Source organism: Cetorhinus maximus, chromosome 12 (assembly GCF_964194155.1).
Source record: "Cetorhinus maximus chromosome 12, sCetMax3.hap1.1, whole genome shotgun sequence".
NCBI lineage: Eukaryota > Metazoa > Chordata > Chondrichthyes > Lamniformes > Cetorhinidae > Cetorhinus > Cetorhinus maximus.
In genome coordinates, this window is record NC_135890.1 from 20,555,235 (window position 1) to 20,685,315 (window position 130,081).

The window sequence follows — 130,081 nt, forward strand, 5'->3', positions numbered from 1 at the left end:
AAGAAGGACATGTCATTAGTTTAAGTCATGACACTGTCACTATGCATGCCTGATGAGACAATGAAGATGTGCATCATGGTGCCATTGACTTTCAGTGATCAATGAGGAATTCAGTTTGGAGGCTCCTATCAATGATGAGACTACATAAGAATGTTTGAACCATCCAAAACTCTCACCTCAGTGCACTGCACTCTTACCTTTGTCTGACACCCCAGCCTCACCACGGCTGGATGATCTAGGTGCATAGCACCTCTTGAGCTCCAAGGTTTCCTGCTCATACGGGGAGAGGATGAGAAGGTATGGGGGTCCTTCGCCAGTCTGCGACATCTCAATGTTGTTATGGGATGTCTTCTCCTGAAAGGACAGAGGAGCATTGATCTCTACCTGCAGCGCCATTGCAGCCTGGGCAACCCCAGCTGAGGAGCACCTTGCAGGGTTGTGGCCCTCAAGCCGCAAGGCACCCAGTCCAAGCAGCTAGGGCTCAGCCCCTTGGCCAGCTCTGGTGTGATTGACAGTGGCATTCAGACTCCAACACCCCTGAGCTCCACTTTGAGCCAGCCCAAAACAATTCAACATTTTGACCCATGCCAACACAGTACTCACCCTTCCTGAGCATGGCAGGCCATTGAAACGCTTCTGGCACTGCACCCAGGTGCGCCGCACCACATCGTGGCTGCTCACCCTGGCTGCTACCTCCCCCCATGCCCTCTTTGTGAGATGCTGTGGCCTCCTCCTCCCATCTCTGGGGACAAGGGTGGTCCCTTCTTGCAGCCACCTCCTCCAGGAGGGCGGGCGAGGCACTCTCCCTGGGGCTGCCTGCACCGTTTTTGAACTGGCCGCCGGGTCACCATTGGACCCGGCAAACAACAGGCCCCCGCCCACCCCTTCTCAGAGATTCTCCAGCTGGCATTCACGCTGGGCAGGCCTTAATTGGCTCGCCAGCGTGAAATTGCAGTCCGGCCCCGATCATGAGCAGCGGCTGGCATCCCGACCACTCCTGCTCGCCCTCGCTGAGCCCGCCCAAGGGCAAAATTCTGCCCATGAATTTCAATTTGAGCTGTCGAATCATTTGTTTTGTTGTGAATGCTGCAGGCACGATACAGACTCCTTACTTCAGTTTTTTTTACTGTTTTTGTAAACTCTGGCCCTATCTGCTGGCACATTCTTAAGTTTGCAATCACTGTCCATTTCTGCCACACTCTGATTATCATTACCTTTATTGGATGTATTGCCTTGCCATTTCCCTTTAATTTACCAAGTTTTCCCCGACATGATCCCTTCCACTCCTCTATTTAGTTTAAAGCCCTCTCTACTTCCCTAGTTATACGACTCGTTAGAACACTGGCTCCAGCACAGTTCAGGTGCAGTCCGTCCCAATGGTATAGCCCCCTTTCCCCAGTACTGGTGCCAGTGCCCCACAAACTGGAACCCACGTCTCCCAAACCAGATTTTGAGCCATGCATTCATCTCTCTAATCTTATTTAGCTGATGCCAATTTGCACGTGGCTCAGGTAATAATCCAGAGATTATAACCTTTGAGGTTCTGCTTTTTAATTTAGTGCCTAGCTCCTCACACTCTCTCTGCAGAACGTCTTTATTAGTCTTACCTATGTCATTGGTACCTACAAGGATCACGACAACTAGATCCTCCCCCTTCCACTGCACATTCCTCTCCAGCCCTGATCAGATATCCCGAACCCTAGCACCGGGCAGTCAACACAGACTTCTGAATTCTCACACTCAGCTGCAGATAACAGTGTCTATCCCACTGACTATACTGTCCCCTACTACCACTACATTTCTTCTAACTCCCCCACTTCCTCATGGCTTCCTGTACCTTGGTGCTATGGTCACTCTGCTCATCCATGCTACAGCCCTTGCTCTTGTCCATACAAGCTGCAAGAACCTCGAGCTTGTTGCTCAATTGCAAGGGCTGAGGCTCCTCTACTCCCATCTTCTCAATCCCCTTACCTGCCTGGCTCGCAGTAACACACTGCTGTCCCTGACCACTGACCAAATCAGGTGACCCTCACCTAAGGGGTGTGACTGCCTTCTGGAACAAGATTTTTTTTTTTTTTTTTTTGTAAAAATATACTTTATTCATAAAATATCTTCAATCACATTCCAAACCATTTCAAAAACAACATTACAAGGGTACAATCCAGGTTAAACTTTTACAAAATGTATCACCAGGTGCATCAGTACAAACAATATTACAATCATTTACAGCCTTTCATTTTGATCTGTACAGCCTGAGGGGCTCTAAACAGTTCCCAGTCTCTCGGTGCGCTGTGGTAGAAAGGTCTTAGACAGCGACCCTTCCCCATTGCGCCTTTGCGGCAGCTGCCCCAGATGATCAGGCAATGTTCCCCCTCCTTGATGTGTTGCAATGTCTGCAGCTCAGTTTCCAGCTCATCAACTCTGAGCCAAAGCTCCTCAAGCTGAAATAAACTGAACTTACCTTTTAACTTAAACATTAATTTTTAGTTGATTGCTAACTTTAAGAAGAACTAGTCTTTAGCGAGAAATTAACCCTTAAAAACTCCCTCACTCACCACTTTATTAACAACTTCAATGTGCTCCCCGCCACTGCTAGGCAGATTACCATCAGTACACAGTAGCCTTGCCTGGGAAAAGCAGGAGGAGTCAGGAACACGTTGGCATTCCTGTCCAATGTCATTTTTTCTAATTATCCTCATGCCCCTGCCTCCAAACTTGACTCCAGAGGCCTGATAAAGTTACCTTTGGTCCCTAGGTTGTTGAGGTAACTGAAAGATCAGTGTCTAAACTAAAATGTGCTGTTTCACACTTGCACCTGAACAGTTAGCAGATCTTGTTTGGCATTGAGTCAAATGATATGTTGATATGTCATCTTATGTAATGTAGAATGTATTATTTTGCTGCAAAGCTGCAGTTGGGACCCCTTAGGGCCACAAAAGCTAAATGTTGTGAAGCGAACACTAGGTGAGGTGTGAATTATTAATTGCTTATCTGACTGCATTATCAAATTCCTGATTAACTTTCTCTCCTTTTTAGTATTACCCATGGCTCAATTGAATGGCACTCTTATTTTTGAATTAGGAGATTGTGAGTTCAAGGCCCACCCCAGGACTTGAACACCAAAATCTCGGCTGACAATCCAGTGCAGTACTGAGGAAGTACACTGTCGAAGGTGCTTTTTTTTAATATGAGACATTAAACCAAGGTCTGCCCTCTTAGATGGATATAAAATATCCCATGGCATTATTTTGTAGAAGAACAAGGGAATTATCCACAGTGTCCTGCCCAATATTTATCCCTCAACGAGCACGATAAAAACATTCTCTGGCCATTAACATATTGCTACTGTGGGAGCTTGTGCGCAAATTGGATACCACGTTACCTACATTACAACAGTGTTTACATTTTAAAGGCAGGATTTTTTGGATGGTGGGGTTTCCTGCCCTGTCACTTGAAGAATTGGTGGGAAATGCATCCTCGCTTATAATGGCAACCCCACAGTCATTAAGTACTCTTAGTGTTAATTGGCTAGAGATGAGACATCCGCCCCTTACTCAGGCAGAAGTCTAGCGCCAGGGAGCTGCCCGTCAACCTGATCACCTGCAGTCCTGTAGTTCTAGCAGCAGCAGCCGCCAGGTCTGGGACTACAAGCAGTCCCCAGATTCTAAGTTTTGGAGTCCAGGAGCAGGTAAGTGCAGGAGGTGGGTTCTCATGAGGCAGAGGTGGGTATGGCGGTGGAAGTCTTGATGGGGAGGCTGGGGGGAGGACGCATCTGCTTGGGGCTGGGTATGGCCTGATGTGGAAGGGGGCCCTGTTTCCCGCCTGAGGCCCAAGCAGAATGACCTGCCAGGCCTCCCCTTGCCCCTGAACTCCTCCTGCCAGCTTTAAAATTAAGGCTGAGTAGGAAGCTCTCTAAGCCTGAAGGAGAGAACTGGAGTTCTCCCCAGTGTCCTTGCCAATTTTGATGCCTCAATTAACATCAGAAAAAAAGATTCTCTGACCATTATCTATTTCTGCTTGTGAGACCTTGATGCATGCAAATTGGCTACCACATTATCCACATTACAAAAATATCTATACTTCAAAAGACTTGCACAGCAGATGCTGGAAATCAGAAATAACAGGAAATTCTGTAAATACACAGCAGATCAGGCAGCATCTGTGGGGAGAGAAGCAAGAGTTAACATTTCAAGTTGATGATTTTTCATTAGAACTGGGAAAGTTTTAAAAAAAGGTTTTAAGCAAGTGAAAGGTGGGAAGGTAGAAGAAGAACAAAAAGAAGATCTGTGATAGGATGGAAGACAGGAGAGATTAAATGACAAAAGAGTTGGTGGTGCATGGCCAAAGGGTGATGGGCCAATTAAAGAAACAAAGGCTGTGTCTGGAGGAGGTGTGAATGCACACTGATGAACAGCTACTGTCCAAAAGCAAGGGAAAATGAGACTAAAACAGAAACATGCAAACAAATAGGGTTTGCTGTTTGGGCTTCCACGTGGCGAATGCCTCACCCGTTGCTGGTTGAATACCAGTGGTAGCAGAATGAAGCCTTTAAGTGGGCAGAGGCGAGAAGGTGGCAGTGTCCCAACCCTGCACTCTCTAGCCCAATTAATGCCCCTCCCACCTCCAAACTCACCTCAGCATTAAGTTCTGCCCATTGACAGTGTTTTTCTCTCTCCTCAGATGCTGCCTGACCTGCTGAGTATTTCTAGCATTTTCTGTTTTTACTTCGGTCAGACTTCAGTGGCTGTAAAGCTCTTTGGGATGTCCTGAGGTTATGACAAGTGCTTTATAAATGCTTTTTATCATTGCTCAGGAGTTTGTGAACTCTTGTTTCAGTGCTTTCTCTTCTCTTCTGTCAAGCACCTTGAAACAACTTGTTGTTTGCCACCTTTGTGTTCTCTGGCTCTATGTTCAACATCCTAAAACAGGTCCATGCCTGCACTATTGCAAAATTAAACTCATTGGCCTTCTGGCGCTGTCTACCTAGATTACATCACATCCTGGACTAGCACTTGATCCCAGATCCAAGAGGGGCAGAGAAATTGTGTGAAAATTGCAATTGTGAGAAATGTTCATCTGTAAAATAATATAATTTTGTCTGTGCAGACATTTAGAGCTAAAGGGTAAAGTACTGGCAACTACACATTTTTAGGTAATGGGAGCAATTTGAGGTGGTGAATTTGTATTAATTACACAACAAAATTGAAGTGTATTGGGATGACACTAAATTATACTAGGTTAACTGCAACTTTGCCTATTGTATTTGGCATCATTACATCAAACAAGCTTGCTGTCAGTTCCACTTTCTCATTCTATGAAAGTAGTTAATCCACATAATCCCCATGCTTCTGCACCTTTTTTCTTAGAGAGGCATTGAAACTTTGTTGTTAATTGAAAGCAACAAGAGAATAAAGCACACACAACAGAGAAGCACACTTTGTCATGTTTTATTTTTTATTTTCTTATTTCTCTACTTTCTTCAAAATAATTAAAGTATGTTCCAGAATTAGACATTTGGCAGAATTTGCCATGCCCGTTGGCATCGGGCATGATGGATGGTGTGAGTGGACAATATGGTGCGATTGGTTTTACGTCGGCGGGAAACTGGTTCACGATCGGCCGCTCAGTGGGCTGCATTTTCCACCATTGGACATCGGGAACCTCATTGTAATACATCAGCATATCATTATCAGGCCAGCCCACCGGAATCAATCCCCCCACCCTCCGCTGGATCATCTTTCCACGTCGGTGGGAAAGCATACCGATGTGTTTCACAATAGCACATAAAAGGTGTGCAATTGATGGCCTGCACTTTGAGGGAACTCGGAGGTGAGTACACAGTAAAGTTGTGCAGCACTTGCCAGGGTCGTCTGATGGACTTGAAGCTTCAGGGGGATCGGGATTAAGGACAGCCTTGCCGTTGAGGCGACTGGTAGCGGGGGTGGGGTGGGGTGTGTTAAGGGCAGCCTTGCTGTTTAGGCAGCGGCGGGGAGGGGTGGGGATTAGCCCTGCCATTGAAGCGATTTCTGATGGGGGGGGGTGGAGGCAAGGGCGGCCCTGCCGTTCAGTATAGCGCAAAAGCATTTGGGGTGGACGAGGAAAGTGGCCATGCATTAGGGAAACCATTCCTCTGCAACTGAGGCAGGGGAAGGCAATGGTGTAGTGGTATTGTAACTAGACTGGCAATCCAGAGACCCAGGGTCAGGTTCGAATCCCGCCACAGCAGATGGTGGAATTTGAATTCAATAAAAATCTGGAATTAACAATCTAATGATGACCATAAAACCATCTGATTCACTAATGCCCTTTAGGGAAGGAAATCTGCTGGCCTACATGTGACTCCAGACCCACAGCAATGTGGTTGACTCTTAAATGCCCCCTGAACTAGGGCAATAGGGATGGGTAATAAATGCTGGCCTGGCCAGTGACGCCCTCATCCCATGAATGAATAATAAAAAAAAAGTTCAGGTGCAGCCACATTGATATGATTGGGGTCAGACTCCTAGCTTATCTGCTCACTCAAGCAACGCAGAGGCATCAAAGCGCTCCAGAGCTTTACCCCCAACCCCCTGGCACAGACTGCAAATTCATGAGCATTTTAGTGGACTGCAGAACAGTTGGATGACTGCAAATGTTGCACAATCTCCTCGCTAAAGTTGGCCATGGAGCAGACACTGTTGGAGGCGCTCACAGCCCCTTGCAATGTCAGCATCCTGGTTTGAACCCCATGGTTCAAGCTAACTGGGCATGTGGCGTTCTAATGTCTGGCCATCCACGTGGTGGCCAGCTCTCTCCGGGAAGTGTTAAGGGGCGGGCACACTTAACTGGTACGGATTATTAGTACAACTATGTGTCTCTCTCTTTCATCCTGCAGGAGGAGTACATCAGGATCATGGAGCCTGGTGAATTGGCTGTATGCCTGATGGCCTACAGAGTGCGAAGACGACAGAAGAGAGAGTGACTGAGGCTCTTGGCTGTGCAGAAGCAGGAGCAGCAACCTCAAGAAGAAGGGGTGGCTGGGGCTCCTACACACGCCGCCCAAGAGCCACAGCGAGCCGTTGTAGGCCGGCGCCTAGCGACACCCAGGGTCAATAGAAGCTGCCTTTTATTCCTGCAGGCGACCGAGAACCAGTGTTGCCGAAGACTGCGCATGTTTAAGGAAGTGGTCGGTCACATCAGCCAGCTACTGCAGGATTTGGTGCCATGGGGACATGGAGGGCATCCACTGCCAGTGACCGTGAAAGTGACTGCGGCTCTCAATTTCTGTGCCAGTGGCTTCTTTCAGGGCTCCACTGGTGACCTCTGTGGGATTTCACAAGCCTCCTTCCGCAAATGTATCCTTGAGGTTATGGATGCTATCTTTGCGAGGGCACACAACTTTGTGCATTTCGCATGGGACCAGGATAGCCAGGATGCAAGAGCAATTGGATTTGCTCAGATCTTCAGTTTCCCACAGGTGTAGGGTGCAATCGATTGCACTCATGTGGCTCACGGATCTCCATCATAACACACGGTGGACTACATCAACCGCAAGGGGTTGCATGTGCTGAATGTGCAGCTGGTGTGCGACCACCAGAAACGCACCCTGCAGGTGTGTGCACAGTTTCCAGGGAGTGTGCATGACGTCTACATCCTCAGTTAGTCACAGATCTCTGAAGTCTTCCAGGGTCCACAGAAGCTGCAGGGTTGGCTCCTTGGGGACAAGGGCTACCCGCAGAGGCCGTGGCTGATGACACCCGTGCAGTGGCCTCAGCCTACAGCAGAGTGATGGCATAATGAGGCTCATGCTGTAGCTCACAACTTGGTGGAGCAGACCATCAGGATTGCTGAAGGTGAGGTTGCGGTGCCTGGACCGGTCTGGTGAAGCCCTGCAATACAGTCCACAGAGGGTGTCATGCGTCATCGTCGTCTGCTGCGCCCTTTACAACCTGGAGCTCCAATGGGGAGACAAGCTGGCTGAGGAGGAAATGGAGGAGCTGCACATCTCCTTCGATGAGGAGGACACCGACAGGGATGAGGGTGAGGAGGTCCTCGGAGGTGATGATGATGGGGATGAGGCCCTTGCATTGGCTAGATGAGGCAGGCGTGCATGGGAGGCCCTCATAACTGCTAGTTTGTGGAAGATGATGATGACATGCAGTGAGGTGACCCCATAGATCCTCCCATTGCACTTGTGAACGTTTGACTCATGTCTGGCTTATGGCAGCGCAAACACCCTCTGTGAGAATGCTCCTGTCATGGAGACGCATTGGAGGCCATAATAGTTTCTTGATTGCAGGAGTATGATGACAACGTGCAGTGAGGACGCTCCATAAACCTTCACATAGCCCCTGAAAATGTCTGACCCCTGCCTGGCTGACTGCAGATTGTCTGCGCTTTCTGACCTGGGTCATATCATAGAGACGCAGCCATGAATACTTTAGAAGCATCTGATCCTTTATCCACCTTCAGCACCTGAGCCCTTCAGGAGCACAGCGTCAGTGGTCACAGATGCTGAAAGAGATGGGGGGGGCAAGCACCTCTCTAAAGGTTCTGAGAGCACACCGAGAGAATGAGAGAACTCTGTGGGGCCTGCCCACTACATTCTGGCCGCAATGACAAGCACTGCCGAGGTGCAGGCATCAGTAATGTTTCCAGGGAGTGTGAGGCCTTCAGACCATCACTTTGGTCTGAAGACTGCACAGAAGCCCTGGACTGAGACACCTGGCTTTATCTTGTGCAAAACGTTTCACATCTGAGTGACAAGAGCACTGCTCATCAGAACAAGGAGCCATAATCAGGGAGACATTCTTGGTAGTTTATTGACAATAGTGAACAGTATGTACAAGTGATTAACACCTGTGCCCAGGCTCTTTTTTGATTCATTCACGGGATGTGGGCTTTGTTGGCTGGGTCAGCATTTATTGCCCATTCCTAGTTGCCCTTGAGAAGGTGGTGGTGAGCTGCCTTCTTGAACCGCTGCAGTCCATGTGGTGTAGGTACACCCACAGTGCTGTTAGGAAGGGAGTCCCAGAATTTTGACCCAGCGACAGTGAAGGAACGGCAATATATTTCCAAGTCAGGACGGTGAGTGACTTGGAGGGGAACTTCCAGGTGGTGGTGTTCCCATTTATCTGCTGCCCTTGTCCTTTTAGGTGGTAGTGGTCGTGGGTTTGGAAGGTGCTGTCTAAGGAGCCTTGGTGAATTCCTGCAGTGCATCTTGTAGATGGCACGCACTGCTGCTACTGTGCATCGGTGGTGGAGGGAGTGAGTGTTTGTGGATGTGGCACCAATCAAGCAGACTGCTTTGTCCATTCAAGCTGGACGGTGTCCAGCTTCTTCATTGTTGTAGGAGCTGCACTCATTCAGGCAAGCGGGGAGTATTCCATCACATTCCTTACTTGTGCCTTGTAGATGGTGGACAACTTTGAGGAGTCTGGAGGTCCGGTCAGTGGTAACCGGTAGTGGGGGATTCAGTGATGGTAATGCCATTGAACATCAAGGGGCGATGGTTGGATTCTCTCTTGTTGGAGATGGTCATTGCCTGACACTTGTGTGGCGCGAATGTTACTTACCACTTGTCAGTCCAAGCCTGGATATTGTCCAGGTCTTACTGCATTTGGACATGGGCTGCTTCAGTATCTGAGGAGTCGCGAATGGTGCTGAACATTGTGCACTCATCAGCAAACATCCCCACTTCTGACCTTATGATGGAAGGAAGGTCATTGATGAAGCAGCTGAAGATGGTTGGCCCTAGGACACTACCCTGAAGAACTCCTGCAGTGATGTCCTGGAGCTGAGATGACTGACCTCCAACAACCACAACCATCTTCCTTTGTGCTTGCTATGACTTCAACCAGCGGAGAGTTTTCCCCCTGATCCCCATTGACTCTAGTTTTGCTAGGGCTCTTTGATGCCACACTCGGTCAAATGCTGCCTTGATGTTAAGGGCAGTCACTCTCACCTCACCTCGGGAGTTTAGTTCTTTTGTCCATGTTTGAACCAAGGCTGTAATGAGGTCAGGAGCTGAGTGATCCTGGCAGAACCCAAACTGGGCATCAATGAGCAGGTTATTGCTAAGCAAGTGTCTCTTGATAGCACTATTAATGACCCCTTCCATTACTTTACTGATGATTGAGAGTAGACTGACGGGGCGGTAATTGGCCAGGTTGGACATGTCCTGCTTTTTGTGTACAGGACATACCTGGGCAATTTTCCACAGCCGGGTAGATGCCAGTGTTGTAGCTGTACTGGAACAGCTTGGCTAGGGTCGCGGCAAGTTCTGGAGCACAAGTCTTCGGTACTATTGCCGGAATATTGTCAGGGCCCATAGCCTTTGCAGTATCCCGTGCCTTCAACCGTTTCTTGATATCACGTGGAGTGAATTGAATTGGCTAAAGACTGGCATCTGTGATGCTGTGGACCTCCAGAGGAGGCCGAGATGGATCATCCACTCGGCACTTCTGGCTGAAGGTTGTTGTGAATGCTTCAGCCTTATCTTTTGCACTGCTGTGCTGGGCTCCTCCATCATTGAGGATGGGAATATTTGTGGAGCCCCCTCTTCCAGAGAGTTGTTTAATTGTCCACCACCATTCACTACTGGATGTGGCAGGACTACAGAGCTTAGATTTGATCCGTTGGTTGTGGGATCGCTTAACTCTGCCTATCACTTGCTGCTTATGCTGTTTAGCATGCAAGCAGTCCTGTTTTATAGCTTCACCAGGTTGACACCTCATTTTTAGTTATGCCTGGTGCTGCTCTTGGCATGCCCTCCTGCACTCTTCGTTAAACCAGGGTTGACCCCCTGGCTTGACGGTAATGGTAGAGTGGGGGATATGCCAGGCCATGAGGTTAGATTGTGTTCGAGTACAATTCTGCTGCTGCTGATGGCCCACAGCGCCTCATGGATGCCCAGTCTTGAGTTGCTAGACCTGTTCGAAATCTATCCCATTTAGCATGGTGGTAGTGCCACACAACACGATGGAGGGTATCCTCAATGTGAAGAAAGGACTTTGTCTCCGAAAGGACTGTGTGGTGGTCACTCCTACCGATACTGTCATGGACAGATGCATCTGCAGCAGGCAGGTTGGTGAGGATGAGGTCAAGTATGTTTTTCCCTCTTGTTGGTTCCCTCACCACCTGCCACAGACCCAGACTAGCAGCAATGTCATTTAGGATTCAGCCAGCTCGGTCAATAGTGGTGCTACCGAGCCACTCTTGGTGATGGACAATGAAGTCCCCCACCCAGAGTACATTCTGTGCCCTTCCCACCTTCAGTGCTTCCTCCAAATGATGTTCAACGTCATCAGCTGAGGGTGGGCGGTAGGTGGTAATCAGCAGGAGACTTCCTTGCCCATGTTTGACCTGATGCCATGAGACTTCATGGAATCTGGAGTCGATGTTGAGGACTCCCAGAGCAACTCCCTCCCGACTGTATCCCACTGTGCCACCACCTCTGCTGGGTCTGTCCTGCCAGTGGGACAGGACATATCCAGGGATGGTGATGGTGGAGTCTGAGACATTATCTGTCAGGTATGATTCCGTGCGGATGATTATGTCAAGCTGTTGCTTGACTAGTCTGTGAGACTGCTCTTCCAATTTTGGCGCTAGCCCCCAGATGTTAATAAGGAGGACTTTGCAGTGTCGACAGGTCTGCGATTACCGTTGTCGTTTCCGGTGCCTAGGTCAATGCCGGGTGGTCAGTCCAGTTTCGTTCCTTTTTTGTGTCTTTGTAGCAGTTTGTTACAACTGAGTGGCTTGCTAGGCCATTTCAGAGGGCATTTAAGAGTCAACCACATTGCTGTAGGTCTGGAGTCACATGTAGGCCAGGCCAGGTAAGGACGACAGCTTTCCTTCCTTAAAGGACATTAGTGAACCAGATGGGTTTTTACAACATTCGACAGTGGTTTCATGGTCATCATTGGACTTTTAATTCCAGATTTTTTTTATTGGATTCAAATTCCACCATCTGCCGTAGCGGGATTTGAAACTGGGTCGCCAGAGCATTACCCTGTGCAACTTATTCTCCTTAACTTTCCTAACCCTGTCGCTATGTCTCGGTGCTCCCTATCATCCATAGGGGAGGTGGAGGCAGCCTGCTGACTGCGACGCCTATCTGTGATGACCTTGACGAGCGTCCCCTGGAGGGCTGAGACTTGGAGGACCCCGGCCTGCTTTCGGGGTCCTGCTGTGTGGCAGTGGCACCTTCTTCGGCCTGTGGAGCTGGAGCTGCTGAGGTTACAGGAAGAGGGGAGTCAGATGGACCGAACACTCTCGGAGTCACCTGGATGGATGGGCCCGGAGTGTGCACCTACTGATCCTTCTCCCTAGGGGTATCTGGGGGCCCCAGGCTGACTCCTTGAGGAGCAGGGGTAGCTGCAGTGAGATTGAGCTGCCTGGCACCCTCTCATGTATACACTGTTGGAGGCCAACTATGGCATCAGCGATTGAGTAAGTCCTAGACCAAGGTCTCCATAGCGGCAGCCATCCTACCAGTGTTGACCTCGGTGCATTGGCATGCCTGTGCAATCACCTCAGAGTGAAGGTGGACAGACTCCTCCATCATGCCTTGCAATCTGAGGAGTGCAGCCTTCCTGAGGTTCCTGAGCTTGCCTTTGCAGCTCCAGCAATTGTGACATGACCGAATCCAAAGGCCGGTCATCTGACTCGGACTCAGCAAAGTTCTGGCCTCCAGCAGTCCACCGAGTGCCAGAAACCTGGGAATTCCTTGCCTCCACCTGCTATGGATCATACGGTGCAATGTGCTCACCAGATTGTGATCTTGGGGCTATTCTAAAGTTAGGTCCCACCGAGGTGTGTGTTTCTCTGCTGGTGCAAGGTGTGAGTGAGGGCTGTGACTGGACTTCAGGGAAGGTGCCTCCAGATTCCTCTTCAGAGATTTCTTCGGGGATTGATTGGAGGCCCTTGGTCGTGGACTCTGTTGGCTGTTTGGCAGATGTGCTTGCGAAAGCAAGGAGAGATAATTAGTGAATGGCAGTGGCCTGTGAAAAGACACATCACTCACAGCATGGTTGTCTGATGGATGTTGAACTGCTGGACCCTCACTTGCTCGAGCACCGCCAACAGCAGTCCTCACCATCAGCACAGGACCGGTCCAGATCTTCGCCAGCCTACTGGATGGCTCTGTTTTCAAAGTCCGTGAGGACTTTGATTTCGGGCATTCCGCCACTGGTCTGTGACCTCTCCCTCTTGTTGTGTGCCAGCTTGTCCTGCATGAACAGAGATGGAGAAAGTGTAGGCAGGATGCCTGCCAGGCCAGGTGATAAGTAATGCAGGACTGTGTGGGTGGTGAGTGGTCCCATGGACGGGATGAGGACAATGACGGTGAGTGCGAGAGTGTGAATGGTGATGTTCCTTGAACCGGCAGTGAGTGAGGGCCCTGTGGATGTGTGATGGGTTTGTGAGTGTGTGAGTTGAGAGTGATAAGAGTGACTTACCCTGGCGAAACAGAGGAGATCATTCGTCCTCTTGCGGCACTGGGTGGTTGTCCTCTTTGAAGGGTGTTGGCGCTGCCATCGCTTCCCAAGCCAGGTTAGTCCTATTGCTGTGCATCCTGTGGCCAGAGCGGGGATAGAGGTTATCCCAGCAGGCCTCTACAGCATCCGAAAGGTGCTCGAGGGACACATCTCTGAACCTGGGGGCTGCAGTCTTTTTTAGTTTCAGGGCCATGCTTTCTGTACAGCAGTGGTGGTCTGGAAGCACTGAGATGTGTGCTTATGGCTGGACTTTAAATATAGCACCTGGCATGATGCAGTGGCGGGCTGATGGCGAATGAGAGCCCACCCGCCATGGAAACAGCGTGCTTCCCTGGAGTGCATAAATAGTGTGGCGGATTTGGGACTAAACAGTGTGAAAACCCACCATCACAGCCGGCAGGTAAAATGTCGTTTTACCCGCCCGCTACCGCACTTAGTGCAAACCTGGGGTGAATCTGTCCGTTGTGCACAGCATGGTCAGATGACAGGATGTGGCTCACATTACTGTGCCTCCAAATCTCTCCCCCTTTCTGCTGACGATTCAGGCACCTTGTCCTGACACACACTTTTCAACAGGACTAACTAAATTAGTATTTTCAGTTTATTTATTTTTTTCCCTGAATTAGCATGTGGAATTGTCACCAGTTGTCACACCCTTGCTACTATCTTCACCACAATAAGCTGTAGACCATGATTGTATGGCTCAGTTTAACTTGATTAGATATGGAATCAGTTGAACCATCAAGGAAAATGGAATGTAAAAGTCTTAAAGGGCTTAAGCCCCATTGTTACCCTGGTTACTGTGTTTGTAGGGATGAAAATTGCAGTGCCACATGTCAAACTCCCACACTACATTGCTGAATCTTGATTGTAAATTTGTGGACTTGTTTTGAGAAGACATTCTTCTGTTTTTCTTGCACAGCTTGGACAGACAAACCCTGGTTTTATTGAGGAATCCATTGAGCCCACAAACATGGGAATAGCCTCAGAGGAAAATATAGTGGTTGGAATTGTAAAAGATGTTGCTAGTTATAAAGACAACAAGTGAGTAGATCCTATTGTTGTGCTCTGCTTGTTTGCATCGAGGAAAGGAACTAAGTATTATTCAAACTGCCTCATGCTCACAGAAAACTACCAGGCCAGTGTTCAAATGATTGAGGTAAAAAGATGAAAAACATTACCGTGATGCTATCCTAAACACAAGGCAGCATTCTCATACAATTTAATTGCAGACCAATTGTTTAGTAATCTTTATCATAGAATCACAGAATGGTTACATCACAGAAGGAGGCAATTTGGCCCATCGTGTCCGTGCCAGCTCTCTACAAGAGCAGGTCACCTAGTCGCACTACCCGCCTCCTCCCACCCTACACCCCTGCTTTTTCCTGTAGACTTACAAATGTTTTCTCTTCAGATAATTATCCAATTCTGTATTGAAAGCCACAATTGAATCTGTCTCCACAGTTTCAGGAAGTGCATTCCAGATCCTAACCACTTTCATTAAATGAGGTAGCACTGCTGCTATGAAGATGTATTTCACACCCTACCCATGCAAGTTTCCTGATCTATAAACTGACATAAATGTTGGTGTAATTTCCGCGTAAGTGTGACCCAGGAAAGTTGAAGCTGTATAAAATAAACTCAATGAAGAAATGAAGTTTTTCCTCATGTAACTGTTGCTTTTTTTGACAATCACTTTGAACTGGTGTCCACTGGTTCTTGACCCTTTACTTTGCACAGCTGCATGAGTTTATTTTATACAGCGTCAACTTTCCTGGATCACACTTTCGCAGAAATTACACGAACATTTATGTCAGTTTATAGATCAGGAAACTTGCATGGGTAGAGTGTGAAATACACCTTCATAGCGGCAGTGCTACCTCATTTAATGATCTTGCAAGAACCAGCAAAACTTGTAAAATGAGGAGAAATAAACAGTGAATCACAGTTAAATCTGATTTTGATCTCTCACTTATTGAGATTCTTGGCATTTTACCGTCAGATCTCAGCAAGATTTTTTTTAAATGAAGAAAATCACCATCAGACTTCAGGAAATAAGATATGATGACATCAAATAGCCCTTGGCCATGCTTGCCCATATATTTGAAAGTGGTCTACGCCAATACGTTATTTGCATAAATCCAGGAAAATTGTGCATACTGGTCTTTTGCATTTGAGTGGACATATGCAAGTGAGCGCAGAGAGTTTCTGCAAACATATCTCAGAATCTGTGTAAGCAGTTGAGGAAATGTGCATGTGTAGGTGTTTCAATGTAAATCTGGCATAAATCAATTCAGTGCAAATTTCCTGCTGAACTAAAACCATCACAGCATTGCTTTTACAATGTAATTATACTGAAGCTTTCCAAGAGATTCTGGACCATTAAAACTTTCAAATCTATTTCTTCTGAAATATTATGGAAGTTTTGTGTCTTGGAGCATAATGGGACTTGTCCCAAACACATTGCAAATAGAACAATGACAAACTATCATGTATCTATACTTTACTGTTGAATAAGCAAACACAGCAGCCATGTTGTGTGCAGTGGAAGACTTAAACAACCAATGAATATGTTTTAGTATTGTTGGATAATGGAAGAATGTTGTATAGGCCGCTGGGAGAACTTCCAGGTCTTCTTCAAATACTGCTAGGATACATGAACTAGTAGATGGGACCCTAACACCTCATCCAAAATATGGCTGCTTCACTATTGCAGTACTCCTTTAATGCACTGCATGTCTGCCTAGATTATAGGCTCAAACCCTAGAACAAGTCTTGAACCCACAAATACTGACTAGGAGGCAATGGTGCTACTAGTTCACCCAAGCTGATGCTATGTTTCATGTCCTTAGGGGCTAGGACCTATAATAGGGTTGACAATCAGTTTGGTCTAAATTAGAACTAAGTTAAAATGATGAATAGATAATTGCAAAATAGATTTTTGTTGTGTTCAATTTTTAACTGGAGTTTTTCTGTACTATTGGAATCAGTAGGCTTAATTCCCACAGTCTTACAAAAAAACTTATTAGCAGAAGCTATCAATTCAAGATGGACAATAGTCTGGGATAGATACACTCATGATGTAAGCTTTTTCTAGTGTGGGTCTGAAGTTGAGATCAGGGGCTGAATTTTCCGACTGTTATCAGGCCCCATAGGGAGCTCCCGAGGTTGCCTTTGTCATCAATGTGCCCACTGTGTAACCTTCTGGGAGGTGACATCCTAATTGGACGCCTCCACTTTCTCTGTCCTATTAATGATGACAGGCAGGTTCCCAAGATTGGAGACCCAATCAGCTCTGGATGGTCGGCAGCCCCTCTGAGAGAGATAGGCGCTGCTGAGGCAGAAAGGTGAGTGTGAGGGCACCTCAACATGGAGGCATCCTTGGTTACCTCCAGAGAAGCCAGCAGATAAAGAGGCCCAAAGCTGGTAGGGCTATTGGAGTGGAGGGGAAACTGCTCTACAGGATTGGTTTCAGAGCGAGTTGTGGCAGTTCATCCCCACAGCCCCGTCATTGGTGTACAGAGCCTCTGGCTTGTTTTCATCCCACCCTGAAAAATTGCCCTGGAGGTGAGAATGCAATGGGGAGCTGTTGCAACACTTCTCCCTGCTCTTTTCCCACTCATTATGCCTCCAACCCTGTCTCCAGGAGGTCGGGAAAATTCAGCCCCAGGTGTTCAACATACTGGGGACTGCATGATAACGCATAATGATACTCTAGGGCGATACCTCCCCATATTAATATTAATGCAGATCTAGCCTCAGGAAAGCCTATCTAATTTGCATCTTTCTTTAATGTAACTTTCTCTTCTTCCATTTTTGATTGCTTAGGGAAGTGTTCCACTTTGATTTTGGACATCAGTACTACTATGAGACCAAGAAGGAATGTAATGAAACATGCATTAGTAAAGCAGCAGACTGGTAAGGAAGTGTGTTTTTCTTAGATATAGAAGCATATTTCTCAGTTAAATTTTGGGAATACTAAAACCATCGTCTTTGGATCCTACCACAAACTCCATACCCTGGCCACCAATTCTAACCCTACATGTCTCAGGCTGAAGCCAACTGTTCGTAGCTTTGGGATCTTATTTGACCCTGAGTTGAGTTTTCAACTCTATATCCTCTCCATCATGAAGACTGCATACTTCCACCTCCCTAATATCCCCTTGTATCCATCCTCAGCCAAACAGCTTCCAAAACTCTCATCCATGTCTTTGTCACCTCCAGGTGCAAATACTACAATGCTCTTCTGGCCAACCTTCCATCTTGTACCTTTGACAAACTTTAGCTAATCCAAAACTGTGCTGCCCTTATCTTAACCACAAGTAGTTCTGCTCATCCATCATCCCTGTTCTGGCATTGGCTCCTAGTTGCCCAATGCACTCCATTGAAAATTCTCATCCTTATGATCAAGTCTCCTCCATAGCTTTGCACTCCTCTCCCCCTCTCTTAACTTCCTCCAGCTCTACAACTCACCAGGAACTCTGCATTACTCTGACTCTGGCATTTGGTGCTATTAGTCCGTTTGCCTCACCATTGGCAAATGTGTCTTCGGCCATGAAGGTCCTAAGCTCTGGAATTCCACCCCTAAATCCCTCTACCCATCTACCTGTTTTTCCTCCTTTAAAACCTTCCTTTAAAACTTACCTTTTAACCAACTTTTAAACCACCCCTCCTAAAATCTCATTCTTTGGCTCAATGTCAATTTTTGCCAAGTTTTTTTGCCCATGAGAACATGAGAAGGTTTCTGCAAGCATTTCAAAGCTGAATTGTTGTGGTTTTAGCAGTGAATGAGGTGTGAAACCCTACTCAGTTTACATAGACTCTCTGTTATATAAAATCTCTCTTCCTGTTGAAATCAAGGTTCATTACACCATTTTCTTAGCCCCCATGTCTTTTCCAATCTGAGATCATTCTGTGTTTAATGTTGCAGATTAGAATCTACTCATCAGTTTCAGATTGCAGCTCAAAAGCCTGTAGCATTTTAAGATCGTTTTGCACCTGTAATGCAGTATGGTGCCTGCATTACATGGATATACCTGAGAGTTCCCTGGGGAATTCTCCAACGGAATATTGTCATAACCCTTAGAGAAACCACAAACAGCTAAAATCATACCTTTATGCTTTCTCTGCAGGGTTACCACTGAAGCACAGTGAGAGATCAGCGAACCCCACAGGCCTTTTCCCCCATTCCTCTTAATATACGAATACAATAAGTGTAGGTGGATATAAACAAACTGCTTACAGCTTGCTCTATTACTCTTTCAGGTCTGATGATGCGATTCGGCAGTGTTGGAGAAACCTGTTTGCGGTGGTAAGGATCCTGGTGAACATGGTCACTTTGTTTTTGATTGAGCTGGTAAACTTCTTATGCCGGTCGGTCTTCCAGGTCCTGTTGGTGGGACTCTTGATGGTAATCGGAGATCACCTACTGAAGCCACTCCTGGTAGCCTTGTTCAATAGTCTGCTGCAGCCCATCATGATATTCCTGCTGAACATTTTCATCGGAGTAAGAAATCTCTTGAACCCTTTAATTGATATCTTCAGGAGACTGTTAATGCAGATAGCTGCTGTGTTGCATGCCTTCAGGCTAGTGGAGGTGAATTTGAATCAAACTCCATCCAAATATTGGGAATTGTAGCCCAGCAAGTTATCTGTCCTAGGATGAATGTGCAAAGCCTTGAAGATGAGGGTGAAGGATGGCTGAAAGTGGGAATCCCTATGTTGGATTGTTCAGCAACTGGTAACTGTTTTTAACCTCTCTGGTCAGTTCATAGGCAGCTTTTAGTAGCTGTTGGTTCAGAGCCAGTTGTACCAATTACGCATTCTATGAAATAGGAATTTTACACTTTAAGTGAGCGCTCCTTCTCCCATGTCCCATTGTTATACGAAACTTAAATAGTGCTTGTACTCAGTTCTCTGTTGTTCAAGCTTTGGTCACTTTTTGCACTCATTGTCTCTTCTTCAAGGTGCTGACTGTGCTTGCACTAGCTTTTTTTTACAAAGCCTTTTGAGTGTTGCGCTGATTAGTCTTAGTCATTGCTTTCACTTGTGTTGCCTTGCATACAACTCATTAAGTGTTTGCACTCGTACTCTCTTATACAAGACTTATCAAGTATTTGTGCTCATGCTGTCTTCTGCAAAGCTTGCTGAGAATCTGTGCTAATCCTATTATACAAGGGCTGACCAGTGTTTAGACTTACATTGTTCCTTATATGAAACATTGCAAGTGCAATTAAGTGAAAGTGATCTGCTGTTTTGTGTGTAGAAGTGTTACTGTCATTTCTCAAGGATGTGATTACTTGCACTAAGCTCTGAAATCAAGATTGGGGTCTTCCTTGTGGCTCACAAGATAAATTCAGCCTCTAAGTAGATACAGAACCATTAGGAACATAAGATTACATGTTTGATTTCTGGCCTGTGTTGAATTAGCTGATCTCAGCCAGAATGCTAGTGGACTACTACAATTAACCTCAATTTATCCATGTTTGGCAGGGGATAAATTACCCTGGATTCCCACTCTTTATTCCCATCCAGTGGAAAGTATGTGTGTGTGTGTCAGGAGTTGGCGAGGACAGGTTGTGCTTGGCTGTGATGCACTACATGTTGGTACAGCCTCTCTACACCAAGGTCAGGGTCATGACGTTCTGGGGGTCAGCTCTGCCACCACAGGTGCAATGGAATAAAACCCCTACCCTCCCTAGACCCAGGGAGAGGGGCCATTTATATGGTCAGTATGAGCACATCACACCTGCAGGAACACTTGTTCCAAATTGGCAGCTGGAATGTCAAATTGGTGCAATGGCACTCCAATAGCAAAAAGGTCTGGCGATGTCGTAAAGAAGCTGCTGTCCTTCACCTTTTCTGCTCCATGTGAAGGAGCTGGCTTCTCTGGGAAGGTCAGAGATGATTTTGATTATTTTTCCACAGTAAATATTTCAGGCTTTTTTCAGGGCTTCAATGGGCCTCATAGCAACTCTCAATTGATGCACATCTGTTAAAGCCTAAAGAAAATGTGAAGGGTGAAATTTCCACAGTAGCCCAGAAACTCCTTTAGAAACATCCCTTTGATAAGGAGAACTGCTTACAGCCCCACACATCAGAATTTAAAGAGTGACCATGAAATGGAGTGGGATCACAGCATAACAAAGTCCCACCCCAAATTCTTGGTGCCTTGTCCCTGACTGAAAATTGGGTTTTCTGTTTTCCCCAAACCCAAAAATGCTTGGATCTGAGAGTTTAAGCTCATATGAAGAATGATCAAGTAGGTGATGTACTGGAACCTCATAGCTAATTTTACCATTGTGATTTTTAAGGCAAATGTATATATTGTGCCATTAAAATGGAAGCTGTGCTAACTCTTGTTTATGTTTCATTGTCTAAAGACTGTGAGAAACTGTTATTTCAGGAACATCACAAAGCACTTCACCCATTAATTATGTGGATATGCAGTGACTGCTGCAATGCAGATAAATATTTACTTGTACACAGCAAGATTGCACATCAACAATGAGATGAATGATCAATTAGGAATAAAAACAGAAAATGCTGAAAAATTGCCCAGGTCAGGCAGCATCTGTGGAGAGGAACAGAACTAATGAAAAGTCATCAACCTGAAACTTTAACTCTGTTTCTCTCTCCACAAATGCTTTCTGTCTTCTTGACTATTTCCAGCATTTTCAGTTTCTATTTCAGATAAAGAGGGATTCCAAATTTACGATGAGAATATCACAGCAAATCTTATCTTCTTAAACTCATAGTTTACAGGTACCAACATGGCCTGGCTTGCTACAAGGTTTGTGTGATTTCAAGATTTTTTATATGTTAGAAGGTGTTTAATAATCCAATGGAAAAATAAAAATGGAGAAGTTTCTGTTATCAGTTGGACTTCCATTCAGGGTGTCAATAGATTCAGGAGGAGAGCACTGGACTCCCATTTAGGGAATTGGTAGTTCCAGCCATAAAGCACTGGACTCCCATTCAGAAGATCAGTAGATGCAGCAGTGGAGCACTGGGCTCTCATTCAAGGAATCAGCAGAGCACTGAACTCCCATTCAGTAAATAGGTAGAGCATGGGTATCCCTGCTGGAATCTCTATTAAGGAAGGCTCAACAATTCACTTCGAAAATCATAGTACGATCAGACAGAGCCAACATTGTTTTATGAGAAGGAAATCATGTTTGACAAATTTGTTAGAGTTTTTTGAGGACGTAACTAGTAGAGTAGATAAAGGGAAAACCAATAGATGTTGTGTACTTGGATTTCCAAAAGGTATTTGTTAAGGTGCCACACAAAAGGTTAATGCTCATGGAGTTGGGGTAATATATTAGCATGGTTGGAGGATTGGTTAACAGACAGGAAGTAGGGAGTAGATAAACATGGCATTTTGAAGTTGGCAGGTTGTAACCAGTGGAGTGCAGCAAGGATCAGCTCTGGGGCTTCAGCTATTTATAATCTATATTAATGACATAGATAAGAGTATTTTTGGTCTCTCCATCTAAGTTTGCTGACGATACAAAGTTAGATGGAAATGTAAGCTGTGAGAAGGACACAATGTGGTTGCAAAGAGATATAGACAGGTTAAATAATTGGGCAACCTGGTGGCAGATGGAGTATAATGTGGTAAGTGTGAGGTTATTCAATTTGGTAGTAAGAATAGAAAAATAGAATATTTTTAGAAGGTGTGAAACTTTTAAATGTTGATGTTAAGAGAGACTTAGGTGTATTTGTACAAGAAATGCAGCAAGCTAGCATGCAGGTACACCAAGTAGTTAGGAAGGCATTTGGCATGTTAGCTTTTACTGAAAGGGGATTGGAATACAAGAATAGGGAAGTCTTGATACAATCGTATAGGGTTTTGGGGAAAGACCACACCTGGAGAATTGTGTGTGGGATGAGAGGGTTATTCAATGATGAGAGGCTGAATAAATTGGGCCTATACTCTCTGGAGTTTAGAAGAATGGGAGATGATTTCATTGAAACATATAAGATGCTGAAGGGGCTTGACAGGGAAGATACTAAGAGGTTGTTTCACCTGACTGGGGAATCTAGAACACAGAAGCAAAGCCTAAGGATAAGGGGTTGATCATTCAAGATTGATATTGATAGATTTTTGATCTATCAGGGAATCAAGGGATATAGGGAGCAGGCAGGAAAGTAGAATTGAGGTAGATCATCAGCCATGATTTTATTGAATGGCAGAGCAGGCTCAAGAGGCCAAATGGTCTGCTCCTATATTTCTTTTGTTCTTACATTCAGGGTAGAAGTAGAGCACTGAACTCCAATTCATGGGATTAGAAGAGCACAGGACTCTCATTCAGGGGATCAGTAGAGCACTGAGCTCCCATTGAAGGGACCAGTAGTTCTAGTAGTGGAGCACAGAACACCTATTTGGAGGACAGTAGCACTCAGCAAACGCGTTTCACAAGTAAGTTATCATAGCTGCTAGGGAACATCTTGTATTTGTTGAGCACTGCAGCTTGTCCTGGGGAGGTAAGAAGAGAGATTAGGAGATGGGCCCATCAAACACACCCCAGGTCTGGAGCACATTCTCCTGACAAAGGGCGAAACAAAGAGTAGTAGCCATGCTTTATACTATCTTCTGAAAGCATACTGCAAGTTGTGATGAAGCTGAATTCACTATCTGGTGTGAATGTTATAAATTTGAGGTGGAATTTAAGGACAATGTTCACCATTGCCTTCAAAATATACAAGTACTGTAAAACCCATTAGTTGAGCACAGCATTTGGTGTTTTGCCTTATTAAATTGGACCAGCCCAGCATTACGTCTTTTTTAAACACTATCATTTACTCAACATTTTCAATTTGATTGTAAATGACATTACGTCATATTAGACTGATTACATTTAATTTACTTAATGAGATTAATGATTTACTGAGATTGTGTTCATCACTGGTCTACATATAAGCTTAGGCTTTTGTAGAGGATGCAAAAGGAACAAAACTACAGGAATGGCTTCACACTAAAGCTAAAAAATTACTATCAGTGCTATTAGTGACAGCACACATAATATATTCTTCCAACATTCCTGTCACATTTGAAATAAATGCAGTGTTGACAGCCCTGTTAAAAATAGACAAATGAATGTCAGAACAGACAATTTCAATCAATTTTATTAGTGACAAGAATGTATTAAGTATTTGTTAATATTGCCAACTTCTAGTCTGAAATCATTGTGGAGTAGGATTTCCTAAGTGTCCAGAGATTGTGTTTCTTTGTAAACAAGTTGATGAGTTAGTTACATTTATGTACAGAGATCTTCCCCCTGTATTGTGAAATGTCCTTTGGTGATTTCTTTTAGCATTATATTTCTCTCACTGAATATACATGGTTCTACATACTCATCTTTCCCCACCAAAACCAATAAAATCTTGAGAATCAGTAACTAGTTTTGATCTGAAGGCGAAGCCCATCAAAGATAAAATCAAAACAAAAACTGGAAATCTTAAAAGTATAAAGTGCTTCAAAGTTCATGCCAAGTTGGTCAGCATGTGAAAGAGGAAGATTTCATCCTGGACCTTTCATCATAGCCCAAGTTGCAATATGAGGAAGTGTGAGGATTTGATGAATCTCTTGTAATACCTGGAAAATGTATTTTGTCCTGATTCTTGCAGCTTTCTGCTGACTGTAGAGTTTGATCTGAAAGAAAGATGTGCCATAAATAGGACTCGACTAAGGACTTTTTGTTTTCTCCAATTAGAGGAGAAGGCAACTGTGTGAAGGACCTGATAAATGCTGGAAGTCAGTGATAGGATCAGCAGTGGATTTTGTGGAACCAATCAATGGCATGAGGCCTATGTTGTAAAGAAAGGAAGACTTGCATTTATATAGTGCCTTTCAGGACCTTGGGATGTCCTAAAGCATTTTAACGCTAATATGATCAATTGTAATGTAGGAAATGCGGCAGCCAATTTATGCACAGCAAGCAACTGCAAACTGCAATGTGATATTGAAAGATAATCTGTTTTTTGTGATGTTGATTGAGACAAAAGTATTTGCCAGGACACCAGGAATAACTCCCCTGCATTTCTTCAAAATAGTGCCATGGGATCTTTTACGTCCACCTGAGAGGACGGATAGGGCATTGGTTTAATGACTCATCTGAAAGGCTGTACTTCCAATAAGTACGTCTTCAATACTGCACTGGAGTGCCAACCTTGATTTTTGGGTTCAAGTCCCACAGTCTTCTGACACAGAGGGCGGAATTTTCTGAGCCAGCTGGTAGCGGACGTGATAGGTAGCATGCACGGAAAATATAGCGGGACCTGCTTCACGACGGCGTGAAGGAAGGTCATGATTCTCTGCTCAGCCCGCCGATGGTGGACCACGTTTGCCGCCATCGGTCGGCTGGGAGCTAATTGTAATACATCAGCATATTGAAATTAAAAGGCCATCCCGCCAGGCTCTTGGAACCCCGTCGTACCGTTTGTCCACGTCGGCAGGAAAGCACGCCGACACGTTTCACGACAGCACGGAACTGAGGTGAGTTACCATGTTGAGCTGAGGTGAGTGAGCTGCAGCATTTTTCACAGTTCGCCTGTTGTTTACAGGCATCGGGGCACTGGGGGCGAAGGCAAGTGCTGGCCAGTCTCAGAGGTGACTGCTGAGGAGGTTGGGGGGTAGGGGGGGGGGGGTGGGGGGGTGCTGTCCGGGGGGCAAGTGCTGGCCAGCCTTGGAGGCGACGTTGTCAGTGGGGGGTGGGGGGTGGGCGGTCAAGTGCTGCCCTGGCGCTGCATCCTGCGCACAGGCAATGGAGGGGGGGGAGGGGGGGCTGGGTAAGGGAGGGAAGTGGCTATGCATTAGGGACACCTGTATAAACTGACCATCCCTCTGCAACTGAGACAGATCAGGCACAGCCACAGTGATATAACTGGAATCAGGCTCCTAGCCTGCCTGCCCACGCAAGCAACGAGGTGGCACCAAAGGACCACCAAGCGCTCCATACCTTACACCACCCCCCCACCACCCAGCAAAGACTTTATTGGCCACCACTTTATTGGACTGCGGAGCAGTTGGACTGCACATGTTGGCCATGCAGCAGTCACTGCTGGAGGTGCTCACAGCCCTTTGCAATCTCAGAATCCTGGCTTGGACCAGTGTTTCCCATGTCGCAGGTTGACAGGGCAGCCACGCAGCACACTAACTCTGGCCATCCGAGGAGTGACCAGTACTCTCCAGGAAACGTTAAGGGGTGGTCACACACGGCCAGGAAATGTGCTAAGTACAGCCATGATAACCACGTCTCTCTCTCTTTCATACTGCAGGAGGGTCAGGATCATGGATCCTGGTGTCCCAGCTGTATGGTGATAGCCTACAGAGACCGTAGAAGACGGAGGAGAGAGCGACTGAGGCTCCTGGCTGCACAAAGGCAGGAGCAGGAACCTCATGAAGGGCAGCAGGAGCTTCCGCACACACTGCCCAGGAACAACAGTGAACCATGGCTGGTCAGTGTCTAGCGACACCCAGGGCCTATAGACACAGCCTGCCATTCCTGCAGATGACTGAGAACTAGTGTCGCCAATGACTGCGCATGTCTAGGGACCTGGTGGCTCACATCTGCCACTTACTGCAGGACTTGTCGCCAGGGGATATGGAGGGCATCCATTGCCAGTGACTGTGAAAGTGACCGCGGCGCTCAATTTTTATGCCAGTGGCTCCTTTCAGAGCTCCACACACCTCTGTGGGATTTCACAATCCATCAACCACAAATGCACCCATGAGGTCATGGATGCAATCTTCTCCATGGCACACAACTTTGTACATTTCGCCCGGGACCAGGACAGCCAGGATACAAGGGCCATTGGATTCGCCCTGATCTCGGGATTCACATAGGTGCAGGGTGCGATTGACTGCACTCATGTGGCGCTCAGGTCTCCATCGCTACACTTGGTGGACTTCATCAACTGCAAGGGCTTCTACTCACTGAACATGCAGCTGGTATGTGACCACCAGAAACGCATTCTGCAGGTGTGTGCACGGTTTCCAAGGAGTGTGCACGACACCTACATTCTGAGTCACTCGCATATCCTTGCAGTCTTCAGGGATCCACAGAGGCTGCAGAGTTTGCTCCTTGGAGACAAGGGCTACCCGCAGAGGCCGTGGCTAATGACACCTATATGGCGGCTTTACACTGCAGCAGAGCGACGCTATAATGAGGCTCATGCAGCAGTTCGCAACTTGGTGGAGCAGACCATTGGAATACTGAAGATGTGTTCCGGTGCCTGGAGTGGTCCGGTGGAGCCCTGCAGTTCAGTCCGCAGAGGGTGTCACACATCGTCATCGTCCGCTGCGCCCTTTAGAACCTGGCACTCCAACGGGGAGACGAGCTGGCTGAGGATGAGATGGAGGAGCTGGGGGTCTCCTTGGATGAGGAGGACACTGACTGGGACGAGGGTGAGGGGGTCCTCGGTGGTGACGATGACGGGGATGAGGCTTTCACACTGGCTAAATGAGGCAAGTGCACTCGGGAGGCCCTCATAGCTGCCAGATTTGAGGATGATGATAACATGCAGTGTGTTGTCCCCATAGATCCTCACATCACAGTTGTGAAGGTTTGACTCCAGTCTGGCTTATGGCAGTGCCAATACCCTCTGTGAGAATGCTCATGTCATGGAGATGCAGTGGAGGCCTTAATAATCACTTCATCGCAGGAGAATGATGACAACATGCAGTGAGGATCCTCCACAGATCTTCACATAGCCTCTGAGAATGTCTGACTCCTGTCTGGCCGAGGGCAGCTTGCTTGAGCTCCATGATCAGGGCTATCTCAGAGACGCAGCCATGAAACTTCAGATGCATCTGATGCTGTGTCCGCCTCCAGCACCTCAGCCCTTCAGGAGCTGGTGCACAGCATCACTGGTCGCAGATGCTGGTGTGATGGGGGCTAGTCCCTCCTTAAAGGTGCTGAGAGCACACAGAGAGAATGAGGGAACTCTGTGGGACCTGCCCACTCCATTCTGGCAGCAATGACCAGCACCGCCGAGGTGCAGGCATGGTCTGAACACATTGTATGACACAGAACACAGTGAGGATGCTCTGGCCTGAGACACCTGCCTTTTATCTTGTGCAGAAAGGTTTCACATCTGAGTGACAAGAATACTGCTCATCAGAACAAGGAGCCACAGGCAGGGAGACATTCTGAGGAGATTATTGACAATAGTGAACAGTATGTACAATTGATCAATACCCATGCTGAGGCTATGCAACTACTTTTCCCTAAGTTTCCTGCCGCAATGTCATGGTGCTCCCCGTCATCCACAGCAGAGGTGGAGGCAGTCTGCCGTCTGTGATGACCTTGACGAGTGTCCTTTGGAGGGCTGAGACTTGGAGGTCTCTGGCCTGCTTTCGGGGTCCTGCTGTGTGGCAGTGGCACCTTCCTAGGCATGTGAAGCTGGAAATGCGGAGGTCACAGGAAGAGGGGAATCAAATGGGCCGGTCACTCCCAGAGTTACCTGGGTGGATGGCCCCGGAATGTGCACCTGCTGATCCTCCTCCCTATGGGTGCCCAAGGGCCCCTGGCTGACTCCGTGAACGGTAGGGGTAGCTGGAGTGAGATCGAGCTGCCCAGCACCCCTCTTGTGTGCATGCTGTTGGAGGCCAACTATGGCTTCAGCGATGGAGTTAGTCCGTGCAGCAGTGCAGGAGTATCTCCAAGGTCTCCATGGCGGTCGTCATCCTGCAAGTGTTGACCTTGGTGAGTTGCAGTGCTGATGCTATCACCTCAGCCTGAAGATGGACAGACTCCTCCATTGTGCCTTGCAATCTAAGGAGTGCAGCAGACATCCCTTCCTGATGTTCCCTAGCTTGCCTTTGCAGCTCCAGCAACTGTGAAATGACCGGGTCCAGAGGCTCATCATCTGACTCAGACTCAGCAATCTTCTGGCCTCCAGCAGTCCTCCGAGTCCCGGGGACCTGGGAAGTCCCTGTCTCTGCTTGCTGTGGATCAGAAAATGTGATGTGCTCACCAGATTGTGATCCCGAGGCTATTCTTAAGCTAGGTCCCACCACCTCGGTGTGTCTCTGCGCTGGTGGAGGGTATGGAGCACTGTGATGGGACTTCATGGAGTGTGCCTCCAGATTCCTCTTCAGAGGTTTCTTCAGGGCTTGATTGGAAGCCCTGGGTCATGGACTCTGTCGACTGTTTGGCAGATGTGCCTGCGAAAGCAAGGGGAGATAATTAGTGCATGGCAGTGGCCTGTGAAACTGGACACATCACTAACGGCATGGCTGTCTGATGGTTGTTGCACTACTGGATCCTCACTTGGTAGAGCAGTGCCGACCTCACCATCAGCACAGGACCGGTCCCGGTCATTGCCGGCCAGCTGGATGGCTCTGTTTTCAAATTCTGTCAGAACTTTGATCTCCGGCATCCCTCCACCTGTCTGTGACCTTTCCCTCCTGTTGTGTGCCAGTTTGTCCTGCATGATGGAGATAGGAAGAGTGTAGCAGGACGCCTGCCGGGCCAGATAATAAGTATGCCTGGCCTGTGTGAGTGGTGAGTGGTCCCATGGATGGGATGAGGACAATGACGGTGTGTGCAAGAGAGTGAATGTCAATGTTGCTTGCACTGGCAGTGAGTGAGGGACCTGTGGATGTGTGATGGGTTTGTGTGAGTTGGGAGCGATGAAAAGAGTGACTTACCCTGGCGGAACGGAGGAGATCATTCATCCTTTTGCAGCACTGGGTGGCTGTCCTCCTCTGCAGGGCGTTTGCGCTGATCACCACTGCCACTGCCTCCCAAGACTCGTTGGTGACTTTGCTGCCCATCCTGCAGCCAGAGCAGAAGTAGAGCACATCCCGGCGAGACTCCACGGCATCCAGCAGTCGCTCAAGGGACCCGTTGTTGAAGCGGGGGGCTGCAGTCTATTTTCCTTTGCTGGCCATGTCTCCCGGGCAGTGGTGGTGAGCTGGTGGCGATGAGCGCTTTGCTGGCGGCTGCCTTTTAAATATGGCGGCCTGCGTGATGCAGCGGCAGGGTGATGGCGAGTGGGCGAATGAGAGCCTGTTTGTCATGGAAACGGCGTGTTTCACGAGTGAATAAATAATGAGGCGGGCTCAGGATGATACAGTGTGAAAACCTGCCATTTTTGTCGGCGGGTAGGACTCCATTTTACCCACCCGCTACCACACTTAGTGCAGCTCTGGGAAAATTCCGCTCAGAGGCAAAAGTACCACTAACTGAGTCACAGCTGACACTGTGTGCTGAAGCCTACTCAGTAACTGATGAACACAGTGCTCTGTTTTCCGATCTCCCTATGGTCTCACCTCTCTATGTCTATAACCTCTGTCAGCCCTACAGTTCTCCAAGATCTTTGAGTTCCTCCAATTCTGGCCTCATGACCCCTGATTTTCTTTACTGCACTCTTGACAACCGTGCATTCAGCTGCCTTAGTCCTAAACTCTTGAAATCCCTCTCTAAATCTCTCTACCCCTCTAAGCTGCTCCTTAAAATGTGCCTCTTTGACCAAGTTTTTGGTCACCTGCCCTAATGTCCCCTCATGTGGATTGGTGTTAAATTTTGTTTGACAATCTATTCTGTTAAGTGCTTTATGATGTATTACTATGTTAAAGGTTAGTTACAGGAGTGCAGGACATAAGCTTTGAGTGCCAAGAACTTGCTCACTGACAGTGCAGTAGTCCTTGGTTTCGACTTAAATTAGACCAAAACCCCATAATATGACAATGGTACTTAAGTGTGATTTCAATCTGTCCTTGCCCCAAAGATTTAAGTCATGTGCTCTTACAGCTATATTTTGGGATGCAGCGGTCATGGGAATGTTAGGGAGGGATTAGGCAAGTAAAACCTTCTAAGTCTTGGCCACTGAGTAAAGATTTTGTGCCCCCAGTTTTATAAGAATACATTTCCTAATCTGGTGAAACCACCTTGTGTTTTTAAATCTGACATATAGTTTAAACCTTAAATTGTGAAATTATGAGAATAAACATAACAACTGAAAATTTGAAAATCAGAAAATGTTGGAAATGCATAATGGTAATATTTCAGGTAAGATTGTTCCTACTAATTCCAATAAAGAGTCAAGTCTGAAATATTAATCCAATTTAAACAGTCAGGAAGATTGACACAACCCAGGGCAAATCAGTCCACTTGACCAAGACCCCATACACCCCTCCAGCACTGTCTGCTGTGTGCACTATCTCCTGGATGCAATGCAGCAAGGCAACAAGCTTCTTTGCCAGCACCTAGCAAACACCACCTGGAAAGACAAGGGCAGCAGATGATGCATGGAAACTTCATCACCTCCAAGCTCCTCCAAGTTACACACCATCTTGACATAGAAATACCGTTATTCATTGTCACGGTGTCAAATTCCTGGAACTCCTTACCAGATGACATTGCGAAATTCAAGAAGCTGGCTCACCACCACCATCTCAAGAGCAACCATGGATGAGCAATAAATGCTGGCCTTATCAGAAATGACCACAGCCTGAGAACAAATTAAATACAATTTTCTCTTTCAGAAGCTGATCAAATTGCTGCAGGTTCTAATCATGGCATATCTCTCCTTTTTATTAAAAAATGTAGCTTTTTTCTTGAGCTTTCCATCCATTTTGGCTGCAGAAATGCAGTGAGTCTTTCGTAATTTGGGAGATAACAGATCTTTCAACAGCACTAAAGCTGCAAGAATACAAAGATAAAAACAAAAAGCTAAAAGCTACTGCGGATGCTGGAAATCCAAAACAAAACAAAAACAGAATTACCTGGAAAAACTCAGCAAGTCTGGCAGCAGTTCTGCCGAAGGGCCATGGAGGCTCGAAACGTTGACTGATTTCTTCTCCGCCGATGCTGCCAGACTTGCTGAGTTTTTCCAGGTAATTCTGTTTTTGTTTTGTTCTGCAAGAATACAAGTCAGATGAATAGCAGAGGATTTTTAAGAGATGGGTATTTCATGCCTCTCTGAAGTCTGAGAGGTAAAGGCAAGAGATCTTCACACTGCAAATGGTGAGGACTTTGCACATTTTACTCAAAGGTATCAATGGAAAGAGGGTGGGGCTGGGGTGATGATGTGGACAGTTACTCAGTTTTTTTCATCCTGTGTTTTCTAAAACATAACCATGTTTGCAGTGCTCCTCACTAGAGTTACAGAACTGTTTCCTCTTGCAGCATCTGTCGAGTAATCTGTGGTTGTTGAATCCTGTGCAGCCACTGAACATTCTGTGGCTGTTCCAGCTCCTGGATGCCCAGTAGCTTCTGGACTCATTTCTCCTGTTGCTGGACCAATGCTGACCACCTCTGGGACCTCTATCACTGCTTCTCCCACTGATGGGCTCTCTTTGGCTTCCATTTGATCCTCTGTCAGCGTTTCTCCCTCTGGCCCCTTTATGGATGATCCTCCTGTTGTTAGATTCTCTGCAGTATCTTGTGTGACTGACTGGCCCTCAATGGCCAGTCCCCCTGCCTCTAGCCTCTCCGTGCTCACATCTGCTACTGGACATTTCGTGACTACTGCTGCTGCTAGAACATTTGTGGCCACCACCGAAGATTGTACGGAAGCTTTTCTTTCTTCTGTGGCTTCCGCTCTCACCACTGCTCCCTCCAGTGGTCCCTCTATGGTCACTCCTGTTGTTGGACAGTGTATAACTACTCCTTCTGTCATTGAATACTCTGTGGCTGCTGGATACCCCGCTGCCATTTCTGCTTCCACTGGCTGCTTTGGATTCTCTACTTCCATTGGATTCTCCATTTCCACTTGGTGCTGTACTGCCACTGAATATTCTGTCATTGCTGGAGACACTACTGCCACTGGATTCTCTGCTTCCACTGGATGTTGAACTGCTAAATTCTCTTCTACTGGATGTTCCACGGATGCAGGATACATTATTGCCACTGGAAGCTCCACTGCTGCTGGATGCTCTACTGCCAGTTCTGTCACTGGCTGCTCTGCAACTGATGGATGCTCTATTGTTGCTCTATGCTCTGTGTCTGCTGTATGCACTGTGATTGCATCTCCTGCCACTGAATCCACTGCATCTGCTCCTTTTTCTGAACATGTTATGTGCTCTTGTCCTCTTGACGGAGCCATTGGATTTCCTTGTTCTGCTTCAGACGCTGGCTGCATTTGTCCTTCTGCAGTCACTGGGCCCTCTAGTCCTCCTGCTGTAGACACTGAACGCTTTTGTTCTTCTGCCGTGTTTGCTCTCCAGTCTTGTTTTCCTGGGGACACTGAGCCCTTTGTTTCTCCCGGTGCAGTTCCTGAGTGCCCTTCTGCTTCCTGCATAGTTTTCTTTATGAATTCAAATGGCTCTTCCTTATTTTCACATTGTGACCTCTCCTCCAAGCCAGTCTTGCCTGGTAATTGCAGGTTAATTCCTAATGGGCAATTGCTATTTACACTCTGCTCCTCATTCTTACATTCAGAATATTGATGTGTAGCATCAAGACAAATTTCCTTTGTCATTACATCAGCTTTGATGCACATGGACTTGCAGTCAGTGATTCGCACTGGTTTTCCATTAGTCAAGATGGGTTTGATGGCACATTCTGGTTCTTGAACCGGTGCAGCTTCAAGCAGTTCACTTGAGGTTCCCCCCTGATCGCACGTGGCACCACCGTTGTTTGATTCTTCATTGCAATTACTGAACCCCTCATTTATATAGGCAAGATTACTGTAGGATTGTTCTTGTTTGCTGGTGTTAACCTGAATTACAGAGAGAAAACAAAGTATGTCAAGTGAGAAAGTTTTTATTTTTCTGCAGCTTTTTGTCTTTGGTAATTTTTTTAAAAAGTTCATCTCTTGGAAATTTACAGATATATGTACCACTGTCACACACAAGTTAGACTCAGAGTAAAGCCCCCTAAGCACTGGCATTCAAAGCACTCCCTAGTCACATAAAACATAGATTAATTACAGAGTAAAGCTCCCTCTACACTACCCTATCAAAATCTCCCAAGGCAGATAATGCATTGGCTAGGTACAGAGCATAGCTCCCTGTACACTACTCCAACAATGTGTTTTTACCTTCAAAACAATAGAGTAAACTTAACATCATCCAAAACTCTGCTGCCCATGTCCTTACTTGCCTCAAGTCCCATTCACCCATTACCCCTGTGCTTGCTGAACTATATTGGCTCCTGGTTCAGCAACACCTTGATTTTAATATTTTCATCCTTGTTTTCAAGTCTCTCCATGGGCTTGCAATTTGCTATCTCTATAATGTCATCCAACCCCAAAACCCTTTGGCACATCTGTGGTTATCTATTTTGGCACCTTGATCATTCCCGATTTTAAATTACTCCACTGTTGATGGCTATGCCTTCAGCAGACTTGGCCCTAAGCTCTGGAATTCCTTCCCTCTACGGTTTTTCACCTTTCTTTCTTCCTTTAAGATGCTCCTTAAAACCTACCTCTTTTGCCAGGCTTTTGGCCAGCTACCCTAATATCACCTTATGTGGCTTGGTATCAAATCTTGCTGTATAATGCTCCTGTAAAGTGCCTTTGGATGTTTTATTATCTTAAAAGGTGCTACATAAATACAAGTTGTTGTTGTAGAGTAAATGGTCTCATTGCATTTAGTTCCCCTCGTTAAGAGAATACATCAGACAATTACTTACGCAGTGCATGGTTTTCCATCCATTATTGGAACCATCCATAAGGTCTTCATGCAAAAATATTTTAATTGACAAAGTTGGCCCTGGCAAACTGCTAACTTTGACAAACGGGAAACAAATAGCGATCGAAATAGGAAGTAAGGGTTAAGGGCAACCTTTTCATCTGCATATAAAATAGTTATGGAAGAATTTACTGGGGAAGAGGGTAGTATTTTTTCAGTTCAAAAGACAATTGGATGGATAAAACAGGATGGATGGGCCGAATGGACTTTTCTCAGTCCAGACCTGACAGAACCATTCTATTCATTAGACCAACCCTGGTGCCAGAAACAGTACATAATTTTCAGTTGACTTTCTCACCAAATGCATGTTCAATTGCGTCTTAAAATTATTGATGTTATCAAACTCAGTCACTTCCACGGGTAATCCCTTCCAAACATTCACCACCTTGTGGAGTTGTGTTCTTGTCTTATTAGATTCACTTGGCTTATTTATAATTTTGTCACAAAAGATAATTCAAAAGCCTTTCACAATCTAAATTAAGGTGTTCTGTTGTGTCTATCCACTGACTCAACAGAGAGATGAACAGTTGCAATCCCCTGGAGACAGGGGAACTCCTGGGTTATGGGCAGCCTCCAGGTTCAAACTAAGAGCCCTGCTGGATTTGGTAAGTCAGCCCCTAAGTTGATCAGTTTGTTGTAAATTTGAACCCACTGGAAAGAAAAAGTAGAAGACACACAACAATCCCACACACTCACCAGCTGGAACCACTTTAACTTCTGAGAACAGCGAGTGGTGGAAAAAAAATGAGGCAAGAAGGAGAGAGAGAAAATGAGTCAGTTTTTTTCCCAGTCAGAGATAGTGTCGCAACGTAAATAAATTTTTGGCAAAGATTTGAATGGTCACATGCAGACACTAAGTGTGGTGTTTTCCCAACACCTGTGGAGCAGCTTACTATAAGTGATCTACCTCCCTTGCAAGCCTTCTAAGTCTTGAGGCTACCATACTCCACTGAGATCTGAGCTGCCCATTGCGAGCCTATTAGTTAGTACCAGAGGAATTATAATCACAGCCACTTTCCAATCCATATCTAGTTAACTTGCATAGTTAGGGTTCAGTGATACTCATCTGTCCCTAATTATCTTGTGGGTTCAGTGATACCCATTTGGTCATGGTTAACTTGACTGGTTTGTGTCAATTTTTTGCACGCTGCTTTAATGTAGCCACTAACCTACTTATTTTAAATGTGTTAACGACTTAGCAAAGTATCGCACTCAAGGATTTGAAATGAACCAGTTCATTCAAAATAGCAAGAGAGAGGATTTTCAACTCCAAGGCAGACTATGGGGGAAAAATACCCACTTAACCCCAGTTACCGTGTTCTTTGTGGGTTGCTGATGCCCATCTGCCCTTAGTTACCTTGTGGGAAATAGTGAAGTGATACCTCCTTACCCACTGTAACTATGTGATGGGAGTGACGCCCACAGCTGTAGTCCATTCTTCCCCAACTCTGCAGTTACTTTTTAATTGTTGTTTCCAAATAAGTTAGACCACAACATGTCAAGTTCCCTTACATATTAGAATCTTAAATAAGCAAAACTGTAATAACACACCTCGAACTATAACTACAGGAGAAAGAAAGTCCATGAAAATCCTTTTTGTTCAGAATCTCATTTGCCTACAAATTCAGTAGTGCCCATTTTTCAAGTGCAAAATGGAAATCTAAGCTTCCAATATGGCGGGCAGGGCATGTTCATTATGCACCAGAGCAGCTCCACCACCATATTGGTAAAGGTAGAAAAGGCCAGGGCTTGTGCCTGAAAGGGTTGTTAGGTGCTTGGCATTTGCAAATAAGCCATTGTCTATTTAATAAAAATACAGTCCTGGAGAAGACCCTATGATGGAATTACCCATAAGTGTTTTTTATTGAAATCAGCTGTTTAATTTAAAAGTACAAGATTTAATTAACTCCCAATTGCAAAATCCAGACAAGTGCTTCTTAATGTACCAATGTGACTTTTTTGTAAAATACATCAGCCATTCTTTGTGTTCGCTGAGTGAAATTGACCAGGTGAATTTTCAACCCATTTGGCCTCTGTCCACTGGAAATTGGGAGGAGAATGCCTGAAATTTGTTTCACGTTGAGTCCTTGCAGCTATCAAGAGATTGGCACCAGTGAGGTTTAAGAGGGAGAGTTCTAATCTTTACCAAAGCTATTTAAGATTGTCCATCTTCAATCAAGTAGGCTTGCCTCGCTTATACTCAACTGACCCAATGCTAAGTAGACTCTTTCATTATAGGTACTCAGAGCTAGAAAGGAGACATTCAGGCTAAACTGGATCTAAGTGATTTGACCTTCCTGAAGAAAATGAAGTGTGAAAAGGAGACATTCACACTATCAGTATGGGCTCAATTGGAACCCAGGTTCCATACGCCATCCAGTCTACTTGAATCCACAGCATTTAAACAGGCCATCCGGCTTTACTGGTCTGTGTTGCTGTTTACGCTCCACACGAGCCCCTTTCAATTCCTCTACTTAATCCTGTCAGCATATCCTTCTATTCCTTTCTCCCTCGTGGGTTTATCTAGCTTCCCCTAATTAAATGCATCAATGCTATTGATAGAATAGAATCATAAAATGGCTACAGCTCAGAAGGAGACCATTTGGTCTGTTGAGTTCATGCCAGCTCACTCTTCCACTCTTTTCCCCATAGGGGAGGTGATGGGTAGTGGTATTGTCACTGGACTAATAATCCAGATACCCATGGTAATGCTCTGGGGACTCAGGTTCAAATCCCACCACAGCAGATAGCGAAATTTGAATTAAAAGTCAAATGATAACCTTGAAACGATTGTTGTAAAAACCCATCTGGTTCACTGATGCCCTTGAGGGAAGGAAATCTGTCCTTACCTACATGTGACTCCAGGCCCACAGCAATGTGGTTGACTCTTAAATGCCCTTTGAAATAGCCTAGCAAGGCACTCAGTTCTCAAGGGCAATTAGGGATGGGCAATAAATGCTGGCCTTGACAGTGATGCCCACAACCCATAAGTGAATTAAAAAAAACTCTGCAATTCCTTTGCAAGAGCTTATCCAATACCCTTTTGAAAGCCACAATTGAATGTGCCTCCACCAAACTCTCAGACAATGCATTCCAAATCCATTCTAATTCCAAAACTGTGTAAAAAATGTTTCCTCATGTCACCTTTGGTTCTTTTGCCAACAATCTGGAATCGGTGTCCTCTGGTTCTCGACCCCTATATATATATAGGGGAACGGTTTCTCTCTAGCTATTCTATCTAGACCCCTCATGATTTTGCATACCTCTATCTAAAGAGAACAACCCAGCTTCTCCAGTCTATCTACTTAATTGAAGCCTTTCATGCTGGAATCTTTTTCATAAACCTTTTCTGCTTTCTGCATCCCCTCTAAAGCCTTTACATCCTTCCTAAAGTACCGTGCCCAGAATTGGGCAGAACACTCTCGTTGAGGCCGAACGAGTGTTTTATGACTGGCTTCAACTACACCTTGTAGAAGTGTACAATCTAACCACACTCCGGGTAAACAAATTTCTTCTTGATTCCCTACTAGATTTATTGGTGACTATCTTATATTTCTGGTCTGCAGTTTTAGCCTCCTTCACAAGTTGAAACGTATCCAAGTTTGCTAATGATACAAGTTAGGTGAGAAAGAAAGCTATGAGGAGGATGTAAAAAAGGCTGCAAAAGAATATAGACCTGTTAAGTGATTGGGCAACAAGGGTGCCAGATGGAGTATAATGTGGGGAAGTGTCAGATTATCTACATTGGTAGGAAGAAACGAAAAGGTGAGATTCAGAGGGATTTGGGTGTCCTTGTACACAAATAATAGAAAATTAAAGTGCAAGTACCGCAGCAATTAAAGAGCAAATAGTATGATAGCTTTTATTGCAAGGGGGTTGGGCTATAAAAGTAAGGAAGTGTTGCCGCTATTGTATCAGGCTTTGCTGAGATCACACCTGGGAGCACTATGTACCATTTTGTTTTCCATACCCAAGGATGGATATACTGGCCTTAGAGATAGTGCAATGAAGATTCACTAAATTGATTCCTGGGATGACAGGGCTGTCCTTTGATGAGATATGGAAACTCCTGATATCCCTCAATTTTCTCTCCCTTTTACATTCTATAGGCCTTTAAATCTTGGCATCATTCAATAGATAAAACTTGGTCCACGTGATTTCCTGAACTTATTCTGATTGCCAATGTGGAGTGGAGAGGAATTTTGCAGAGGTATTTTCCTCTGCTGGTTCTTGGTTTTTCTTTTACTTTTGCCTTTCCCAGGCCATTACTTGGCTGCGGGGTGGCGGAGTAGGGGAAGTGTCTAGTCATGATTGTCTGACCATCATGGTGCAGGGTATGCTTGATAGACTCACTGGTCTTTTAGCTTGCTTGTAATAATACTTCTTGATTTATTATGTCTTCTCTCTTACTTCACCTTTGTTTTATCAGTTTAAGAAAAGTAAAGATTACAACACCAAAGCCCTTTTATCCATATTTTTTCTACATACACAGACAAGTTCAATTCTGGATATCTTACCACGTTGGTACTTCGTTCTGCCGCGACAGTGCCCCTTTGCCTGTGTTGCCTGTGTCGACGCCTCAGATTACACACAAGCAGAACAAATGCAACCACAAGAAAGAGGAGTAATATGCCAATGATTCCTCCCAATAATCCCATTTCCTTAGAACTGTACTTCCTGCTTTCTTTGGAGAGTCCAGTAGGAACTACAAAATAACAGGAGAAACAGACATTGGATCACAAAGGTTGATAAAGGATGAGTCTAATGGGAACAATGGACATTCCTTAGGGAAGCATGTTTTTTTATACTATTTGCAAGCAAAATAGCTCATGGTGAACCTCTGTGGTTGTAAAGACCTCACTGTTCATAGGAGTAAATTTTTTACTTGGCCCATTTTCGGGCCCAGCCACAGCACTGCAGAGACAGAACGCATCCAAAGTCAGCGGATGAAAGATCAGTAAAAATTGGTCCTCAGTTCTCAGCTATAGGCAGCTCACCAAAGAACATCCAATTCATAAACACTAGCAGTGAAGGATATAATACACAGGGGGTGAAGCAGTGGCATAGCGGTATTGTCACTGGACTAGTAATCTAGATGCCCAGGGTGATTCTCTGGGGACCCAGGTTTGAATCCCACCACAGCAGATAGTGAAATTTGAATTTAATAAAATATATCTGGAATTTTAAAAAATGATGGCCGTGGTAAAAACCCATCTGGTTCACTAATGCCCTTTAGGGAAATCTGCTGTCCTTACCTACATGTGACTCCAGACCAACAGCAATATGGCTGACTCTTAAATGTCCTCTGAAATGGCCTAGCAAGCCACTCAGTTTTCAAGGGCAAATAGGGATGGGCACTTGCCAGCAACGACCACATCCCATGAATGAACTAAAAAAAAAACAGTCTGCTATGATCTGATGTTAAGCACCTGAAGTCTCTTGTGGCCTTTGGGTCTACATTACCAGGGTGAAGGCTTGAGGCCTGCTACATAAATGATGCATACTGCATGTGTCTCTATGTTGGGGCACCACGCAGAACACTGGAAGCCTCAGCATATACCAAGCAAGGCTCAGAATGTCCTGATCTGTAAACTGCTTAGGGACCTCCTGTTGTGTGACTGAGCGATACTTCAAATACAAAGCACAGGCTTTAGTCAGGGGATTTAAGAAGGCCTTCCCGAAAATTATTTATTGACTCCCTCCGTTCCCTACAATATATTCAGGACTGCTATCCTCTATGATATAAATAGGTATTGCTATTCTCTATAATATATACAGGAGCAGTTTTTCTCTACAAAAAAAAACAGTATATACATTATTTTCCCAATAATGCTTAGAGAGCATTCAATTCCATTTAACATACACAGGAGCTGCTTTCTCTATAATATACACAGGAGCTGCTTTCTCTATAATATACACAGGAGCTGCTTTCTCTATAACATACACAGGAGCTGATTTCTCTATAATATACAAAGGAGCTGCTTTCTCTATAATATGCACAGGAGCTGCTTTCTCTATAATATACACAGGAGCTGCTTTCTCTATAACATACACAGGAGCTGCTTTCTCTATAATATACACAGGAGCTGCTTTCTCTATAATATACACAGGAGCTGCTTTCTCTATAATATACACAGGAGTTGCTTTCTCTATAATATACACAGCAGCTGCTTTCTCTATAATATACACAGGAGCTGCTTTCCCTATATTATACACAGGAGCTGCTTTCTCTATATTATACACAAGAGCTGCTTTCTCTATAATATACACAGGAGCTGCTTTCTCTATATTATACACAGGAGCTGCTTTCTCTATAACATACACAGGAGCTGCTTTCTCTATAATATACACAGGAGCTGCTTTCTCTATAATATACACAGGAGCTGCTTTCTCTATAACATACACAGGAGCTGCTTTCTCTATAACATACACAGGAGCTGTTTTCTCTATAATATACACAGGAGCTGCTTTCTCTATATTATACACAGGAGCTGCTTTCTCTATAACATACACAGGAGCTGCTTTCTCTATAATATACACAGGAGCTGCTTTCTCTATAACATACACAGGAGCTGCTTTCTCTATATTATACACAGGAGCTGCTTTCTCTATAATATACACAGGAGCTGCTTTCTCTATAATATACACAGGAGCTGCTTTCCCTATATTATACACAGGAGCTGCTTTCTCTATAATATACACAGGAGCTGCTTTCCCTATATTATACACAGGAGCTGCTTTCTCTATAATATACACAGGAGCTGCTTTCTCTATAATATACACAGGAGCTGTTTTCTCTATAATATACACAGGAGCTGCTTTCTCTATAACATACACAGGAGCTGCTTTCTCTATAATATACACAGGAGCTGCTTTCTCTATAATATACACAGGAGCTGCTTTCTCTATGATATACACAGGAGCTGCTTTCCCTATATTATACACAGGAGCTGCTTTCTCTATAATATACACAGGAGCTGCTTTCTCTATAACATACACAGGAGCTGCTTTCTCTATAACATACACAGGAGCTGCTTTCTCTATAATATACACAGGAGCTGCTTTCCCTATATTATACACAGGAGCTGCTTCCCCTATATTATATACAGGAGCTGCTTTCTCTACAATATACACAGGAGCTGTTTTCTCTATAATATACACAGGAGCTGCTTTCTCTATATTATACACAGGAGCTGCTTTCTCTATATTATACACAGGAGTTGCTTTCTCTATAATATACACAGGAGCTGCTTTCTCTATAATATGCACAGGAGCTGCTTTCCCTATATTATACACAGGAGCTGCTTTCTCTATAATATACACAGGAGCTGCTTTCTCTATAATATGCACAGGAGCTGTTTTCTCTATAATATACACAGGAGCTGCTTTCTCTATAACATACACAGGAGCTGCTTTCTCTATAATATACACAGGAGCTGCTTTCTCTATAATATACACAGGAGCTGCTTTCTCTATGATATACACAGGAGCTGCTTTCCCTATATTATACACAGGAGCTGCTTTCTCTATAATATATACAGGAGCTGCTTTCTCTATAACATACACAGGAGCTGCTTTCTCTATAACATACACAGGAGCTGCTTTCTCTATAATATACACAGGAGCTGCTTTCTCTATAATATACACAGGAGCTGCTTTCCCTATATTATACACAGGAGCTGCTTTCCCTATATTATATACAGGAGCTGCTTTCTCCATAATATACACAGGAGCTGTTTTCTCTATAATATACACAGGAGCTGCTTTCTCTATATTATACACAGGAGCTGCTTTCTCTATATTATACACAGGAGTTGCTTTCTCTATAATATACACAGGAGCTGCTTTCTCTATAATATGCACAGGAGCTGCTTTCTCCATATTATACACAGGAGCTGCTTTCTCTATATTATACACAGGAGCTGCTTTCTCTATAATATACACAGGAGCTGTTTTCTCTATAATATACACAGGAGCTGCTTTCTCTATAATATGCACAGGAGCTGCTTTCTCTATATTATACACAGGAGCTGCTTTCTCTATATTATACACAGGAGCTGCTTTCTCTATATTATACACAGGAGCTGCTTTCTCTATAATATACACAGGAGCTGCTTTCTCTATAATATACACAGGAGCTGCTTTCTCTATAACATACACAGGAGCTGCTTTCTCTATAATATACACAGGAGCTGCTTTCCCTATGTTATACACAGGAGCTGCTTTCCCTATAACATACACAGGAGCTGCTTTCCCTATAACATACACAGGAGCTGCTTTTCCCTTTACACAAGGCTACTCTTCAATGGAAGAGTAAACAGAAGCTATTATTCCCTATAACATACAGAGGAGCTGCTATTCCCTATAATGTACTTATAACCAGCCATTCCTTAGAACATACACAGGGGCTGCTATTCCCTTCAATATACAAAGAGGCCGCTATTCCCTATAAAATACACAGGTGCTACTGTTCCATATAATAAATGCAGCGGCTGCAATTCCTTAAAGTTTATACAGGGGCTACCATTTGCTATAATATACACAGGGGCTGCTATTTGCTGTATTATAGACAGGGGTTATTCCCACTGTTATAAACAGGAGCTGCTATTCTCTAATATATTGAGGAGCAAGCTGCTATTCCGTATAAAATACATAGTGGCTGTTATTCCTTAGAATAAGGTTGGTAAGTTTTAAGGCTTGGAAGTCACAGATTATCGATGTAGGTAGTTGAGAACTCATAAATAGTACTCTAATAATTAATAACTCTAATAATAAGTACTTAATAAAGTAGTTTTTTAAGTAGATACAGTTTACATATGATGCTTAAGCTAAACAGATAGGAAAAGCATATGACTTTTGACAGATGAGAGTGGTTTACTGATCCTGAAGAACATATAGATAGATGACACAAAGGATGTTGATCTCTATTTCCTGTGGCAGCAGCCTTTTACTCAGTAGTCGAAGTGTTAGGAAGATGTTCCCCCATTCTTCCTCCATCTTCCCTGGTCTTCTCCCATTTGAAGAAGGCAGTTGCCTGATCAGGACTGCCCCTTGCCTCTGAGCACCCGTTAATACTCTTTATTTCTAGGGGCTGGTTGTTTACCCAATGTCAATCACATGTTTGAATAGCCCTGGCCAATGACCACAGGACAGGTACCCAAGGTGTAAGTGGGGCCACCTCTCCCCTTGTCCATCACTTTAGCCTAAGGTCATCTTTTAGTTTACTTCATGCAGAGGGCCATTTGTTAACTCTTACCAGACATTTGTACAGAAAAGACGGTACAAGATGCCACCCTATTGACTTAGGAATGTCAACATGAAGCCTGAACCAGGAGACCTCGACATTTCTAGGGACTGTTTACGTGTTTTTCCAGAGAGAGAAGAGAAACAATTTTTCTGCCTCTTGGCCTCATACTATGCCTACTAACTCCATAAGATTTCTATAAATAAATTCTATAAATATTGTGAAAAGTACCATTTCTTACAGGGCTGCTATTCCATATAATGTATCCAGGAACTGGAATTCCCTATATTATGCACACGGGCTTCTATTCCCTGCAGTATTTACTGAGGCTGCTATTCCTTTTAATGTACAGAGGAGTTACCATTCCCGACAACATATTGAAGTGCTGCAATTATCTATAATATACTCAAGTCTTGCTATTTTCTACAACGAACACAGGGGCTGCTATTCCCTACAATATACAAAGGGGCTGTTATGCTTTTTGATATGCAGATGGGCTACTTTTTTCTTTAATGCACAGAGGAGCTGCTATTCCCTACATAACACAAACCGGTTGCAATTCACTGTATAATACATGGGCTGCTATTCCCTATAGTATATACAAGGATTGCTCTTCCCTTTAATATACATAAACAGGGCTATTATTTCCAATAATATTACTGAGGTATTGCTAATGTAAACAAGTTTCTCTGTTCCTATGGCATTCACAGTATCTGTTATTCCCTATAATATACAAAGGGGCTATTATTCATCGAAAGTACACAGGGTCTGCTCTAACACAATGTAATCCTTGAAGAGTCAGTACTTCTAGAAGATGAGGGAAGGACTATATGAAACTACAAAGTCCTGCTTAGGGTTGCACATATTTGGTGCTGCTCTAACACTTTGTTGCAAGAACCAGCAGGGTCACATCATCTCCAGTACTGCCAGCTAGGATCACAGTAGGGAGCTCCGGTATAGACCTGGAACTCACACAGGGACAATGGACTAATTCTCATTCATTCATGATTTCCTTTACAGCAGTAACTTGTTAGCTTGCAGTATGAATTGCCATCAATGGTAAGACATGTGAGTTGGTGAAAGATGACCTTCTGCAACCAATCCCACTAGCTTCTCTACTTATTACATGTAGGAAGATTCACCACAGTTTCTGAGTGATAACAGAGCACTCACCCCATTATGTAGGAGTTGCTTAATAAAAAAGATCAAGGGCAGAATTTTATGTCCCGCGGGTTGGCACGCAGCCGACCCGAGCGGGCGTAAAATAGCGTGCAATGATGTTGGATGAGCGTCCCGATGTCATTGCGCACTCGTGCAATATTTCGGTCGGTGGGTGCACGCAAGAGTCGTCAGCGTGCCCGCTGACAATTAAGAGGTCTATTAAGGCCATTAAAGTTTCAATTAGCGGTGATTTTTCGCTGCCCGTCCAACATTACAATTGGTGGGCGGGCAAATCGGCCAGGCGGCCTTCAGATTTTTGAGGAAACCTCATCCAAGGGTGGGACGGGGTTTCTGATATCAATTTAAAAAAAATAAAAATGTTTGGGCAGAATTTTTATTATCTATGTGTTTAGTTGAGTGAGTCCAACGTGTAGACATTCTTTTCTGCATTTTTACACCCTTATTTCTTGATTTTAAATTCTTCAACTCCCTGAGGCAGCTTTCATTGCGCGCTCCCCCGTGCCCGGGCTGACGTCAGCGCTCACCCTCCTGCCCCCACCCCGGCAGCGCTGAGCCTTTCAGTGCACCCTTCATGCTGGCTGGCCATTAATTGGCCGTTTCCCGGCCGCTCCCGGGCCCGCCCACCGTGCCTGCCCGACGACCCGAAAATCCTGCCCCAAGGTCCATTTGCCTTCTACCATCTTATTAGTCACATAAGACATCAATAATGGAGTTGTTGACTAATGACAAAAATCAATCTCTATCAATCAGTCTACAGCAGATCCGGATATGAGATGAGGAAAATTCCCAGTGTGGAGAACTTTGAGCACAGTAGTTCCAAAGTTGCCTGTTCCTCCAGAGCTTGCTACACTCACCACATTCCATGTCTGATTTGGGGTTATTACCAAGCTAACATTGCTTTGGTATAATTAATGGGCTAGGAGGGGTTTGTATTTTTGTTGATAGACCTACCTGGCTGACTTGAGTGTAGAATCTCAACGTTGACCCTGGTGCTAACCATGTCCCCTGATCCTTTGTCTGATCCAATAATCTGTAGACATGAGTCAAAACCAAAGTTTAGCATCTATTTTGGAATGAAATATGAAAAGCATTTGAGAGAATAATGGTGAAAATTCATTCCCGTGGCAGTGAATCAGTGATATGAGAGTCCAAACTCAGGACAGCGCTGGAGGTATAAAGAGGGAGCAAGGAAGGAATATTCCACACAAAGGCCTATTAGAATATGGGATCCATTTCCGTAAGCGGCGGTTGGAGGCAAGTCAGTCACAGCAGTGATGATAATTAGAGAGACACTTGAAATAAATATTGAAACAGAAAGTAGTAATTGGCCTTTTTCTTGAACTGCTAGTAGTAGGTTTGAAAGTGGATTGCTAAGCCACTTCAGAGAGCAGTGTAGAGTCAATGTTGGTCTGGGATTATAGTCATATATGGGCCAGACTGGATAAGGATGGTGGATTTCCTTCTCTGAAGGACATTAGGGAAGCAGCTGGGTTTTTATGACAAATCCAACAGTTTCATGGTCACCGATACTAGCTTTTTATTTCCAAATTTTCTTTTAACTGAATTCAAATTCTCAGAACTGCCTCAGTGGGATCTGAACTCATGTTCTCTGGATTGCTGGTCCAACCATTTGGATTACATGCGCAACCATTTAGATTATTAGCCCAGGGATCTAGATCACTAGTCAAGGCATGTGGATTATTAGTCCAGGTATCTAGATTGCTAGTCAATCACCTGGATTACTGGTTCAAACAGCTGGATTACTCAGTATCACAGTCATGACACTACTGTATGGGTTAGCTACAAAGTAAAATCTCATTTCATCCTAACTCTTGCTCCCCCACAAACCACTGCCCCCTCCCCCCAGCCATCCTTGAATATTTTGCCAGGCTCCACCCTTACCTGTAGCATGTACTTTTCATGTGCACGCAGCCGATCAGTTCGAGCAAGTAGGAGCCCTTCTTGTGTGACCTGGAATAGCTGTGTGTGATTGGACTGATGTTTCAGGGTGTAGATAAGGTTCGGATTTCTGCCCTGGAGCAACAGAAGGGCACAAAGTCAGGCAGAGGAGTTTAAATTAATTTAGAACACATGAACTTTCCCACTGCTGTCTGTATCCCCTTTTCATTGTATTCCATGATCGATTCATTTAGACTGAGAGGGGCTATATCCTGATCTGTGGACTTCTTTGACCACTGTCCTGATGAGATGATGAATCCTTGGTGAAGTATCTTGTCATTGGAATGGGTGAGGGTGATGTGTCCACGGCAGAGTATCTCAACATCGCAATGATTTAGAGAGACAGGATTATAAGTCTATGTTGAAATATGGTATCTTAGCAGGGTGACAGGATGATAGGTCCATTTCCTTTTCAAATATTTACCCACTTCCCTTTTTCAAACCTATTCTGGATTCTGTTTCCACAGTTTTCTTAGGTAGCTCAGCTCATGTCCCAACAACTTTTGACATAAAAGAAAATTCTACTAAATCCTACCTTCATTCTTTTGAAAGTTTTTAAATTTGGTAGTCTGGTTACGGGCTCACTCACCAATGAAAATAGTTTAACTGACGTACCTTATAAAAACCTTTTATATTTATCAAGGCTTTAGATCTCCGCTTAACCTTGTCTGTTCTAATGAAAAGAGCCCCAGTTTCTCTAGTCTTTCTTCATATCTGACACCTCACATTTCTGGTCTCATGCCTCAACTGAAAGAAACAATGTATCTCTGCAATAATCAGAGGAAAAAGTTTATCTGTATCTGTATTGATCCCCTTTTCTCTTCTCCAAGTAACATCATTGATTATTCGAGGGTCACCAAACCATGAGTTATGTTGCAATTTTATTACAGGCAAAGAAAGAGGCAGGCTCTAACTCCATCTCAGCCAGAATGGGGACCAAATCCCATACTGTCAGTGTTCTGAACCATACACTAGCTGTTTAACCACCTGAGCTAACCACCCTTGTATTTGCCCTAGCACATCCTTTTAGCAGCTAAAATACATATGGATCAGAGAACCCGACCATCTGAATGTAAGAGAATATAAGCTAAGTTTAATGTGACTTACCCCTTTAAGCCCTGATATCATTCTGGTGAACCTGCTCTGTACTCCCATCCTCACCCCTTACAGGTACAACATATTTGTTCTGAAGTGTGAAGTCCAAAACTAAACATTACATTCATAAAAACGGGAAAAATTGTAGGGCTGTGGGGAAATGGCAGGAGAATGTGACTAATTAGATAACTCTTTCAAAGAGCTAGCATAGGCATGATGGGTCAAAGGGCCTCCTTGTGTGATTCCTTGATTCTGTGAGATCGAGGCTCTGTAGAACTGAAGCATCACTTCCCTCCCATTGATATCCCTGTCCCCTTGAGATAAATGTTGGGCAGGAGACTGGGAGAACTCCCCTGCTCTCTTCTTCAAACAGAGCCTTGGATTGTTAACATCAACCCTAGCAAGTAGAGGGCATCTGAGCTTAATGTCTCATTCTCATGCCTGACAGTGGAAAAGCAGAGGTAAGGGGGAAGAAATACGAAAAGTAAATGTATCATTTAACTCACGTTTTTGAAATCTTGGTCCACTGCTTTCATCAGTAAGGGTTTATTGCCATAAGTGACTACTAGGGCAAGGGGGTTTGGTTGCTCCTGAATGAATCCCTTATACTCGATCTTGTTAAACTGTGGCCGATGGCGGTTCTGAGCCAAGACGTGAATCAGCACCTTGGTCACCGTGTATTTACCGGGGTCATCCACCTGGGAAGCCTAGAAAAAAGGACATCAGAGTCATTCAACTCTCCTGGTGACACCCTGGTGTCATAGATGTTACCGCTCTTATTATTTCCTGCCTGCACTTCACTCTTAAATATTAAACACATTAGCATACATTTCCTGAAGTGTAATAGGTACTGCAGACCAGGAGACCCCAGGTTTGATCCCTGGGCTTAGTCTGCTGATTTTACATAGAATTTGCAACACATGAACAGGCCATTTGGCCAACTGATCCATTCTGGTGTTTATGCTCCACATGAGCCTCCTCTTGCAATACTTCATCTCCATATCAGCATATCCTTCTCTTCCTTTCTCCCTCATTATCCAATTTCTCCTTAATTGAATCTATGATATTCACCTCAAATACTCCATGTGGTTAGCGAGTTCCACATCCTGAGTAAAGAAGTTTCTCCTAAATTACCAAATGGATTAATTACTGACCAGCTTACATTTATGATCCCTAGTTTTGGACTTCATGACAAAAGGAAACATCCACTCTATGTCTATCTTATCAAACATCTTTATAATTGTAATGACCTCTATCAGGTCATTCCTTAGGCTTCTGTTTTCTAGAGACAAGGATCCCAGTCTGTGCAAGCTATCCTGATAGTTATACTTGTTTCAGTACAGTATGATTCATTTAAATCTTTTTTGTAATTTGGAGACCAGAACTATGCACAGCATCCTAAATGTGGTCTAAACAAAGTTTGATAATGGTTTAACATAGCTTCTCTGCTTTTCAAAGTGAGATATCTTAGCCAATGTAATGGTAGGGATGCCCAGTATGAAAAAAATCAGCCAGGGTTCCTGTTTGTGATTGCTACCCAGTGACTTCTGAGAGTCTATTGTGGATCTCAGGATAGATCAGTCTTGACTATGATGTAACTTCTGGTGCAATATCTTGCCAATGGTTGTTGTCTAAGTTCACAATTGAAGAAGGGTTAGTTGAGTAATGCACAAGAATACCATTAGTGCCCAGGGAGCCAAACCCAGCAGGGCCTTATGGAAAGAGGGAGGGAAAGAGGTTAGTAACCTAGAATCATTGCACTCTGCTCTGATCCACTCCCCGATGGTACAGCTGAAGGAGAGGGGGCCTTTTATGTACTATTTTGCAGCAGTACCGGCCAGTATCTGAGTCTTGGACAGTTGCAGAATAGACTGTTCACTCATTGTCACACCAATTGTTTTTAAAAACTGTGAATTGTGGCTGATTGTGTTTTCTTTACCATGACTGTCAGAGAGAATGAGGGAGTCTGCACATAGCTCCGGACTGGCCACCTCATCATTATCGCTCCAGTAACATTGCTGATTTCAAACCTGCCATTATCATCACCTGCTGAGGAGAAACAACAGTGAGACCACATTGCAGCTCTTCCGCTGAGCCCTCCATCACAGCTCTCCCACTGACCCCACTCCATCTCTCCTGCTGACCAACCCCCATCACAGCTCTCCCACTGACCCCACTCCATCTCTCCTGCTGACCAACACCCATCACAGCTCTTCCACTGACCCCACTCCATCTCTCCTGCTGACCAACCCCCACCTCAGCTCTCCCACTGACACCCCCCATCCCAGCTCTCCCGCTAATTCCCCTCACACCAGCTCTCTCACTGACCCCTCATCCCAGCCCACCCACTGACCCCCCACCCCCAACCCAGCTCTCCCGGTTACTCCACCTGCACCCCAGCTCACTTGCTATCTCTGTTACACCTCCACCCTCAGCATAAGATTTTTAGTTATAACACCCTCTTTTATCCACCACACCCTCAGCACTATCATATGGTGGGATTTTTTTTTAAGAAGTGGCCATATGAACTGATTTGTGTCCTTCAGAGCTCAGACCTTCAAGAATTGAGTATGTAACTGGTGTCTGAAGTCCCATGTCTCCATCCTCTGCTAATATGGGGCCTGGGGAGAACTGGAGAGCACGATACTGTAATAGAAAAAAAACTGAAATCAGCAAAAAACTGAAAACTTCTCCATACTTCTTCATAAAACAATCGAAATATGTCAGAATAGAACATGTTCCAATTTTATGTCCTCAATGATAAACCAACTGCAGAATAGTTAGATAGAGAAAAAAAACACCTTTATACTACCCCAACATGATACCTTAACCCCAAACTTGTAAGGGCACCTCTTCTTGTATCAGTGGCATAGTCCACCTCTCCGAGTGAGATTGCCACTTTTATGCTGAATTGGAAAGAAAGAAAGACTTGCATTTATATGGAACCTTTCACAATTTAGGACATCCTAATGTGCTTTTCAGCTAATTAAGTGTAGACACTGTGGTAATGAAGGAAACATGGCAGCCAATCCATGCACAGCAAGTTCCCAGAAAAATAATGTAATAATGACCATATAATCTGTTTTAACAGATGCTGATTGAGGGATAAATATTGGCCAGGACACTGGAGATAACTGCCCTGCTCTTCTTGGAAATAGTATATTAGGATCTTTGATGACCACTTGAAAGAGCAGACAGGGTCTTGGTTTAACATCTCATTGAAAAGACAGCACCTCTGACACTGCAGCACTCTCTCAGTACTGAACTGGAGTTTCACCTTGATTTTTGTGCGCAGGCCTATGGAATGAGACTTGAATCCACAACCTTCTGTATTGCTACTTGGAAAATAAGAATTTAAATGGGGTAGATAAGCAAAGAGATCTGAGAATGCAAATGGTGGAGATACAGGTTAATAAGGTCTTAGAACAGCACTTCCCAAAATATTTTCCAATACACTGCCATTTTAAGACTTGAAAATTAATGCAACCCCAGACACCAAGAAAAACAAAACAGCAATAAAGCAGCATAGTGACATTCAGCATATAATTAATATAGTTGGCTTATTATAGATCAACATATAATACATCATACAAACATTGCCAATGCTCCGAGAATTCGCTCAGAGGGACTTCTGATATATTTACACACTCGCATAGTTATGTCACAGCACACCTGATCAGAGCCACTGCAGCCAAAGTGGCCAACGCTGGGAGTTCGTCTAGTGAAAGGTTACTTCCCACTGCTGGGAAATATGAGGGGCGGGACATTAAAGCGATTTTATTTCTCACAACCCCATTTGCTGTTTCAACAACTCCAACTGGTATCACGATCCACAGTTTGGGAACCGCTGCCATACAGAAAAGCAAACCAAGCACTAAGGTTTATTTCTAGAGTAATAGAATTGAAAAGTAGAGAAGTTATACTAAACTTAAATCAAACTGCACTTGTGTGCATTTCTGGTCATCATTATAAAAGGGATATAGAGGCACTGGAGAGGATGCAAAAAGATTTACAAGGATGATACGAGAACAACAACATCATCAGGCAAAGGTGAAAATGCTGGAGTTCTTTTCTCTTGAAAAGACAAGGCTGAGGAGTGACCTCGGAGGCTTTTAAAATTATGAGAGGTTTTGATAGAGTATACATAGAGAGTGTTTCCACTTGTGGGGGAAAGCAAAATTGAAATTATAGAATGATAGCAGCACAGAAAAAGGCAATTTGACCCTGGTGTCCACGACGCCACCTGCAAGAGCAACTCAGCTCGTCCCACTCCCCTGCCCTTTCCCTGTAGTCCTGTAAATTTTCCTCTACAGGTGCTTATCCAATTCTCTTTTGAAACCCGCAATTGAATCTACATCCACTATACTCTCAGGCAGTGCATTCCAGATTCTAAACCACTCGTTGTATAAAAAGGATTTCTCTCATGTTGCTGTTGGTTTGTTTGCCAATCACCTTAAATTAGTGTCTTCTCATTCTCGACCCTTCCATCAATGGGAAGTTTCTCTCTATCTATTCTGCTGAGAAATCTAATTATTTTGAACTATCTATCCACATACTGGAATCACTCTCGTAAATCTTTTCTGCACCCTCTATAAGTCTTTACATCCTTCCTGAAATTAGTGCCCAGAACACAACACGCCAGTTGAGGCCAGATCAATGTTTTATAAAGGTTCATCATAACTTTCTTGCTTTTGCACTCAATGCCTCTATTTATAAAACCCAGGATCCCACATGCCTTATTAACCATTTTCTCAACCTGCCCTGCCACCTTCAATGATTTGTGGGTATGCACCCACAGGTGTCTGTTCCTGCACCCACTTTAGAATTGTGCCCTTTATTTTATATTGCCTCCCCTCGTTCTTCCTACCAAAATGAGTCACTTCACACTTCTCTGCATTAAATTTCATCTGTCAATTGTCTGCCCATTCCACCAGCCTGTTTATGTCCTCTTGAAGGCTATCACTAACCTCCTCACAGCTTACAATACTTCTAAACTTTGTGTCATCCGTAAATTTTGAAATTGTACCAGTACACCCAAGTATAGGTTATTAATATAAATCAAGAAAAGCAGTGGTTCTTGTACAGACCCCTGGAGAACACCACTGTGTATTTTCCCCCTGTCCGCAAAACAATTGTTCACCATTACTCTCTGTTTCCTGTCACTAAACCAACTTTATACCCGTGCTGCCACTGTTCCTTTTATTCCATGGGGTTCAATTCTGCTGACAAGCCTATTAAGTAGCACTTTATGAAATGCCTATTGGAAGTTCCACACCACACCAACATCATTACCTCATTAACCCCCTCTGTTACCTTATCATTTCTGGGGAAACTGGAAAAGAAAATGAGGTAATAGAGGGTTATGCTGATAGAATTAGAAGATGGGAGGAGGTTAGAGTGGAACATAAACTTTGGCATAGACTGGTTGAGCCGAAAGGCCTGCTTCAGTGCCGTATATTGTATGTAATTCTATGGGCTAGATTTTATGGCCCTCTGGGGCAGGTTGGCATTCAGGGGAGCTTGTGGGCACTGTGCCTACCACTTATCTGCCCGCCCCTGCTGCAATGTTACCAGCATCCTTTGATTCGCTGGCAGCTATCTGAGGCAGGACTTCCTGTTGCTGAGGGGCGGAAGTCCAGCCTCAAGGCCTCAAGCCAATTAACGGCCATGGTTGCAGGGCAGCCATCTGGAGCAGGGGTGGTCTCCCAAACCCTGAATTTTTAGCTGGGGGGTGGGTGCGGGAATCATGGCACCCAATAAATGCAGCCCTACGTGACTAAGGGCAGGTTTATAGATGCTCCAGACTCATCCAAATAGCATCCTCACAACTAGCAAACTAGCTAAGTCCCCTAATTGCTTAGGGGGATGAGGACTCAGTCATGGATTCCTCTCCCTCCATAAAGATCCCAATCTTCAAGGCCTCAGCTTTAATTGATGCATTCATCAAGGTGGGGAGGAAAGGGGGTCTTCAGTCCCCTTTTAAATGACTTTCGCCCTCTTCTGGTGGCCAGCCACAACACCACTGCATCACTCTCCAGGCCCAACCCTCTGCAGCAGTGGGTTTCCATCAGGAAAGTTCCTGCTTGGATTGCCAACTTTAGTTGGACATATTCCTAGGGGTTTCATTACATGACCTTGCACCTTTAATCACTCTGCTCAACACATCTGCCATTGGTCACCTGACATGTCCATCTTCACCAGGCTCTGTCTTCCCAATTGGAAAGCGAGCAAGCTCTTTGTTACCCAATTCTTGACTGTCTGTCAAACAACCCTTTTATCCAATCTCCAATCGTTTTATTACGAATAGACAAAAACATTCAAAGAAAATGACTAAATTATATGCAACTTTTATAAATATCCTTGCAACTTTTCTTTCGATAGCCGTGTCTGGGGCCTGAATTTTTCCTGCGTCGGGCGGGCTCAGCGGGAGCGGGTGGTCACGGAGCCAACCGCTGCCCACAATTGGCTCCGCACCGCCAACTATGGCCCGCCCAGCGTAATACGCGAGCGGTAGCACTAAGCGCTACCTGTGCGGGCGGGGGGAGGAGGGGGAGTCGGGTCTAGCACTCTTTCACGCATGAGGTGGGACGTGTTTTTATTTTTCATAAAAAGTTTTTATTCAATTTGTAAAAGCTTTAGGAAACCTCATCCCGCTCATGGATATGAAGGCCGCTTGGCCCTTTTGCCTGCCCGCCAGCCGTTAGGTTGGACGGGCAGCATAAATTTGAAATTAATTAGTTCCTTAATGTCTTTAATAGGCCCTTCAATTATCGGCAGGCGCACAGCTGACTGTGCCCGCTGAATGAAACATCGCGAGACAGCACGATGACGTCGGGACGTACGCCCGACATCATCACGTGTCATTTTATATGCCGCGTGTCGGGCCCACCCCGCACGCCGACTGTAAAATCCTGGCCCAGGAGATTGTTAACTGTATGCGTTGCATATGTAATGAGGAGAGAATTGGGTTTGCATCATGGTGCTATTGAGCTGGGTGTCTCAATGATCCTGTGGTGGGATTTCAAAAATCATGCCCCATACATTTTTTTTTAACCAATGAGGATGACCCTTCTTCCAAATGCATGAAACCAACTCTGAATGTTTCTCATGACTCCTTCTTACCGGTAGCTTTGTCTCAGTGACATTTCCTATGTAGATCGGGTTGACACAGATTCTGGCCTTCCCATGTGACAGGAAGTTGCAGGGAAGGAATCTTGGGTACTGATCATCCCCGTCCAACACAGTGATGGTAATTTTCGCTGATGTGTTGTATCTCTCTTTGGTATTCATTTCCTACGTGAGAGGTCAATGTTAGCTTGCTGCAGGAAATGCTAAAGTAGTAAGACTGACTCAATTGGGGAGGAATATGGTAGAAGGTCACAACAACAAAGGTAACCTAGGCAATGTAACAAGGACCTGAAATTTCCTCAGAACTGTTCCGCTTCTCTGCTGTATATCAGAGGAATCTCTGGTGGTGAAGCAGGAACAATTTCAAGAATATTCCAGGCAGGTTGTGGTTCATGATGAAATTAAAAAGCCCTGATGATAACTTCAATCGATCTTTCTCTGCCTCTCACCACTCGCTCCAACTTTCCTCTTCTTGTTCCATTCCCTCTCCCTCTTTCCTCTTTCTCTCTCATCTGTCTTTCCTCTCTCTCTCTCTCTCTCTCTTATCTCTATTATTTTCACAGTGCTGTTGTCATTGCTTCTCTCAATTTTCTGCTGTTGTTTTTTCCAAGGCCAAGCATTCATTCCCCCTGCACCCTCACTGCATTGGAATTGAGACTCATTGTACCATCTCCTACAGCAACTCATTCTTGCTCAGGACATTAAGCCTGTACAATTCTCTCAGTCATCCCTTCATTTTGTAATTTACAAGATTTTCAAACTAATGTTGGCTATCATCTAGTGACTTCCTGATTTACCATGCTACTTTCCTGCTCTTTCCAAACATGGTGGCATCCTGAACTTTGGCCCTGGGTCCTTCTTTCAGATTGAGGACAGGTCCCCTCAGAATCCTGTCTTTTAATCTGCTTCAAGTCAGAGGGTAACACATGTCAAATCACTTAGAATTAGATCCAAAACTACTGTTAAAAATAAACAGAACACTGATCTTGGGGGATTTGGTCTGTGGTCAGGGACAGGAGGGTGTGATTGTGAGTGAGGCAGGTTTGGAGACTCAGAAGGTAGAAGTGGAGGAGCCTCAACCCTTGCAATTGTTCAACAGGTTCGAGATTCATGCAGCTTGTATGGACGAGACTGGGGACTCCAGGGTGGATGAGCGAATTAACCATGGCACTGTGGTGCAGGGAGCCATTCAAGTCGGGAGAGTAAATAGGAATGTAGCAGTAGTACGGGACAGTATAGTCAGGGGAATAGGCACAGTTGTGTGCAGCAGAGACCGAGAGTCCAAATGGCTGTGTTGCCTGTCCACTGCCAGGGTTCAGGACGTCTGCTCAGGGCTGGACAGGAACTTGCAGTGGGAAAAGATGGATCCAGTTGTCATGATCCACATGTGTACCACTGACATAGACAGGACTAGGAAAGAGGTTCTGCTTAGGAATTATGAGTAGCTAGGGGCTAAATTGAAAAGCAGAACCACAAAGGTAATAATCTCTGGGTCACTACCTGACCCACAAGCAAATTGGCGTTGGGTAAATAAGATTAAAGAATTGAATGTGTGGCTCAAAGATTAGTGTGGGAGAAATGGGTTTTGATTCATGGTCACTGGCACCAGTGCTGGGGAAAGTGGGAGCTGTATTGTTGGGATGGTCTTCACCTAACCGTGCTGGAACCAATGTACTGGTGAGTCATATCACTAGGGCAGTCGAGAGGGTTATAAATTGATAGTGAGGATGAGGGATCACGTGAGGGGAAACGTGGTAAATTAAAGAGAAAGGACAAGGCAATAGAGCAGAGTAGAGATATGGATAATGATAACCAGAATGTGGCAGAAAGGAACAGAATGCACCAGCAGATAAGGCCAGACTTTGCAAGAATGGTAAAAAGACAGGATTAAAGGCTCTGTATCTGAATGCACATAGCATTTGTAATGAAACAGATGAATTGATCGAACAAATAGAAATAAATATGTTTGAACTAATAGCCATTTCAGAGACGTGGTTGCAAGGTGACCAAGGCTGGGTATTTGACATGTCAGAAGGACAGGAAGCTCTAGGGTAGCTTTGTTAATTAAGGATGACATTAGTACAACAGTGAGAGATAACCTTAGTTCAGAAGATCAAGATGTAGTATCAGTTTGAGTAAAGATAAGAAATAGCAATGGTAAGAAGTCACTTGTGGGAGTAGTTTATAGGCCCATTAACAGGTTAAAATGTAAGACAGTAGAGAAACAATGGCAGACATTTAAGGATATATTTCAAAACCCTTAGCAAAGATATATTTCATTAAGAAAAAAAGACTCTATGAGAAGGATGCACCATCTGTAGCTAATTAAGGAAGTTAAGGATAGTGTCAAATTGAAAGAAAAAAAGTGTACAGTACTGTGAAAATTAGTATTAGAAGATTGGGCAGATTTTAGAAACCAACAAAGAAATGAGGGAGATGGAAAAGAGGGAAAAATTAGAATATGAGAGAAAGCTTTATAGAAATATAAAAACAGATAGCAAAAGTTTCTACAAGTATTTAAAAAAGAAAAGAGTAACTAAAGTGAGCACTGGTCCCTTAGAGGGTGAGACTGGGGAATTAATAATGGGAAACAAGGAAATGGCAGAAGTGTTGAATAGGTATTTTGTGTCTGTTTTCACTGTAGAATACACAAAATCATTCCAAAGCATACTTGAAAATCAAAAGGTAAAAGGGAAGGGGGAACTCAAAACAATCACAATCACTAGGGAAATGGAATCGGGAAAACTATTAGAACTAAAGACTGACCAGTCCCCTGGAGCTGATGGCTTGTATCCTAGGGTCTTAAAAGAAGTGGCTGCAGAGATAGTAGATGCAAAAGTTGTGATTTTCAAAAATTCCCTAGATTCTGGAAAAGTCCCAGTGGATTGGAAAATCTTAACTGTAACTCCCCTGTTCAAGAAAGGAGGGAGAGAGAAAGAAGGAAACCAAAGGCCAGTTAGCCTAACATAGGGAAATTGTTAGAATCCATTATTAGGGAGGTATAGCAGGACATTTAGAAAATCATAATGGGATCAGACAGAGTCAACATGGTTTTATGAAAGGGAAATCATGTTTGGCTAATTTATTAGAGTTCTTTGAGGAAGTAACAAGCAAGGTAGATAAGTGGTGTAAGGTAGATAAAGTAGTATAAGATAAAGTGCTCCAAGGTGGTGTACTTGGATTTCCAAAAGGCATTCAATTAGGTGCTATATCAAATGTTACTAAACAAAATAAGAACTCATGGTGTAGGGAGTAACATATTAGCATGGATAGAGGATTGGTTAGGTAATAGGAAGCAGAGAGTAAGGATAAATGGGTCATTTTTGTTCTGACAAGATGTTACTAGTGATGTGCCACAGGATTCAGTGTTGGGGCTTCAACTATTCACAATCATATATCAATGACTTGGAGGAAGGAACTGAATGTATGGTAACTAAATTTGCTGATGACACAAAGGTAGGTAGGAAAGTAAGTTGTGAAGAGGACATAAAGAGTCTACGAAGGGATTTAGATAGTTTGAGTGAGCAAAAATTTGTCAGGTGGAGTATATTGTGGGAAAATGTGAACTTGTTCACTTTGTCAGGAAGAATAGAAAAGCAGCATATTATTTGAATGGAGAGAGATTGCAGAACTCTACGGTACAGAGGGACCTGGGTGTCCTGGTACATGAATCACAAAACGTTAGGATGCAGGCACAACAAGTGATTAGGAAGGCAAATGGAATGTTTCAAGGGGAATCGAATGTAAGAGTAGGGAGGTGTTGCTGCAGTTGTACAAGGCCTTATGTTACATCTGGTGTACTGTGTCCAGTTTTGGTCTCCTTACTTAAGGAATGATATAATTGCATTAGCAGTTCAGAGAAAGTTCACTCGACTGATTTCAGGGATGAAGGGGTTATCTTATGAGGAAAGGTTGAGCATGTTGGATCTATACCCATTGGAGTTTAGGAAAATGAGAGATGATCTTATTGGAGCATATAAGAGATCCTGAGGGAGCGTGACAGGGTGGATACTGAGAGATCTTCCACTTGTGAGGGAGTCTAGAGCTAGAGGGAAACAGTTTTAAAATTAGGGCTCCCATTTAAGACTGGAATGAGGAGAATTTTTTTCTCTCAGAGGATCGTTAGTCTGTGGAACTCGCTTCCCCAGAGAGCAGTGGAGGCTGGATATTTGAATATATTCAAGACTGAGGTGGACAGATTTTGATCTACAAGGGCTTCAAGGGTTATGAGAGTCAGGCAGGAAAGTGGAGTTGAGGCCACAATCATATCAGCAAAGAACTTCTCGATTTGCAAAGCAGGATTGAGAGGCCGAATGTCAACTCCTGCTCCTAATTCTTGTGTTCTTATGTTGAGCAATATTTCCCTGGGGGCTTACCTGAGGTTTCCAAGGTAGCACAAGGGTTGAGCAAGAGATGACAATGTATCGTTCCCACTCTCACAATACATTATTACCACAGATATCATCTGCACGGTCTCAATAACACAGTGGCTACCAGACTTTCTATCTTAATATCACCAGAAATATCATCCCTCCACTATCTCAATATCACTGTGGATATCACTCCCAGTCTCAATATCACCCCAGATATCACCCCCATTATCTCAATCTACCTACAGATATCATCCCCATTGTCTCAATATTACCATGGTTATCAACCACACTATCCAAATAGCACTGTGGATTCCAGCCTCACTATCTCAATATTACTGCAGAAATTAGCCCCACTATTTCAAATTCAATGCAAATATCACCCTCTCCATCTCAATTTCACCGCAGATAATACCACCACTGCCTCAATATTGCTGTGGATATCTCCACCACTGTCTCAATATCACCACAGATATCACCCACACTATCTGCAAATCGCCACTGATGTCAATCCCACTGCCTCAATATCACCACAGATATCACTGCCTCTGTCTCAGTTTCACTGCAGAAACCACCTGCATGATCTCAATATCATCTTGGGTATCAGCCCCACTATCTGAGGCTCCTTCATTTTAGTTTTTGTTCATTAGGAAACTGCAGGCAATGTCTCACCAGAAGAAAAAGCTCATCGTAAAATTGAGTTTCCATACCATGGCGTAAACCATTAGATCCAACTCCTTCTTCACCTCAAAATCCAGGTGTTGGGCCAACAGGACCTGTCCGCTGCTCGGCAAGTTAATCCTGAAGAATTCTGCATCACTCTACAACAGAAAGACAGAGTTTGAAAGAATGATAGACTTCACTCATTCATCAGCAGGTGAGGAGACAGAGAGAAGCTTCTCAGCTGGTACACAATTTTCTCTCCCCCAAACTCTCTCTATCTTGCTCTCTTTATCCATTGCAACCTTTTTTGTTTTTGTTTTTGTTACTTTGATTTTGCTGTTACCACTGTTCTTTTCAACTTTCTTCACTTGCTCCTCTTGAGCTACAAATAACTTTTCCTGATATTCCCAGCCCCACTGACCCCGACCCATGAGTTTCTCTTTTTTTTGAAACAAAGACTCAATACAGCAACTCCTGTTCCAACATATTTCTCCTAGCATCTTACAGTGTGGAGTCATTCCCTCCTCCAGTCTTCCTTTCCACTTATAATGCTAGGAATGGGATTACCTGAATACTGTTTATTGATTCTAGTAATTATTGTCTTGTTTCCACTTTGATAGCTGTCCTACTTGATGACCTGGACCCTTCGACTAGAATCACCATGATGACTTTGAGCTCCAATTGGAGGTTATGGGGTAGGAAATCGGTGCATGAAGCGAGAGGCTTCAGGCTCCAATGACATCAGTTAGGTGAGCAGCTGGCAGTTCCACATGCAGCTCACCCATCTTCAAAAGATGGATATCAGGCAGCTTGCCATGTCAGCAAAGCTTGAAGATGGATCCTGGGATGGGGTAGGAATTGAAGGCATGGGTGGGGTTGTGAGTGGAGCAGCAAAGGGGGGAGAGTTGGCACAATCAGGAAACTCTGAAATCCATAAAAGCATTCCTGGCTCTTTCTACTCCTCAGCAATGATTTATTAAAATTACTTTTTCTTCCAAACTATTGTCTCTGGCCATGTACTGTCAAATCCAGAGGGAAATAAGTTTGGCTCCTGCTATGTGATATCCAGTTTCCCGGAGGGGACCTTTGCTTGTTCAGGACTCCTGAAAAATGACCCTTTTCCAGTAACAGGTCAGGTGTCTTTCAGCCATATTTTGCACACGGGGTGTTGGTCCTGGAAACTGACCCTTGTTATGCCTGTTTTACACCTAAAAGCAACAAGATCCAACTTCTACCCCCATGTTCCTCCCTACCCCAATTTTAAATTGAGCATCATCATCTATCTTACACTGTCAGCATAACGATGAAATGTAGGGAGTGCAGCCAGTCCGCAGATCTCTTCCAGTGCCATTAGTAGATACCCCAGGGTCAACTAGATCACTATTCACGACACCATCTCTCTAAACCAACTTTCTGCCTCCTCTTAGCTCTGGCCTAACCAAGAACAAGAATCTATTGTGATTTATCGCGATTGTGGGCCACAGACTGCAGCATAATGTGTAACTCACTAAACGGGTGAATATTCTCAAGTTTTGTTTCAGTTTCCAGGGAAGAAGATGAAATGATGGATCAATAGAGCTTCTGTACCCGCTGTGGGCCTTTAAATTTGTGTCTGAATTTAACCCGGTTGAGAGCAGGGGTAGCCTAGCAATGTTGGGGAAGCTCGTTTTATATGGACACATTTAACAACTGGCATAAATGGGAGCATCTGAAAATACCACGCCATAACCACCTCATTTAAATATGCCCACTCATTTGGACAGGCCAGTGCCAAATAGTTCCAAACTATTGTCTCTGGCCATGTACTGTCAAATCCAGAGGGAAACAGGTTTGGCTCCTGCACGGGATATTCACCCAGACTCACATCTCCATTATTAGACCTTCACAGGCTCTTCATCATGTTCAACATCTTCCAGCCCCAGCAACATAGGAGCTCATCACCTCCCAGTTGTGTGTTTCACCAATTGAGGGATGAGGGACTTTGGTTCTGTGGAGAGACTAGAGAAGTTTGGACTATTCTTCTTAGAGCAGAGAATGTTAAGAGGAGTTTTAATCGAGGTGTTCAAAATTATGAAGGGTTTTGATAATGTAAATTAGGAGAAACTGTTTCCACTGGTGGGAGGGTCAGTAACCAGAGAAACAAAATTGCCAAAACAACAAGGAGGGAGTTGAGGAGAATTTATTTTTACAGAACAAGTCGTTAAGATCTGGAATGCACTGCCTGGAAAGGTGGCGGAAGCTGATTCAATAGTAACTGTCAAAAGGGAATTGGATAGATAGCTGAAAAGGAAACATTTGCCGGGATATGGGAAAAGAGGAGGGAGAATGGGATGAATTGAATAGCTCTTTCAAAGAGCTGGCACAGGTGCAATGGGTCAAGTGGCCTCCTTTGTTGCTGTAAGATGCTATACCATTCCTGGTCCCAAACAGATATTCATCTTACTCCTCTACAAGGCAGTTGTCTCAGTCGTAATTCTTTTAAACTTTCACCTACCGACGCGCTGTCAATCATGTAGATGAGGTCGTCACCGTCCTTGTCATGTGCCTGAAGTGTGACGAGAACGTCGCCCACTGGTGTCAGCTGTGAGTGTGGGAGACGGAACAAGAAAGCACAAGTTTAAAGATGCTTCAGGAGCTTTGGTGGTTTGAAACTCAGAAACAGCAGAGTGCAAAGGGTATTTGGTTTGAAGGGCAGCTTTCAAACAGAAGTCTGAACAAGAACAAAATAAAGAATTTGAATTGATATAGTGCCTTTCATGACCTCAGGACATCCCAAAGTACTTTGCAGTAAATGAAGTATTTTTTGAAGTGTATTCTCTATTGCAATGCAGTAGCCAATTTGTGCACAGCAAGGTCCCACAAACAGTAATGCGATAATGACCAAAACATCAGTTTTAGTGATGTTGGTTGAGAATAAATATTGGCCAGGAGAATTCCCCTGCTCCACTTATAATAATGGCACAGGATCTTTTACATCCATCCGAGAGGACAGATGATGCCTTGATTTACCATCTAATCCGAAGGTCAGCATCTCCAAAGGTGCAGCGCTCTCTCAGTACTGCACTGGAATGCCTAGATTATGTGCTCAAGTCCCTGGATGGATCTTTCTGGCCTTTCAGATAGATGTAAAAGGGGTTTATGGGATCTTGCCGTCCACAAATTAGTTACTGCACTGATTGCACTTCAAGTAAGTACTATACTGGCTATGAAGCACATTGGAACGTCCTGAGGTTGTGAAAAGTGCTATATAAATGCAAGTTCTTTTTCTTTATTGTACGAGATATCAGTCAGCTTCTCACCTCACTGATGTTGAGTGGCTGAACACTTTCTTTCAGGAATATTGGTGGATTGTCATTCTCATCAAGTACCTGCACCATTAGCCTGTAGTGGATCTGCAAATAGACAAAAGCATATGTTTATTGTCGAAGTTACAGGTGGAGGAAGTGTCAGCATCTGAGTGAAACTGAGTAACATGCAACCTGTCAAACCGATACCCGACTTTCCATCCATCTTCCTCTAGTGGTTTGCTTCTTTCCCATGGAACCTCAGCCATGAGTTGTTGGGATCTGGAACACTCTCCCTGAAAAGGTGGTGGAACTTGATTCCATAAATAATTTTAAGATGGAGTTGGACATGTACCTGAAGATGAGACACTTACAGGGTTATGGGAAAAAAAATCAGGCATGTGTGACTGAGTAGGGTTGCTCTTTCAAAGAGCTAGCACGGACACAAGAGGCCAAATAGCCTACTTCTGTTCTGTAACTTTCTTTCCTACGAATTAAGGCCCATTCTGCAAGCCCCACCAAGGTTGATAAAAAATTGGGAGATGGTGAGATAAAACGGGTGTTAATAGCAAGCTTGGATTTTATAAGCCTGAGGATTGTAGGAAGAAAGGATGGCTAAGTGTGTTGAGGGGCTCTACAGAGTAGGGTTGGTATAATGAGTTTAAACCTTAATATAAAAGAGGGGGAAGAAGGCTGTAGAATGGCATATTTATAGCTTGGTAGAAGCAAGAGAAGAAAGTTCAGAGGAAAACTGACTGTGATAATATCATAGAATCTTACAGCACAGAAGGAGGCCATTCAACCCACCATGCCTGTACTAGCTTTTTGCTTCAGCTAGCCCATTAGTCCTACTTCCCTGTTCTTTCCCCAGATCGCTGCCAAATGTTTCCTTTCCAAGTATTTATCCAATTCCTTTTTGCAAGTTATTATTGTATCTGCTTCCACCATCCTTTCAGGCAGTGCATTGCAGAACTGAACAACTCACAGTTTAAAAAAAAAAGCCTTTTCATCTCCCCCCTGGTTATTTTGCTAATTGCTTTCTGTCAGATCGAATCAAGTGTATTTTTGATTTCTTCCTACTAAACTCCCAGTCACTTCTCTACAAGGCAGTCCCTGACATCAAATAGCACCATAGAGCTAGTACCTAGGAAGAGGGTGTTTAGGGTGGAAGCTGGGTTGACACTGCAGTCCTTCACTTGGCTGAGTTCATGGCCAGAGACACTGAATTGGGGGAAGGAGAGGTAGGTCAGAGGGAGGAATACGCTTTGCCTGTTGCTGTGGTATAGACCCAGACCCAGGATCGACGTTCTCAGTCATGAGTGACATAGGAAGACAGAGGTAGGGGTGTGGGGAGCGAGAAAGGGTGGGTAAAGTGGAGAAAATAACAAGCAGGTGCATTACCCGCACAAGGGAAAACAACATAGGGAAATAGAGAACATTTTTCCGCTTGTGGGGAAGACCAAAACTAGAGGCCGGAAATATAAGACAATCGCTAATAAATCCAATAGGGAATTCAAGAGAAACTTCTTTACCTAAACAGTAGTTAGAATGTGGAACTCACTAGTACAAGGGGTAATTGAGGTGATTAGCATAGATGCATTAAAGGGGAAGCTAGATAAACACATGAGGGAGAAAGGAAAAGAAGGTTATGCTGATAAGGTTAGAAGTAGGATAAGGGGAGTCTCCTGTGGAGCATAAACATTAGAAAAGACCAGTTGGACCAAATAACCTATTTCTGTGCTGTAGACTTAGTTACTCTTTAAGTTACTTTAACCCAGAGCTTTTTTGATGTCATCAATATATGATCTTGTTTAAAATAAAAGAATAGCTTCAAAAGCAGTAAAATATTACCCTCGCAGCTTAGATCAGGATGTTCCTGTGGGCTAGTTGTACTTCACATTGTGGTTGATGCAAAACACTTTGGGTTTTCAGATTAGTGCAGGCCGTGTCATAGCATTTGAGTCTGAAATTACCAGTTCATCTTTAGACAAACGCTGTTAGGTCATCTCCCAGAGGTAGATTCCCACTCCTTAGACTTCACACACCAGCTGCAGTATAACTACAATCAATGTGGAACAAAGTTTGAAAATTCCCAGCTGGGCAATTTGGTTCAGTGTTAATTTTTGGAAGTCAGTAACAGATTGTAGAGCTCCATTGTTCCTAACCAATAAATTAGACAAAAGCAGCAGTATAACTCAGGTGTACAGCTCACTTTGCAACCAGTATGCACTGATCTCAAACTGGTACCTTTAGTATATGACATCTTAGAGCTTTCATTGGGTAGGAACAAAGAAGAGAGGAATATGGATCGATGTCTTTGTCTAGATCAATCCAATACCCTTGTGGCCGAAGATTGTGTTACTCCATTGGCACTGGATATTCCTGCCCATATATTGATGGACAATGCATTTCTTAAATAAATGTGATAATATTTATTGTATTTCAATCTGCAGGTATCTATCAGTAAATGTTTGGAAAGGATTAGAATAAAAATAGTGAGACATTCATGTACCTGATCTGAAGATGCAACATCAGTACAGGTTATCGTGGCAAAGAGAAGGGGTGTGGTCAGTAGCTGTTGAGGAAATACGACATGCATAATGTTAGAGTAAGAGTTCACACTCAATAGCCAACATGCTTTCATCTACCCTTCTAAAGACAGGGGGGATACAAATTGGTCATGGTCTGTTTTTGAGATCATAACCATTGACGACCCCAATTGAGAGGCCTGAGACCAGCTTGAAGTTGGGCCTTGGGTCTCATTAACATTGCTCGCCTATGCTTTTTTTAAACATTTATTCATTCACAGGACGTGGACAGTGCTGACAAGGCCAGCATATATTGCCTTACCCTACCTGCCCTTGAAAAAGTGTGAGCTGCCTTCTTGAGCCATTGCATTGTGCAGTGAAGGTGCTCCCACAGTGCTGTTAGGCAAGGAATTCTAGGGTTTTGACCCAGTGATGATGAAGGAACGGCAATATATTTCCATGTCAAGATGCTTTGTGACTTGGAGGTGATGGTGGTCCCATGCATTTGGAGCCCTTGTCCTTCTAGATGGTAGAGTTTGCCAGTTTGGGACATTCTGCCAAAGAAACTTTGGTGATTTGGTGTAGTGTATCTTGTAGATGGTTCACACTACAAGTGCAGTGCACTGGTGGTGGAGGGACTGATTATTTAAGGTGGTGAATGGTGTGCAAATTGGGCATTGTTTATCCTTCTGTTGTCATTACTGTGCCCGTTTCACACCCTGAAAAATGGACAGCATGTGCCAATTTATAAAGCAGTGTCTCAAAATAAGGGAGGAGCCAATATCCTTCAACACCCAGTCCAAGCAGTCATTCTTCATGCTTACACACGGAGTGTTGACCCTGGGAGACATCATAAGCCAGCCTGCCCACCCTCACAATACTTTTCAACAGGAGGCTCTGGAGATGATTAAAAGTAGGAATGGAGATGATTTTTATGCCCCTTCCATAATCCAGAAATGTTCAAACCAAAGGCAACTTTCATTTGGGCATACCTTGTATTTGGATATCAAATGAGGATAGTATGGGGTTAATGTGTGAATTCCCTGACTGCCTGTTGATGACATTGACTAGGCTTGAACATGACAAATGATGATTTGGAAAGTACCACAGGCCTATTGGCAGATCAGACAAAGCTCCTGCCCTTGCTAACTGGTCCTTTTTCAGGTGCAGAAGAACTTTGTTTTGTATTTGCAGCATTTTCTGCCTTTACAATGAATAATTTGCCTGGATCAATCTTGTCAAAACCCTCAGAATTTGAAAAGCTTCAAGATCACCTCAAACTCCAACTCTCCTATCCCAGGACTCCCAGACTCTCCTATCCTGCATCTGTACCTCTCGATCCAACTGTCTGGTAGGCAACACATTCAACTTGATGACTTTCTTCTCCAATCGAAACCACTCCATATCCGTTCCTGTCAGATTCAAGTTGATTTCTCCGGTGGATAGGTTGCCATTTATGGTGAGCTTTGCAATATATGTGCCATCTGGACTGTTCTCTTTAATATCAATGTAATGGTCTTGCCCTCCAGAACACAGGTTACCTAATGCAGATGAAGAAGAAATAATGCTAAGCTAAATAGTTCATAAATCACATTATTGCATTCAGCCATTTGGTCAGCAGACCCTAGGACCAGATAAGGCCAATGATTGGCCTAGCAATTTGGGCAGTGATCCTGATGAGACCACTGGCCAATGATTGGCCACCAACTTGGGCATTGACTCTACAGGAGATTACTGATCAATGATTGGCCTTGTAATTCTGGATAACCCAACCTAATATATGAGGGCACTGCATATTGAGCAAACAAACATTAGGCTCATTACTAACTGTAATTCCCTGAGGTAATGGAGTTCAGTCTTTCCAATAACAAACATCTGGAAAGTAAGTCAAGGATAAGAATAGGGCCATGTTAGTAGATCTTAACTTTTTTAAAAGGTTTTCATGTGGCATAGGAGCAGGAGTTTGGTCAGAAGTCATTTCACTAAAGATTTATACTAGCAGCATTGAAAAAAGAGTTTCATACCCACGCCACACCTTAGAATATTGACCTTGAAAGGAATGCAGTGAAAATTCACTAGAGCCTAACCAGGGCCCCAAGGGTTAGATTATGAAGAGAGATTCCACAAACCAGGCTTTTATTCTCTGGAATATAGAAGGTTAGGGGACAATTTGAGATTTTCAGGAGTTTGAAAGGAATTGATAGGATAGATGGAGAGAACCATTTTTCCTTTGTGGGGCAGTCTAGGTAGTAGTAGTGACCTGTCTAAGGGCAGGTCCTCTGCTCATTTCTCCATGCCTCGCTGTTTTATGCTTTCCTCTCCAGTTGCTCGTGGGAGCCTCCTATTTTCAATTTTGAGTTGTCCAACATCATCATTTTCTTTTTCCCTCTTGGTCTGCATCCCACCAAACATCCTTCAGTCACCTCCCTATCAAGTTCTCGTGACATTGGAGTATGGCCAATCCAACCTTGTTGATTGATGATGACATTCACTACTGATCTTTCCTCTTCCACCATCCTGAGAACTTTTTCATTGTTCATGTGTTCTCTCCAACTGACTGCCCCATCCTCCTCCTGAACTCCATTTCACAACTCTCTATTCCTTGAATGTTTGCTTTTTCAAGGTCCATGTTTCAACCCCATACAACAAGACTCTCCAAATCACAGTTTTGATCATTCTCTTAAGATCTCTATTCATTCCTATGCTGAGCAATTTTTTTTATGTTTGGAAAATCCATGAAACTGAACCTCGTGTAATTGGACAAGGGGTGAGACAAGGCCATATACTATCGGCATTGCTCTTTTATCATCTATGTGGAAGCCATGATAAAAGAAGCACTAGATGAAGTACAGAAAGGTTTCAAAGTAGGAGGTCAATTGGTGAAAGTAGTGCAATTTGCAGACAACCAGGCCCTACTGGCTAGCACAGCAGAAGATCTTACAGATACGAATGGATAGAATGAATCAAGTGCTGAAAGCTTATGGAATGAAAATTAATATAAAAACACATGAAAATTGGAAGAAATAATGGTGGGAAAGCAGAGGTCAAATGAAAGGCCACTGTGGAGCAGGTATCAGATTGACCCAGATCTTCCAGTCAGTGGCAATGCTGGGCACATTGCCGCTGCTCACCAAGTTTTCTGTGCCCCATTGGAACTACCCATTTTCAGCCAGTTCTTCTGATCTGGCTGAAGCAGAGCTGGATCAACGCAGCCTCTTCAGGCTAAGTCCAGCGAGTGCAGGAGAGCTGAAAGGACAGGGCACACCCCCTTTTTATGGCACTAGCTGCCATATTCAGGTAAATTTTTTAAGGTCTCAAGTCTTTTAATGAATGAGCATGGGTGAGTGAGTGAGTTGGTAGGTGGGTGGGTGAGTGATTGGGTGGGTAAGTAGGTGAGTGAGTGGATGAGTGAGTAGGCAGTCGGGTCAGGTGGGTAGTTGGGTTGGGAATGGGTGGTGGTCGGGTCGGTTGGGGTGGTGGTTGGGTTGGTTAAGCAGTCAGTTCAGGTGGATAGTCAGGTTGGGAGTTGGTCGGGTTAGTGTGGGAGGGATTGATTGGGGGGCGTTGTTTGTGGTGCTCAGTTCAGTTATGCTGGCTAGTTTGAGTTAGACCAGGTATTAACTAGCATAACATTTCCTGGGTAGGTATCTGGGTAAGTCCCATGTTTCAGGCACAAGTCTCCAACCCTGAGCTCAGTGTTAGAGACATTCGCCGAAGGTCCAGTGCAGCGCAAATCAGCCCATCGATAATTTAAACTTCCTGGGCAATTACATGTCTGTGCACCAGGACTTCTGCAACACAGGCTGAAGTCCAGACTTCACTGCTCTGGACATTGGACGATTTGGATGAAAGGCCCAATCAATCCCTCCCACACTAACCCGACCAACCCCCAACCTGACTATCCACCTAAACTGACTGCTCAACTAACCCAACCACCACCCCAAACGACCCGACCACCACCCATTCCCAACCCAACTACCTACCTGACCCAATTGCCTACCTGACCCAACTGCCTACTCACTCATCCACTCACTCACCTACTTACCCACCCAATCACTCACCCACTCATCTACCTACCAACTCACTCACTCACTCAGCCTTGCTCATTCATTAACTTATTTTAGCTAAACTTGCTGATGATACGAAGATAGATAGGAAAGCAAATTGTGAGGAGGATATACAGTGTTTGCAAAGGGATATGGCTCAGTTAAGTGAGTGGGAAAAAATTTGGCAGATGGAGTATGGTGTGGAATAATGTGAGGTTGTCCACTTTGGCAGGAAGAATTAAAAAGCAGAATATTATTTGAGATACTGCAGAATGCTGAATAGAGGGACCTGGGTGCTGTACATAATCACAAAAAGTTAGCATGCAGGTACAGCAAATAATTAGGAAGGCAAATGGAATGTTGGCCTTTATTGTAGAGGGGATGGTGTATAAAAGTTGGACAGTCTTGCTACAACTGTACAGGGTATCAGTGAAACCATACCTAGAGTACTGTGTACAGTTTCGGTCTCCTTACTTAAGGAGGGATATAATTGCACTAGAAGCAGTTCAGAGAAGGTTCACTAGGTTGATTCCTGGGATGAGGGGTTTGTCTTATGAGGAAAGGTTGAGCAGGTTGAGCCTGTACTCATTGAAATTTAGAAGAATGAGCGGTGATCTTATTGAAACATATAAGATTCTGAGGGGGCTTGACAAGGTAGATGCTGGGAGGATGTTTCCCCTCATTGGGGAATTTAGAACTAGGAGGCACAGTTTAAAAATAAGAAATCTTCCACTTAAGATAGAGATAAGGAGGAATTTCTTCTCTGATGGTCATCAATCTTTGAAATTCTCTTCCTCAGAGAACAGTTGAGGCTGGGTCATCGAATATAGTCAAGACTGAGTGAGACAGATTTTTGATCTACAAGGGAATCAAGGGAGCAGGGCAGGAAAGTGGGGTTAAAGCCACAATCAGATCAGCCATGGTTTTGTTGGATGGCGAAGCAAGCCTGAGGGGCCTAATGGCTTTCTCCTGCTCCTATTTCTATATTCAAAAACAGCAAATGGTAGCTCAATTAATCATTTTAAATCTGAGATTGATAGAAGTTTGCTCGCCAATGATATATAAGCATATGGAGGCAAAGCAGGTGGAAGGAGTTAAGATCCAGATCACTCTGATCTCACTAGCAGATTAAGCTTGAGGGATTAAATGGCCTCCTCCTGTTCATATATTCACCCCATTGCTCGGGGTACAATTTGAACTCAGGTTCAGCAAGTGAAAAGACAAGCACACAAAGTAACTGAGGCAAAGATGTCTCACAGCAATTAGTTTTCTATGGAAAAGGAAGAATGGCAGATTTATTTTACCTGTTAAGTTGAATTGCAGTCGATAGGGAAGTCAGTTATAATATTATCCCTTAACCCCTAATGCCTAATTTCAGAGTGGCTGTGGGGTAGTTCTGTTAAATGGATCTTCAGCCTCCCCCATGATTCAATTTGGTGTGGGCTAGAGGGAACAATATGGGACAGGAGAGGAATACTGTGAAAGAAATAAAGATAACTAAGATCCGATGCAGTTGATTCATTCCCTGTTATTCTGTATTTAGTACCTGAGATCACTACAAACTCCATTTCCTAGCCGCAACTCCAGCTCTCTCCCTGGCCACTATTTCACACCATTCACAATCTTGGTGTCCTATTCAACCCTGAGCTGAGTTTCTGACCCCATATCCTCTCCATCACCAAGATTGTTTATGTCCTCCTCTGTAATATCACCTGTCTCCACCCCCGTATCTGCTCACCTGCCACTGAAACCCTCATCTATCCTTTTGTTACATCTAAACTCAACTATATCAATGTACTCCTGGCTGGCCTCCTATATTTCACCCTCCATAAATTTGATGTCATCCAAAACTCTGCTTCCCATACATTAACATGCACCAAGCCCTGTACACCCATCACCCCCTTGCTCGCTGACCTATACTGGTTCCCTCAACTTTCTCTGTAACCTCCTCCAGTCCTACAACTCACTGAGAAAACTGTGTCCCTACAATGCTGGCGTCATGTGCATCCCAATTCCCTTCACTCCACCATTGGCAAGTTGTGTTGTTGAGAGATGTTTCAACTCTGGAGGGAGTGCAAAGAAGAGCTACTAGGGCTAAATTTCCAGAGAAAATCCTCGATCTTCCCCAGCAGCCTTGTTTCTACTGTTTCACTGGGTTTCTGCTGATCCTCTACTGAAGTTACTCCAGAGGAAGTCCCATGGCAATTCCAGACGCTAATGTCTGAAAGCTCAATTATGGAGAAATAGGGCTCCTCAATCTTGGAAAGGAGCTTCTTGTCGTGGTATGTGAGGTAGTAAATTGTATTGAATCCAGAACAGTCCTTCAAATTAAACCTTGACAGTAAAGCAATAAGACCCAGTGTTAAACTGGGGAGCAGCTAATTTTGGACAGGTATAACATAAGAACATAGGAACTAGGAGCAGGAGTAGGCAATTCAGCCCTTCTAGCCTGCCCCGCCATTCAATACGATCATGGCTGATCTCATTTCGGCCTCAACTCCAATTTCCTGCCCTCTCCCCATAACTTTTCAACCCGTTACTAATTAAAAATCTGTCTTATCTCCTCCCCAAATTTATTCAGCGTTCCGGCATCCACTGCACTCTGAGGTAGTGAATTCCACAGATTCATGACCCTTTGAGAAAGGTAATTCCTCCTCATCTCTGATTTAAATCTACCACCCCTTAACCTAAAACTATGTTCTCTCATTCTAGAATGCCCCACAAGGGGAAACATCTACTCCATGTCTACTTTGTCTATCTCCTTTAGCATCTTATATACCTCAATTAGATCTCCTCTCATCCTTCTAAACTCCAGCGAGTATAAGCCTAAACTGTTCAATCTCTCCTCATAAGACAAGCCCCGCATCTCTGGAATCAATCTAGTGAACCTCCTCTGAATGCAACTTCATCCTTCCTCAAATAAGGAGACCAAAACTATGCACAGTACTCCAGGTGCGGTCTTACCAATGCCTTGCACAGTTGCAACAACACTTTCCTTTTTTTATACTCTATTCCTTTAGCAATAAATGCCAAAATTCCATTTGCCTCCCTTATTACCTGCTGCACCTGCATACTAGCTTTCAGCGATTCATGCACGAGGACACTCAGATCCCTCTGCACTGAAGCATTCTGAAGTTTCTCTCCATTTAAATAATAAGTCGCCTTTTTATTCTTCTGACCAAAATGGATAACCTTTCACTTATCTACGTTAAACTCCATCTGCCACATTTTGGTCCTTTCACCTAGCCTGTCCACATCCATTTGTAAATTTCTTATTTCTTCATTGCAACTTACTTTCCCACCTATTTTGGTGTCATCTGTAAATTTAGCTATAGTACCTTCCATCCCTGAATCCAAGTCATTAATATAAATTGTAAATAGTTGGGGCCCAAGGACCGAACCGTGTGACAGCTTGCCATCCAGAAAAAGACCCATTCATCCCAACTCTCTGCTTTCTGTTGGTTAGCCAATCCTCTTTCCAAGCTAATATATTACTCCTAACTCTGTGTGATCTTGTGTATTAATCTTTTGTGCAGCACCTTATCAAAGGCCTTCTGGAAGTCCAGATATACTACATCTATAGGATCCCCATTATCCACTTTGCTTGTCACGTCTTCAAAGAACTCTAGAAAATTAGTCAAACACGATTTACTCTTCATAAAACCATGCTGACTCTGATGGATTGATTTTGACTTTCCAGATGCCCTATTACTACTTCTTTAATAATGGATTCCAACAATTTCCCAACGACAGACGTTAAAGTAACTGGTCTACAGTTTCCTACTTTCTACCTCCCTCTACACTTTTTGAATAAGGGTGTTATATTAGCATTTTTCCAATCCACTGGAACCTTTCCAGAATCCAGGAAATTTTGGAATATTATAACCAATGCATCCACTATCTCCGCTGCCACTTCCTTGAAGACCCTGGGATGTAGGCCATCAGGTCCTGGGGACTTGTCACCTTTTAATCCCAATAGTTTGCTCGGTACTTTTTCTCTAGTGATAGTGATTGCTCTAAGTTCCTCCTTCTCTATACCCTCTGCATTACCTGTTACTATTGGGGTGGTACTAGTGTCCTCCACCGTGAAAACTGAGGCAAAATATTGATTAAGCATCTCTGCCATTTTTGCATTCCCCATTATTAACTCCCCAGTCTTATCCTCCAAGGGATCAACATTCACTTTAGCTACTCTCTTTCCTTTTATATACTTGTAGAAGCTTTTGCTATCAGTTTTTACATTTTGCGCTAGCTTTCTTTCATAATTTACCTTTGCTCTTTTTATTATTTTTTTAGTAGCCCTTTGTTGATCTTTAAAAGTTTCCCAATCTTCCAGCCTGCCACTGACCTTTGCAATTTGGTATGCCTTAGTCTTTGCCTTTACGTTATCTTTAACTTCCTTGCTTAGCCATGGATGTTTTTTCCCCCTCTTACCATCTTTCTTCCTCTTTGGAATATATTTTACTTGGGAGGAATTGAATATCTCCTTAAATATCTGCCACTGTTCATCAATTGTCCTACTTTGTAGTCTTCCTGCCCAGTCCCACTAGGGCCAAATCTGCCCTCATGCCTATGTAGTTACCTTTGTTTAACTCTAGAACACTAGCGTGGGACTCAAGTTTTTGTCACTCTCAAACTGGACTTGAAATTCCATCATGCTATGATCACTCTTCCCTAGAGGATCCTTTACTATGAGATCATTAATTAATCCTATCTCATTACACAAAACCAAATCCAGAATAGCCTGCTCCCTGGTTGGTTCCACAACATATTGCTCCAAGAAACAATCTCTAATACACTCTATGAACTCTCCCTCGAAGCTACCCTTGCCAATTTGATTAGCCTAGTCTATATGCATATTAAAATTGCCCATGAATATTGCCGTGCCTTTCTTACATGCTCCCAGTATTTCCTGGTTTATACTGTGCCCTACTGCTGAACTATTGTTTGGGGACCTATAGGTTACTCCCACCAGGGACTTCTTTGCCTTGCTATTTCTTATTTCTACCCAGATTGACTCTATGTCTTGCTTTGCAATGCCTATATCATTCCTCACTATAGCACTGATCTCTTCCTTTACTAACAAAGCTACACCACTTCCTTTTCCTTCCTGCCTATCTTTCCAAAACACTGAGTACCCTTGGATATCCAGCTTCCAAACCAGTTCTCCCTGTAACCACGTCTCAGTAATCACCACCAGATCATACCTATTTATCTCTATTTACGCTGTTAACTCATTAGTTTTATTCCGAATGCTACGCACATTCAGATACAAAGCCTTTAAGTTTGCTCTATTGTCAATTTTCCCTACTCTTATGATTCTTTGGTGCAATATGGCATTCACACACTCTGTCCCTTCCTTTCACTTTTTGGTAACAATCAGCCTCGTCACTAACCTGCACTCTTACCCTCTCCTTAAACTTTGATTTTTTTTATATTTCCATGCAACTGAACCCCCCCCCCCACTATTTAGCCCTATCTACAACCTTAATTATGCAATTCGCCAGACACTGGTCCCAGCATGATTCAAGTGGAGCCCATCCGAACAGAATAGCTCCCTCTTTCCCCAGTACTGGTGCCAATGTCCCATGAATTCGAACCCATTTCTCCCACACCAATCTTTGAGCCACGCATTTACCTATTTAATCTTATTGACCCTGTGCCAATTAGCTCGTGGCTCAGGTAGTAATCCGGAGATTATTACCTTTTTGGTCCTGCTTTTTAATTTAGCCCCTAGCTGCTCGTATTCCCTCAGCAGAACCTCTTTCCTCGTTCTACCTATATCGTTGGTGCCTACATGGACCACGACAACTGGATCTTCCTCCTCCCACTCCAAGTTCTTCTGCAGTCCAGATGAGATATCCTTAACCCTGGCACCAGGTAGGCAACACAACCTTCGGGACACTCGATCCTGGCTACAGAGAACGGTATCTATTCCTCTAACTATACTATCCCCAATTACAACTACATTTCTCTTTTCTCCCCCCACCTGAATGGCTCCCTGTACCACGGTACTATGGTCAGTTTGCTCATCCTCCCTACAGTCCCCGCTCGAACCTGTTGAATAAGGGCAAGGGCTGAGCCTCCTGCAGCGCTACTTCCTGGATCCCTCTACCTGCCTCACTCATAGTCACACCTTCCTGTCCCTGACCACTGGCTGAATTTAAGGTAGTTAATCTAAGGGTTATGACTGTCTCCTGAAACATAGCGTCCAGGTAACTCTCACCCTCCCTGATGTGATCTTCATCAACTCTGAGCTGGAGTTCCTCGAGCAACCAACGTTTGCTACAGATGTGGTCACTAGAAACCACAATGGGGTCCACCAGCTCCCACATCATGCAGCTACAACACATCGCCTGGCCCTGCATCTCTATTCTGAGTGATATCAGGTATGACCACGCAGATGCTGATTTTCCTCCACCTGTAACTTTGACAATAAGCATATGCTTTTGTCCATTTGCAGATTCACTACAGGCTAATGGTGCATACACTTGATGAGAATGACAATCTACCAATATTTTGGAAAATGTGTTCAGCCATTCAGTGTCAGTGAGGTGAGAGGCTGATTGATGTCTGGTACTATAAAGAAAAGGAACTTGCATTTATATAGCACCTTTCACAACCTTAGGACTTCCAAAGTGCTTTACAGCCAGTGTGGTATTTGTTGCAGTGTAATAACTCCTGTAATGTAAGAAACTGCAGTAGCCCATATATGTACAGTAAGATCTCTCAAACCAGTCTGCTCTCCTTTGAAATAGTGCCATGGGATCTTTACACTCAAAGGGGAGACAGACCCACTCCAGAGACTTTAGCACATAACCCAGGTTGATGCTCCATGGCAGCACAGAGGGAATGCTGCAGTGTCAGAAGAGCTGATTTTCAGATGGGACCTTAAACTGAAGGCACATCCGTCCTCTAAAATGGACGTAAAAGATCCCACATCACTATTTGAAGTAAAGCATCACTAAGACAGATAATTTTGTCATTATCACATTACCATTTGTGGAACCTTAGTGTGTGCAAATTGCAAGCAACATGTTCTACATTCTTCTTCAGATCTCTACCCAAAGGCAAGTCTGACTTTCAACACCGTGAACACCACCACATTTAGCAGGTCCCAATTCCACCCTAGCCAGACCGGGGATCAAACCCCATGCTTTTGGCACCAATCTGATCCACACTGGCCATCCAGCCAACTGATGCCACCCACTACCCCCCTCACCCCACTCCAGCAGTCCAAGTTGCTGTGACAACATACACTTTGCTTGTTGCAGTCTCAGAGCTAAAGTGATGGCAGAGCTGCAATTTTCTTTCCATCACATGGCTGACCAGCAATCCTTTCTGCTCTTACTGCCTGTCAATGGCATACTTTGGAAGGATTTGCAGATTTACTCACAAGTGCCCCTCCCTTGGCCAATCAAGTACTGGGCCGGGATTTTCTGGCCCCGTGATGGGCAGGACCCGCCATGGGTGAGGCGGGCACCCCAGCCAGAAGCCTATTGACTTGCAGCAGGACCAGAAGATCGCGGCGGCGGGTGGGTGTGGAAAATCCCGCCCCTGGAGTGGGACTTGAACCCGAAGCTTCTGGCTCAGATGGGAACGCTACCACCCCACCACGAAACCTCCACATGTCCTACATTACGATGGCAAACAACTTCAAAATGCATTCAATTGTATGTAAGAGGCTTTGGGATGTCCTGAAGCTAAGAAAGGCGCTATATAAATACGAGTTCTCCTACACTTTACTTCTGACCCAATGAAGCAAAACATTGCAGAAAAGGAGAAAGTGACTGTTACCTTCCATGAGGACTGGTGTAAACCGGGCGTACAGCATGCTTACAATCAGCATGTGAATCTTCATCATGTTGTTAGTGTCCATTGGGTGGGAGCTGGGGTGACCCCTTCTCACTTGCTTCTCGGAATTATTGGGCAGTGACACCTCAATCACCTCAATCTGTTAAGAGAGAATTAAATGAGAATTTAAAAAAAGAAATCTGAGATTTCACTGTTTCTATGAAGCCTTCAAACTGATCAACAGCCTCCAATCCCCAGTTTCTGCACCAGCTTTGTTTTCACTTTACTGATTTACACATTTTGTGGGTTGTACAGTTTTGCTTTTTACATAGTTTGTACACAGATACTCCCTCACACCCTCCAGCACCCTGAACAATAATTGCTATATTATGGCCCACTGAACATTGCAGAAACACTGCAAGTCTCACATCAAACCTCCATACCCAATGACATGGGCTGCTGGCTCCACATTGGGTATGTAATTGAGTGGGTAGTCGGGGTGGGCAGTCAGGGTGGTCAGTGAGGCTGGACGGCCAGGGTGGTCAGTGAAGCTGGACAGTCAGGGTGGGCAGTCAGGGTGGGTGGTCAATGTGTTGGGCAACTGTTTTTACTAAAACAAAAACAGAATAACCTGGAAAAACTCAGCAGGTCTGGCAGCATCGGCGGAGAAGAAAAGAGTTGACGTTTCGAGTCCTCATGACCCTTCAACAGAACTGAGTAATATTAGGAGTGGGGTGAAATGTAAGCTGGTTTAAGGTTGGGGGAGAGAAGTTGGGGGGGGGGGGGGTGGGGGGGGGGGGGGAGTTGGGGGGGGTGGTGTTGTAGGGACAAGCAAGCAGTGATAGGAGCAGATAATCAAAAGATGTCACAGACAAAGGAACAAAGAGGTGTTGAAGGTGGTGATATTATCTAAACGAATGTGCTAATTAAGAATGGATGGCAGGACACTCAAGGTACAGCTCTAGTGGGGGTGGGGTGGAAAGACTGACAGGGCAGATTTAGAAATAATGGAAATATGTGGGAAAAGAAAAATCTATATAAATTACTGGAAAAAACAAAAGGGAGGGGGAAGAAATGGAAAGGGGGTGGGGATGGAGAAGGGAGTTCAAGATCTAAAGTTGTTGAATTCAATATTCAGTCCGGAAGGCTGTAAAGTGCCTAGTCGGAAGATGAGGTGCTGTTCCTCCAGTTTGCGTTGGGCTTCACTGGAACAATGCAGCGAGCCAAGGACAGACATGTGGGCAAGAGAGCAGGGTGGAGTGTTAAAATGGCAAGCGACAGGGAGGTTTGGGTCTTTCTTGCGGACAGACCGCAGGTGTTCTGCAAAGCGGCCGCCCAGTTTACGTTTGGTCTCTCCAATGTAGAGGAGACCGCATTGGGAGCAACGAATGCAGTAGACTAAGTTAGGGGAAATGCAAATGAAATGCTGCTTCACTTGAAAGGAGTGTTTGGGCCCTTGGACGGTGAGGAGAGAGGAAGTGAAGGGGCAGGTGTTGCATCTTCTGCGTGGGCATGGGGAGGTGCCATAGTTGGGGGTTGAGGAGTAGGGGGTGATAGAGGAGTGGACCAGGGTGCCCCGGAGGGAACGATCCCTACGGAATGCCGCCAGGGGAGGTGAAGGGAAGATGTGTTTGGTAGTGGCATCATGCTGGATTTGGCGGAAATGGCAGAGGATGATCCTTTGAATGCGGAGGGTGGTGGGGTGATAAGTGAGGACAAGGGGGACCCTATCATGTTTCTGGGAGGGAGGAGAAGGTGTGAGGGCGGATGCGCGGGAGATGGGCCGGACACGGTTGAGGGCCCTGTCAATGACCGTGGGTGGAAAACCTCGGTTAAGGAAGAAGGAGGACATGTCAGAGGAACTGTTTTTGAAGGTAGCATCATCAGGACAGATGCGACGGAGGCGAAGGAACTGAGAGAATGGGGTGGAGTCCTCACAGGAAGTGGAGTGTGTGGAGCTGTAGTCGAGGTAGCTGTGGGAGTCGGTAGGCTTGTAATGGATATTGGTGGACAGTCTATCACCAGAAATTGAGACAGAGAGGTCAAGGAAGGGAAGGGAAGTGTCAGAGATGGACCATGTGAAAATGATGGAGGGGCGGAGATTGGAAGCAAAATTAATAAATTTTTCCAGGTCCCGATGAGAGCATGAAGCAGCACCGAAGTAATCATCGATGTACCGGAGAAAGAGTTGTGGGAGGGGGCCGGAGTAGGACTGGAACAAGGAATGTTCCACATACCGCATAAAGAGACAGGCATAGCTGGGGCCCATGCGGGTACCCATAGCCACACCTTTTATTTGGAGGAAGTGAGAGGAGTTAAAGGAGAAACCTACTGGGCAGTAGAGCATCCTTCTTACAGCTTGATCAAATGGTGATGCCATAAAGGAACAGATTTGTGTTCTATATGGAGAGAATCTTCAGTAGTGCTCACTCCACCTAGCTGCCGGACCAAGAATGAGTCGTCATAGATTTTCAAGTGGAGCAAGCATGGAGGAAAATGCCAGCATGCACTAGTTGAGCGGAATAGCCTGTTTCCATGTAACTTTTATATATTTCTATGTAGTTCATTGTACAATCTACATTACAGTATACACATCATGTATCTAATTTTACACCTACCTGGAGTGAGCACTATTGAAGATTCTCTCCATACAGAACACAAATCTGTTCCTTTATGGCATCACCATTTGATCAAGCTGTAAGAAGGATGCTCTACTGCTCAGTAGGGAGGCAGCTACCATCTCTATATGAGAAACACAAGGAAAATCCAACCAATTGGACATTAGCTGTGGTTCCCTGAACTGTTAGGAGCAAGTCCTGTTTGGCAACACATCCCAAAACCACGGCCTCCACCACCGAGCATGGCTTGGTGCATGGGACCACCATGCATAGGTACTGGGATTCCCTGTGAATACTGATACAATCTCACAGAATCAAAGAATCTCACAGTGCAGAAGAGGCCCTTCGGCCCATCGAGTCTGCACCGACACGTGAAAAATACCTGACCTACCTACCTAATCCCATTTACCAGCACTTGGCCCACGGCCTTGAATGTTATGATGTGCCAAGTGCTCATCCGGGACCTTTTTAAAGGATGTGAGGCAACCCGCCTCCTCCACCCTCCCCGGCAGCGCATTCCAGACTGTCACCACCCTCTGGGTAAAAAAGTTTTTCCTCACATCCCCCCTAAACCTCCTGCTCCTCACCTTGAACTTATGTCCCCTTGTGACTGACCCTCCAACTAAGGTGAACAGCTGCTCCCTATCCACCCTGTCCATGCCCCTCATAATCTTGTACACCTCGATCAGGTCGCCCCTCAGTCCTCTCTGCTCCAACGAAAACAACCCAAGTCTATCCAACCTCTCTTCATAGCTTAAATGTTTCATCCCAGGCAACATCCTGGTGAATCTTGTCTGCACCCCCTCCAGTGCAATCACATCCTTCCTATAATGTGGCGACCAGAACTGCACACAGTACTCCAGCTGTGGCCTCACCAAGGATCTATACAACTCCAACATGACCTCCCTACTTTTGTAATCCATGCCTCGATTGATAAAGGCAAGTGTCCCATATGCCTTTTTCACCACCCCACTAACATGCCCCTCCGCCTTCAGAGATCTATGGACACACACGCCAAGGTCCCTTTGTTCTTCAGAACTTCCTAGTGTCATGCTGTTCATTGAATACTTCCTTGTCAAATTACTCCTTCCAAAGTGTATCACTTCTGCTTCTCAGGGGCACCCTGGGAATACTGATACAATCCCAGGACTCCCTGTGAATACTGATACAATCCCAGGGAGACCCTGTGAATGCTGATGCAGAATCACAGAATTGTTACGGTGTAGAAGGAGGCTATTTGGCCCATCATGTCTGCACTGGCTCCCTGAGCACTTTAACTTAGAACCAATCTTCAGCCTTTTCCCCAAAACCCAACGCCCCCTAGAATGCCTCAATTAAACCTATCTCCACCACATTCCAGGCAGTGCATTCCAAATCCTAACTACTCGCTGTGTGAAAATGTTTTTTCTCACCTGCATTTGCTGCTTTTGCAAAACACTTTAAAACTGTGCCCTCTCGTTCTTGATCCATTTACGAGCGGGAACAATTTCTCCCTATCTACTCTATCCAGGCCCCGCATTATCTTGAAAACTTCTATCAAGTTTCCTCTCAGCCTTCTCTCCAAGGAAAACAGTCCCAACTTCTCCAATCTTTCCTCATAACTGAAGTGTCTCATCCCTGGAACCATTCTCATAAATCTCATCTGCACTCTCTCCAATGCATTTACATCCTTCCTATAGTGTGACGCCCAGAACTATACACAATACTCCAGCTGAGACTAACCAGTGTCTTATATAAGTACATCCATAACCTCCCTGCTCTTGCACTCCATGCTCCTATTAATGAAATATAGAGTACTGTATGCTTTAGAAACAGCTCTCTCTACCTGTCCTGCAACCTTTAATGACTTATGTACATATATACCCAGGTCTCTCTGCTCCTGCAGACCCTTTAGAATAGTATCCTTTATTTTATACTGTCTCTCCATGTTCTTTGTACCAAAGTGTATCACCTCACACTTCTCCACATTGAACTTCATCTGCCACCTATCTGCCCACTCCACCAATGTGTCAATGTCCTGTGAATACTGATACAATCCCTCAGGACTACCTGTGAATACTGATAATCCCAGGGAATCCTGTGACTACTGATACAAGCCTAGGGGCACCCTGTGAACACTATACAATCTCAGGACTCCCTGTGAATACAGATACAATGCCAGTGAACCTCTGTGAATACTAATACAGACCCTGGAAGACTATGAATACTGATACAATCCCAGGACCCCCTGTCAATACTGATACAATCCCAGGGCACAGTGTGACACTGATACAATCCCAGGACTTCCTGTCATTACTGATACAATCCTAGGGCACAGTGTGAACATTGATACAATTCCAGGACTTCCTGTCAATACTGATACAATCCTAGGGCACTGTGTGAATACTGATATGATCCCAGGATTCACTGTCAATACTGTGCAATCCCTGGGCACCCTCTTGAATACTGATGCAATTCCAGGACTCCCTGTGAATACTGTTAAAATCCCTGGGACCCCTGTGAATACTAATACAATTCCAGGGGCATCCTGTGCATACTGATACAACCCAATGGAACCATGTGAATACTGATTCCATCCCAGGAAACTCTGTGAATGCTGATACAATCCAGGGGAATCCTATGAATACTGATGCAAGCCCAGGACTCCCTGTGAATACTGATGCAATCCCTGGACTCCCTGTGAATACTGATGCAATCCCTGGACTCCCTGTGAATACTGTTTAAATCCCTGGGACCCCTGTGAATACTGATACAATCCCAGGGACCCTTGTGAATACTGATACAATCCTGGGATGATCCCCCCACTGAAAACTGATACAATTGCAGGGATACCTGTCAATACCGAATCATTGCAGAACCCTTGTGAACACTGATACACTCCAGGGACTCCTGTAAACACTGGCACACTCTTGGTACCCACTAGTGAAAACTGACACACTCCTGGAATCCCTTGTGAAAACTGACACACTCCTGGAATCCCTTGTGAAAACTGACACACTCCTGGGACCTCCTATAAACACTGATACACTCCTGGGACCCCTGTAAACACTGACACACTCCCACACTACAGGTTTCCATATGTATAAATGTTTTCTGGGGCAACTGTGCCCAAGAAATAATTAGAACAGAATTTCCATTCTGAGTCATTGAGAATTTTGAAATTTTTAAAAATATATACATCTGCATACACCTCAAACTTGACTCTTATTTCCAGCTAAATTAATAACCTCTATAACTTGGCATTAAACCTCAATCAAAAATAATGTATAAATTAATACAGTCATGTTTTTAACATAAAATCTATGCTACATATTAATTATTCTCTTACCCCTCACATTCTCATCTGGGAGCTTGTCGAGCTTGTTTTTAATCACTTTCGGTAGAAGTTACCGGATGGTCCTAGATTTTAATAATTAATGAACGTTTTTGTGTTTAAGAAGTGTGTACATTTTTCTTGCACTGATTCCTTCCGTTGGGTACTTAATGATTAAGATCCTTTCCCTGACCAATTGCAATAAGACCGTCACGTGTCTGGAGCTCGGAGACGAAATCCCTACCCAAGGAAAGGGCTTACAAGGAATTTAATGAGGGATTAGATTGCAGGGAGAGAGTCTGTGCCAGTGGAGAGAGATTTAAACAGGCTCAGCTTCAACATTCTGCGGGCTTTGGAAACAAAGGTTCTCAAAGAAGTGCCAGTGGAGCCTGTGATTCTACAAGAGGGTCTTGTGGAGGCGGTGGGAGGGAAGCAATAGGGGAGAATAGGGGAGGGGAGCAGGGGGTGAGTCATATGCCTATGTGGGGTTGTACCAAGTTCAGAGTGTTGATTATCCTGTATTCTACATTTACGCTCTGTTTGCATGACTTCCATATTGTTTCTGAATGTTTAAAAGTAATTCCCGTAATGATAGATCTACTTTCCTACAGTCATTTCACATCTCCTGAAGCTTGCAACAGAGGGTCAATGGGAGTTATGTATAGGGTTTCTGAGAATGATATATAGGTCACTGGGAGTGATGTTTAAGATCACTGTGAGTTAAATATAGGGTTGTGGGAGTGGTGTATAGGATCACAGGGAATGATTTGAATGGCTGCTGGGAATTATGTTTGGATCACTGGGAGTGCTGCATAGGATCACTCGGAGTTGTGTGTAGGGTTACATTGAGTGATGTATAGGGTTACAGGGAGTGATGTATAGGATTACTGGGAATGATGTACAGTATCACTAGGAATGATGGATAGAATTACCATGAGTGGTATTTAGCGTTATGGGGAGTGATGTATAGGGATCGCGGGGAGTGGTGTGTAGGAATTCTGGGAGTGATGTATAGGAATTCTGGGAGTGATGTATAGGATTACAAGGAATGATGTATAGGATAACTGGGAGTGTGTATAGGGTTACAGGGAGTGATGTGTAGGGTCACTGGGAGTGATGTTTAAGATCACTGTGAGTTAAATATAGGGTTGTTGGGAGTGGTGTATAGGATCACAGGGAATGATTTGAATGGCTGCTGGGGATTATGTTTGGATCACTGGGAATGCTGTATAGGATCACTGGGAGTTGTGTGTAGGGTTACAGGGAGTGATGTATAGGGTTACAGGGAGTGATGTATAGGATTACTGGGAATGATGTACAGTATCACTAGGAATGATGTATAGGATTACCATGAGTGGTATTTAGCGTTATGGGGAGTGATGTATAGGGATCCCGGGGAGTGGTATGTAGGATCCCGGGGAGTGGTGTGTAGGATCCCGGGGAGTGGTGTATAGGAATTCTGGGAGTGATGTATAGGATCGCTGGGAGTGATTATAGGTAACTGGGAGTGATGTATAAGATCACTGTGAGTGAAATAAAGGGTTGTTGAGAGTGATGTATAGGGTTGTTGGGAGTGGTGTGTAGGATCACGGGGAATGATGTGAATGGTTGCTGGGAAAGATGTTTGTAGCACTGGGAGTGCTGTATATGGTCACTGGGAGTGCTGTATAGGGTCACTGGGAGTGCTGTATAGGGTCACTGGGAGTGCTGTATAGGGTCATTGGGAGTGCTGTGTAGGGTCACTGGGAGTGCTGTGTAGGGTCACTGGGAGTGCTGTGTAGGGTCACTGGGAGTGCTGTGTAGGGTCACTGGGAGTGCTGTATAGGGTTACAGGGGGGTGATGTATAGGGTTACAGTGAGTGACGTATAGGATTACTGGGAATGATATATAGGGCTACAGGGAATGATCTGTAGGGTCACTGGGAATGATGTATAGGATTACTGGGACTGATGTATAGGGCTACAGGGAATGATCTATAGGGTCACTGGGAATGATGTATAGGATTACAGGGAATGATATATAGGATTACTGGGAATGATATATAGGATCAGTGGGTGTGGTGTATAGGGTTACAGCGAGTGATGTATAGGATTACTTGGAGTGGTGCATAGAATCACTGGGAGTGATGCATAAGGTTACTGGGAGTGATGCACAAGGTTACTGGGAATGGTGTATAGTATCACTGGGAATGATGTATTTTGTTACTGAGTGGTGTATTGGGTTACAGGGAGTGATATAAAGGACTGTGGGAGTAGTGCAAATGAACACTGGGGGTGATGTATAGGATCACTGGGAGTGGTGTATAGGATCACTGGGAGTGGTGTATAGAATCACTGGGTTGTGGTGTATAGGGTTACAGCGAGTGATGTATAGGATTACTTGGAGTGGTGCATGGGATTACTGGGAGTGATCTATAGGATCACTGGGAGTAGTGCATAGGATCACTGGGAGTAGTGCACAGGATCACTGGGAGTGATGTATAGGATCACTGGGAGTGATGTATAGGATTACTGGGAGTGATGTATAGGATCACTGGGAGTGATGTATAGGACCACTGGGAGTGATGCATAGGGTTACAGGGAGTGATGCATAGGGTTACAGGGAGTGATGTTTAGGGTTACAGGGAGTGATGTATAGGATTACTGGGAGTGGTGCATAGGATCACTGGGAATGATGTACAGGATCACTGAGAGTGATGTAAAGGATCACTGAGAGTGATGTGTAGGGTTACAGGGGGTGATGTGTAGGGTCACTGGGAGTGATGTGTAGGGTCACTGGGAGTGATGTGTAGGGTCACTGGGAGTGATGTTTAGGATCACTGGGAGTGGTGTATAGCATTACTGGGAGTAATGTTTAGGAGTACTGGGAGTGATGTATAGGGTTACAGGGAATAACATATAGGATTACTGGGAATGATGAATAGTATCACCGGGAATGATGTATAGGATTACTGTGTGTAATGTATAGGGTTATAGGTAGTTATGTATAGGATTACTAGGAGTGATGTATAGGATTACGGGGAGTGATATATAGGACTACTGGGAGTGGTGTATAGGATCACTGGGAATGATGTATAGGATCACTGGGAGTGATATATGGGGTTGCTGGGAGTGATGTATAGGATCAGTGGGACTGATGTATAAGGTCAGTGGAAGTGATGTATAGGATCAGTGGGAGTGATGTATAGGATCCCTGTGAGTGATGTGTAGGATTCCTGGGAGTCGTGTGTAGGGTCACTGGGAGTGGTGTGTAGGATCCCTGGGAGTGGTGTGTAGGGTCACTGGGAGTGATGTGTAGGATCCCTGGGAGTGATGTGTAGGAACCCTGGGAGTGATGCGTAGGATCCCTGGGAGTGGTGTGTAGGGTCACTGGGAGTGGTGTGTAGGATCCCTGGGAGTGGTGTGTAGGATCCCTGGGAGTGGTGTGTAGGGTCACTGGGAGTGGTGTGTAGGGTCACTGGGAGTGGTGTGTAGGGTCACTGGGACTGGTGTGTAGGGTCACTGGAAGTGGTGTGTAGGATCCCTGGGAGTGGTGTGTAGGGTCACTGGGAGTGGTGTGTAGGGTCACTGGGAGTGGTGTGTAGGGTCACTGGGAGTAGTATTCAAGGTCACTGCCAGCGAGTCACTAGGCTGAATTTTACCAAGGACTTCAGGTGAAAAGCAGATTCTGAGCCTGTACTTACCAGTAATAAGACTGGCCCATCAATTTTACCCAGATAGCTTCCTATAATCAGCTAAGGACAGTGGATGGGTTCCTAAGTCTGCTAGCCCAATCAGAGGGCCAGCAGCCCTGAAGCCTCAGCAGCAACATCAGGAAAGGTGGGCACTGCTGAGGCAGGTCAGAGACCTTTGGTGGTGCCCTCAGGCAGATAGGTAAAACATTAAACTCCAGATGGCTGAAGGCTGTAAACCATACTGATCTGAGGGCAAATCCCTCCAGGGGGATCGCTGGGACTGTGGGGGCTGCCTTCCTCTCTTTGTGCCATGCATCCTGCAGCTCCACTGGACCCACTTGGCTGCCAAATGGAGGATGCCTCCATGTAGCTGGTGGTCTCCATGGCAGGGAGTTGATTCACATTGCAAAATCTCAGCAGCCTGGTAAAATGACCATTAATTGGACCTTTAATTATGCAAATCTGCCACAAGCAGCCCATCCATTCGCAGCCCCGCTGCTGGGGTTAGCACTCCTCGCTATTTTACTGGGTCCCCTTGCCTCCATTCCTGGCACCCGGGGGCCGGTAAAATCGACCTATTATTTCTATCGGGTATTTGTGTTGTTGGGAGAGAGGTTGAGACAGACATTGCTTCAAGAGCGTGACTTATTTTAACCTCAGCTGATGTAGCCGTAAGAGGATTTGGCGAAGTGGAGAATGTTAATCTTTGGCGTCATTTTAATAGGTTTCGAAATTGGCAACGTCACTTCCTATGTTCACACTGACCTTAAGTGTAAAATGGAATCTCACAATTGGTTGGAGACAGAGGAAAGCCTACTCCAAGCTGAAGTCGAACTGAAGCTATCAATAGCCGCGTAATCTGCAGGCAGTCACTGTCCATTTCAACGTGAGTCACAGCACTTGAGCGAGTTGCTAGAGAGGTGCTCACACCCAGGAAACTGTATGGCATCTTTCAGCAGGGGAGAGAAAGAAAAAGAGAGAGAATTGAGCCAAGAAAAATTAACCTTGAATGTTCATCTCTGAGGGAAGATTCTGGATTTTTTTCCCTCCAGCCCCCCAAATGTAGATCTGCCTTCTTATCCTATATTGTTCTACTCCCTTTCTTGACCACAGAAGCTGTCATGTTCCAGGTTGTGTTCAGTCGTCTCTATCTGTGTTGTACGCTCAGTGCTGTTACGAGCATGATATGTATCCTGCTCACTTCTACGCGTCGAATTAACTCAGAGATTAACCCCCTTATATCCATATATATCATCTAAGTTATCCAATCCTCTCAGCATTTTAAGAACCTGCGTCATGAGGCCCCCAAGCTCTTCAATAAAAGGACATTTTTGCTTCCCTTTTCCACTACAATTTTTTTTTTATTCATTCATGGGATGTGGGCATCATTGGCCAGGCCATCATTTATTACCCATCCCTAATTGCCCTTGCTCTGAGGGCATTTAAGAGTCAACCACATTGCTGTGGGTCTGGAGTCACATGTAGGCCAGACAAGGATGACAGATTTCCTTTCCTAAAGGGGCATTAGTGAACCGGGTGAGTTTTTACAACAATCATGGTCATCATTAGACTTTTAATTACAGATTTTTATTGGATTCAAATTCCATCTGCCATGGCAGGATTTGAACCCAGGTTCCCAGAGTATTAGCCTGGGTCCTTGGAATATTGGTCCAGTGACAATACCACTGTGCCATTGCCTCCTCCAAGCTATCCCTACAAGTGTGAGGAGACCATACATTCAGGTGCCTCTGCCACTTCCTTCCTTCCCCGTACCCAACAAGGTGAGATTTCCCCTGCTCTAGCTCTTGAACTCACATCTTTCTCTAGCTTCTATCGTGTCTCCTCCCACTCCCTGTTGTAGCTCATCTTGCCAGTGGAATTCACTTTCTGCTCCTTTGATCTTATTCCCACCAAATTGCTGACCATCTAACTTCCCTTCCTGGATCACATGTTAGCTGTTATTGTTAAGCGTTCCTGTTATTGCCCCCTCGTTAATCCTTAAATGTACTGTCATCTCCCAAATCCATGTTCGTCTTTCCTTCAACTCCATGTTTAAATTTCAACCAAGCAGATTTCCTCCCTGCCACAATACAGAAATGGCCATTATCAAAGTCTCAAATTATATTCTATGTTACGGTGACTGTGGTAAACTATCTTTCCTCATCCAGTAGCCATTTGACTGCAGTTGACCACACCATCCTCCTCCAATACCTCTCCTCCATCATCCAACTAGGTGGGACTGCACTCCCTTGGTTCCATTCTTATCTATCCAGTCATAGCCAGAGAATCAATTGCAATGGCTTCTCTTCCCACTCTCACACTGTTACCTCCGTTATTCCTCAAGAATCTACTTCTATTTCTTATCTACATCCTGACCTGAAAACATAATGGCAGTTTCCATACATGCGCTGATGTCGCCCAGTTCCTCTTCACTCTCTTCACCTCTCCACTATCTCTGATTTCTCACAATGCTTGTCTGACATTCAGTTCTTCTGACTCTGTCGTCTTGTTCATCCCCATTATTCGACTGCGCAGAGCATCACACCTCAGCTCATTCTTGTCCTTGCCTGACATTCACTTTACAGCTGGTGTACATTAGTGGAAACCTGGACAGATTTCCTCCCCATCATTAATTGAGGGGCACGAAGGCTATTTTAAGTGAGCTGAGAAAAAAGAAGGGGAGATCAGTTGAGGGAAATGGTGGGGTGGTGGATTGGGGGGGTGGTGGGGAGGTGGGTTGAGAGATATGGTGGGGAGGTGGGTTGAGAGATATGGTGGGGAGGTGGGTTGAGGGATATGGTGGGGAGGTGGGTTGAGGGAAATGGTGGGGAGGTGGGTTGAGGGATATGGTGGGGTGGTGGATTGGGGGGGTGGTGGGGTGTGGGTTGAGAGATATGGTGGGGAGGTGGGTTGAGGGAAATGGTGGGGTGGTGGATTGGGGGGGTGGTGGGGTGTGGGTTGAGAGATATGGTGGGGAGGTGGGTTGAGGGATATGGTGGGGAGGTGGGTTGAGGGATATGGTGGGGAGGTGGGTTGAGGGAAATGGTGGGGTGGTGGATTGGGGGGGTGGTGGGGTGTGGGTTGAGAGATATGGCGGGGAGGTGGGTTGAGGGAAATGGTGGGGAGGTGGGTTGAGGGATATGGTGGGGAGGTGGGTTGAGGGAAATGGTGGGGTGGTGGATTGGGGGGGTGGTGGGGTGTGGGTTGAGAGATATGGTGGGGAGGTGGGTTGAGGGATATGGTGGGGAGGTGGGTTGAGGGATATGGTGGGGAGGTGGGTTGAGGGAAATGGTGGGGTGGTGGATTGGGGGGGTGGTGGGGTGTGGGTTGAGAGATATGGTGGGGAGGTGGGTTGAGGGATATGGTGGGGAGGTGGGTTGAGGGATATGGTGGGGAGGTGGGTTGAGGGATATGGTGGGGAGGTGGGTTGAGGGAAATGGTGGGGTGGTGGATTGGGGGGGTGGTGGGGTGTGGGTTGAGAGATATGGTGGGGAGGTGGGTTGAGGGATATGGTGGGGAGGTGGGTTGAGGGATATGGTGGGGAGGTGGGTTGAGGGATATGGTGGAGAGGTGGGTTGAGGGATATGGTGGAGAGGTGAGATCGACTTGTTAAAGATGAAAGGGCCCATTATCCTTTCACTGTTAATCAATGATTCTCACACCAAAAAGTTTTAATGCCTCTGCAATGTGTGTTTTGGGCCACCTAGTGGAAGATTGAGATTAATACAAGGACAGCTCCACTCTCACCACCTTTCTGAGTTTAATTTAAAAGCAAAGATAAAAGGCCAAGGCGCATAGGATATGGTCAAGGTACACAGGATGGGGTTAAGGATAGGACCAAAATTTATTCAGTTTCTCCGGGATCTCGGTTTCCTTCAAAGCTACAATGAACAACCAGGAGAATCCTGGCAGAGATTGAAGCCTATGTGACACATGCTGGCATGATTGTAGTTATGTGGGTGGGGGTGAGTGTGCTGTCTAACTAACAATGTTCATGTGTAACAAAAACAAAAATAGCTGGAAAAACTCAGCAGGTCTGACAGCATCTGTGGAGAGGAGCACAGTTAACGTTTCGAGTTTCGTGTGTATGTGTGCGTGGAGGAGGGGAGTTTTCTTTTCACGTTACTTTCAGGACGTGGGCACTGCTGGCAAGCCCAACATTTCTCGCCCATCTCTAGTTGCCCTGTTGATGGGACTTCTCCTTTAACTGCTGCAGCCCAAGGGCTGGTGGTGGTCCCACATTGAATTGCAGGACCTTGTTCCAGTGATGATATGTCCAGATCAGGATGGTGTGTGATTGAAGGGAAATCTAGAAGTGATGCTGTCCCATGACAGTACCAGTCTTGTCTTTCTCAGCAGTGGAGGTTATAGGGGAAGAATGTCCTGTTGAAATGACCTTGGTGAATTTCGGCGGTGTACCCAGTAGATTGTGCACACTGCGATCACAGTGTGCAGTGGTGGAGGGGTTGAATATAGAGTTCCACAACCAGGGCTCAAGTGAGCTGCTCTGTCCTGGATAGTGTGGAGCTTCTTGCATGTTGTTTAGGCTGCACCAGTCCAAGCGAGTGGTGAATATTCCTGAACTTTGAGCCTTCACACAATTCTCAATTAAGAAAAAAAATCTGAAAGTCAGGGGCATTAACAAATTAACAGATAATGTTTTAATTTTCCTTTCAAATTCATTATCATAAGTGCTTTACAAAGTTGAAATGGTCATTTCAGACAGCACAGGAAAGCTGTGGATTAAAGACTTTTGCGCAAAGTCACATGCATGCACACAGACATGCTTGCACACACGCATGCACCAACACAAACCCAAGGCAGATAGGGTATGCCAGAGTTGCTGTGCATAATTCTCACCACTCAGGGGCAGCAGTGTGCCAGGCAAGTGTGTGCAAGTGACTGTAGACACAGAGGAGATTTTAAGGAACAGAAGTAAGAGGCTAATAATTACTTTGCAAATGAGAGTTGCAGCAGTCTCTCGTGTGAGACCATCTGCCCTGACAGCTTACGAGCCTTTTTCTAAGAGGATAATATTAACCAGTGTTCCAGTAATAACTGGGACAGTCACTGTGAAATGATTAGAATTATAATCACAGGGGAACTCAGAACTGAACATACACAGGCAATGTGTTACAGAGCACACCCTGCAGTTTCAAGCTCATGATGCATCTATGAACATTAACCCCTTGTGGACTGTGGGTTATGATTTATAAAGGGCTACTTTTTCAATTAGGGGTGGGCAATTAATGCTGGCCTTGCCAGAGATGTTCATATCGCAAGAACTAATAAAAAAAGCCCAGTGGCTTTGTAAGGTGTGATGGATTTGCTCTCAGTTACTCTGAGGAGGCCTTTCATCCCCTGGAGTCTATTCCTCCATTCTATTCCTCCATCCTAGATCTGCACTTTGCCTGCCTGTTGCTGTCTTTGTTCCATATTCCTTGATACCCTTACCCCAGCAAAAATCAATCGATCTCAATGTTGAAAACTTCAATTGCTCCCCAGCGTCCATAGTCATTTTGGGGAAGAGAGTACCAGGTTTCCACTACTCTTCTATGAAAAAGTACTTCCTGATTTTGGTCCTGAACCTTCTAGCTCTAATTTTAAGATTATGCCCAATTCTTCTTGTTATCTCCACGAGAGGAAATAGTTCTGTGTCCACCATATCAAATCCTTTTAACATTTTAGACACTGCAGTCAGATCACTTGTCAATCTCCTAAACTTAAGTTAGGATAAGGGTTAAGAAGGCATATGGGATACCTGCCTTTATTAGCCGAGACATAGAATATAAGAGCAGGGATGTTATGATGGAGCTATATAAAACACTAGTTAGGCCACAGCTGGAGTACTGTGTGCAGTTCTGGTCGCCACACTATAGGAAGGATGTGATTGAACTAGAGAGGGTGCAGAGGAGATTCATCAGGATGTTGCCTGGGTTGGAACGTTTCAGCTATGAAGAGAGACTGGATAGGCCAGGGTTGTTTTCCTTAGAGCAGAGAAGGCTGAGGGAGGATCTGATAGAGGTATACAAAATTATGAGGGGAATAAATAGGGTAGATAGGAAGAAACTTTCCCCCTTAGTGGAGGTGTCAATAACCAGGGGGCATAGATTTAAGGTAAGGGGAAGGAAGTTTAGAGGGGATTTGAGGAAACTTTTTTTCACCCAGAGGGTGGTTAGAATCTGGAACTCACTGCCTGAGGGGGTGGTAGAGGCAGGAACCCTCACAACATTTAAGAAGTATTTAGATGAGCGCTTGAAACGCCATAGCATAAAGGGCTATGGGCCAGGTGCTGGAAAATGGGATTAGAATAGATAGGTGCTTGATGGCCGATGGGCCGAAGGGCCTGTTTCTGTGCTGTACAACTCTATGACTCTATGGGCTGAATTTTGTTGTCGGCGAGCAGGGGGTAGGGCCCGCTCGCTGACATCATCCCGCCCCATTTAAATTTTCAGGAAGGCGGGGGCACAGCAAAATCAGCTGCGGGTCCACCGACCTGTCAATGGCCAATTGAGGCCATTGACAGGATCATTAAAACAATTAAGGGACCTTCCCGCTCAATCTTAAGGCTGGCGGGCAGATCAGGAGCCCCGGTGTGAAGTAGTAAAAACGTGAAACCTCATCCACCGGCCGGATGAGGTTTCATGTAGGGATTTAAAAAGTTTAATAAAGTTTTAGTGTAATTAATTAACATGTCCCATCTCCTGTGACATTGTCACATGAGGGGGACATGTTAAGGATTTTTTTTACTATTTTTAACTCTTTTAAAAGTGTCAACGATTTCCCTGAGGCAGCACTAAGCCTCAGGGAGATGTGCGCTCTTTCATGTGCATGTGCGAAAGAGCGCACTCTCGCTTTTGGGGAATCCCCCCCACCCGCCCGCACAGGGAGCGCATAGCGCTTCCCGGCGGACGTCACGCTGGGCTGGCCCTAATTGGCCCACCCACGTAAAATGGGGGCGGGGCCCACTTCTCCGGCGGGGATCAGCTCCCCGCCCGCCAGAGATTGGGTCAGGCCCGCCCGCCCGACAGGCAGAAAATTCTGCCCTATGACTCTAGAACAGCCTCTGAGAAAGCAATGCCTATGATACTTGGTCTGAATGTGTCTGAAAGTTATTTTTAAAAGCTGGAGAGTTTTTTCATGTACCATTTGTGAAACAACTTAAGACCAAATGCAGATGAAGAAGAGGCCCATAGTGGAAGTGGGTGGACCAGAAGGGGCTGGACGCTGTCCTCTTACCACTCGGGACCCAGGTTTTAAAGTAGGCTAGGTTGTGTAGGATAGGCTGGATGGACTTTGTGTCATTACCATGTGTTAGATTGATGGACGAGAGTTTCCATTGTGAATTAGTTGCAAGCATTCAAAGTGAAGTCTTAACCCAACTTCCAATAGATTTGGGCACTGATTGGCACAGTGGTGTAGTAGGGGGTGCTCTTCAGATGTTGGAGTTGAGGCCATTGGACAGTGTGAGGGGGTTTCATTCCCTATCTGACCTGACCTGGGATTACTTGAGGCTAACAGACGGGTACCTGAAATGGAAAATGTTCCATTCCCTAGAATGGAATTCCTTATTTTGTCCAGCATAAAAACCTAATGACCAAAATATCCAACATCTTGTGCCCTCTATCTTATTAAAAGTTTTGCGTTGGTGCGCAATTCTTGAATACACTAACCCTACTTCACGTTCTCATGCTTTTATAATGGAAACCCATATGTCAACGTGTCACAATGGACAACGTACTGTAAACAATTTATAAGGGAAAAACTTAATGTCAACATTTCATTGTATATGTTATTGACCAATTGAATCAGTATAATAAATTTTTAAAAGAAAATAGTGTTTTTCTCAACAATTGAAATTACACTGTCCACATTGAGGCTTCAAACAAATTAAAATCTAATTGAATGGTTTGGGCGGTTTATATATAGAATAACAGATATCCAGGAGCGAATTACAGACCGGAACCTGACTGAGAGGATCAGGGGGATTTATATATAGAATAACAAATATCCAGGTGTGAGTTACAGGCTGGAATCTAATCACATTATGAGGGTTTACATATAAAATAACAGATATCTGGAAGTAAGTTACAGGATGGAATCTAATCAGGCATTTATGTATAGAATAGCAGATACCTGGGAGCGAGTTAGAGGTCAGGATTTAATTGAGGGCTTCAGGGTTTTATGTGTAGAATAACAAATGCCTGGGAATAAATTACAGGAATCTAATCAATGGAGTTCATGAGGTTTATGTATAGAATAACAGACATTTGAGAATGAATTATAGGCTGGAAGTTAATCAAGGGTTCAGGAGTTAACATACAAAATAATAGATAACGAGGAATGAATTACAGGTTGGAAGCTAATCAAGCAGTTTGGGTGGTTAATATATAAGATAACAGAAATCAGTGCCAATCAATCAATCCAATCAGTAGCATTTATTGTAATGAATATATTGTGTTAATTCTGTTCTATAATTGCTCCCTTTGCTTGTTTTTTACCTTATGCAAATTGGGGGCAAAATATAAACTTTGTCAGAAGTTCCTTGTAGCATAAAGGGTTAATGTTAAATATGTAAATAGACAATCAACATCATTAGCGATGCAAGATCACATGACAACAGAGCATGCTGAGAGATGGTTCTACGTGAAGCCTGTACATAGTTAGAAGAATGTTTAATAAAAGGCGAAGTTTACCAACAGCCTTGCCACCAGCAGTTTCTATCGACCCTAGCCAAGGACAGCCTAAGCTAACAACGATGATAACAGATGGTGGCAGTGGAAAAGACGATGGAAAAGAACACCAAGAAAAGAGCCCAGCCACTGGAAAAGAAGCAAGAATAACAACTGCAAAGAAAGGACAGCACAGGAGAAAAACACCAACAGAACTTGAAGAAAGGCTAGAATGAAGTAAAGCCATGGAAAAAATCTTACCAGAGTGCATAGAACACGTGGCAGACCTGGATTAAGCCGAGAAGTGGCAGAACCGGTGTCATAGGTTTACCAGGGACAGAACCACTTCTGGACTAGCGGAGAAGCCTAGGAAGGAACAGGTCAGTACCCTTCTCTTCACCATAGGCAGTAGTGCAGATACATAATGGTCAGACAGGGCATAAATGAAGAAATGGCAACATATGAAGATGTTATAAAAGCTTTTGATACATATTTCAGCCTTAGAAGTATGATAAAACAAAAAAAAAAGAAAAAAAAACTTACCTTAAGTTGAATTGGCGTCAGAGCTTGGGAACTACAGTTCCCAGCAGGCCTCGGGACTTCTGCACATGCACTGGCCGGGAACTGGCTGCACATGTGCAGCTCAAGTCTTTCTCTGTTTTTGTGTCTCCTGCGCAGGAACCAGCTGGGAGATGGCTGCACATGTGCAGTTCATTGATTTCATGCCTGTGCTGGCTGGGAAAGGGCTGCTCATGCACAGTTATCTATTTTTACATTGTTCAGCTGGGAACTGGCCTTGTGCACATCCGCAGAAGCAAAAGAAAAGTGAAACAGTGTGAAACTGCAGGTCAGGTGAACTGAAGAGGAGCGCGATTCAAGAGAAGATGTCCCAGGGAGCAGGACACGTGGGTGGAGGGGGGACAAGGAGAAGGTCCCAAACAAGGGAGTGGGACAGAAAGAGATCCCAGAAGACAGTCCCAGGTAACGGACAAGGGCAGAGATCAGAAACAGATCTTGTTAAATAAAGTTGAGGGAAAGGAGCAGAGGAAAAGGCTCCGAGTTACAGAGAGAGCTGCAGGGAGCAAACTTGAAGCAAAGTGGACTCGAGAGAAGCCCTGAAAATCCTAGAGGGTAACCGAAGGTTGGTGACTCCGTGCTACAGGTCATAAGGACAAAGGTACCTTGTGGAGAAGCGTTGTTCTGTTTGGCACAGCCGAAGATCTGAAATTGTTCTTGGAAGGTGCAGCTTGAGTGTATGCGGAGATCCAGGGTAAAGGAATCGCAAGGTGAGACTGAAACCCTGGAGGTGGATCCTTGCTGAAGCTGTCAGGGTGGGAGAGACTTTTGGAAAGAATTCCAAGACGAGACCTTCAAATGTGGAGATTATCTGGGTGGCTTGTTGAGAAATCCATAGAATCTTTATTATTCATTTACAGGATATGGGCTTTGCTGGCTATGCCAGCATTTATTGCCCATCCCTAATTTCCCTTGAGAAGGTGGTGGTGAGTTGCCTTCACGAGCCCCTGCAGTTCCTGTGGTGTAGGTACACCCACAGTGCTGTTAGGAAGGGAGTTCCAGGATTTTGACTCAGCGACAGTGAAGGAACGTCGATATATTTCCAAATTAGTATGGTTAGTGGCTTGGAGGGGGAACTTCCATGTGGTAGTGTTCCCATGTGTCTCCTGCCCTTGTCCTACTAGATGGTCATGGTTGTGGGTTTGGAAGGTACTGCCTAAGGAACCTTGGTGAGTTTCTGCAGTGCACATTGTAGGATTTACAAAATGCTGTTCATCGGTAGTAGAGAGAGTGAATGTTTGTGGAAGGGGTGCAATCAAGCAGGCTGCTTTGCCCTGGATGGTGTCAAGCTTCTTGAGTGTTGTGGGAGCTGCACTCATCCAGGCAAGTGGAGAGTATTCCATCACACTCCTTACTTGTGCCTTGTAGATGGTAGACAGGCTTTGGGGAATCAGGAGGTGAGTTACTCGCCTCAGGATTCCTAGCCTCTGACCTGCTGTTGTAGCCACAGTATTTCTATGGCTAGTCCAGTTCAGTTTCTGGTCAATGGTAACCCCTAGGATGTTGACAGTGGGGTATTCAGTGATGGTAATGCCATTGAATGTCAAGAGGCAATGGTTAGATTCTTGTTGGAGATGGTCATTGCCTGGCACATGTGTGGCATAAATGTTACTTGCCACTTATCATCCCAAACATGGATATTGTCCAGGTCTTGCTGCATTTGGACATGGACTGCTTTAGTATCTGAGGAGTTGTGAATGGTCTGAACATTGTGCAATCATCAGCGAACATCCCCACTTCTGACCTTACGATGGAAGGAAGGTTATTGATGAAGCAGCTGAAGATGGTTGGGCCTAGGACACTACCCTGAGGAACTTCTGCAGTGATGTCCTGGAACTGAGATGATTGACCTCCAACAATCATAACCATCTTCCTTTGTGCTAGATATGACTCCAGCCAGTGGAGAGTTTTCCCCCAATTCCCATTGATTCCAGTTTTGCTAAGGCTTCTCGATGCCGCATCTGGTCAAATGCTGCCTTGATGTCAAGGGCAGTCGCTCTCACCTCACCTCTGAACATCAGCTCTTTCATCTATATTTGAATCAAGGCTGTAATGAGGTCAGAGGCTGAGAGGCTCTGGCGGAACCCAAACTGGGCATCAGTGAGCAGGTTATTGCTAAGCAAGTGCCGCTTGATAGCACTGTTGATGACCCCTTCCATCACTTTACTGATGATCAAGAGTAGGCTGGTGGGACGGTAATTGGCCAGATTGGATTTGTCCTGCTTTTTGTGTACAGGACACACCTGGGCAATTTTCCACATAGCCGGGTAGATGACAGTGCTGTAGCTGTACTGGAACAGCTTGGCTAGAGGCGATGCAAGTTCTGGAGCACAAGTCTTCAGTACTATTGCCGAAATATTGTCAGGGCCCATAGCCCTTTGTAGTATCCAGTGCCTTCAGCCGTTTCTTGATATGACGTGGAGTGAACCGAATTAGCTGAAGTATGACATCTGTGATGCTGGGGACCTCCGGAGTAGGCCGAGATGGATCATCCACTCAGCACTTTTGGCTGAGGTGAATGCTTCACCTTATCTTTTGCATTGATGTACTAGGGTCCTCCATCATTGAGGATGGGGATATTTGTGGAGCCTCCTCCTCCAGTGAATTGTTTAATCGTCCACCACCATTTATGACTGGATGTGGCAGGACTGCAGAGCTTAGATCTGATCCATTGGTTGTAGAATCGCTTAGCTCTGTCTATCACTTGCTGCTTATGTTGTTGGCACGCAAATAGACCTGTGTTGTAGCTTTACCAAGTTGACACCTCATTTTTAGGTATGCCTTGTGCTGCTCCTGGCATGCTTCTCTGCACTCTTTATTGAACCATAGTTGATCCCCTGGCTTGATGGTAATGGTAGAGTGGGGAATATGCCAGACCATGAGGGGTTACAGATTGTGGTTGAGCATAATTCTGCTGCTGCTGATGGCCCACAGCGCCTTATGGTTGCCCAGTCTTGAGTTGCTAGATCTGTTTGAAATCTATCCCATTTAGCACAATGACAGTGCCACACAACACGATGGAGAGTACCCTCAATGTGAAGTCAGGACTTCGTCTCTGAAAGGACTGTGTGGTGGTCACTGTTACCGATACTGTCATGGAAAGATGCATCTATGACAGGCAGGTTGGTGAGGATTAGGTCAAGTATGTTTTTCCCTCTTGTTGGTTCCCTCACCACCTGACACAGACCTATTCTAGCAGCTCTGTCCTTCAGGACTCCGCCAGCGGTGGGTGCTACCAAGCCATTCTTGGTGATGGACATTGAAGCCCCCCCACCCAGAGTACATTCTGCACCCTTTCCACTCTGTGTTCCCCCCAAGTGGTGTTCAACATGGAGGAGCACTGATTCATCAGCTGATGGGGGGGTGGGTGCAGGGTGGAGACAGAGGGGGGACAGTACATGGTAACCAGAAGGAGGTTTCCTTGCCTATGTTTGACCTGATGCCATGAGATTTCCTAGGGATCAGAATCGATGTTGAGGACTCCCAGGGCAAGTCCCTCCTGACTGTGTACCACTGTGCCACCACCTCTGCTTGGTGTTGGTGTCTGTGACGTTATCTGTAAGGTATGATTCCATGAGTATGACTATATCAGGCTGTTGCTTGACTAGCCTGTGAGACAGCTCTCAAAATTTTGGCACTAGGCTTCAGACATTAGTAAGGAGGACTTTGCAGGGTCGACAGGGCTGGGTTTGCCATTGTCGTTTCCGGTGACATTAGTGAACAGGTGGGTTTTTATGACGTCAACAACGGTTATCATTAGACTTTTAATTTTTATTGAATTCAAATTCCACCATGATGGGATTTGAACCTAGTTCCCCAGAGCATTACTCTGGATTCTAGCCCAGTGACAATACCACTGTACCAGCATCTCCCCTTTAACCGGCTTTGGTCATATCTGTCATTTACTTTGGAGTGTGCTTTGTCTGACCACAGTTTGCAGTTGATTCACATATATTGCATACTTACCCTGAATATTAAAGTATAAGATAGATATGGTAAATTGTTTTATCTTATAAATTTGTATGTGTTTGTAAAGAAATTGCTGGAGTGAAGGAATAGTGAATATTTGAATCATTTTCTTGTGTTTGTATTGAGATCTTTTCAACCATTTTGTCTGGTGTAATATAGTTCTTTTTTCTTGTTTAATAAATGTTTTATTCTTTTGTGTTAAAAGTTCATTGGCCTACTCCTGTGAATTTGTTCAGTAACTTATCTCCACTGTTTCTAAAAAAATAAAATTTAGGATCTATCAAACCAGGTTTCATTCTGGGATCTGATTTGTTTGGTAGTAGCATCAACTGGGATTGTAACAGAAGGGCTTAGAAAGGCCAATCGTAGAAAGGGAAAAGTTCAATCGACATACCCAAAGACCAGGAGAGAGCGTAGATTCCTTCATTAACGATTGATACCAACTAGCTGAGAATTGCGAATATGGAGCCCTGAAAGACCAATTAATTCAGGATTGCATTGTTGTAGGAGTCTTAGAGGAGACTTTAGCATTTTTCTACAGTCAAGGGAGGATTCAACACTATCAAAGGCTGTGCAGATAATAAGGCAAAAGTGGGAAAGAAAAATCGTGCATTTATTTGAGGTGACAGGGAGATTTCCTGGAGAAAAACAATTGACACAGACTACAAAACTTCTACCAGCAACAGCACAGAGGCTAAATGAAATTCAGAAGAAACAAAAAGCAGATGAAGATTGTGCTAAAATTTGGGAATACTGCATCAAATGATGGCCAGAATACATTCCAAGTAATCTCATCCTGAGGCAATACTTCAGACAATGAAGATATCAGTGTCGTGGCCGCCTTGCTGATTTATGATCAGTGATTGGTCATACCTTGAGGCCTCAGACTCGAGAACCTTCAGAGAATACACCAGGGACACTGGGCATTATGAAGTGTGGTGCTACAGTATGAAATTCTGTTTGGTGGCCAAGGATCTCAAAATCATGAGAGAAAATGATTTTGAGCTGCATCACCTGTGCGATCCATCGCCAGGAGCAAAGAGAGTCGCTGATGGTATCCTCATTTATGTCCAGACCATGGCAACATCTCGGAATAGATCTTTTCGAGTTCAAAGGGAAAACGTCCCTCATAGTTGTTAACTATTACTCCAGATGGATTGAGGTTAAGCATCTTCATTGTCCCACCTCAGAAACAGTCATTACATAACCAAAATAAATTTTTGCTGCATACGGGATTCCAGACTTAGTCATTTCAGACAATGGGCCACAGTTTGTCAGCAAGTGTTTTAAGCAGCTCACAGAAACCTGTGGATTTGTTCACGTGACTAGCTCACCCAGCTGCCTGGAAGCTAATGGAGATGCTGGAAGGGGAGTAAGGACAGTAAAGGCTTTGTTGAAGAAAAATGACAATATCACCTTGGAACTATTGAGCTACTGTTCCACACCACTCCTGGATGGTCTGGCTCTGTCTGAACTTCTAATGGAAAGATGACTGCAGTCTCAACTTCCTGTTGTTCCGCACACGTTTATGCTATGCCTCAAAGCCGAAGATATAGAGAGAATAGGGGAGAAGGAGGATGAGTATCTTGCAAATCAAACCATAAACTATAATCAACACCATAATGCACATGACTTACCAAAACTCCAGCCAGGGGAATCAGTACGGATTACGGATTCATGACCAGAATCGCAAAGGCCAGGTTTTGGGAAAAAGCATTACATCCGTGATCTTATCTTGTAGAGATTGAAAATGGAATAGCGAGAAAAAACAGTATTTACTAGAAGACCTTCAATGGAATGGATCAGATACCCAGAAGATCAGAAAGACAGCCTGAACAGAGAGCTGGTAGTCTACAGTTGATTTATAGACTATGCTACTGAGTTTGAGAGAGAATATGGAGAATTTGAATCCTATACATCCCCTGAGAGAGCTGAGAACAAGGTCAGGGAGATTGGCGAACCCACCACAATGGGAACCAGGTATGAAGGCAGAGACTTCGGGGGCGATGTAGGATAATGTAAATAATATATTCGGTAGAGTCAGAGACTTGTGTGGGGAGATGTAGTGTAAAGAGTTAATATTAACTATGTAAATAGATAGTCTACATCATCAGCAATGTAAGATCACATGACAACTGAGCATGCTATGAGCTAGTTCTATGGGAAGCCTCATGCTAAGCCTTATACTGTACATCATTTGAAGAATGTTTAATAAAAAGTAAAGTTTACCAACAGCCTTGCCTCCAGGAGTCTCTATTGATCTTAACCAAGGACAACCTAAGCTAAGACATTGATAACTAAATGACCTGCTGGCTAAGTAGCATGGTTAGTTTGGATAATCACCATCATTGACAAGACTCAAATGTATCTTGGAATTTGAGGGATTGACATTCAGGGATGCACAGAAAAGGAGAACCATGTTTTAGCTGTCAGGATATGAGTGTTCCGGAAATGCGTAGCTTTTTTTCCAAAGTAGAGAACAGAGGAATAAATGGTTGGAGATTTCTAATACTAATCTCTACCCCCCTTGTGTTGCTAAGGGAGTTTCTACTACAGAAACAAGTATGGAAATATTATTGGAAATGAAGTGTCTTCCACCTGTTTCAAGGCAGGATAGTTTACCTGAAAATAATAGGTTGCAGGCTTCGGAATGAGAAGGATAACCATCTGAGCCATTCCATTGTGGGCCCTAAGCAGTAATTTTCCCTTATTCAGATCTCGAGTGTTGTTTTTGAACTGAAAATCTCTCAGACCCACAGTCATACTTGACTCTCCTCCCCTGCTTTCAGGCATGGTCTTGTTCAGGCAGCTGTCTGGTCTTTGAAAATGATCTGAACCCAGGGAGGTTCAAAACACAGCAGGCAGAGACCATCTTGGATGCTCTTCCTTGGGAGACTGTAGGTACTTTTTGGATGGATGGGCTGTGATTGGCTCTTTCAAGAGCTAGCACAGAAATGATGGAATGAATGGCCTCCTTCCATGCTGTATCTATGATTCTATGATGGTCTCTCTGTATTGTAGTGCCTTTTCATCAGATTGATTCAATCCCTGGCTTTTGAAATTGAGTTTTTTTGAGAGGTGGGGTGGTGTGTTGGTGTTTCTTCACCATTTTTAATAGGGAAGTGGATAAATATTTGTAAAGAAAAATTAGAAAGGAAAAGCGAATGGGAGGTAAAGGGCCTCTCTCTGATGTAAAATATTCTATAAATTTCCAATATAATTTGAAGAACAAGAAAAGACCATTTGATCCAATTGACTGCAATTTGTCGATGAGTCTCAACCCCACCTATTCCCCTCCTCTCATCGCTCAACCCAACCTATCCACTTTCTCACCAATTCTTCAGTCCTACCTAACCCCCTTTCTCACCATTCTTCAGCCCCATCTACCCACCTTCTCCCATCTCGCAATTCAATTTACCCATCTCCTCAGCCTCTCTCTCAACCACTGCTTTCGCTGCACAAATACCTAATTATTTCCTGAGCCCCAGCACTTATACATCAATGTCCTTCTGGAGGATCTAATGCCGCAACCCTATTTCCTTTTGAGTGATAAAGTTCCCTTATCCTTATCCCTTTTTCTCTTGTGGCCCCTTGCATTTGACCCCTTTACCACAGGGAGAAATTTTGCAGGGATCTACTTTGTCAATTCTCCTTAGAATTCCAAAAACTTCCATCAGGTTACCTTATGAGCTCAGACATTTCCCAAAGAAAATAAAGAACCCCCTTTACCCGTCCCTCTGATCCTTGGAATGGCACTAATGTCCTTTCTTTGATGTGTTGGCCAATCATTTCTTAACCTGGCATAAATTAGAATTGGACTCTTAAAAAAATAGCTTAGATAAAAACAGCAGAAGTCCCTGAAGACAGAAAGATGATTTTGTTGGTGAGAAGGAGATGTGCCCTGACTTGCCTTTCCATCTTGTTTACATTATCACCTGCCAATGACTCATTTGATTTCCTTTTTATCTTTATGACTCCTAGCTCTGAGAACACCTTCCCACTTCATGTACCCCACTCAGCCCTCTGTATCCTTCCCAGCCCTGTGTCCTGCCTGTACCCCTTCCAGCTCTGTGTACCCCTCCAAGCCCTGGCTAGACCTCCTTATCCCACTTATCCCTCCCAGCCTTGTCTATCCATCCCAGAACTGTGTACCCTTTCCAGCCCCTTGTACCCCTACAATCCCTGTGTGCCCCTCCCATCCCCTGTAGATCTTCAACTGATATGCAGCCCTCCTATCCCCTGTAGACCTCCAATTGCTATGCAGCCCTCCCATCCCCATGTATCCCTCCCATCCTATGTATCCCTTCCATCCCCATATTTCCTCCAAGCCCATGTATTCCTAATAGCCCATGTACCCTTCCCATCCTCAGAGTTCCCTCCAATCCCCATGTACTCCTCCAAGCTTTGTGCAATCCTCCTATCCCCGTGTATCCCTCCTGGCCTCATATTCCACTCCCACCTCATGTACGTCTCCCTTGATGATGGTGCAAGACAAAAGGAGATGGCTTGAAAATAATTTCTAAGAATTTGCATTAATTGTAAAGGATTCAATTGTAATTTTCTTGGATAATAGGAAATATTGGTCCATATGATCTGAGGACTTTTGACCTAGAAGCCATGTGGCTGGCTGACACAAAGGAGAGCTACAAGCAGAGAAGCTGGGGGGTGAAGGTGATCAGCATACAGACACTGACACAAAGATAAAGTAAACAGAGACAGAAAGAGGAACACAGAGAATTCTTATGAATTCTGTCTTTCTGCTTGGCAGAAAAGGAGACAGGTGTTCTTGGTGTGAGCTGGCTAAAAAAAAGTCTAAAACTGGGAAACTTAGATACTCTTAAAGAGCTGTGTATTGTCCAGAAGCGGCCAAACTCTGAACCGGGGTGTTATTAGTTGGTCAGTTGAAAAGCAACTCTGGAATGCTACACCATAGGACTATCATGACCTAAGGGAGAGAGAGTTTGTAGAAGTGTGCCTTGTTGATGATAATCATATCCATGAATCTCAAAGGTGAAAGCTGTTGTTGGATAGGACTCCTGACCTACCCTGTGCAAATAAAGAACCGCATATTGTGGGACTCCAGAGCTACGTAGTGCCACATTTCTGTGAGGGGTAATGCAAATGCTTGTGGTTGCATAAAACGTATTTTTGTGTATCGACTTTTTAAAGTGAAATTTATCTTTTTATTTCAAGCATCATTTGCCTGTCAATTCATGTTTAAGTTATGTTGGTTCTGATTCTGGTTAAAGTCAAAGCTTCAAAAAATGGAATCTTGTTGGTAATTTCTTCATTTGAGGTCATTCAGTAAATGTTGTTATTTTGGTTTGTGGTTTTCCATGGTGATCGTAACGATGCACACACTCACACACACTCATAACATAAGAAACAGGAGCAGAAGTAGGCCATTCAGCTTTTCAGGTCTGCTCTGCCATTCAATAAGACATCCATAAATACACACACCACACTGACAAACCTGTACGTACATCCAAAATAAACTCAAGTCTCACCAGCATGCTTGTGGACATACTCATACATTGTAAGGACATTGACAGATCCGTCCACACCCTCTCACACAGGCACACAATCACACATTCATAAATACACTCACACCAACAGACTGATACACACAGCCACATGCACATACACACCAATGCACCACATTCATACACCACACATCCATACACATCCAAACACCAACACACCCATTAACACTCACACACCATTCAACTGATACACACAGATGCACACACCCAGATACACAGCCACACACAAATTCACGTATTTATTGACACACCTACAAACACACACGTTGATGCGCGTACCCATGGAGGCACGCCTTCACGTGATATGTATGTACACATGGGGCCATGCACAGATATTCCATCTCTGATTCTTTGCAAACACAGGACACTTCAATCAGTAAGAAGCTTGTTACAATTAATCCCCTGCCACACTCAGCAGCAATCAGTCACCTGCAGATGAAACCATTGAGGAGTTGTTTAACAAGCCAGGAGCAATCATTGTAGAACTTCTCCCAATGACAAACCTGTCACTAGGGCAGCAAGCCCTAGATGGAAAAACAAGCGGGGTGGGGGTGGGGGGGCGGAGATGGAGGAGAGCAGCAGCAGGTTATAAGTGGCAGTCAGGAGAGCCACGGAGGAGTTTCCATACAAAACAAGGCACACTATAAAAATATCTGAAGATTGCAATTACTGTATTTATTTATACTTAATTCAGAGAATTCTATCAATTAGGAAATGTCCCCAGGCTTTATGCCTTGCTCAAATTTATAAAATATCTAATGATTCCCAAGTTTCTGAGTTAGGGAATCACATTCAGGATGGAGGTCAGGGAGGGGGTGGTGGAGGTATCTAAGATTGGTCTCAGTGCCTCTGGGCAATGGGAGGGGGAAATGATCAGCCAGAGTTAACACCCCAGATAGGCTGCCAGTGACCTCCTCCTGGAAAACGTAGAGAGATCAGGTGAGAAAAGGACTGAATTTGACTGTGGCGCTTCTGAAGTCAAATAGCTCTCTGACACTCACTGTGCTACAATGCTGTCACCAATTTAGTTTTTTAAACAAGCTGTTGGATTTTGTTTTATTATCAGTGTATCTTAAGGAACCAAATTTGGATTTTCCACATTTTATATATTTGTTTGTAAATTTCAACTGGTACTGAGAGGTTTGCATGAAAAATGTCAATCCTGGATGGACATGAGCTGTTCCTGCAGAAATAAAGGTACCGGAGTCTGTACATAAAGTTCAGTATCAGAGGTACGGAGAACCTGAAACATGTCTGGCTCCTATCACTGCCAAGTGTTTTTTTAAATTTCATTCTTGGGATGTGGGCGTCACTAGTGGTTTTTATCGCCTATCCCTAGTTGCCCCTTGAGAAGGTGGTGATGAGCCTCCTTCTTGAGCCATTTCAGTCTGTGTGATGAAGGTGCTTCCACAGTGCTCTGAGGCAGGGAGTTCAAGGACTTTGACTCAGTGATGATGAAGCAATAGCAATATAGGAACTTACGACATAGTAACAGGGAGAGGCTATTTAGTTCCTTGAGCCTGTTCCGCCATTCTTCGAGACCATGGCTGATCTGTGACTTAACTCCATATTCCTATTTTTGCCTCATATCCCTTAAACAAAAATCTATCAACATCCGATTAAAATTAGCAATTGATCTAGCATTAATTGCCATTTGCAGAAGAGAGTTCCAAACTCCTGCCACCCTTTGTGTGAAGAAATATTTCCTAATTTCACTCTTGGAACATTTGTTTCTAATCTTTAGACAAAGTCTCAGTCCTAGACTCCCCAACTCATAGAAATAGTTTCTCTCCATTTACCCTATATGTTCCCCTTAATATCTTGAAAGCTTTCATCAAATCACCCCTTAACCTTCTAAATCCAGGGAATACAACTCTAGTTTGTGTACTCTCTGCTCATAATTTAACCCTTGGAGTCCAGGTACAATTTTGATAAATCTAGGCTCCTCCAAGGCCAATATATTCTACGTAAAGGGCAGTGCTCCAGATGTGGTCTAAGCAGAGCTTTGTACAGCTGAAGCATGACTTCTACCGTCTTATATTCTATTCCTCTAGGTATAAAGACTGGCTAGCATTCCATTCACGCTTCTGACTATTTTCCATGCCTGTTCATATGTACTGAGATGCCCAAGTCTCTTTGAGCTGCCACTGTTTCTATCTTTTCATCATTTAGAATGTACCCTGTTCTATCCTTTTTAGCTCCAAAGTGGATGTCCACACATTTGCCTACATTCACATTCATTTAATCAATCAAATCTCTGTGCAATTTTATGCTTCTATCCACAACACTCTGCCTCAATATAACTTTCAAAGTGTTATTTTCCTAAACACCGCTATCTGTCCAGTTTTGGACTTGATTAAAAACTGTCTGCTACTGGGAATTTGTTAGGAGCTGATTTCACATCCTCAAGTTCCTTTTTCACATTCTCAAAGAAAACCACTAAATTAGATTGACATGACCTCCCATTCATGGCCCCAATATCATGCTAAGGTCTGGTATTTTTGTGATAAGCATATTGGGGGATTAATATTTGTTATGTTATGGCCTAATATTTTGGTGATAAGCCATGCCTAATCTGGTATGTATTATGTTAAGGCCAGTTAATTTTATAATGGGCACATTGGGGCCTGATATGCCATTGATTGACCTTCTGGGTCTTGTCATTTGGGAATGTCATTGGAGACTGATACTTTAGGTGGCTGACTTGTTGAAGTCTACTATTTTGACTTGCAAGCCTGAATTTATCAGCTATTCATGTGCTCTGACAGAGTGGCCTGGGAGAAGTGTTTAAAATTATGGTTGAGGGGCCATGAATACAAGATTAAATGAAGAGAATTAGAACAGAGAGCAAGAGAAATTGCTTTATGTAGAGCGTTGTGGAACACACATCCAGTTTAGTCCTTGAGGCAGTAGCTCCGTCGACATTCAGGATTAGATTGGATAGCTGAATCAAAGAAAAGGCGTTGAAGGTATAGAATCATAACATCATAGGATAATAAGCACAGAAGGAGGCCATTTGGTTCACCATGCCTGTGTTGGCTCGTTGAAAGAGCTATCCAATTATTCCTGTTCCCCCATTCTTTCTTCATAGTCCTACAATTCTCAGACATGCCAACTCTCATGAATTGATCACAAGAGATGCAAATTCTCAGTCAAATTCAGACTCTCTCACGATTTCGTGAGAGAGCTGTGAAATCTTGCCACTTTTCTGCTGCTGGGATTCCCAATTCTGCTAATTGGGAAGCCAGGTTGGGTCCGGGTTGCAGACTTTCTGCCTGCTGATTTGCGACTAAGTTACAGGGAACAGTTCTGCAAGACCTTGAAGATGCCGCTGGCTTTATTTTAAAGAAGTAAGTGTCCTGCAAGTGAAATGCTGGAGATGATGAGCCGACGGGAACGATTAAGGGTACCAGGGTGCTCGCGCTGCCTTTCTCTCTCCCTCACAGACACACACACACACACACACAGACAGACAGACAGACAGACAGACACACACACACACACACACACACAGACACACACACATATGCACTCTCAGCTCAGGCATTTCAGAAGCCTTAGGGAATTGCCTCATCGTTTTGGCTTAACTTTCAAATTCCTGCATGCTCCCTTTACTCCTCAAAGACCAAGCTTCTTACTGTTTTTCACTTCACTATTGACAGCCCCTCATTGAGCCATAACAGGACTGGCCTTTCAGTTCAGTTCTCTCCACCCTCTCTACTTTTAAAAAAAATCATAATAACACTTTTCTTCTGTTGTGCCTTTCATTTTCCAACATGCTCTATTTTTAAACTTTTCCCTCCTGCTTAGCATCCACCGTTTTGCACTCCTCAATGTGAGCACTTTGTGTTGTGCCCATTCCTAAGGAGTTCTATAGAATTGCAAATTGTTGTCTATTGGTACCAAAAGAGCAGAGTAACTGTACTGTTCAACAAGTATCTACTGTTCCACGTGATCATATCCATTTGTTAAACCGAATTATTTCAAGATATTGCAAATGAAGATAATGATTAAAACTAATCATTGAAACTGATAATTAAACTTTTATGAATGGGGACAGCATATATAGTGACACATAAGGCATTGCAATTGTGTGGAATAGGCTGAATGGACCAGGGGGTCTTTACCTGCCAGTTATTATTCATATGATTGTATTAACTTAGTTGTCACTATCGTATTTTGAATAATTCCAATTTGGATAATAGTTACTGCACTGTAGATAATTGTATGTTTAATGTATTAATGCAATAGGCTGGGACGTGTGGGTTAGGTTTCATCCTACAAGGAAGCAATTGTATCAGCGAATAGTAATAGGAGGGCAGATCCTTCTTTAACATTGTGGGGATAACAGGTGAAATTTTTAAAAAGACTTTGATAAAACATTTTTAGATGCAGTGATATAGTTTTTTTTAAAGAGCACTGAACTGTGGGTGATTTAATAAGACACTAATAATATTTATAAACCAACTGTCAATCTATTTTGATTTATGCTTGAAAACAAAACTCATGATTTTTTTTTACCAAATCTCCTGATTTTTAAGAATTTGTCTCATAATTTATGAGAAGGTGGGGTCTGATTTTTTTTTCTCCAATTCATTTTCAGGTAGTGCATTCCAGTTCACAATACTCACTGTATAAAAACATTCTCCCCATCTTCCATCTACTTCTTTTGCTAATCACCGTAAACTGCGTGTTCTGGTTGCTGACTCTCCTGCCAGTGAAACAGTTTCTCATTATTTACTCTATCAAAACCCTTTTGAACACCTCTGTGGATCACTTTGAACATCTTTGTAAATCACTTTGAATACCTCAGTAAATCACTTTCAACACCTCTGTGAATCTCCCCTTAATGTTCTCTGCTCTAAAGGGAACAATCCCGGTTTCACAGTATCACAATATCTTTACAGTGCAGAAGGAGGCCATTCGGCCCATCGAGTCTGCTCTGGTTCTCTGAAAGAGCACTCCAACTAGTCCCACTCCCCTGCCTTATCCCCATAACCTTGCACATTCTCTCTTTTCAGGTAGCATTCCAATTCCCTTTTGAACACCTCGATCAAACCTGTCTCCACCACCCTTTCAGGAAGCTTATTCCAGGCTCCATTCACCCTTTGGGTGAAAAAATTTTTCCTCACATCACATTTACTCTTTTTGCCAATTATATTGAATCTGTGCCCTGTAATTCTTGATGTTCTCTTGAATGGGAACAGTTTCTCACTATTTACCCTGTTCATACTCCTCAGGATCTTGAATACCTCTATCAAGTCTCCTCTCAGCCTTTTTTTCTCCAAGGAAAACAGTCCCAACATCTCCAATCTATCCTCATAGCTACAGTTCTTCAACCTGGGAATCATTCTTGTGAATCTCCTCTGTACTCTCTCCAATGCCTTCACATCCTTCCTCAAGTATGGCACCCAGAACTGGACGCAGTACTCCAAATGAGGCCTACTAGTGTCTTATACAAGGAGATTGTACAACAATCTCAACATGACCTCTTTACTCTTGTACTCAATGCCCCTATTAATAAAGCTATATGCTATATTAACTGCTCTCTCACTATACCCCGCCATCTTCAATGACCTATGTACGTATACACAGAGGTCCCTCTGTTACTGCACCTTCTTTAGAGGCTCTCCCTTTATTTGATACTGTCTCACCATACTTTTCCTGCCAAAATGAATCACCCCACACTTCTCTGCATTGAATTCATCTGCCACTTGTCTGCCCAATCCACCATCATGTCTATGTCCTTTTGATGTTCAAGACTATCCCCATCACAGCTGACAACAATTCCAATCTCCGCATCATCTGCAAATTTTGAAATCATGCCCTGCGCACCATGTATGGTCTTTTCATATAATTGAAGACCCTTATCCCTGGTCACATTCCGGCAAATCTCTTCTGCACTCTCTGCAAGTGCTTATCATTCTCCCTAAGGTGTGGTGCCCAGAATTGGACACAATATTCTAACTGATGCTTAACCAGCTATTGAGAAAGATTGAACAGGTTGACTTTTTTTTCTTAAGAAAAGAGAAGTTTTAGGGGTGACCTAACAATGATCTTTAAAATAATGGATGAATTTGAACAGGATAAATAAGGATGGAATGTTTCCACTTGTGGGAGAATCCAAAACTATAGTTAATAATAGTTAATAATACATTTAATAGGGAAATAAGGAGAAATTTCTTTACTCAGAGAGTGGTGAGAATGAGGAACTCCCTACCACAGGAAGAGGTTGAGGCAAATAGCTTAGATGTTTTCAAAAGGAAACTAGATGATTACATAAGAGAAAAGAGAATAGAAAGATAGGCTGAAAGGCTGGGGTAAAATAAATGGAATGGGACGAGATGTGTGTGAAGTGTAAATACCAGCACAGATGAGTTGTGCCAAATGGCTGGTTTCTGTGCTGTATATTTTGTGTAATTTTATGCAAAACCTTGTTTGGGAACAAGACAGGTAAATGTGATTGAAACTATTTGCTCGCATGGAGGGCAAACATTGACATGAGCTTGTTGGGTCAAATAGTCTTTCCATATTGTATCATTCTGTGTCATTGATGATCATTTCATGTATAGGCTAAGGTAGGGGTTGGGACAGACCCAGTTGGTTCAAAATGTTCTTCCTATTTGTATTTCCTCATACCAGGCGGCATTGTGATTGGATATCTCTAACTTACGGGAGAATAATCTGTCTGAAATGGAAGTTTCTTTGTAGCTTCCAATGCCTTTGTTCAGAAACAGGTCGGAATTTTCCGTGCCCGCTGGCGTCGGGCGTGCTGGGCGATGTGAGTGAACAATGTGGCGAAAAGGCCAGAAGTCGGTTTTATGACGTTGTGAAACCAGTTTGCAATCGTCCGCTCAGCCTGTCAATGGCAGGCCGTGTTTCCCACCATTCGATGTTGGGAACCTCATCGTAATACATCTGCCTATCATAAGGCCAGTTCACCAGAATCATCTCCCCCCCCATCCCGCTGAATCATCCGTCCATCACACCGACGTGCTTCAGAACAGCATTTACAAGGTGTGCACTTGGCGGGCTGCACTTTGAGGGGAACTCGGAGGTGAGTGCACGGTAATGTTGCGGAGTGCTCCTGAGGGATGCCTGTTGGACTTCAAGGTTGAGGCACTTTTGAGCGAGGGGCCGGACAAGGGCTGCCCTGTGGTTGAGGCAGGTTGGGCAGGTTGGGGGTGGGCGGGGGGTGCAAGGGCTGCCCTGTGGTTGAAGGTAGTGCACAAGCATGTTCAGGGTTGGGGGGAGGGAAGCGGCCACGCATTAGGGAAACCTCTGCGGCTGAGACAGTTCAGACGCAGCAACGTTGACATGTGTGGAGTCGGGCCTCTAGCTTATCTGCCCACTCAAGCTACACAGAGGCATGAAAATGCAGCTTTTCACCCCTCGGGCACAGACTGCAAAGTCATGAGTGTTTTAATGGACTGAAGAACAGTTGGACCACTGGGCAAGTTGTACAATCTCCTCGCTAAAGCTGGCCATGGAGCAGCCACTGGTGGAGGCACTCACAGCCCCTTGCAATGTTATCATTCTGGTTTGGATCAGCCTCCCCCATGGTTCAGGCTAACAGTGCAGCCTCGCAGTGCGGGTTAGGAGAATGCCTGAGCTAAGATCACAGCATGCAGTCCAAAGGGCAAGGCTGACGCCAATTGGTCAAGTGGACTGAGGCGGAGGTAGTTGGGATTTTGGGCAGCCATGCAGTGCAATGAACTCTGGCCATCCAAGTGGTGGCCAGCATTCTCTGGGATGTGTTAAGGGGCCTTCAGACTTAACCAAGAGAGGTTCTTAGTACACCCGAGCTAACCCACGCATCTTTCTTTTTACATGAAAGTGACTGCGGCACTCAATTTTTACGCCTGTGGCTTTTTTCAGGGCTCCACAGGTGACTTCTATGGGATATCACACGCCTTCACCCACAAATGCATCCATGAGGTCCCGGATGCCATCTTTGCGAGGGCACACAACTTTGTTCATTTTACCCGGGACCAAGAGAGCCAAATTGCAAGAGCAATTAGATTTGCCCAGATCTCAGGTTTCCCACAGGTGCAGGGTGTGATCGACTGCACTCACATGGCGCTTAGATCTCCATCACAACATATGGTCAACTATGTCAACCACAAGGGGTTCCATTTGCTGAATGTGCAGCTGCGTGCAACCATCCTGCAGGTGTATGCACAGTTTCCAGGGAGTGTCCATGGTTCCTACATTCTCAGTCGGTCACAGATCTCTGACATCTTCCAGGGTCCACAGAGGCTGCAGGGATGGTGCCTGGGGGACACGGGTTACCTGCAGAGCACGTGGCCAGTGACACCCATGGGGCGGCCTCAGACTGCAGTAGAGAGAAGCTATAATGAGGCTCATGCTGCAATTCGCAACTTGGTGGCGCAAACCATCGGGATGCTGAAAATGAGGTTCCGGTGCCTGGACCGGTCTGGTGGAGCCCTGCAATACAGTCCACAGAGGGTGTCATGCATTGTCATCGTCTGCTGCGCCCTTTATAACCTGATGCTGCAACAGGGAAAGGAGCTGGCTGAGGAGGAGATGCAGGAACTGGAGGTCTCCTCCAATGAGGAGGACGTCGATGGAGGTGAGGGATGGCAATGTGGCCATCACGCTGGCCAGACAAGGCAGGCATGCTTGGGAGGCCCCCATTGCTGCTAGATTTGTGGAGGATGATGACAACATGCAGTGAGGAGACTCCTTGGATCCTCACATTGCATTTATGAACATTTGACTCCAGTCTAACATCTGGCAGCGCAAATACCTTCTGAGATAATGCTCCTGTCATGGAGACGCATGGCGGGAAGGTATAATAATTTTCATAATGTTATTGGAATTTATTGTAAAGTAGAGTAATAGTTGTGTATGTGTGTGTGTGTCAGTCAGTCAGTCAACTGGTCTGAAGCCTTTGATGTATAGAAGATAAGCTAGCTTTGAAATGTTAAATAGGTAAACATGGGAGAAGTTTTAGAATGTAAGGAGTAAAGGGAACAATTGCATTTTTAAATAAACCAGACTAGCTTTAATTCAAAGCAGGGAGTGAAATGTTTCACCTAGCCAGGAGAAGTTAAGAAACAGTGTGTTTATTTTTCCCAGAGATTACTGGTAAAATTGGTACTATGATAGATTTTTTTATTATTAGAGAGGTAAAGTCCAAAGACATAGTGAAACAATGGGAATTTGCATTCAAAGGTGCTGAGAGCACACAGAGAGATTGACGGAACTCTGTGACACCTGCCCACAACATTCTGGCAGCAATGACAAATACCGTTGAGGTGCAGGCATCACTAATATGTCCAGTGAGTGTGAGGCTGGACCATCACTTTGGTCTGAAGGCTGCACAAAGCACAGGGAAAAGGCGCTGGACTGAGACACCTGCCTTTATCTTGTGCAGAAAAGTTTCACATCTAAGTGACACAAACACTGCTCATCAGAACAAGGACCCACAGGTAGGGAGACATTCTTGGGAGTTTATTTACAATAGTGAACATTAAGTACAAGTGATTAACACCCATGCCCAGGCTGTGCAGCTACATCTTCCACCCGACATCCACAGCGGAGGTGGAGGCAGTCTGCTGACTGCTACGCCCTGTCGGTGATGACCTTGGTGGGCGTCCTCTTGAGGGCCAAGACTTGGAGGGCTCCAGACTACTTTTGCGGTCCTGCTGTGTGGCAGTGGCATCCTCCTCGGCCTGTGGAGCTGGAGCTGCTGAGGTCACAGGAAGAGGGGAGTCAGATGGGCCAGACACTCCTGAGTTACCTGGATTGATGGCCCTGAGATGTGCACCTGCTGATCCTCCTCACTATGGGTGTCCGAGGGCCCTGGGCTGACTCCTTGAGAAGGTTGTAGCTGGAGTGAGATCGGGCTGCCCTGCATCCCTCTCACGTACACACTGTTGAAGGCCAACTATGGCGTCAGATATGGCATTTAGCCCATGCAGCAGTGCAGGAGGAACGTCCTGGACTAAGGTCTCCATGGCAGCCGGCATTCTACCAATGTTGACCCGATGCATTGCAATGCTGGTGCTATCATCTCAGCCTGAAGACAGACGGACTCCTCCATTGTGCCTTGAAACCTGAGGAGTGCAGTGGATGTCCCTTCCTGATGTTCCTGAGCTTGCCTTTGCAGCTCCAGCATCTGAGGTATGACCGAGTCCAAAGGCTCCTCATCTGACTTGGATTCAGCAAATTCCTGGCCTCCTGCAGTCCTTCAAGTGCCGGACACCTGGGAAGCCCCTGCCATTGCCTGCTGTGGATCAGAAAGTGCAATGTGCTCACCAGATTGTGATCTCGGGGCTATTTTAAATCTAGGTCCCACCCTGCGCTGGTGGAGGGTGTGGGTGAGTGCTGTGATGGGTCTTCAGGGAGGGTTTCAGTGGATTCTTCTGAGCTTCCCTCGGGGCTTGATTGGAGGCCCTGGCTTGTGGACTCGATCAGCTGTTTGGCAGATGTTCCTGCGAAAGCAAGGAGATGAGGGAAGTGCGAGAGGAGGAACCTGGGACAGGCAGTCAGCAGCACCTAGAGGAGAGTGCGAGAGGAGGACTCTGGGGCAGGCAGTCAGCAGCACCTAGAGGAGAGTGCGAGAGGAGGACTCTGGGGCAGGCAGTCAGCAGCACCTAGAGGAGAGTGCGAGAGGAGGACTCTGGGGCAGGCAGTCAGCAGCACCTAGAGGATCTAGTCTATCTAGAGGATCTAGCATCTAGTCTATACTCAAGTAGGAGTAAGGATAAAATAAAAGCAAGGGTCTATATATTCTAAATATTCTATTTAGTTAAGATATGTCTGGGGAGCTCAGTCCTGTGATTTGTACATTCTGCACTATGTGGGAAATCCTAGACGTTCCTGGAGGTCTGGATGACCATGTGTGCAGGAGGTGCCTCCAACTGGAGCAACTCGAGCTCCGGGTTTTGGAACTTGAGTGGCAGCTGGGGTCACTATAGTGCATACACGAGGCTGAGAGGTTCATGGATAGCACGTTTTAGGATGTGGTCACCCCACAGCTTAATGAAGTGCAAGCAGAGAGGGGATGGCTGACCACCAGACAGAAGAAGGGGACCAGACAGGTAGTGAGGAAATCCCCTGAGTGCAAGTCACTTGCAAACCCTTTTTCGGCCTTGGAAAACGGTGAGTGTGACAGTTCCTCTCTGGAGGCCAACCAGAGCCAACGCCATGGCACTGCTCAGCACGGGAGGAAGAATTGTGTAAGGGCAATAGTGGTAGGGGATTTGTTAGTGAGGGGAGTAGACAGGCGCTTCTGCGGCTGTAGACGTGACTCCTGGATGGTATGTTGCCTCCCGATTGCCGGGGTCAAGGATGTCATGGAACAGCTGTAGGGCATTGTGAAGGGGGAGGGCGAACAGCCAGAGGTCGTGGCCCAAGTTGGAACCAATGGCATAGGAAGAAAGAGCAATGAGGCCCCTGCAGGCTTTAGGGAGTTAGGTGGGAAATTCAAAAGCAGGACTTCAAAGGTAGTAGTCTCCAGATTATTCCCGGTGCCACACAGTAGAGAGCATAGGAACAGAAGGATAGAGCAGATGAATGAATGGCTGGAGAGATGGTGCAGGATGGAGGGCTTTAGATTCCTGGGGCATTGGGACCATTTCTGGGGGGAGTTGGGAGCTGTACAAGTTACATCTGAACAGGAACGGGACCAATGTCCTTGTGGGGAGGTTTGCTAAAGCTGTTGGGGCGGATATAAACTAACTTGGCAGGGAGATGGGATCTTGAAAAGTAGTTCAGAGGGGAGAGAAGCTGAGATGGAATTAGACGTTAAAACGCTAGTAAGTGAGACTGGAAGGCAGAGGAAACATAGGCTAGATAAGAAAGAAGTGAGTTTAGCAAGGCTAAATGGAATATATTTTAATGCAAGGACCTGAGGAATAAGACAGACAAGCTGAGGACACAGATAGGCACGTGGGAATATGATATCATAGTCATGACCGAGACTTGGCTAAAAGAAGGGCAGGATTGACAGCTCAACATTCCTGGAAATGGGGTATTCAGGTGAAATAAAGAGGGGGATATTGATCAAGGAATCAATTATACCAGTGAGGAGGGATAATATCTTGGAAGGATCATCAAATGAGGCCACGTGGGTAGAAGTAAAAAGCACAAAAGGGGCAAACACGCTGTTGGATGTGTACTATAGGCCCCCAAACAGTCAGAGGATCAAACATGTAATCAAATTTCAGAGAAGTATAAGAATGATAAGGCAGTAATAGTAGGGGATTTTAACTACCCAAAAATTAACTGGGATAGTTTTAGTGTACAAGGTAGGGAGGGAGCAAAATTCTTAAGTTGCATCCAGGAGAACCTTTTTGGCCAGTATGTAGAAAGCCCAACGCAGTTCTGTACCTAATATTCGGAAATGGGCCTGGGCAGGTGGAAGGCGTATCAGAAGGGGAACATTTTGGAGATAGTGACCATAACTCAGTTAGATATAGGATAGTTATGGAAAATGATAAGGTTGGGTAGGGAATAAAAGTTCTAAACTGGGGGAAGGCTAATTTTTCTAAGATGAGATACGATTTGCCCCAAGTGGACTGGGAGCAGCTACTTGCAGATAAGCTGTGTCAGAGCAGTGGGAGGCATTCAAGGAGGAAACAGCGAAAATACAGGGCAAATATAGAGTCATAGAGTTATAGAGGTCTACAGCACAGAAAAAGGCCCTTCGGTCCATCGAATCTGCACTGGTCAAACAAGTACTTAACTATTCTAACCCCATTTTCCAGCCCTAGGCCCATAGCCTTGTATGCCATGGCATCACAAGTGCACATCCCAATACTTTTCTTAAATGTTATGAGGGTTTCTGCCTCCACCACCCTTTCAGGCAGTGAGTTCCAGGTTCCCACCACCCTCTGGGTGAAAAAATTCTTCCTCACATCCCCTCTAAACCTCTTGCCCCTTACCTTAAATCTATGCCCCCTGGTTATTGATCCCTCCACCAAGGAGAAAAGTTCCTTCCTGTCTACCCTATCTATGCCCCTCATAATTTTATACACCTCAATCATGTTCCCCCTCAATCTCCTGTTTCAGGGAAAATAACCCCAGTCTATCCAATCTCTCCTCATAACTAAAACTCTCCAGCCCAGGCAACATCCTGGTAAATCTCCTCTGCACTGTCTCTAGTGTGTTCATATAAAGACAAAGGGGGGTACCCTGGATGTCAAGGGGCATAAAGGTTAGGATTAAGAAAAAAAGAGAAGCTTATGGCAAATACTGAGGGCTCAATATGGCAGAGTCCCTAGAGAAGTATAAAAAGTGCAGAGGGGAACTTAAAAAGGAAATTAGGAAAGCTAAGAGAGTGCATGAGATAGCATTGGGGGTAGGATAAAGGAAAACCCAAAGGGGTTTTTTAAATATATAAAGAGCAAGAGAACAACTAGGGAAAGAATAGGCCAATTAGGGACCATAGAGGTCATCCATGTGTGGATCCGGAAGACGGGGGTACAGTCCTCAATGACTACTTTGCGTTGGTCTTCACAATGGAAAAGGACGACGCAGGTCTAGACATCAGGGTGGAGGACTGTGAATATTAGAGGAAATTAACATAGAGAGAGAGGAGGTACCAGCAGGTTTAGCGGCCTTAAAAGTGGATAAATCCGCAGGCCTGGATGAGATGTATCCCAGGCTATTGAGGGAGGCAAGGGAAGAGATATCAGGGGCCCTGGCAGTAATTTTCAAATCCTCTCTGGCTACAGGTGAGGTGCCAGAGGACTGGAGGACTGCTAACGTTGTCCTATTATTAAAAAAGGAAGGAAGGGATAGACCAGGAAATTACAGGCCAGTCAGTCTAACCTCGGTGGTGGGGAAGATACTAGAAAGAATTCTGAGGGACAGAGTGTATCTGCACTTGGAGAGACACAGATTAATCAGGGATAGTCAGCATGGATTTGTTAAGCGATGATCGTGTTTGACAAATTTGATCAAATTTTTTGAAGAGGTAACCAGGAGTGTTGATGAGGGTAATGCATTTGATGTGGTCTACATGGACTTTAGCAAAGCTTTTGATAAGGTCCCTCATGGCAGACTGGTCAAGAAAGTAAGAGCCCATGGGATCCAAGGCAAAATGGCACGTTGGACCCAAATTGGCTGTGAGGCAGGGAACAGAGGGTGATGGTAGAGGGATATTTCTGTGACTGGAAGCCTGTTTCCAGTGGGGTTCCATAGGGCTCGCTGTTGGGGCCCATGCTGTTTGTGGTGTACATAAATGATTTGGACTTAAATGTAGGGGGTATGATCAAGAAGTTCGCAGATGACATGGAAATTGGTAGGGTGGTAAATAATGAGGAGGATAGCCGTAAACTGCAGGAGGATATCAATGACTGGTCAGGTGGGCAGAGCAGTGGCAAATAGAATTCAACCCAGAAAAGTGAGAGGTAATGCACTTGGGGGGGGGCTAACAAGGCAAGGGGTTACACTATGAATGGTAGGACCCCGGAAAGTACTGAAGAGCAGAGGGACCTTGGTGTGCATATCCACAGGTCCCGGAGGGAATCAGGGCAGGTAGATAAGGTGGTTAAGGCATATGGAATGCTTGCCTTTATTAGCCAAGGTGTAGAATACAAGAGCAGGGAGGTTATGCTGGAACTGTACAAGACGCTGGTTAAGCCACACCTGGAGTACCGCGTGCAGTTCTGGTCACCACATTATAGGAAGGATGTGATTGCACTGGAGAGAATGCAGAGGAGATTTATCAGGATGCTCCCTGGGCTGGAGGGTCTGAGCTGTGAGGAAAGACTGGATAGGCTAGGGCTGTTTTTCTTGGAGCAGCAAAGGTTGAGAGGGGACCTGACAGAAGTGCATAAGGTTATGAGGGGCATAGATAGGGCAGATAGGGAGGCACTTTTTTCATTAGTAGAGGGGTTAATAACCAGAGAGCATAGATTTAAGGTAAGAGCTAGAAGGCCAAGAGGGGAGTTGAGCAGAAATATTTTCACCCAGAGGGTGCTAGAGTCTGGAACTCATTGCCTGAAAGGGTGATTGAGTCAGAAATTCTCGTAACACTCAAGAAGTATTTAGAGAGTCACTTTCGTTGCCACAGCCTCCAGGGCTATGGGCCAAGCTGGAAAATGAGATTAGTGTAGTCAGATCTTTGTTGAACGGCGCAGACACGATGGGCTGAATGGTCTACTTCTGTGCTGTAAACGTCTATGAATCTATGAGTCTATGAGATAATTAGTGCATGGCAGTGGCCTGTGAAACAGGACACATCACTCACAGCATGGTTGTCTGATGGATGTTGCACTGCTGAGTCCTCAGCTGGTAGAGAACCACCAACCTCACGGTCAATGCAGGAATGGTCCAGATCCTCGCTGGCCGGCTGAATGGCTCTATTTTCAAAGTCTGTGAGAACTTTGATGTCAGGCATTCCTCCACCAGTTTGCGACCTCTCCCTGTTTTTGTGCGCCAATTTGTCCTGCATGAATAGAGACGGAGAGGGTGTAAGCAGGACCCTGCCGGGCCAGATGATAAGTATGCCGGCAGGTGTGGGTGGTGACTGGTCCCATGGTTGGGATGAGGGCGATGAAGGTTTGTGTGAGAGAGTGAATGGTGATGTCACTTGAACTGGCTGTGAGCGGTAGCCCTGTGGATGCGTGATGGGTTATATGAGTGTGTGAGTTGAGAGTGATGAGAAGAGTGACTTACCCTGGCGGAATGGAGGAGATCATTCATCCTCTTTCTGCCCTGGGTGACTGTCCTCTGTTGTAGGGTACTGGTGCTGACCACCGCCTTCCAAGCCAGATTGGTGATGCCGCTGCTCCTCCTGCGGCCAGAGCAGGGGTAGAGGGCATCACGGCATCCAAAAGGCACTTGAGGGACATATCACTAAACCGGAGGGCTGCAGTCTTTTTGCCTTTCGGGGCCATCCTGTCTTCCATGCGGCAGTCCTGGGCTGAAAGCACTGAGAGATGTGCATGCGGCTACACTTTAAATATGGCGCCCGGTATGATGAAGCGGCGAGGTATTGGCATGGCGGGCAAATGAGAGCCCGCTCACCATGGAAACGGCATGTTCCCTGGGAATGCATAATTTATGCAGCCGGTTTGGAACGATGTGGTGTGAGAAGTTGCCGCTACCGCACTTAGTGCAAATCTGGAATGATTCCACCCAGGGAGGAGAAGTAAATTGAGTTCTGGAGGAGTAACACTGACTCAGCTATAATAAAAAGTACAAATGCTGGAAATACTCAGCAGGTCAGGCAACATCTGTGGAGAGAAACCGAGTTAAAGTTCCAGGTCAGGATGACCTACCATAAGCACTAAGTTAACTGTACTGGAGAGGGAATAACAGACTGAATTACTGGAAAAATAACACCTACTGAATGTTAAAAATTTTGTGTGTTGGTGTCGCAATTTATGATCTTTCCCCCCTGCCCCCCACCCCCCTTCCTGTTGAGGCAGGCAGCGTGCAAACTTGGTGTTGCCTCCTCATTGAAATGACTGTAGTGTTAGCCTGACAGGGGCCCACCCTGCTGGCCTCTGAGCAGGGATCTGAGCAGTGTGTGCTGATGTCACATGGTCCAATCAGCTTGCTCCTCTTAAAGGCAGTCTTCCCCTCTTTAAGTGGAGCTGCATGCAGTGGAACAGAATTGCTACTAACTGCCTGTACTGACACTGGCTACAAGTAGGAGCTGCACAAATGGAACCCCAGGGAAGAGTGAGGGTTCCTAGGTTCACAGAATGCCAGAGGCCTTAATTCTGGAGGGCGACAGGAGGAGAGAGGTCGAGAGGTCATGTTTCTGCAGGAGGTCAAGAGACCCTCAAACAGCAACTTCAGAAGGGAATGGGAGCAGGTGGCCAGGGTGGTCAATGCTGGAATTTCGTCACAAGGAGCAGCGCTGCAAAAAATTCAATGACCCCATGAAGGTGGTCAAGGTCAATGAATGCATCTTCACATGGCATCTCATACCCATCGCACCAGCAATCTCTCACACTGCCCAATGCACCAAAGCTCAATCACTCTTCCATCAACAGTTCCTAGCACTCAGGACTCAAGCCTAACATTCAGATACTCCAGCCCATCCTTACACGCCTTCCAAGGATGCCAACCTCACACAAACCTGCTACTTCTACATACTTCCAGCTATTCAGCTGTGGCAGGCACATCACCCAAACATAGTGCAACACAATCATTGACATTCTTCCCTCTCTCTTGCAGGACATGGTGGCTCATAACCATAGGGAGCAGAGTAGAACCAGTGGGAGTCAAAACACCTGCATTCCCTGAACTCCACAGAGGAGATGGTTGATTCTCCACATTATGGGGCCAGCTGCAACAGAGCCTGTGGCATCCAGCATCGCAGATAACATAGAAGATGATGGTATTTTCCTGTCTATTCACCTTCTGAACTCCCACCCTAACATCATCCTGTTATATGACATAATGCGTAAGCTGCTGATGATGCGACCACGAACCTCTTTGCTTTCCACCCCACCCCCTTCCCTCACCCCAACCTTCCCCTTATGATTTTCTGCTTTCGGCCACCCAGGGCTGAACTTTTAATCAAGGCTCGGGAACCAGACATGGGGGATTAATTTTAGCTCCCGAGTCAGCACAGCTTGTTTTACATATGCCCCACTGATTTTTTCAAAAGACCAGGCAGTGGGCTGGCTGTCCAATCAGGGATGCTGAGCAATCTTATGACACCAAGGGGATGCCCTCCGGCACGCACAGATCAGCAGGCCCTCAGGCCGAGGTGAGAACTGCCGATGTGAGGATGCAGACAGCGAGGGACAAGGCAGGTAAGTTTATTTACAACACCACAGATGCCTGGCCATGATCCTGTAGGTGTGTTGGGGAGGTGGGGAGGGGGTAGGGGGTGGGGGGGTCCTTTGCTTGATCTATTGTCCCCCCCCCCCGCCGCCACCATCCTTCATGCCCGGATTTACCACATTGGCCTGGACGCAGGCTGCATCACAAGTGGCTGGAAGCACCCATGCCCCACTTGCAGGGCTTCTGGCTTCTGTCATCAGCGCCAGGCTTATCAGGCAGCACCACATCACTTTTAGGGGGGCTCACGGGCAGGTCTCTACCTACCAGACCAGCCGTAAGGCGGGGGTGACTTTTCAATGGCTGCAGGACTGGGGCTTGCTTGGGGAAGGGGGAGAAGGGCCTCGGGCAAGGGAAGAGGCTGCAGGGCGAGGGCTGTACTGGGGAAGCGGGGTAACCCAGGGTGTGTGTGTGTGGGGGCACATGTTGATCTGTGCAAGTGGCCTCAAGATGGTGAGGGCTGACGAGGCAGTATCCAAAGGAGATGAGGCCAGATGGAGATGTGAGGGTGTATATGTGAGAGAGCAAGTGGCGATGTCCCTTGAGCTGGCAGTGAATGAGATGCCAGTGAAAGTGTGATGACCTTGTGAATGTGTGAGTTTAGAGTGATGAGATGGTTGCCTTACCCTGGCGGCACTGGATGGCCCACCTCTTGTGTGCAGCATTGGCACTGACCACTTCTGCCACCATCACCCAAGCCAGAGTGGTGTAACTGGTGTGGCCAGAGCAGGGATAGAGGACATTGCGGTGAGCCTCCACGGCATCCAGGAGGTGTCCTGGGGATGTGTAACTGAATTGGGGGGCTGCACTCTTCTTGGCTTTTGGGGCTATGTCTTCACCGGAACAGTCCTGGGCTGCAAACATTGAGAAGTGTGCGTGCGGCTGCAGTTTAAATATGGCGCCTTGCGTGACAAAGCAGCGAGGTAACGGTATAGCAGGCAATTCTGAGGCCACTCACCAGCGAGATGGTGTGTTTCCTGTGGCTGCATAATTAATGAGGCAGGGATGGGATGAAACGGCGTGAAAATACTCCCTTGCACCTGGTGGGTAACATGACTTTTTTTCCCACCTGCTACCGCACTTTGTGCAAATCTGGGAAGACTCTGCCCTTTACTTAGCTGAATGTTCAGAACTCTAGATATGGGCCTGGGTCATAGATAGCAAGAGGAGAAAATGGGTAGAAATGGAGAATGGAGAAATACGAGAGTATCGTATTGTCCCAATCTATAAGAATTCTCTGAGCTTTGCCCTGTTCAGCTGTTATGTTGAAGTTCGTTGCATACTCACACTTATACCTATATTGCTCCCAGGGGTGTTAAGTAACAACACTAATGGGAATAGTTGATGTGAGTGTGTGTTTGTCAAGGGGCGGGAACTGCGAGAATGCCAGTGTTTCGCTTGAGTGTCCAATCCTCTTTAACAAAGTGACGTCTGGCACTGTCAGAATAAGGCTAATCTGGAGCTGTAGGGCTGGGCTACAGAACAAAAATACTCTCCAATGTACACCAGCTGAGAGCAGGAGAGACAGGGAGCGAGAGGGAAAGGAGAAAGAGAGCATCCATCCATGGACATACATTTACAATCGAACACTATCTATTTTCAAACTTTTTACTTCATTACGTTTGGAAAACATCTATTTTTCTAAGAGATCATTTTTTAAAAAATCTTTTGTATATATTTAGAAATTGATGCTGTTTTATCCAGACCTCAGGGCAGTGTGGAGGAAAGTTTCATTCCCTGAACTGTTTAGGGAGTAACTCTTGGTGCTTTGTTGATTCAGTGTGGGGAGCTCACACTGACAGGATGTCCAGGCAGTATACAGTTTGAGAGGGGATACCCCCACCACCACCTACCTTCCCTGGTGAGCTGTGCACTTGAACGCTTGGAAGAATCTGAAAGCTGCTTTGCTGAGAGAAGGGGAATGGACAGGCAGTGTTACAGTGGATTTAGTGACTCACAGCAGGACCCTTACCAGATTGATTATCGGACAATTGTGGGAGAGATGGACCCGACTCAGCCCCGAGACGACCAGTTGACCCCCGGCGTGGGGCATCTGAGTGGGTACCACCACGGGCATGGACATGAGACGGCAGCACAGCGATATACTGCCACCAGAATTCAGGCTGGCTACGCACCTGAGAGGTAAGGGGGTGTGGGGGGAGCGCAGGGGGTGGGGGGAGGGTCTAAGTACTGTATCCTGAGGGCAAGTAATCCCACCATGGGAAACGATACCAAACATGTGTAAATACGCTTGCTTCATGACATCAGCAGGATCCAAATAAGAGTTTTGAGAATTTGAAGTACTGAGCAAAACAAAATGACTTCCAGGGGCTGTCAAGGGGAGCTTTGCAAGAGGGGGCACATTGGCAGGTCACCCCCTCCTAACCCAAGGCCACTGATACCAATCGGAGTGCACATGTATCCCAGCCAATATCAGATAATCTAACACAAACCTGGAGTTGAAACATGAGTCCCTCCTGACCTGCATGCCTGTGGCACTTGCTGCTTTACTGCTTGCGCCATCAGTTCAGCAAAATCCACTAACATAAAGAGAGCCTCCATTCGCCTCCCAGAAGACAGCTGTCACTGTAAAAGAGAAAAGCAAAGGGTTGGGAAATAAATGAGGAGACTTGAGATACAATGATCACAAGTATCAGTGAAAATCTACTAACCTGCTATTATTAATACTGTTTTAAGATGACTTTTGTCATTACAAATGAACACTGTTGCATTAAGTACTATCCATCACTTAGTAATTAGACAGTGGTGCACATTTTGTGAGGCTGTGCTTCTCTAGTTCAGCAATGTGAGTGTACGGTTTAGATAAGAAAATAAGATATTGTTACTGCAGAATCAGTATTTCTCATACTGTAATAATCGGTCATCGTTACTATGGAGGCAGTGCACCCCAGATTAACAACTACATTACCCATAATTAGTACTTCTCATACTGTACAGTAATTATTGCACCAAGTATTTATTAATAAAGAGTGCTGCTGTCGAGCTTTTGTTCCAGGTAGTTTTAAATGTCAGAAGCTGCCTAACTGAATTGTCTTGCTGTCTGAACAGTCACAGTACAGGAGTGTTGTCACTAAGCATTTTCTGGTGTTTCACATTTACTGCTGCAGGATCACATGATTACGGAGTAATTTGTATGATCCTGTGTTCCATGTGCCATTTAATTCCTTTATGAAAAGCAGGCTAAGGAGGGTTTGTCTGAAAAAATTGAAAGGACTGAGAGAAGGGCAGATGTGGAGCGAGAGGGAACAGGTGTGTGGAAGAGTGGGAACAGGTGGTTGAAGAAAAGGAACAGGGAGATGGTGGTGTAGTGGTAATGTCACTAGACCAATAATCCAGAGGCCAGGTTAACGCTCTGGGGTTACAGGTTCAAATCCAAACACGGCAATTTAAAAAAAATGTAGGGAAGGAAATCTGCCATCCTTACCTGGTCTGGCTGACAAGTGACTTCAGATCTACAGTAATGTGGTTGACTCTTAACTGCCCCTCTACTAGCCCAGCAAGGCATTCAGTTTACAGGCAATAAATGCTGACTTGCCAGTGCTGCCCATACCCTATGAAAGAATTAAAAAGGTGTGTGTAGAACAGGTATGGGCAAGTGATGTAACAGATGTGTGGGAGATATGAAGTAAACAGGTGGAAAGATAGGAACAGAAGTTGGATTTGCAGGGTAGATGAATAAAGCAAGTGAGAGATAGAATGCAAGGGAGAGATGGACTGATGTGAGTTGCAGCTGGTGCACTGATGTGATGGAACACATGTTTGGGACATATGAAACATATAAGGGGTGAGGTTGTTATGTGCAGGGCAGAGACAGAACAGGTATGGAGGAGAGACGGAGTGAATGTGTGCCAACTCACTCACTATAGCAATCAACCATGATATGAGAGCTAAGTTTGCTCATGTCATTGAAAGGTCATTAGCTGTGCCTAATGATTCTGCTCCCTAGTCCAGTCAGGGCCAATATCAACCGTCAGAGGTTGCAGGCCAGAATGAAAATTGAACTTGGAGGCTTTTGTGCTCAGTACCATACTAAATGGTCTGTTTGTCATCTGAACCTCTCTGGGGAGAGTTGGTCACTGAGAACTCCAGCCTGGTGAATAGCCTGCATTTGTCCTCCACTTGCAGAGAATCTGTCAGAGAACTGGGTGTGACTGGAGTGAAATTTGAATGGGAAATTGCAGAGTGTGAATATAACTAATGCTATAGGGAATCTTTCCAGGAAGTTTTATGTTATCAGTGATAAAAACTGATACCACGACAAGCAAACAGCGAATATGAAGCTTTTCTCTGCAAGGCCATGTAGGGACAGGTTAAAAGGGCACTGCCTTGAAAGAAAAAATTGTAATTTTGTTGGTTCAGTTTTTATTTTTGCTTCAGATTTCCAGCATCCGCAGTGTTTTGCTTTTATCTTTGGTTTAATTCTTGCCTGTTTTGCATCTCTCCTGATTTTTATTTACGTGGAAATCAGTTGAATTAAAAATCTAGAGCAGTTTAAAACCCTGTGTTCTTACAGTCTGTGGATTTCCTCATGGTGTAAAACAGACATCAGAAATGGCATTAGAAGCTGCCCAGCCAAGCATGAGCCACATGGAGGAGTCGCTTGGGTACAGTGCTACAATTGATGTCTTTTATTACCTGAAGGGGCAGCGTGGCCTGAAATGTTCCATTATCTTTTTCAATTAAAGTAGAACTACTCATAGCTGGGGGCTGTTTGTGACTGACACCCTTTTGTACATAGCTCTTAGTATTCCTGTTGCTTGAAGCATGTTTGGCCTCCTATCATGGCTTGCCTGGCTTTGGGATCTTGATCAAAATGAGGTTCAATGCTTCCCCCTCTTTGATGCTCCTCTCCAAAGATGACAAGGCAATTCGGCGAGGGGCAGGGTAATCCCAGCTTCCAGCCAGCTTGGGAAAGATCGCCACTGAACTAGAACTATTTAATAGAATAAGAACTACTTAATAGAATAGTGATCACACAACCTTTTCCTTCACACAGACATAAGAACAGGGGGAGGCCATTCAGCCCATTAAACCTGTTCGACCATTGAATTTGATCATGGTTGATCCGTATCTCATCTCTATTTACCTGTCTTAGCTCCATGGCCCTTGACACTTTGTCCACTAGAAATCAATTGATCCCAGTCTGGAAAGTTCCAGTTGAATGCGGTGTAGTTACACTCACGGTCTTGTTTGGAGGGAATTCTAGAATTTTGGCCCTGTGACAGTGAAGAAGCAGTGATAATATGGTTCTAAGCCTTCTGGAGAAAAAAAAAACCTTACAGGGCTGTGGAGAAAAGGCAGGTGAGTGGGATTGGGTGAGTTGCTCTTGCAGAGAGCTGACATGGACGTGATGGGCCAAAAGGCCTTCATCTGTGCTGTAACCATACTATGATTCAGCATCCACAGCCTTTTGGTGGTGGCAGGGGTTGGTGGGGGTGGGGAGTGAGTGGTGTTGGGGATGGGGGGGTGGGGGGCGGGTAGTATGGTAGTGGAATCAGTTCCAAATTTCCACTCAGTGCTTCCTGATTTCACTTGGAAATGGCTGATCTCTAATTTAAGGTTGTGTTATTATATCCTTCCTGAGGTATGGTACCCAAAGCTGATTGCAGTACTCCAAATGAGATCTGGTCAACTTCCTCACATTTAGATTCCGGCTGCCTTCAGTTAAAGACCAACATTCCATTAGCCTTTTGTGATTACTTCTACCTGCACATGCACACCAAAATCTCTTGGTTTCTAGTCTCTTACCATCTCATACCAATGGTAAGAGACTGACATCCATTTGACTGTATGGGAGAATCACAATTACAAATCCACGCTCTTAAACTCCCCTCCCCTGTCCCCTTCACCCTCACCTCCAACAACTGGCATGAGCATCTCATGGACTTCCTTGTTTACTAGGATTGAGACAATCCACCATCAGCTGCCTGTGCCATGTCCCTCCCTTCCACCAGCCCACCTGGCCAAATTTCCTTTAGTGCTCCCTCCTACTTTGATCTCAGCCCTGAACTCACATCTTTCTCTAGTTTCTCTCCTATCTCCCCGGATGCCTTCTTCGAGCTCATCTTGCCCATGAGATCTACCTTGAAACTATTTCCACTAAACTGCTGATCACCCAACTTCCCCTCCTAGCCTCCATGTTAGCCAATATTGTAAACAGTCCTCTCTCTTCAGATGTTGTCCCTCTCTACTTTTTATCTGCCACCATCACCTCTCTCCAAAGAAAAATCAACCTTTGACCCTACTGTCCTTGCAAAGTACCATCCCATCTCCAACCTCCCTTACTTCTCCAAAGTCCTTGAATGTGTTGTTGCCTCCCAAATCTCTTTCCTACAACTCATGTTTGAATCCCTCCAATTAAGTTTCTGTCCCTGCCACAGTACTGAAACGGCACTTATCAAAGTCACAAACAGGGCTGGCACAAGGGCATTTGCTGCCCGAGGCAAACCTTCAGCCTGCTGCACCTATTCCCCAACACCCCCCACCGATGTCCCCCTCCCCC

The 130,081-nt window shown here is 44.9% G+C and overlaps 2 protein-coding genes across 4 annotated transcripts; one reads left to right on the forward strand and one right to left on the reverse strand.

The window, feature by feature from the left end:
• The first annotated feature begins 14,399 nt into the window (after positions 1-14,399).
• LOC144688034 (uncharacterized) lies at positions 14,400-20,811 on the forward strand. Its single transcript, XM_078554687.1, has 3 exons — positions 14,400-14,519; positions 17,304-17,393; positions 18,741-20,811. Exons 1-3 carry the CDS (start codon positions 14,449-14,451, stop codon positions 19,111-19,113), a joined length of 534 nt encoding a protein of 177 aa, XP_078410813.1. The 5' UTR covers positions 14,400-14,448; the 3' UTR covers positions 19,114-20,811.
• A 10,540-nt stretch (positions 20,812-31,351) lies between these two features.
• On the reverse strand, positions 31,352-83,469 carry cdhr5-rs (cadherin-related family member 5, related sequence). Of its 3 annotated transcripts, none has more exons than XM_078553125.1 (17): positions 83,362-83,469; positions 80,028-80,155; positions 77,419-77,560; positions 66,908-67,116; positions 65,560-65,622; positions 63,063-63,155; positions 62,258-62,344; positions 59,811-59,921; positions 54,725-54,895; positions 50,158-50,248; positions 49,542-49,648; positions 48,109-48,309; positions 46,451-46,582; positions 45,500-45,578; positions 38,640-38,827; positions 34,819-34,839; positions 31,352-33,149 (listed from the first exon to the last, which is right to left on the reverse strand). In XM_078553125.1, exons 3-17 carry the CDS (start codon positions 77,498-77,500, stop codon positions 31,554-31,556), a joined length of 3,231 nt encoding a protein of 1,076 aa, XP_078409251.1. In that variant the 5' UTR covers positions 77,501-77,560; positions 80,028-80,155; positions 83,362-83,469; the 3' UTR covers positions 31,352-31,553. The 3 variants fall into 3 exon arrangements, with proteins under 3 accessions (XP_078409251.1, XP_078409250.1, XP_078409253.1); XM_078553124.1 differs by having other exon boundaries at positions 49,542-49,651; XM_078553127.1 differs by lacking the exon at positions 34,819-34,839 and having other exon boundaries at positions 49,542-49,651.
• Between the last annotated feature and the right edge of the window lie 46,612 nt (positions 83,470-130,081).

Excerpts from the sequence above, each read along its gene's own strand:
- LOC144688034 (XM_078554687.1), top strand. The coding sequence starts at position 14,449 with ATGGGAATAGCCTCAGAGGAAAATATAGTGGTTGGAATTGTAAAAGAT. Across the intron at positions 14,520-17,303 it reads GCTAGTTATAAAGACAACAA|GGAAGTGTTCCACTTTGATT; the intron begins GTGAGTAGATCC and ends TTGATTGCTTAG. Across the intron at positions 17,394-18,740 it reads ATTAGTAAAGCAGCAGACTG|GTCTGATGATGCGATTCGGC; the intron begins GTAAGGAAGTGT and ends TTACTCTTTCAG.
- cdhr5-rs (XM_078553124.1), bottom strand. The coding sequence starts at position 77,500 with ATGGACACTAACAACATGATGAAGATTCACATGCTGATTGTAAGCATG. Across the intron at positions 50,249-54,724 it reads TCACTGAGACAAAGCTACCG|TATCGTGCTCTCCAGTTCTC; the intron begins GTAAGAAGGAGT and ends TTTCTATTACAG. Across the intron at positions 33,150-34,818 it reads AGTTAAAGTGGTTCCAGCTG|GTTAACACCAGCAAACAAGA; the intron begins GTGAGTGTGTGG and ends TCTGTAATTCAG.